At 38.4% G+C, this 144,179-nt stretch overlaps 4 protein-coding genes and 1 pseudogene across 4 annotated transcripts; 3 read left to right on the top strand and 2 right to left on the bottom strand.

Moving 5' to 3' along the window:
- Positions 1-6,486: 6,486 nt before the first annotated feature.
- On the top strand, positions 6,487-6,819 carry LOC145986953 (protein GVQW3-like). The gene has a single exon (XM_083121416.1). It carries the CDS (start codon positions 6,487-6,489, stop codon positions 6,817-6,819), a length of 333 nt encoding a protein of 110 aa, XP_082977542.1.
- Positions 6,820-42,535: 35,716 nt separating this feature from the next.
- On the top strand, positions 42,536-49,623 carry LOC145987169 (uncharacterized). Its single transcript, XM_083121679.1, has 4 exons — positions 42,536-42,620; positions 43,516-43,550; positions 46,943-47,114; positions 48,735-49,623. Exons 1-4 carry the CDS (start codon positions 42,597-42,599, stop codon positions 49,347-49,349), a joined length of 846 nt encoding a protein of 281 aa, XP_082977805.1. The 5' UTR covers positions 42,536-42,596; the 3' UTR covers positions 49,350-49,623.
- A 3,769-nt stretch (positions 49,624-53,392) lies between these two features.
- On the bottom strand, positions 53,393-54,868 carry LOC145986952 (26S proteasome non-ATPase regulatory subunit 11 pseudogene; annotated as a pseudogene).
- A 27,807-nt stretch (positions 54,869-82,675) lies between these two features.
- On the top strand, positions 82,676-98,587 carry LOC145987167 (uncharacterized). The gene is made up of 4 exons (XM_083121678.1): positions 82,676-82,773; positions 83,766-83,800; positions 84,767-84,938; positions 97,610-98,587. The coding sequence occupies exons 1-4, from the start codon at positions 82,750-82,752 to the stop codon at positions 98,303-98,305; spliced, it is 927 nt and encodes a 308-aa protein (XP_082977804.1). The 5' UTR covers positions 82,676-82,749; the 3' UTR covers positions 98,306-98,587.
- Positions 98,588-103,143: 4,556 nt separating this feature from the next.
- Positions 103,144-141,977, bottom strand: LOC145987166 (uncharacterized). Its single transcript, XM_083121677.1, has 11 exons — positions 141,861-141,977; positions 134,548-134,679; positions 133,301-133,537; positions 130,431-130,559; positions 130,030-130,159; positions 126,648-126,770; positions 124,762-124,851; positions 106,530-106,653; positions 105,172-105,390; positions 103,629-103,720; positions 103,144-103,284 (listed from the first exon to the last, which is right to left on the bottom strand). Exons 1-11 carry the CDS (start codon positions 141,941-141,943, stop codon positions 103,144-103,146), a joined length of 1,500 nt encoding a protein of 499 aa, XP_082977803.1. The 5' UTR covers positions 141,944-141,977.
- Between the last annotated feature and the right edge of the window lie 2,202 nt (positions 141,978-144,179).

Genomic DNA, 144,179 nt, shown 5'->3' with positions numbered 1-144,179 from the left:
TCGAAGCAGAAGGTACGTACTTTGTGTAAATATAAATTTTGTTCGTGTATTCAGAGGAAAACAGCAGCCCATGTTCTGCAGTGAGACCGTTTTTTTATTCAGAAATAGGATCACATAACCTTCATAATGAAAGAAAAAAAAATTCAAAATTCGAGGGTGTAGAATAGGGTACCCGACCCTGCTAATGCAAGAAACATGAAGGAAAGTTCCTGCTGTGTTCGAGACTCTAATCCAGAAGTTTAGGTGGCCAAATAGTGAATTAGATTCTGAAATGCTTCTGCAATATATGAATTAGATTACTTAGTTTTAGGTTTTACGATTTATTGACTGATGCTAAAAGTCTCAAGTATAATTCGTTGAGAGAGAAGGAGGAGAGGGGGACGGAGGGACGTAAAGGCGGAGAGAGAGAGAGAGAGAGAGAAGTAGAGACATCATGTTATAAAAGACAAATTCAGGATATAGAAAGAACTGAGTTTCAAAATATTCGACATAACTGGATAACACATAAAGATTTCTATTAACTGCTGCAATTGAGTAGTGAGCAGGCATGCGCAGGCGGTAGGTGACATACATGCACCAGTGTTGGGAGATTCAGCTGCAATGGGAGAGTAGGGTGCGGAAAACCACGTTAACCACGGTGTAACTGTACATTGAAACCAAGCTCATATTAGCGACCCAACGATCTTTCCGCAGAAACGTCCATAAGGGGTTGGATGGTGAAGTGACACGAGGAGGAGTCGGTACTTGATATGACGCTTCCTGGATGACCCCTAACCCTCAGAACCCAGGTAAACATGGACCGGGCGTCCACCTCGAGGAGTTCACAACGGCCACTAGGCAGCAAAACGCAGGAATTGCACATGAGCTACGGCAGTGTCAGTCGAATTTTGCACGTGTATCTACACACACCAGCCTAAGAGATGCAAGCAGTCCAAGCAATGATGACGGCTAACAAATTGGCTCGTGTGAAGTTCTGTGATACGCTTGTGCAGATGTTTGTGAGAGATAGAGGAATTGTTGACAACCTTATGTCTTGTTGTCCAGTTCAGTAAACAAACAGAATTACCGTTTTCGTAAAACCGAAAATCCGCGACTCTCACACCAGAAAGGGTTTCACAGCCCAAAGATAACGGTATTATGTGGAATATACACATCCGAGATCATTTGTCCATACTTCTTTAGAGGTGACAGTGGCTTTCCGGCTTCCTCAATCTCCAGATTTATCGACGTGACTTGACCGGGAGACTGGAGGCCAACATCCGTGATGAATTCGCCGCCACTCCTGTCGCCTTGCTGCAGAATGCAGTGCAGCGCAGCTTTGTGGCTCGACTACAGAAGCGCTCTCAGGAAGGCGGCACCCACCTGCGTGATGTAATCTTCAATCAAAACGTGATTGAAATATGCTCTCCCAAACCCCCAAAACTGCCCAACAATGATGTATTTGTAAATCGTAGTTAATAAAGTGTTTGTCTGTATTCCTTGTAATCAAGGCTTCGATACTCTGTGAAGGCACATAGTGGTTCGGATTCCACTTTAAATTGTAGGTCCAGTCCCGATCAGCCTTACTTTGCATGAAGTGGACATAAAAATCCTACGCAATCAATCACCATTCCAAAACAGGCGTTCTTCGTGGATCACTATGTAGAAATGTCGGTATAGGCAACCAAGGATCAAGAAATATTGTCTTGTAAATCTCGTTTTATGGTAATGATCATACATGGTGTGGTATAAAATTGGGCGTTTTGTAATGCAACAAAGCCAATGCAAGGTCTAATTTTTTAAAAAAATATATACACATTAACTACATCCTTAGACATTGCCATTTGGAAAATATGCACAGTCAAGCTCAAGTTTTGAAAATTACGTCCTGCAGGTGACCATCATTTCGTCGTCGACATTCGGACAAACTGCAACGGAAATAGTCCATGGCAAATTCCAACATCTGAATAGGAATGTTTTTGTCGGTTTCGGCTTCACTGCACTTCTTCTAGCTTCCACGTTCTTCACCCACATCCTGATTGCATTGGATGATGTCTCCCGAGATTAAAATAACATCAACATTCTCGTCTCGGAGCAACAATAGAGTAATCATTTTTATAAACCATCCTTACAGCTACAGCATGTAGAGCTCTGCTCCAGCGATCCAAGTCTGTAAAGGGCGTACATTGGTGAAGCAAATGACAATCAGTAAGTGTTGCCCACACCATTGAAGAAATTCTTCCCACAAAAAACATATTTATGATACACGCTGTACTTCGCGCTTATGCAAGAAAGGCAGGCTCTGTGCCTAAATATATGTGGAAACAATAAATATCATGTACTGCACATATTTCGGCATAGAGGCAGAGATTTTTCGTACTTAATAATAAACTAAATGTCTTAGAAAATGAAGCATAGACAGTTTATCCGTGCTAGAAGTTTACATTTGCATGTGTGTGTATATATGTGTAATTCACACGCAGTTTACATTAGTTTATACGACCCTGTACATAGCCTATGTATCGTGCATGCCCTCATATCGGCTACTATTAAGTATTTGCAACAAATAAATTTTCATTATCTCTTTCCAGTTTCAGATGCTGGACAAAAAATTAAAAACAGTAAAATAACTCTGTATATGTTATTTTTCTGTTATGTGTTTTTCAGTTATTACACGCGTATTGTGGTGTTGGGCGTCTGCTGATAACCCAAGCAATAGAGGTTCACGTTGTTACATTGTGACTAAAATAGTACTACATACAACCACAGTGAAAAATCAGCATCACAGTTGTATATTACTTACCTTTGGAATTTTCAGTTCATCCATATTTTATTTTGTCAACGGTTTAGTGCACATGCAACCAGCATGAGAACAGGTGGATAGACGAACTTTGGATATGTTTGAGCCAGAGGCTTCTTTCTTTCCCTTCTCTCTGCGGTTCCCATCACTTGCTTTTGAATATGCTGTTGGTTTTTTGTCATTTTTCGCAAAATATGTGTGTTCCTTTGCAACACTGACACACGCCACTTCACGACAAGATGATACGTCACAAATATACGACCAAATGTTATGTTGGGTTGTCAGCACACAGGCGGCAAAACGGACTTTGTTAAACGTTTTTAGCACCGAAAAGACGCAACAACGGCTAAAATGTTACTGAGAAAAGTTTTTTTTCATGTTCTCTATGCGCTTCTGTGATCCATGGGCGCCATTTTTATGACACTCTCTGTGTGAAAAGTAAAGTAAAGTGTTCCCCTGTGCTTTGCACCACTCCATGGAGGAGTATAGGTGGTGTGGAGTCAGGGTCCCATACTTGATCACGACCGAAGCTGAGGGTGGTGTGATCAGCACCACGTCCTTGGCCGCTTTTACCCTCACCCAGAGTTCCCTCCAGGTGCCCAATTTTTATGACTCTGGGTGGGCACCGGAGCCGTTTGAACTGGTGGAAAAGAATTCCAGTTCTCCCCCACCGGTGATTGAACCGGGGTCTCTCGTGTGGTAGTCAGACTCCCTAACGACTTTTTTTTAAAAAAAAGTTACAAAGGAAAACCCCATACGAGGCCATCCTCACACATCAAATTAATACATGTCAATTTCTTTCAATTCTTATTTTTCATCAGGACCAGGGGTCCCCACAGGGGAGGGGGACTATGGCGGCATCGAGATTTTTGGAGGGGATTTTTCTCTTTCAAATAACATAAAATTTAACATTTATATATATTTTTAAAACATATCTTAAAAAATTACACCTTAAATGAACCATATTTAATCCATTAGATGAAGAAAAGAAAGTACTTAGGGGCAGGAATGCTCACAGGTGGGTTTGTGGACACCCGTCGCGTCCACCCAATATTTCTTTTTTGGGGGGGATTTTTATGATGGAAGTTTGAGTGAACAATATAGCATTGGACACAAGTTAACATTGCTGCTATATAAATAGCAATTTGTAGAGTTCCAAGAGAATTGTAAAGGGTAATATGTATTATCGAGAGGGGGGTGGAGGGAGGCCCCTGGGCAAAATGTTTTGTGGGGCCCACCATTTTTTTTTTGCTAGGAGCTCTATTAGCTCAATATGTTAACCACCAATTTTCAGCAGTTGAAATGGTAGACCTGATTTTAGAATCGGTAGTCATTCACAATCGAACATATCGCAGATAGGTTTGCAGGAAGAATACTGCAGTAAAATAAAGTTACAGGACGAAAATTGTAGCGCTTTAGCAGCAGTAAAATTCTGCGTCTAAATGTCTACAATATATTATAAAGAGTGAACACCGTAACTACAATATATACTAAATACTAAGGGGGTTCAGATGGAAACAGAGAACTGAGAAGTAGACTATACTTACGTACATAATTTATTATAAATGATATTATTTACAATTAAGAGTAAATATGTCACTACATATGCACGGTCCATCTACTGGACAATTACCGACATGTTTATTGTGGAAATTGCAGTAACTACACTTTCTTCAAGAAAATTCCCAAAGGCTTAACACTTATAGTAGACACACTTTCTTTGCCTTTTTCGCCGAAATTTCATTTACTATATCATTGAAGTCCAATTTACGAAGAAGTTAATGTTCAATGCTTAATAAACAAAGATTGCATAAGCGATCCTGTCCCATGGCAGCACGAAGCCTATTTTTCACTCATTTCATTTTTGAGAAAGCGCTAGTATCTCCACAATTTTTTCCCTAGAAAAACTCAGTTCTAATACGATGTTATTAACGAAAGAAAGTTATGTACTTCGTAGGATTATTTATTATCTAAATCGTATCTGAGAATTGATTGTTTGAATAGGTGTGCATTATTTCCACACCACAGCCAAATCCATCCATGGTATAAAGTATACTGAGCTTGAGATATCTACAAAGAGATCGAGTGAGAGCTGTGCTACAATTGGATCCAGAAGAGTGTAGACATACGACAATATTGAAGGTTTTTTTTTATTTTTAAAATACAACTTTTTATGTAATTTTTTACAAGTATAGCCAGCTGGTTAATTTTTTTTTTTGGTGGAGGCCCTTCACAGCTTTCTTTGGTGGGTGCCCCGGGGCAATTGCCCCAGTTGCCCATAGGTTTATCCGGCCCTGCTTGAATATCAGGGTTAAGTCTTAGATTATAGATGGTATTTTAGTTAGAGAGGGATTGAGCGTTAAATTGAAGGGGTACCCAATTCTTGTATATTACTATTGTCTAGACTGTTGCGAAAATTCTGGTGACTGAGATTTATTTATTTTGGAGGAGGCAACATTCACTTTTCAACATAAGCAGTAAATCTAAAATTGGCACAGAAATTTTGATGGGAGGATTGAGTATTAAATTTAAGGGGAGAGATATGAAGCTTTTCATAAAGTGTTAATCGCCTTGTAATCTAGGGATCACGGGTTCGATACCCGGCGGAGGCACATGACACAGTGGTTCTGATCCCACTTGATCTCGGCGCAACCACTAGGTGGGCCACAGAAAGGACATGTCACTTTTAAGATCTCATACTATCTATGCTGTCTTGTAATAAACATTAATTTGAAAACAGCACAGACGTTCTACTTCTGACATTCTTTTTCAATGAGTAATAAAAAAAAAGAAAGCAAAAATAGTAATATGGCTTACCATTCACGTGATACTCTGAGAAGTTAAGATTTCTTATATCGTCATAAAAATGTACTGTGTAAGGTGTGGTTCAATAAATACTATTAATTGGTTTCTTTCTACAAAATATTAAGTTTTTACTTCTTACTAGGAAACCAATTGTACATTTTGCTCATATACATGTTTTAATGAATGAGTACAAGAAAAAGTAAATACATGTCTTTACTTAAATTCATATAATTATAATTACCTATTGTATTTCCAACATGCAGAATATTTCTCTTAACAGAACTCGCACATTGTTATTTCATATAAATTTAAGCAGATTAAAAATGATAAAGCATTTTATGACGTTAAATATATTAGAGTTATTTTTATATCCATGCCATGCAGTTTCATGTGGCAATTCATCTTGTCTTGCTCATACTAGAGGCAAAACAGATCATCGAGTGTCCACTTTGCAGATGTGATAGTGACATGTTAGATTAAGAAAATTAATAACTCAGGACGGGTAGTATTAAGTGAAGTGTTCATTAATATATATATATATATATATATATATATATATATATATATATATATATATAAACACACGAGAGGCATTCAAGGGGGTCCCAGGTTCAATACCCAGTGGAGGAACATAGTGGTTCGGATCCCACTTTAAACTGTAGGTCCAGTCACGATTAGCCTTAGTGTGCATAAAGTGGACTTAAAGCACCAACTAAAGGAGGGGCGTTTAGTATGCTCTAATACTCGCCCCACTTCCCCCTATGTAGTATCATAATTTTAACATGTGTAGAAAGTAGACAGACATCTTGTGTGATGACTTTATGCCAAAATGCAAGATGTTTTACCATGTGCTTTTTCTTGGCAGGTGTTTGCAGTAGAGAAGCTGTAAGAAGGTGGTGAAAATGGAAAATAGTGAGGTTCGTGCTGTCATCAAGTACTTGAAATTGAAAAACCTACAACCAAAGGAAATTCATGAGGACTCGGTACAAACATCAGGACAGTCTGCTCCATCATATCCCACCGTTGCGAGATGGTGCCGTGAGTTTAGCTGTGGCAGACAGTCATGCGAAGATGACCATGCAGGTGGACCATCAGTAACAGTAACCACCGAGGAAAACATTGAGAAGATCATTGACATGGTTATGGCAGACAGACGAGTCACCATTAGGTATTTAGCGGAGAGTACAGGGTTGTCGGCACCTTTTGGACATGTATCGCGCAGATCCAATTTGTGACGGTGGCAAAACATGGGTCCACCACTTTGACAAACAAGGCTCCATGCAATGGAAGCACAGCAGCTCCTCAACCCCGAAGAAATTTAGTGTTCAACAGTCAGCCAGAAAGGTTATGGCAACTGTATTCTGGGATGCCAAGGGGATACTACTGTTGGATTATCTGGAAGATGGAACCACCATTACGGACCAGTATTAAGCTGACCTTATGCCAGAATTGCGAGCTGCAATAAGGAGCAAGAGACGAGGAATGTTGATACATGGAGTGCTGCTGCAGCAGGACAATGCTACCGTCCACAAGCCCGGTGTTGCCATGGCTGCAATTCATACAGCTGGATTTGAATTGGTGCCTCATCCCCAGTGCTCGAAAAATTTTCTTCAGAGCTAGGCGCAAGCTCTGAAAATCAGGCGCCAAGAAACTCACCTACTAGCCATTGTGCATACTACAGTATGTTTCAAAAGTCGGGCAATCCAAACATGAAAATCTATATCATGAAAATCATAAGAGATATTATTTACACCGGGTTTTCTGCACTAAACTAATCCTGTAGGCTATCACTGGGATCATAAATTTATGTTAGCATTTATCTAAATAAATGCAATTACATTATTTAAAAAAAACATTGTTAATTTGCTGAAAACATCTGAAAACGGATTTTAAACAATAAATACAACTTCTTAAACAATTTGTGGGATAATTTGTTGGTGTTTGACTGGTTGTAAAACAGTTGCTTTGTGAGGTACAGCATAAGCAGGGCATTTTTATTGGAAAACCCCTTATACGTGAGTGTAAGAATGAGTAGTAAAATACTCTTCAGCAAACCACACGCACTGCTCCAATGAATACGCCATGCAGAATCAATTTTTAAAAAAAACAGGCACAGTAGCGGCGAAAGTGAGCGAAGAGAATTCAATGTAACCAGGATCAGCCAGGATTCTCTCAAGAGTCCTATTTCGGCACAAAATCTTGATTTACGATTTTTCACTTAAATATATAGCCAATACTTAGACACATGTTGCATGCGACTGTTGACAATATTTCGACCTGCTAGTGTTGCCATATATACGGAGATATGTCCCAAAAATGGCACTTTTCACTCAACCCATAAAATCGCCAGTCAAAAATTCATCAAATGTTGCACATGACCAATATTTGTCGCAAATGACAGACTGACATGGCATCAGTCATGAAATGTCTAATTATGACCCTTCGATTATTTCTTACATATTTTTCTTACTCAGAAGTTCATTTCTGAAAAAAAATTGAATGCTGCTTTCCGTCAGTTATTAATTTATATAATTTTTTTGTACGGAGTGAACTGAATTTTAAGCATTGAAAAATATCTCAATGGATGAGGCATTATAATGCAGAAAACCCGGTGAAAATATCTCTTACGGTTTTCATGATATACATTTCCAAAGTTTGTGTTGTGCTACTCTTGAAACACTCTGTATAAGATGCTGAGCATCACGGTATTCAAAACATCGCTAAATTATTTGCGAGAGCAGGAAATGGGGTGTTGGGGGACAAAGGGTAAGAAATTGTTACTGACTCCATGGAATGTTCACAACGTTGATAAAAGAAAAAATAATTTGCTAACTTACGCTCTACTGCAATTTGAACTTAGAATCATCAAAATTTCGTACACATTACAACAAAAGATCACAGTCGCCAGGCTAAAATATTTTAGTCGCCATGGCGACCGGAATTTTTCGAGCCCTGCTCATCCCCTTCATACCCCCAATTCGTCTGACCTAGCCCCAACTTCCACTTGTTTCCACATTTGAAACAACATCTCCGTGGTCAGGTTTCTCGGGATGACAATGCCGTCATGGATGCTGAGAATGCATGGTTGCAGGAGCAAGAGGACATCTTCTTCCAGCAGGGTATAGAAGCTTTGGAGCGGCGATGGACAAAGTGCATTGAAAGGGCAGGGGACTATATTGAAAAATGACCATATTTCCATTTCTGTTATATTTTGTTTTCTTGGGGAGTATTAGAGCATACTGAATGTCCCTCGTATATATATATATATCCGGAAACACTGTCCTAATTAAATACTTTTTAGGGATTATGACATGAACTAGGGGTGGGGTGCTTCATTGGATTTTGGGGGGATGTGTCATTGGCTCTTGGGGGGATTGCGCCATTGGGCTTTGGGGGGGGGATGGGCACCCCTGATCATGACAGACGAACACAAACATCCATGTTCGATCCGGGATTCGAACCCGGGACCCCTGGCGTCATAGCGCGCTGTGATAACCACGGAGGTCGACACGGCTGATCTACCGTGGTGGCTCTGTGTGTCTCAAAATGAAGAACTTCCTCTTCCACAATGGGGTAGTGGTAACGTCGTCGCCTTGTAATCAAGGTTTAGATACCCAATATAGGCTCATTGTGGCTTGGATCCCACTTTAAAACGTAGGTCAAGTTATTCTCTGTACATAAATTAAATTCTTCTACACATAAAAGTCAAAGTTCTAATCGGGACTAGATTTAGAGTTTGCACACACACTGAATCAGTGACAGGCAGAAATTATTTTACAATCCTCCATTCGAGGTACAAACTTCTTTCTTTCGAACTATTTTAGTAGCTCAGAAAGTGATAGTGGCGGCGAGAATCAGTTTCTATCCATCTCTTGCAATTATGAAGACGGGGAATACCCGATCTCCATATCTTGCTAACCTAGTTGTTGTGTTTCCTGAATTATTTATAACAGACACGCACACGACTACAATGGACTTTATCAAATTGCAAGATCTTCTGTTTAGAAACGAATCAAGAGATCATAATAAGTAAATCGACGGTGAATCGTAAAAGATTTGGCACTTTTTGTAACTTTGGTTAATTTGCATTAAGAATTATCGCAAGGATAAACACAAAATTAAAGCTACATGCTAAATTATAGCTATCTATATGATACACGAATTTATGACTCATAAAAAGGGATCTAGTATAAGTAAGCGAACAAGTAATTATCAGTCTCAGCGAATCACAAGTCTTTTGCCACATTTTAACACTTCTAATGCCAGACTTACAATATGGCAGTTATGGCAAATGTAGGCCAGTGGCAGATTTCTTGAAACTCATCAAGTAGTCGGAAGAAATCGACGAAATTCATCAGTTCAGGATTTGTAGTGGACTCAGTAGAGATGACCCGCTTCAAGCAAGCAACAAAAATGAAAGAATGAGAGGATTCCAACCATTCAAAAAGTGTTGAAATAATAATAGTGAGATAATAATCTTATTGTTTAGAGAGCTAGAATGTGTAAATCTATCAGATTTATCTTACGAGATAATGGTATGTGATTATAATTGAATGATGTTTTCAAAATAAGAACATGTATAAGAACATAACTTGTTGGCAAAAGCAGATAGGTAATTCAGATAATTTCAACGAGAGCTCATCAGTTATTCGTTTTGTTTTAGTCCTATACAAGATGGCAACATATTTCTTTGCAATTGTAAGTCTGAAAAATGTGATTGCTTCTGTTGTCTCTTGTTATGGTATTTATCAAAATAACGAGATGAATATTTTTATATTAATTTGTTCATATAGAACATATAACAAACAGCATATAATATTGTAGATACTTTGCTGTGTATGTGTGTGGTTTTAGGATTACTGGATTAGTATAGAATTCTTCAATGCGAGTTGTTCATACTTCTTTCGAGTTTCTCTGAAGTTTATTAAATCTTGAGTTTTTTGTTGTTAAGTCTTAAAAGTACATATTGTAAAATCGAACATATCCCTTGCTTTTACTATAATTATTTAATGAAGTAGAGGGGCTGGTAAAGGAGAACGAGGAGGACCACTGACCTCCCCTGGAAAATGAATGTTAATATTTAGAAGTTATATAGTATTTCATACATACAATATGATCTGAGTCACAGTAATTTGCTTTAGTTTATTATAAGCGATGATATTTACAAGTAAAAGTGGCACAGCTCGTCGGAGTAACATAATAACTTCATACGAAGCAATATTTTTTGAGAGAGCAGTACCGTTAACATGTCTTTTCTTATCACCTTCCCTGGAAAAATTCCTTGGTTGCATCTCCATGTAAAATATCCTGCGAACACAGAATGTGCCAAATATCAGTGATAAGTTTAGAACGCTCTCACTCATGAACTACAAATTTTGATTACATGGGAGAAAAAGGAAATTGAACTTCAATTTGTTCTTTTACAAGCAGGATAATCCTAGCAAATAGCATTTTTAAATGTACACTGTGAAATTTGAAATTCCATTACATTTACTATTGTCCTTTATTGCAGGCAGCATTGTTGTGCCTAACAGTAACAAAAGCGAGGTAAGAATCTACTTATATCTTAGTTTGTAAAATGTAGAAAAGTGTTATATTTTTATGTGATAATTTGCCATTCGGGAATATTATATATCAGAGTGTTTCGTTCAAATCTCCCTAATTTCAATTAATTACTGTGAACGAAGTACGATGAATTTTGAAATAACTGTAACACCAAATGAAAATGAAAGGCCAGATATTCAAGTTTTGTTTTCATGACTTGAAGTTGTCCGTTTGCTCACTACGCAGCGCCACGGTCGCATAAATAAAAATGGCGACGGTTCAACAACGCGTGCAGGCAGTGGTGTGGTATGCTGAGACAAAATCTGTGATTGCAACGAAATTTGAGACGAGTGCACGGAGGAGTCGCACCTGATACTAAATCAATTAGGCTGTAGTTTAGTAAGTTTCTAACAACCGGCAGTGTCCTAAAACAATCTGGTGGAGCTCGCCGTCGTGTGTCGGAACAAAAGCAGGAATAAATTCGAGAGGGGTTTCAGAGAAACCCGAGTAAATCCATCCGCCAGGCATCTAGGCAATTCGTGTGTTTGCGACTCCAGTGAATAACATCCCAGAGTTACGAGCCCGCATACGTGATACGAGTGCAACAGTAACAGGGGACATGTTGGAGAGAACATGGCAAGAAGTTGAATACTGACTGGATATTGTTCGTGCTACCCAGTGGCGTATACTGAGTCAAAGTTCAGGGCTATCTCACTATGTCACAAGGTCCTAGGCTATGAATAGAAATAAGTTTACCAACACCTAAGAAATCAAGTTGCCAACTCCTAAGAAATCAGGTTGCCAACTCATGAGAAATCACGTTGCCAACTCATAGGATATCAGGTTTCCAACTCATAGGATATCAGGTTGCCAACTCATAGGATATCAGGTTGCAAACTCATAAGAAATCAGGTTGCCAACTCATAAGAAATCAGGTTAGTAGTACAAGTGGCCCGGTACCAAGTCATCAATTGGCGCTCGAATCATCATTTGGCGCTCGATCGCCTTAATAGATTTCTCTCGTAAGGCATGTGTTGCCAACTCCTTACCCGAAAAAATCACCAAGATTATGACGCTCGTCGTAGCTTTTTATGATGTACATTTTGAGGGCAGAGTTGGCAACACTGTGGGTTTACTGTAGCTTTTTATGAGGGGGGGGGGTTTATTGCTTTCTGTTTGCATCTGGCAACACTACCGTAGATTGACAGTGTTGTTAACCTACTGGGTTTTTCACTGTAAATTTTCATCAAAAAACCTGAGGGGTCCATGTATTTTTTATGTCTGGCAACACTGTTGGGGGCCTAGTGTTGGCGACACTGTGGGTTTACTGTAGCCTTTTATGAGGGGGGTCTATTGCCCTCTGTTTACATCTGGCAATTTTATTGGATGTTTTGTTTGAGGCTCGTTGGTGTTACCTACCCATCCGAAGAAAATTCTACTATATGATTTTTCACTGGCTAAGCTAACCTACAAATAGGAGTTGGCAGCACTGACTTATAAACCCACTGGGTTCTCTTGACATGTTTTTTCATGATGTGTTGCTAGGCTATTGAGCATCTTGGCGTATACAATGTATATATTTTGAGAGGGGGGTTATAGCTTTTTATGCTGTACGAATACTGGAAGCTTGACAGTGACAACCAACAGAGTAAATAAACCTACATCCAGGAACTAACAACACTAGTTTCTGACAGTGAATTTGAAATAAAATATTAAACAAAATACATGAGTAAGCACTGTGATTACAAATAATACCAGTGTTATGCCTCCCAACTCCAACTGGACAACTGGGGAAAATAATTGTACAACAATTTGTACCTAATTGTACAATACTTGTACCTAATTGTACAACATATATACAGACATAAAAGAGAGAGCCTTCCCGTAACTTACTTCATGCACAATTTCTATGATTTTACAACTGTGAAAAGAAAGCATATGTGTTCTGTATGCACACATTCATTCTTATTTTTCGAAGTTGAATGAAAGCACATGTTTTTTTACGCTCTCGTAATACTGACCTTGCCCCAGTGATTTTAAATTGCTTCCATCCGGTTTTTTTTTTTCTGTGTTATTTCCGCATGCACGCAACATTCGCTTTCAATAGTTTAATGAAATACAGAAGGAGTGTTAGTATAGCAGGTTTTGAGTTTACAATTTATTAAATTAAACAATAATTTATGTAAGAATATACTTGTACTTACCGAACACAAAATAATAAAAGCACATGTGAATCTTTGCGTGTGTTCAATGTTATATGACGACTGAGTAAAAAAATAATGTTGACTCCCCGAAAGATAAAAGTTCCCGGTTCGATATCAGATGCATGCAAATTTTATGTTTTGCTCTCCAAAATCTTGATTTTTATGTTTGTGCTATTTGTCATACAGCAGAGGAGAAGAGGGGAGAGGGCAGGGGAGGGGGTACTATTAGCGCCATCTATTAGCAAACAATAGAAATAAAAAGTAGGGTCAAACTTTTTCAACACCCAAAAATTTTAAACGTCCTCGCGTAGTAATACGATCTAGCTGAAGATGTTTGAAGGAGTACTCTTAGTCGACGAAGCTAATTGCTAGGGCCCATATATTGCTAAAATGTTCTTTGATTTGCATATTTCTCATACCGCCATATGTTGTTCTAGTTGACTTCTTCCAAAAAAATGCTAATTAGCGAGAGTTAATTAAGCAAGGCAAGTAAAAGAAGCAAATAGAACAACATATGTGCCGGCGTGAGAATATGTAAAAATTCGATTCAGAGGTGGATCGAATTAAAATTGGGGGATATTTTGCATTTTTTCCCTATAATGTACAAAACATTTACCGTACATAATTTTTTCCATTTACAACAGTATAAAATAAGAGGAATGTGTGACAATATCTATATTAATTAGGAAGGTATGTTGTATGCTAGGTTAGCTAATTGTGTCTTCTACAACTTTACTGTATAGAGGAAAGATGGAAAAAAAGAGCTCTACAAAAACTAACGCTCTTAACAATATTGTACGCCCCGTGAAAATTATATATAAATAAGGCATAAACGTATTATCTGCTTTCATGTCAGATTTTCCCGACCTGTGAGCTGTAGTGTTTAGGTGACAAGCGACGCGCTCAAATATAATACCGTTGACAATATTGAACGCCCCGTGAAAATTATATATAAATAAGGCATAAACGTATTATCTGCTTTCATGTCAGATTTTCCCGACCTGTGAGCTGTAGTGTTTAGGTGACAAGCGACGCGCTCAAATATAATACCGTTGACAATATTGAACGCCCCGTGAAAATTATATATAAATAAGGCATAAACGTATTATCTGCTTTCATGTCAGATTTTCCCGACCTGTGAGCTGTAGTGTTTAGGTGACAAGCGACGCGCTCAAATATAATACCGTTGACAATATTGAACGCCCCGTGAAAATTACATATAAATAAGGTATAAGCGTATTATCTGCTTTCATGTCAGATTTTCCCGACCTGTGAGCTGTAGTGTTTAGGTGACAAGCGACGCGCTCAAATATAATACCGTTGACAATATTGAACGCCCCGTGAAAATTATATATAAATAAGGCATAAACGTATTATCTGCTTTCATGTCAGATTTTCCCGACCTGTGAGCTGTAGTGTTTAGGTGACAAGCGACGCGCTCAAATATAATACCGTTGACAATATTGAACGCCCCGTGAAAATTATATATAAATAAGGCATAAACGTATTATCTGCTTTCATGTCAGATTTTCCCGACCTGTGAGCTGTAGTGTTTAGGTGACAAGCGACGCGCTCAAATATAATACCGTTGACAATATTGAACGCCCCGTGAAAATTATATATAAATAAGGTATAAGCGTATTATCTGCTTTCATGTCAGATTTTCCCGACCTGTGAGCTGTAGTGTTTAGGTGACAAGCGACGCGCTCAAATATAATACCGTTGACAATATTGAACGCCCCGTGAAAATTATATATAAATAAGGTATAAGCGTATTATCTGCTTTCATGTCAGATTTTCCCGACCTGTGAGCTGTAGTGTTTAGGTGACAAGCGACCTGTTCAAATATAATACTGTTGACAATATTGTACGTATATTGTATTGTATAGGAGACTAGAAGCATATAATTTGGCGAAAAAAACCCAAATAAGGTCATAGAAAATAGTTAAAAAAAAAGTGAGCAATTATATTTTGCATTGCACAGCATTTGGTATTAAATAACATACCCCCAAAAAATCTCTGCATTATGCGTTCTGTAAAAAATTGCCCTACGTGCCAAATTGGTGTGTCAAGTGAACATTTTCAAAGGCACTGTCGTACTTGTGTGCCGGGAAAGCGAATATGTGCAACCAAACTGTGCTCTAAGTGTGGGAAAAATAAATCTATTGCCAACTTCAAGCGACACCAGCTTACTTGCAAGAGCACTGGAACATCTCTACCGCAACCTTCCAAGCGAAAGGTAGAAGTAACCTCCCTCGATGCATCGCCACCTGCCAAACGCGTCAAGCTGGCGAAGAAAGCAGACCAATTTGCATTTGAGCATTTATTAGAAGACTTTAACATAACATCAGACAGCTTCTGCGATGTGCGTAGTTTTCTGGAGAGCGAGCGAGCTAAGATAATATCCATCCTCAACGATGCATTGGCTACATACTCCACTAAATTCTATGCTGTGCTATGCTGCAAGTATAAGAAACCATCTGATGAAATATATAAATTCTTCCATGCGACAAAAGCAAAAACACTGCATCAGGCAGATATCACTGACCTCGACAGCATCTACGACAAGTTTGTCGAGGAGTTTGTGGCAAAGCACGAGGAGCATCAGGCTAAAGGCTCGGGCGGTTCGCTGTGTGGCGACCCCCACGAACTTTGTCTGACGCTTAGCAAGTTCCTGCCACTGGCAGGGTCTAGCTATATTGCCGTGCCACCCGAGGTTGAAGCAAGGAAAGCTGTTCTCAATATTCAGAACAAAGACACCAAATGCTTCCTCTGGTCGGTGCTGGCAGCATTGCACCCTGTTCACTGGAAAAACAGTCCACACCGTATTAACCACTACACGCAGTATGAGTCGGAACTGGAGGATGCAATGGCCGGGATTGCCTACCCTGTAGAAGTCTCGCATATTCGCAAGTTTGAGGTTCGTGCTCGTGACTTGTTGGGCCTACAATTAGCCATTAATGTTTACGGTCTCACCGAGAACGAAAATGAGGTCCACCCCATCCGGGTGAGCAACGTGAGCAACAACAACGAGGTACGAGAAATCAACCTCCTGCTCATCAAGGACGAGACCCATCACCATTACACCCTTATCCGTTCCCTCTCTCGGCTTGTTTCGACCCAACGGAGCAGTGATAGTCGCCACGTCGAGGTGTGTCGCAGGTGCTTGGCTACATTTAATAATCGAGAACAGCAGGGTTACCGGCGCATCAGAGGTCCCAACATTGCTGCTGAGAAGCTAGCTCGCCACATGTTCTACTGTGGTACCAACGAGCCTGCACGAATTATCCTGCCCGAACCTGGTGCAGTAGAGTGCTTTCGCATGCACAGTGCTATGGTGAAGCATCCTGCCTATATTGTAGCAGACTTCGAGGCCTTTCTTCAACCTCTGTCTAACTGCGAGCCCAACCCCGAAACATCCTCTACCATTCCTTTCCAAATCCACGAGGCCTCGAGTTACTCCTATGTTGTGGTGTGGCGAGACCAACATATTGCCTCCGAGCCCTATGTGTATCGCGGTCCCGACCCGGCCAAACACTTCCTGGAGAGAATGCAACAGGAAGCCATCAAGATAGGGAAGGTGCTGTTGGCCCCCAAGCCCATGCTGCCTCTGTCTCCCAAAAACAAGCATCAGCACGAAATGGCTCTAAATTGTCCTGTTTGCAACTCGGTCTTCACTGACGATAACAAAAAGGTCCACCACCATGACCATTATGGGACCGGAAGCTACATTGGCCCGTGGTGCAACAGATGTAACTTGAGAGCCAGGGACCCGCGCTTCATACCGGTCTTTTTTCACAATGGCTCGGGATATGATTTCCATCACTTGGTTACACATCTAGGGTACGACAATGCGAGAATCAATGTCCTGGCGCAGAACGAGGAGCGTTATATTAGCATCAGCAAGTGGGTGCCGATCCCCAACTCAAGCAAGAGCATCGAGCTTCGGTTCCTCGACTCTCTGAGGTTCCTCCAGGCAAGCCTCGATGCTCTTGCTGGGAAGCTCAGAGACGACCAACTAGCCATTACCACATCAAGTTTCCCGAACTTAGATGTCGCACTCATCAGACGTAAAGGGGTCTACCCCTACGAATACGTCACAGACCCTTCCAAGTTCGAAGAAGAGTTGCTGCCTCCCCAGGATAAGTTCTACAGCCAGCTGAGAGGTTCTGGTATTACCGACGAGGAGTACAAGCATGCTCAGTCTATGTGGGTCGAGTTGGGTTGCCGAACTTTCGGTGATTACCACGATGCATACCTGAAGCTTGATGTGACGCTTCTTGCCGATGTGTTCCAGGCGTTTCGGGCGACTGCGATAAACATTTACAACCTGGACCCTGTATATTTTTACAGCCTTCCTGGACTGGCATGGTCGGCCATGCTCCTGCTGACTAAAGTTAAACTTTCACTTATCACCGATAATGATATCATGCTTTTCATCGAGAGAGCTATCCGGGGCGGCATGGTCCAAGTGTCGCAACGCTTCGCACACGCCAACAATCCCCACATGGCCACTGGTTACGACCCCTCCCAACCATCAAGCTACATCATGTACACTGACGTGAATAATCTTTACGGGCACTCCATGATGCAGCCACTCCCAACAGGACAGTTTGAGTGGGCTGACCCCTCCAACTTCGACATCGAAAAAGAGTGCGACGAGTTTGGGTTTTTTGCCGAGGTGGACCTCGACTTCCCCGAGAAGCTGCAGGATACATTCTGTGACCTTTCGCCTGCTCCGGAATTGAAGTGCCCACCTGGCTCGGATCAACCGAAGCTCGTCATGGACTTGGAGCCCAAAAAGCGTTATGTGCTACACTACCGGAACCTCCAGTGGTTAATGCAGCAAGGGGTCTCGGTCAAAGCAGTTTACGGCGTGCTCTTGTTCAGGCAGTCTCCATGGTTGAAGCCGTACATCGAACTGAACACCAAACATCGCACTGATGCCACTTCGGAACTTGATCGCGATTTTTTCAAATTAATGAACAATGCGGTATTTGGGAAGACCATGGAGAATGTGCGAAATCGCGTTGATGTGAGGTTGGTGACGAAGAAAACACAGTGTCGTCGACTTGTTGCAAGCCCGCTGTTTAGGTCTCGAACAATTTACAACGAACAGATGTCTCTGATTCACATGAACCGGGGCAAGGTGCTACTCAACAAGCCCATCTATGTGGGAGCTGCAGTTTTGGATCTGAGCAAGTTGTGCATGTTCGAGACATATTACGGCATACTACGTGCACACTACAACCACAATATCTCGCTGCTCTACACAGACACAGACAGCTTGGTGTACCATGTTCGCACGGCCGATGCGTATGGTGATATGGCCAAAGTTCCAGCTCTTGTCAAGCTCTTCGACACATCGGGCTATCCCCAGCTAAACCGGTATGGAATTCTGCCCCGGAACAAAAAAATACCCGGCAAACTCAAGGACGAGAAAGACCGGGATGTGATTGTGGAGTTTGCTGGACTTCGTGCCAAAGCCTATGCGATCCGGGCTGAGGGTTCAGTAACAAAAAAGGCAAAGGGTGTAAGCAGGCAAGTGGTTCGGGAGCACCTCAAGTTTGAGGATTACCTCGAGTGCCTCAGAACAAAATCGCCCATTCTACAAAAAGAGCATCGTATCCAAAGCGTCGATCATGTGCTTACAACTAATATTGTCAGGAAAGTTGCTCTGGATGCACACGACGACAAGAGGTGTATTCTTGAATGTGGGGTCCACACACTTCCGTGGGACCACTATCGCCTCCAAACTAGTAAGGCCTGCCCAGAGTGCAACAAAAAGTAATAGGCAATGCGAAAAAAAAACAATTTTAATTTACTTCCACTTCCTCGATTACATCCATGCATGGCACAGCAAAATTAAACTTCTGGAAACTGCTAATTGCAATTTGTACTTATATATATAAAATTCCACATTTCTTATTGTGTGCTATTTTTTTTTATTTATTTAAAACTGTTCAGTCACTCTTTCATTCTTGACGTCATACACAAATGTTTTCTCTGCAATAAGAATGACACTGCACAGAGTATCTGCAGGCAAGGCATCGTGGAACTCGCATACAATCTTGATGTTGGTACGATCGTTGACCACAACCTTCTTCCTCTTAGATGTGTTGATGACGGTCATGGGTCTCCGTGCTTTGAATTCGCTGGGCGCGTAGTACACGTCCACGCTTCCCTCGGTCACGCGTTTGTAAGCCGTGCAAGCTTCGTAAAGTTTGAGGTAATCGTTTTTGGTCACGTCAAGGTTGTAATTCTCGCGCGGGAACACTTCGTTGCGTCCATTTTTGAGGTAAACGTTCTTGATCTTGCAGTCGTCGAACTTGCTGGAATCTTTTTCCTGATCGTTATCGCGTCCGGTCTGAAAGAGCACTACGACGAAATCTGGCATGTCGAACTGTATGTTGTTGAACTGTGTCGTCACGTCGAATTCCATGTGACTTCCCGACGCCATCTTCTGCACGCACTGGTAACCGTGAAAGTGAATCGGCACCTGCGGACTTTTCAAGATCTCCGCTTTGTACTTGAGGGCGTAGTTCGTTTCGTATTCCACCACCGGCATTCTCAATTCCATGCTTTGGATGACGCATTTCGCTGCTTCGGGTAAAGTGTTGGCTATCGGCGTGGTGCCGTCCGGACCCAAAGTAGCGTATCGCATCAGTGCGTCGTTGTCGTTGGCCGCTCTTCGAAACGTGACGCGCAGTCCTCCCTTCCACATGATCTCCTTGTAATCGGAGAAGAAACCAGGCAGCAGACGCATGGGAAAGAGCACCGTGTGACTTTTCGTCGATATTTTGGTCCCGGCTTCGAATCCCCCGGCCTGGTAGTACGCTGCGTCCGTTTTGGATAATTTCAACGTTCCCACTGCCGTCGACGTGATGCCTGGATAATCTATTCTGTCGATGACGGTGTTGTGTTTCCTCACCTCCACCTGCGAGAACAGGTGAGGCACGAAGTTGTCCACGAGTATCAAGTTTGCTGCTGCGGGAAACGCGTCTCCGCTTTCCTTCTTCACCACGTCGAATTGAAGGTAGAGGTCCGCTCTGTGAGGATGAATAAACCCGTCGCCTACGTCCACGTCGTATTCGATCTCCCTGTTCGCTTCGTTGAGATTGGCGAACGTGCGACGGTTGGGAGGGAAAGATTGCAATTCGTAACTTTCGATTTGCTCCATTTTACATGTATGGTTATTTATTATACGTTGATCTCCACGATGGCAGTAGTTGTTGCACCTGCGAAATCCACCACGTCTCCTTTCTCGTTCGTCACCACCAACTCTATGTCATCTATGCGGTTGCGACATACTGGAAAATAGATCGGCGAAGAGGGCGTGTAGATGATCGGTTCCATGAATTCGGAACTTGGTTTGAAAGTGGCTATGATTCCCGTCTGCTTGTGACTTCCTAATAATCCGTCCGAAGATTTCGTGATCATACCTTCCGCCACGTTGCAGTGTACGTTCAGAGTCTCTATGGCCAAAAATTTAGGAATGTTGGTTGCTACGTGCTTGATGCCAGCTTCGAGTTTGGTGTCGTTCTCGAAACCTAAAAGTTCTCCTATGGTGCCCAGGTCCACGGTCTCCGTCGCCGACAGGATTTCCACTCTGTGAGTGACCGAATTTTGAGAAAGGTATGTGCCTTTGGGTAACTGAGCTTGCAAAGTGGAAAGATTGTATTGTCCTGGCGTGACGACGATGTGTTCGCTTCCGACGCTAATTTTGTTGTTGTGCTGCGTAACATTAGGTATGAGGTACATGCTGTAGAATGCACGCAGAGCCACGGATTTAGGATAGACGATGTCGTCGTGCAGCGTGAGTTTCAAGATTGAAGATTCGCTCGTGAGATGGAACACGCCCATCCTAGTGATGCTGTTTCAGGTTCCACAGTACTTTCTGGAAATCTTCGACCGTAGGGTTATTTATTTTAGAGAGAAACGCGAGCACAGAGAGGCAGAGATGGCCGCAGTTCACGTCTCCGAAATCTTGAATGCGTTCGTCGTTGTAGTATATAGAGGTTTTGCTCGTTTTCAGATAATGAATTAAATTTGTAGGTGGAACACCTCCGAAAGAATCGAAAACAAATGCTTTATCATCATTTTTGTGGTAACATATCCAATGCGTGCCTGGATTTTCTTGACCGTCCAAGTTGACTACTCCGCATTCTCTTCTTTTAACGCTTGAAGGTAACGAGTCGGACATGAAAACTCCTCTGAAGTGTTTGATTTGTAACGGTTCGATCAGAGATTCAATGTCTCGGTTGGTGAGTGCTTCTGTTTCTTTTTTTTAAACTTTTTCATCACGCCCTTCCCCTTTTTCTTCTCCATGGCCAGGTTGTGACGTTTCTGTTCTTCCAACTCGGCCTTGTTCTTCTTCGAGTCGATGACGGTTTTCGCGATGGCGGCGCTACCGCCGGCTAAACTTCCAACAGCCCCCAATGCTGCTAGGATGGCCGGGATGCTGAATATGAAACCTCCGACCTTTTGCTGTTTCCGCGAACGCTGCAATCTTTTCAATTGAGGTGTGCTGAGCAGCAATTTCATTCCGTGTCCTTTCGACAAGCAAGAACGTTTCTTCTCGCGTTGTTTCTTGGTGAGTAACCCATCGAGGGCACCTAGATTTTTCAGATTGGAGTATGGTATCTGGTACACGACACCCTTGGGCTTCATGTTGATGCTCTATGTGTTATTTTCACGGTATGTTATTTATATATATATTCTGAGATTTTTTTCTTGTGTAGTTTTTTTTACGGTATGTTATTTATATATAAATATTCTGAGATTTTTTTTTCACGGCCCCGCAGTCGCTACACAAATTCTATTACGTGCTTCGTTTTCTTGCCAAGAAGTTCCTTTGCCCCCTTGTACACGATTCGAGTTTTGTTCTCGATTAAAATAGATAGCTTCTCGTCCGATAACATGTTAGCGTATCGATCTGGTAAAAATAGACTGTATTGTGCGTTGAGCAACAGGCGTACCTTGGGACCATACTGGGTAGAAACGATTGAACCGGAAGTTATCGTGTAAGATTTGCCGACTTCCAATTCCCGAATTTTTACATACTCGAATGACAAATTTAGCATTTGTTTTAATGCTTGGAGCTCACTCATTTTTTCAGTTGTCATATCGAAGAAGAGAAATTTTCAGTGTATGTGTTAGAGAAATTTAATTTTTTTTCACGATGTGTGTTATTTATATATACCGAAGATTATTTTTTTTCACGATGTGTGTTATTTATATATTTTTTTTTTCATGATTTGTATCGAAGATTTTTTTAACAGAGGAAGAAAGTTCGTGCTTCGGAGAACGCGATGATTTGCGTGATGATTTCTTCAGTTTCCTGTTTGGACTTACGCCAATCATCAGTATATCGTCTTCTTCCCTGCCTCGCCTCGTGCAGTTCATCCAACCTCTCGTTCAATTTCTCCCCCCCCCGGCGGCCGACAGAAGAGTGTCGAGATCACCGCACGTCGTCCACCCAAACGAATTCTTTGGGTAACGTGTTGTAGCGTTTGACGCCGCTGCCTGTTTTGACCTGGTTCCAAATCGGTTTGATGAGATTCCTGTACTTCTCGCCGCTGCTCGATTTCACCCTATTCTGCGAGGCGTCGTTGTTCTGGTACAAGGCATCCGTCATGATCAGAATTTCCTTGTAACTTTGGTAATCTTCGTCGGTGTAATCTTTCGGCTGCTTTTTGGCAACGAGTTCCCACAGTCCCACCGTACCCGGATACCTGTTCCAACTATCCTTGTCGCCTAAATTGACTTTAATGTCGTTGCCTTCGAAGGTCACCTTCGATTTCCCAATCTTCCACACCACACCGCCGCCTTCGCTGGTTTCCATGCTGGGATACAATCCGAACACTTCATCCTTGTCGAATTTCCCCGTGCTCAGGTAGTCTCGTGCCAAAGGCCCCAACTCGATTTTATCCGAAGACGACGACGTGCTGCCTATGGCTCGACGTCGTGCCGGTGCATCCTTCAGTTCGAACGGCGTCGAAGGAATGCTCGAAATAGGCGTGGGTACGGCGTAACTTTTAGCTACGAGCGGTACGAGTTCATTAATCAAATTTTTATTTTGTTCCGTGACACTTTTAATTTCTTTACCTAGACTGCTGATGGCATCGATCACAGGTTGATCCTGACGTTTCTTCTCTTCGTAGAATCCGCGATTCTCGGATTTCCAACCTTTGAAGCGTTTCGCGAGGTAATCGCGAAGCTTGAGATTTTCGTCTTCGATTTTTCGTTTCGTCATGACGTTATTTATATACGTCGTTTCTCACAACGTTGCAACGTTTAGAAAGTCGATTTTGTTTCTGTATTTTCCATCGTTGGGTTTTCTCGTCATGTCGATCGTCACAAATCCGAAATCGTCACCGTTCCAGCAAGTAGAGCAGCCTTCCGAAAATTGATTGTAGTTCATGTCTCCGCCTACGTAGTCATCGTACGCGTGCTTGAGGTTGGTGTGATCTTGACGAAACAAACATATGAAATTGGCGTTGTCGCGCACTAACTGTTTTGGAATTTTGGAAAACGTTTGAGCTAGGTAAAAACAATCCATTCCTTTGTGACGACCTTGCGTGAAAAAGTTGCGAATTTCATTTTGATTTTCCAGGATGGCGTCGTCGAACACAACGACTGAATTTTCACGACAATCGTCGAGCGGTTTTATTTCCGAGGCGAATGTTGCAATGTCCAGACCATCGTACAGTTTTATCAGTTGCTGGTATTTGGATTGCTCCAAACTTTTCGAGAACACGTACAGGTGCCTGTTCTTCCAATTTAACCAATTCGGTGCGAGGAGAAAATTGTCCACGAGCAGTGTCGTTTTCCCACACCCCGAAGGACCTACGATCAGACAGCGGATGCTGTCGGGAAGCAACTCGCCGTTCTTTTTCTTCGTTTGACTTTCCGGATCCGGTAGACGCTTCACCACGTTCCACGTACTCACAAGATCACTTCGTCCGCGTCGATCCAACTTTTTTCTGGAAGTCCCAGCCATTTGACAAACAGTTTGTCACCTTTCCTACGCAATACTTTCTCGATGAGGTACGTGTCGGGGTGTTTTGTTTTAGAGAGTTCCTTTTCGTAAAATCTTCCTTTCAAAATCTCGCCGCTACTATCTTTTATTATATACGTGTGTTGGTTTCCAGGTAGAACTCGAACCACCGTAAAAAGTTCCGTGCTCCAATTTTTTGTGAATCCCTTCTCGAAGGTGCGTTTGAATTTGCTGATCCTCACCTGGTCTCCAATTTTGTATTTAGCTTTTTTTGTCGTGGGAGTGTACTTTGGACAGTAAACGGTAGAAATTAAACGCTGCTCGTCAGATTTGGTAACGTCAACTGGCTTCATGCCTATTGTTCTGTGTACTGTATCATTATAGGTGTCGACGAGTTCCGGCAGGATGTCGACCCATTTGTAATTTCCCCGAAGCGTGAATCGTTTCCACATGTGTGTTTTCAAGGTTCGATTAAATCTTTCCACGATGCTGGCTTTGATGTGACTGAAGCTCGAATGATGTCGAATGACATGTTTTTGAATAAATTTTTGGAATACGGCGTTGTAAAATTCTTTACCTTTGTCCGTTTGCAGAAACCGTGGTCGTCTGCCACCGCTTTCGCGAAAAATTAATTTGAATGCTTCCGTGACGCAGGTTCCTGTTTTCGCCTTCAAAGGTAGAGCCCATGCGAATTTCGAAAACGTGTCTATGACGGTGAGGAGGTACTTGTTGCCCTTGTTCAATTTATGCACGTTTTTCAAATTGCCGCTACTCATCTCCACGAGGTCACTTTGCCAGAGGTCGTCGATGTCCTTGGTTACCACAGCCAAACGTTCGTAGTTGCGGCGTGCAGGTTTATGCAATTCTTCGACGATGGCCTGCCTAGACATTTTTTTGTTTAGAGATTACGTTTCAAGAGAAGCACCAGCGTGATGGGATTCAAAGAGGGTGGTACTTCACTCGTGTTTTGAATGATCAGCTTATCGCCGGCACTCACGTCGAAAACGGTGAGATCTTCGTCTTCGTGTATTTCATATATGTTGCGCGTTTCGTTCCAACGTGCCAGAGGAATGTTTCCTGCTTTCTGGACACCACGATTCGATATCAAGGTCATGGTGGGAACGCTAGCTTTTCTACCGTGAGACCAGTACGAAAATTCGTTTATCTGAATCGTGCCGTCGAGGAGAAACTTGTAGTACGGATGATAAGGATGCAACATGTACAGTTTGTTACCTTCGACGAACGTGGAGATTCTCTGTTGATTGGGTATGCTGTTGATTTCGATGGCTTGCAGAAAATGCAGTTTAGCGAATTTAGTGTCGACGCCGAGCAGATTACTGTGAACTTGTCCGAGTTTATTTTCGATGGGCAGCAAATGCTCGACTATGGTATCCGTTACGGTAGAAAACGACGGTTTAATTTTCACTTCCACGTTCAACTGCTTGTAGTTTTCGTTGAGTTCTTGCAACTTGGCACCGAAAGAGGCCAGCGTCGATTCCTGCGTGGATTCCAGCACTCCAACTTGATCTCTGATGTTGACGACGATGTTCTGAAGGTTCTCGACTTGATTCAATTTCGAGCTCTTCTCGGTAAGATCGTTCACGATGCTTCGCATCTCTGTAAACTGCGTGTGAAGGTCGGCGACGCTCTGCGAAGTGGGCAGCGTCGACACCAGCGAACTAATTTCGTCTCGAATCTGTTCCACGTTCGCCGTTTCCGTTTCTAGTCGTTTCAGCATTCGAGATATGTTTCTTTTCAAAACGTGCAATTCTTTGGAGGTGGGGAGATTGGCCACTTTACTCTCGAGATCGCTCAATGAACTTTTGATGTCGCTCGAATCGGATAGTGCCGTCACCGCCGTTTTCAATTTTTCCAAATCTTCGCTCGAAGGTACGCTCGTCCGTAACGATTCCAAGTCACCCTGTATGTTGTCGAGTACGTGATGAAAATGAGCGAGATTCGTTTCGACGTTCAAATTTTCTAAATATTCGATCTTCTGCTGAACCGTGCTCAACGTGTCTTGAATGCTCGTCAACGCTCTCGCTTCAGCGTGAATATTTTTAATTTCTTCGTTGATCAATTCCAAGGACGCCTGAAGCGTAGCGATGGTGGTTTGAATGTGTTCGAAATCTCGATAGGCCTCCAATTGAATTTTTATGTTCGCGACGCTTTTACCGATGACCTGCAGTTCGTCCGACGATGGTAGGTTCGTCATTGTATCTTCCAAAGTCTGCAACTTGGATTTAATTTCTTCCAACGTGCTGGTGAATTCTTCTTGTAATTTGGAAACAACAACATGCAAGCGTTCTGCGTCTATATCGTTCACCACGGTTTGAAGTTCGGAGAAATTCTTTTCTATTGCGGAAGTTCGTTCTTCGATTTCGAGTTTCAATTTTTCCAAATCTTCATTTTTCGATTGAAATTGCTGTAATTTGGCCAAATCATTTTGAAGCGAATCCACGCTCAACTGTATATTTTGAACGCTGTCGTAAGAAGGTACGTCGACATAATTTTTTATGAGCGTTTTCAGTTCGGAATCGATTTTCAGAATGGGGTCGAGACATTGCGTTTGGAGCGTAGCGATTTCCGACTCTAAACTTTTGTTTAAGGTTTCCTGCAAAGCGATCAAATCGGTCCTCAACTTCTTAACTCGAATGTCCAACATGAGAATCTCTTCTGCGTGGTCTACACGCTTGGTGTTGCCGAAAATGTCGTTAGGCATTTTTGGTTAACGGTTATTTATAATAGGATAGACGATTCGTAATTCTACGAAGAGAGGAATGAGTTTGTCGTAATCTCCGAGGAGTTCCATGTAAAAATAATCTCCTGCAGACACATCGTACGTAATGTTAGAAAGCATCTTGTCGTGCTTGATTCGAAAAATGTTCTTGCCGGTAGAAATTTTGATTTCGCCTGCGTTTTCCGGATTCACGGTGATTTGAAGTTTCCCGTCGATCGGAATTTCGTAGAAATGTAAATTGTTATTAAAAACATAAAACATCTTGCCCACATCGTCATTCAGTTTCGTCCAAATGCTGTTGAGGTGAATGATCAACAGACCGTTGAGTTTAGGTAACACGGAAGGTAAGAGGTTATTGGAATTTGGTGGTGCAGTCTCCATGTTGATCTGTTTGCGGAAGCCAAAAAGATTCATTGTTTTTGTTAGTTATTTAAGAATACGGTCAAAGTGTTTTTTGTAATGACACGCAAAGTTTTTTTTGTTTGCTTGCGTCACAATACAGGCACGCGCGCGCACGTGTGTGTGTGCGACACATTGTTCCCGAAAGAGGTTTACAAAAGTCACGATTTATAAACATTTGGTCCCACAGTTGGAAAATTACGATAAGTTGCATTCAAAAGTTTCAAAATATCATATAGTAGAATTTTTGTAGAGTGGGTAGGCAACACCGACGAGCCTCAAATAATAATTCAAGACTCGTCGGTGTTGCCAACTCCTATTTGTAGGTTAGCTTAGCCAGTGAAAAATCATATAGTAGAATTTTCTTCGGATGGGTAGGTAACACCAACGAGCCTCAAACAAAACATCCAATAAAATTGCCAGATGTAAACAGAGGGCAATAGACCCCCCTCATAAAAGGCTACAGTAAACCCACAGTGTCGCCAACACTAGGCCCCCAACAGTGTTGCCAGACATAAAAAATACATGGACCCCTCAGGTTTTTTGATGAAAATTTACAGTGAAAAACCCAGTAGGTTAACAACACTGTCAATCTACGGTAGTGTTGCCAGATGCAAACAGAAAGCAATAAACCCCCCCCCCTCATAAAAAGCTACAGTAAACCCACAGTGTTGCCAACTCTGCCCTCAAAATGTACATCATAAAAAGCTACGACGAGCGTCATAATCTTGGTGATTTTTTCGGGTAAGGAGTTGGCAACACATGCCCTACGAGAGAAATCTATTAAGGCGATCGAGCGCCAAATGATGATTCGAGCGCCAATTGATGACTTGGTACCGGGCCACTAGGTCTACTCAGGTTGCCAACTCATGAGAAATCACGTTGCCAACTGATATAAAATCAGATTACCAACTCATAGGAAATCAGGTTACCAACTCATAGGAAATCACGTTACCAACTCACAATAAATCAGGTTGCCAACTGCAGAATCACCATCATCATCTCACTGATATGAATAATTCTATTTATAATTTCTCATCGATTTTTCTCCTGCATTTTATTCTCTAGCCTAGCTAGCCTAGAATATACTCTCGTGGTGCTACCAATGGGACACATGTGGAGGTGTATTAGTGTGTGGAAAATAAAATTTATGAGTTTTTCTTTAATACTCTGAAATTTTCATTGCTCTATCATTCATACTTTCTTTTCTACGATTAATTGAAATTAGGGAGATTTGATCGGAACACCCGTTATTCAGAACCAAGCAACGAGACTTAGGATATACGCGTAGATACTCCAAGCAAGAACTGACACAGAGTGTCGCGGTAGATCACTGGACATTTTTACAACATATAGAAGACACAAAACGGACAACTTTTCTTGATAACCATGTGTTCATTGAGGTTTAGCATTGACTCTGGAAATATACATCATATATTTTACGCTCTCCACTAACTTTTCTTATGCCAGATAAGGTAAGTACGTACAACAAAGAAGAGTTTGCTGTGCAAGGAGCATCAATACAGACTAATATTTTTCAACAAATTATATTTTTTCACCATTAAGGGTGGGTATATATATGATGTCATAAAATATTTGATGGCCCCTCCGATAGCGCAGTGGTATCGTCGTCGACTTGTAATCAAGGGGTCCCGGGTTTCGGTACCCGGTGGAGGCACATAGTGGTCCTGATCCCACTTTAAACTGTAGCTCCAGTTCCGATTAGCCTTTATGTGCATAAAGTGAAATTAAAACAACAATTCATAAATATTTTATGCTGGGTTCCAAGTCACGTGGGCATCAAGGGAAACGAAGTAACTGATGCTCCAGCCAAGTTTGCCAACTCGACTTCGAATTGGACACAGCCGTCTCACCCATGTTCATTTGCTGCAAGGTCTGACCCCTCCAATCTGTCATGTATGTTACATTATTTTAAATGTTAGATATAGACCGAATTTACTTCTTCAGACAAAGTTTTAATCTTCGCAACTGTTTATCATCCAAGTTGGGAGATGATGTTTTAGCAAATGTTTTTAGCTCTTTGAGAAGAACTGGCCTCTTACACTGTTTCTGAGGAAGTTCTAGTCCATCCTTGGGAATCCAAAATTTTACCTAGATTCTTATCTTTAATAACCATTTTGAAATTATTATTAACATTAATTAATTAGTTGATGATTCTTTGTATACTGTACTGATCAAACTAAAATGTGAGAAGATATATATCAACAGCTATGTTATATTTTGGACTTACCATCACTTCTGTTTCTCTTCGACACACCATAGCTGAAACTCGGAAAAGGTCAAGTTGCGTCGACCATCATTGGTATTATTTGTAGTCTCTCTCTCCCTCCCCTCTCTCTCTCTCTCTGTATATATATGTATACATATACATACATGTGTGTGTGTGTGTGTGTGTGTGTGTGTGTGTGTTTATGTGTTTGATTTCATATTTAAGTTCTAATATATGAATGAATGATGATTTCCTACAGTGAAGATCAATTCGTCTGCAAGACCTCTGGATTGTTCGCCCACCCCAGAGACTGCGAGAAATTTATTCTCTGCGAAGGAGACAACGAGGAGGAAATGAAGAAGTTGATTCTTCCCTGTGGAGGAGGAGAAGGTTTCCTGGAATCAGAGAAACGTTGTCTGGGAAAAGAATACGTAAAAAAGGTAAAGGTAAAGTGTTCCCCTGTGCATAGCACCACGCCATGAAGGCGTATAGGGGGTGTGGGGGTAACGCCCCACACTTTCTTGATCCGGTCGTGATTGGGGGTGATGTGATCAGCATCACGCCCCTGACCGCCTTTACCCCCCAGGGTTTCCCCCAGGTACCCATGTTATTCGACGCTGGGTAGGCGCCGGGGCCGCTTCCACCGTTAGAAAAGTTCCCGGATTTGATGGTGGAAGCGGCCCCGGCGCCTACCCAGCTTCCACCGTCAAATCCGGGAACTTTTCTAACGGTGGAAGCGGCGTAAGTTATACATTAATATGACTTGCAGTGTTTGGAAGTAGCTAGTAACAAGTGAGTCAGTTACAAGTAACAGTTACTTTTTTGAGGAATTGTCACTGTAACAGAGTTACTTTTTCAGCAGAAGTAACGTTTCGACAGTTACTTCTACAATTACTTTACGACACTTGAATTGCAAACTTGAATATTTGCGACGTAGGAGAAGAGTTAAATTTGGAAACTAAATTTTCGTGGAATCACCTACCTAAGCCAAAATTTCAAGGCTGACTGAAAGCACAGACACCAACTATCTCCTCGTTTTCTTGTTAAAGAGCAGAGGGGGAGAAGGGTGGGAAGCACATTTTATCCTTTCAAGTGCCAGGTCTCTTGTCTTGAAAAATATTTCTAGATATAAAGGTTCCTCATACTGAGAATGGAATCTTCTTCAGGAAGTCGCCTACGGGGTAACAAACAGGTCCACTCGGCTGATAGCTTCAGAACAAGCTTTGTTGCTGATTTTCTGCAGTGGTAAATGGCCACTGTTTGCAAACCGAAAATCCGTGAATGAACATATCAACACCTACAGGTATGTCAACATGGATCTTAAATGGTTCTTTATTATTTTTTTTATTTTCCCTTTAAAGTTATTTTGTTCGCCCCTGCGCGGTGTAAACTTGCTTATAGACTGAAGGGGCCTGTGCATATTATATACAGTTGTGAAATATAAATAATTACTTGAATACTAATAAATAGCATACAGAACATATTTAATAATAATTTGGTCCCAAAATTTAATATTGGCCACATTGCTAATCGAAAACATGGTACATTTTTGCATTACCGACTCAGACTGCTGACAGCATGAGTTCGAGTCCGCCTGGGTTTTCGGCCTGTGTATAGGACAGGTGGCAATCCACCATCGGGAGGAAATTGAGGGGGGGATATAATAATCTCTGTAATAGCGTAACCCGGTCTCAGAAATCTCTATAACGGCTGAGGGTTCGACGTGCTGACCCAACGTCACCCCATTACTGTATCTACGAAAATGATAAATTAAAAATTCATGACTTCTTCTTGGCCTTTCTATCCTCTTTTTCTTAACATTTATTTAATTTGCTTGACTTTCTTGGCATTCTCGACTGGTGGAACCCTGTTGACGATCTCCACATCTAGGTTTGATTTGCTTTATTTTTACTTCGCTTTTCGTGCCATTTTTTGGCTAATTTGCGAAGATGAGGATGACTGATGACGTGATGAAATTAATGAATGGACACTCACAAACATCCATACTCAGGCCGGGATTCGAACCCGGAACCCCTGGCGTCGTAGCGCGATGTGTAAACCACTCCGCTACGGGGGTGGGTGAAGGGCGATCTCCACACTTGTAGGTAGGATTGTGGGAGGGAGACTGGCAGTCGGGAGATAAGCAAAGGCCCTTTAAGGTTTGTCGAGCCACGGGTTATTAGCTCTGTGTGCGTGTGTAGTTAAAAATGAGATGTTTTTCGATTTAAAATGTGTGTTATTTATTATTGTTATAGGGAATTCGAAATGTGGTTTTCGTATTTGAAACTGAATACTCCACTCCTCAAGAAATAATTGGTAATTTGTCCCTTCCCTACAGGAATACCTTCCGCCTCTACTGAATAATATAAATATGTGAAGATGTACATATATAATTAAGATTACAATTCATATTTTTTATATAATTAAGACTTATGACTTACGTACCAACCAGAAGCATAAATAAAATGCGTACAAGTCTTCACATATTATTTTATTCCAGTTAATTATCATCAGTACATACAATGTAATTGCTTGCAAGAAAATTGTCAGTACAAAGTAACTGTAAAAGTAACTTACAGTTACATTTCGAGCACCAGTAACTGTAACTGAGTTACTTTTAAATCGAGTAACTGTAACTCTGTTACTTTTTGAGGCAAATAACTGTAACGGTAACTAGTTACCTTTGAAAAAGTAACTTTCCGAAAACTGATGACTTGTTATAATTGAAGGGCTCGTATGTAAAGCTTGGTAAGTGACATTTTTTCATCCTTGAGTTACAAAGTAAAATGTGTCAGCCTTCAATTTTCGAGTAAAATTGCCATCATACAATTTGCGTTGGACTCAGTGAATACTTCTGAAATTGGTAAATACAACACGAAAACAATTTATCTACAGTATAGCTTCTAATAACCTTATTTCTTAATGGACTCAGAAATTACCAAAATGTTACTTACTATGTTTTAAACCGGATACCTTCAATTATCATTCTTAAAGGAGTAATCCAGAAAATAGGGTAACAATTCCATATATGGATGTCTGAAGTGGGATGCGGGGTGTCAATGGGGAGGATGCGTTGTTTACCTGGAATATGAATGTCAAGATAAAAATAATTTGTTTCACAATTATTTTATTTCAGTTAAAGTAATTTGCGTTAATGATTATAAACAACTGTGTACCGATAATTACACATAAGACTAATTATAGTATAACATGTATAACGAAGATAACAATTTTAATGTGCAACACATAATACGTGTAGAGCAAACAGATAAATTAACAATGTTCAAAAGTCTGGGGTTCAAAAGAAAATGTGCATTCTTAAAAGAATGTTTCGGTGCTTGACTAAAATGAAGTATATATTCTAGCTAATAAATTGTTTCAAATATGGATAGAAATACAACATGTAATAGAAAAGTTCACATGAAACAGAATCAATGAGATATTTTTCTTAAGGAAATTTAGTTAGCCTATACTCAAACGTAGTTCTGAACTCATTTTGCCCACAAAATATTTACACCCTTTTCTGATTTATATTTTAATATGTTATTCGTAGAATCGAACAAACAGATTCTTCCGAATTGATCTCCACATTCCAATCATGAAAATAGAGTGTTACTCGAAGTTGAGTACTACATGTCAGGTTGCCCGGGAACCTCCAGCGTAGACGGTACGCCCCTGTTCTACATCACAGTTCGTTGCTATTTCTTTTCAAGTGACCCATGCCGTGTTCGAACCAAGGACTGTTCGCACCGAGCGAAAGAGTAAACATTCGGTCCGACCCTAGTACACGGTTAAGACATGTATTATTATACTTATTCAAGGAATGAAATTTCCAACTTAAATTGAGAAAAGCCAGATAGAGTTAGGAAAGGGGTTGTAGGTATTCAGGAGTAATTCAAGATACATTGTAGGATCGGTTTCAATGGAACACAAATGACTTCACCTCAGCACAAGATAAAAGCCGAGAAACTCATATTAAGATTGAAAAACATGTAAGGTCAAATTTAGAAATCAAACTAATGAGTTTTGATGTTTCTTTATGTTCATTCTCCAATAAACGTTAATAAATTTTCACCAATCTTCACTTCCGCGGCTGACTAGAAAACAGAGGTGAAATAAAGTATACTCAAATATAAACTTCGGCCATCAGTGTCTAAATTACATGAAAAACCTGAAATAAAAATAATATCCACAAACTGTCACATTGGTTTTGAATAATATGCTTATGTAAATTCTTATTTTGCCACACCAGGTAAAATCCTGTTGGAAAGAGGAGGAATGGAAGGGACATTCAAAGACTTCGAAGACAAGAAGACAGACGCAAAGGAATATTTCCTGGAGAGACAGAACCTGTAGGGAGGAAGGCTTCCTGTGCAAGAACTGTGAGACTTTGGTAGATTGCTTGCCAAAAGGCGACGGCTTTGTGGAGGTTGAAGTCCAGATTTGCAGTACTGGAAGGTATTGCAACGACAACAACCAAACTTGCACTAGTGTATGCACCTACTGCGAATTCCAGTGTTCAAGTCAGGGAAACTACCCAGATTTGAACGATTGTCAAGTGCACCACTACTGTAGCGAAGATGGCCATATGTTAACCGACAGGTGCCCCGACGGAACTGTATACAATCCACAAACGAATCTTTGCGGTACAGATGTCGAGTGTTTACCAAACCCAGTTCCAATTTGTCAAACGAATGTGGAAATCGCTCCCTTGGACAGCAATGCGAACATCTTCTACATATGCATTCAAACAGGAAACGCTTTTTGCCCACATTTGTTTCACTGTCCCGATCGACAAATCTTCGACCCACAACAAGGATGTATCGATTCTAACTCTAACAAAAGCCGTATTGCATGCATTTGGAATTGAGATAAACATTTCAACAGGAAATTCCTCTTTTTACTCAGAACTTAGTCCTCTTTTACGAAGAACTTAGTCCACAAGATAGAGTAAATTATGCGTTAAATTTTATAAAATCTACATACATTTTCTTTTAGATAAAAGTAGGACAATATTAAAAGTGGCAAGTGTGTTAGACTTAATACAACAACAACAACAACACACACACACACTCCATCACACACATACCATCATGCACACATACACACAAATACGATGTTCTTTGTTTGTGCTCTTCACTGTGGACCTATAATATACATTGGATTTTCAAATGATACAACCACAAATATTTTGATATATTCAATGTTTGAAAATACCCACCTCTGACTTTACACCTCATGTTTCTGCATCCGGAAATGCTGGACGTAAATCGCATAAATATCAACGGAAATATTCAAGAAACGTAGATAAGCATTCTCGTCCAAAGCCGTTTACTCTCCGAATAAGATTTTGCAAATAGTAATTTTATAGGAGCCGCAAGTTCTACCAGATTAAAGAATGAAGAATTTAAGCGGCATAATAATATTTTTGGGAACATCAAATACAATGTATCTATTCAAACACAGTGTTAAGACATCAAAATTATATTATATTTAATTACAAATGATGCAACGCTAGACGTAATTTCTCAATTTTTACATAAAATCATAATATATTGCATTTCCCATTTCTATTCTCGTCATTTCTACCGTTGCCATTTTTCCCTTTTGCCATTTTTACCCTTTGCCATTTTTTCCGCTTGCCAATTTCACTTTGCCATTTTTTCCGTTGCCATTTCTTCCTTTGCCATTTTTACCTAAATTCCTGCTAAACTGTGAATTAGGTATACAATACGATCCCAAAAGATTTTGGTCCTTTGTAAAAACAAAAGAAAGAAAACACCTACCACCCCACCACCTACCAAAATAAATCTCTACGAAGCGGAAAAGAGATTGCGGATGCATTTGCTTGTCATTTCAAGTCAGTCTATAGCGATGACAAATCAAGCTAAGAAACAACATTCCCCCTGGATAACACTAACGAACTATTGCACATGCTCCATATTGGTGAAATTTCCCTAAATGACGTGGAAGATGCAATAAAATCACTAAAACCGAAAAGATCTGTTGTCCCCGATATGGTGATAAAAGGATGCTCGGAAAGCCTTAAGTACCCGCTACACATCTTATTCAACCTTTCACTCTCCACCTGCGTTTTCCCGGAAATATGGAAGCTTTCTGAGGTGTGTCCCGTACCAAAGACCTCCGACAAAGCTAATATCAACAACTATAGGCCAGTCGCACTTATTTCAACTCCCGCAAAACTCTTCGAACAAATCTTATGTAAATACATTTCGAAGTCAGAAACATTCCAAATGCTGTACAATACCTACCTGTACGTAAGGTCGAAATTGGAATACGCGTCTATCGTCTGGTCCCCACAAAACCTAAATGAAACCAGCAGAATAGAGAATGTACAAATCAAATTCCTTCGATTCTTATACTCCTTATCATACCCTAAAAAATACTTCAATGTACAATCCCTAGGCGATAGAAAAAACATACACCAGTTACTATTCTTGCATAAACTTTTAAACAACTCATTAGACTCCTCTCAGCTGCTCTCAGAAATCCTTTTCTATGTACCATATAATAAGGTAAGACCATCGAAAGGGCTGTTTCAAGTACCGAGAGCTCAAACAAAGTCAGCCAATGCGGCACCCACTCGGATAATGTGTAGGTTATATAACGAAATTGCAAAGTCATTTGATAAGATAGACATCTTCGAAAGTTTTCGAAGGTTCAAAAGTGAAACTGAAACTTACTTTCAACACCAGACTTAACTTTGTTTAGTAGTTCAGTCTCTTTATGTACAGTCGAAAGAGTCCATCCTATTTTTTCTTTCTTCTTTTTGTGTTATTTACTAATTACTAATTACTATCATTACACCTATATATCATCGTTTATATGTAAAGTGAAGTTCATATGTTTTTCCTTGGTTATTTTCTTGGTTATCATGTGTAAGTTCTAACCTCACCTGTAAGGTTACTACTTTATACTTCTTTTTCATATCTAATCGTATATTAATTTTTATATTACTGTAACACATATTATCATAGTATTGTACCTTATGAATTCTGCTGATTGCATATTTTGTGTACCAAACAGTGTTATAATACAAGACACTGTAAGTGGGCATTTGCCTGTAGTGTCATGTCTTTAAATAAAAATAAATATTTCATACGTTGAATATCCCTTTCCTCTCTCTTCCTACAGTCTTTGGAAAAAAGTGAAGTTTCTTGTTAGCCGGGTTCGATTCTCCACCTAGGCAGGATGTTTTTCAGGAGTATATCGCTGGGTGTAAAATTTATCCACCGTGCTAAGAAGTTAACATTGGTCTCTATATTTCACGAGGTGAAAGGAAATATTAAGAGGAAGTTATTTCGATGATAGGAGGAAGTCACATGCCACGTGAAATGCGCAGAATCAAGTTACGTAGAGCTAGATCTGTGGTGGTGGAGTCTAATATTGCAAAGTTAGTGGGAAAAGTTTGTTAGATCTGATACTCGTACTTTCTGTTGCAATAAGACGAACATTTTAGATACAAAGCAGTGATGAATTAACGACAATTCTGAGGGTTTTGAATTTTTTGTTTGTCACTCACTATATAAATACTTATTAGTAGTTTCTTATCGCACTAGCCTCCGTTGCAATAACCATTTACTTATGTTAATTGGTGATTTACTATTAGTTTTAGACGCATCATAAGATGGTGGTGAGGGTATTGACAACAGTCATTACGAAGGAACGGACATAAAATCACCAATCTTAGCAATTTGAACTCATTAAACTCTCTCCTTCGTTACAGTAATGCACTACATCACTTCTTAAAATAATTGTATATGTGTGTTTTAGTATATTGAAAAAAAAAACAATATTTTATATTAACATAAACAATACAGAGCTTAAATAACATTACATTTTGCATCCTGAATACATATATGTGATATGTGAATTAATCATGGTGTGTGTGTTAACACAACTTATGAGGAATAACTAAAAAAAGTTTCAAAATTAAATCCTGGAAATCTGCAACTCCTAAGGGGAAAAATGCGCAGAAGGGACGTCCCTCAAGTGTGTATCGGATTCATTTTTTAAATATTCTAATATCAAAGGTCTCTGTTCAACGAACCAAAAAGAAATAAAAAGAGGAGAGGGTGGGATTTGAACCTGCGACCTTTCACGCTTGACGAAAAATAAGGATAGCAGTGTGTAACCAACCGCTCTACGTTAACTTAATGACGCTATGCCCTTAAAAACATGTTGACGTTTATGAAAACCCCCACCTTACTGTGTTCCAAGCACATTTTCTCGACAAGTCGTGAAAAATCTTATTTTTTGAGAACTGTTCGATATTATGCAAGGTATTGAATAAAATATCGCATAAACCCCTCAAAAATTTGCTCCTTTCTGTACAAACGTGATAGAGATTTCCTCCAGGTGGAGAAAAACTGTATTCAGTGTTTCAAACCCTTCTAATTTCAAGTCGAGCAAGTAGAACCATAAAAATTGCTCAAGGTTCTTTTTCCAAATTACCATTTCTGTTTGATTGTGTATTATTATAGCGGTTTATAGTTTCTAAGTTCATGGAAAGTGCGAAATGGAAAACTTCTTACCGCAGCGTTTTTCATCTAGTGGAAGGACCAACTCAAAGTTGGCTATTCTCAGCTGGAGCCGAAGTGCAATGTTGCTAAGTTGACCAATTCGGGACTTAGAATTATTTCGGGGCTGTTGCTAAGAGTACATAGCATATTCTTGGAAATACAAACACCTGGGCAAATCCCCCTTTTCCTTCCAACTTTAGACATTTTGTTTGTCCCGACCTGGATAACAGGGAATGCGACAAGGAAATAATTTTCTTAGAACGACAGTTGGTGGTAGTACTTACTTTCTGGAAAGTGTAGTAATGGGTTTGGATTTCCTTCCACGCCAAGCGATAGAACTATGCATTTCTTTTAGAAACCATTTACCGATAGTATATTATATCGCACGTCGGAATATCAATGTACTGAAGTCAATCGCCTGATACAAATGCAAGAGAGTGGTAAGTTTTCATTCTCTCCTTAAAATTCGTTTACTAATTTTTATTCTCTTTTATAAAGGACAAAAAAAGACGAGATTGGTTTTACACTACAGCTCTACTACACTCAGTCTTAGGCGTAATGAAACCTACTGCAGTGGATAATGCATTTTTCGATGCGATGGAATCAGCGGGGTACAAGCAGCTCGTTCGTCTCCCGACAGGCGTGACTGACACAAGTGAAAGTCTCATAGATCACATTTTTACAAACAATAAAGAAATACATGTTAATTCCACTGTGGCAATGCATGATTTAAGTGATCATTTTCTGATATACACAATTACCCTGAGGCCACAAAGAACTAGGCGTTCATTTAAAAAATTTCCCTGACCAGCAGTTCGTTGATCATTGTTCCTATATACCCTTTACAAAACAACAATGATGCCGGATACATGATAAGGTAACACATTTGCAGTTTTTAATAACCGAAGCTCTTGATGTCTATGCGCCAATGAAAACGTTTCGCGTTAGGGCGAACAAGCGTCCCTGGATCACTGGCGGTCTTCCTAGATTGATACCATTCAAGAACGAGCACGTAGCTTCAATAATATTTACACGTTCGAACAATATAAGACCTTGAGAAACTACCTAACGGAAACAGTTAAAGATGCGAAAATTATCTCCTTCAACAGATCTATTCTGGTAAATATGCAGTCAATAATAAATTCAAATCTTTTAGCTTTTTAACGGGAAATGACAATAAAAGCCAATCCATCACATCTATTTAACACAATAATAAAATAATTACCGAAGCTGGGAGGGTGTCGAATGTCCTGAATTACCACTTTGATAATGTCGGAAAGTCAATATCGAATACATTCACAAACGATTTAACTCTCAAGAAAAATGAAACTAGCAAACAAACTGAAAACTCCAGTCAATCTAGAGAAGCCAGCTTCAATTTTTTTATTCCTAAAAAATGAACGTCAAAGGCAGGAAAAGAAGGAAAAATGAGAGCCGACTACCAGAAAAAGTGTATGCAACCCCTCCCTTTCAAAAATCCTTGGCACGCCATTGGTCTCACATGATGACGTACTGAAAATCCTTCAAAAACTTAATTTCAGAAAGGGTCCAGATTTCGATGGAATAAGTAATCGCATATTATATCTGCTCGCTCCATGGATTGCTGAACCTCTCGCCGATGTAATTAATTCAACCATAAAAAGTGAAATCTTTCCCAACAGCTGGAAACACGCAAGGTTCACACCTATATTTAAAGGGGGGTCCACAACGCAATTAAATAATTATCGGCCTATATTGATAACTTCCTCATTAAGTCAGATTCTTGAAAATGTAATAGATAAAGAATTAGAACAATACTTACATTGTAACAACCTACTTACTGACAGACAATTCGCTTTTAGGAAAAATTACTCAACAGAATTACTTCTGCATGAACTGTTACATAACTGGCGGCATGTATTAGATCGTAAAGGTGAGCAATACATCGGCATAATTTCACCAGATATCAGTAAAGAATTCGACAGTGTTCAAAGAAATTTATTAATACAGAAATTATATCAGCAATTCAACTTTTCTGCTACTGCATGCAACTGGATTGAATGCTATTTACGCAATAGGAGTATCGATACAAAAGTTGGCAACTCGATTTCGGACAGTCTGAATGTATCTCTCGGTGTACCTAGGGATCTGTTCTGGGCCCAAAACTTTTTAATATGTTTGTAAATGATATCGCAAGCAAGAAATTTGGCTTTGAATTGTATATATGTATATGCCGATGACTGTCTCCTGTACTGCGCATCTAACAAATTAGAAAAAGTAATTGAAAATATTCAAAAAAGCATGCCCGAAGTTCTTGAGTGGTATCAATCTAATGTTAAAAGTGAATGAGTCTAAGACTTAAGTATTAATATTATCCACGGATAACAATAACATCACACAAATTGACAATATTTAAATAGGTAATTTGAATATGACACCAAGTGAGAGTCTAAAATATCTAGGTATGTATCTAAATACGAATTTATCTTTTTCACAACATGTGAAGATTATGCGTGCACGTGCAGCACCTAGAATCAAAAAGTTTCAATATTTTTGCAAATACAGTATGTACACCTTGCTCACAAATTAGCGTTCTACAAAGCATTTATTAGGCCGTTACTTGAATATTGTTCCTCTGTACTCTAAGGGATTAACATAAATAACACTAATAAATTAGGAAAAATGCAAAATTGGGCTATTCGTAGTATAAGAAATACAGCCCACACGACTTCACGAACGAGCAGACAAGAACTGCATCTACCTACGCTTGAATCCAGGCGAAAATATGCGTTCCTACTCAAAATCCATCAGGCAATTCACACATACAACCACTTACTAAGCGGCAAAGTAATTATATGCAGTAACATGCATTATCCCAATCTGCGATCTAATAACACCAATACTATCCGGGTACCAAAATGTAACAAGGCAAGGGACGAATCAAAATCCCTATCATCGCTGGCAAGTAAGGCGTGGAACCAACTGTCTGTAGCTTGGAGAAAGGAGAGAAATTTGGCCAAATTTAAACAACAAATTAAGATGCTAAACTATGAATACTGACACCGTGCCTCATTTATCTCATTGCCTCCTTCACATATACTTACTTAATTTCTATTTGTTGTTTGTTTTTATTTCTTGTGTGTTTCAATTATAATTATAACTTTCTACAATTTATACATTTATAAACATTTAGTAGAATTGTATAGCTTAACAAATTAATTCATGTAGGGCAAAAAGCTATTTGTATAGTAAGATAATCTGTGTAAAAATATTGTAAGTTTTAGTGTAAGCCTACTTCAAATAATAAATAATAATAAAAACAGACTACAAATTTGCGTCAAACAAATTATGACATGAATTTATTTTTAAAAATAACATATTAAACATTGAATTTTATAAATTATGTGGGCGCGTAACAAAGTTAACCATAAAGTGACTATTAGAGATTCCAAAATGAATCCAATGGATATTTTCTACCATGCATGTGGATATCCAAAGGGCATATAGGTTTTCTACGGACTATTAGTGGATATCCCCCAGAACTTTGCCACTAATATCCAAATGGACAATTTTTCAATAAGAATTTTAAAAGTCTTCGTACGATTCATGCTTTCGACTCTTCCTGTGTAAAAACATTAATGTCGTACCTACCTCGCACTAGATACATTTTTTCCCTAGTAACATGTAATTTAGTTTCGTATCACATAAAAAAGCACACATTTCCTTGAAGTTTTCCAGGATATAAACATTTTAAAATTACTATTATAATTATTTTTCTTACTCTGCAGGAAACAAACCTACTTTAACTCTTTTTCGAACTACTAGGTCATTCAAATTAATGCATTTACCCCAAAAGAGGACCAATACTTCGGAGGCCCCGTTCTTATCAGAGAGAGTATGTGACAGATAGACAATCGCCTATTTCTTGCTATGGAGCATAAATTCGTGTATTTTTAGCTTTAATTTGGTGTTTATCTTTTCGATACCTCTTAATTTAACGATGCCGATCAACGGAAATTATAAAAAAAATGACATATCCTTCCCTAGTGACTCTATCTCGTACTTCCCTGCTGCTGATAAGAACAGATAATTGTGACATTGCCTGTTTATTTTATATGTGAATTCATTGAGAAATTTCTTCACTTTCTCCTTCTATTGGACAGTGTTGAGAACAATCATACAAAGTGACCTACATGTATAAGATAAGTAGGACGTCGAAATCTGTCAGATATATCTAAAGTGATAATAATATGGGATCATTGAGTGGTGTTTACAACATCCGATACGTATAAAAAGACAACTTGTGAGTTGTGGTAGATAAGTTGAACAAAGCTCTTCTCATAAGTTATACGATTTGCTTTGGATCTATATAAGATGACTATGTTCGTCTTTGCAATCGTAAGTCGAAGTTAATGTATTTAATATGTGATTGTTTCTTGTGATTGTGTTTATCTACATGGTAGGTTGAATACTGCAGATACTATAATAATAATAATAATAATAATAATATGCTGTCAGTGCATATGCATTTTCAGGATTAGTATATTTCTTCAATACTAGTTGCTCATTTTTCTTTTGAGTTTTTCTAAGGTTAGCTAGATATAAACTTCTTTGGCGTTACCATTTTATTTTATTTTTGTTATTTAGCGTCTCTTTACTTCCTTATTTGGCTAATCGCGACGATGAGAATGAACAATGATATCATGAAATTGATGAAAGGGCACTCACAAAGACCACCCATTCTCAGACCGGAAAACGAATGCGCGTTGTAATTACCACTCCGCCATGAAGGTCGGGGGGAGTTATAACTTTTAGCACAAATAACATATTGTAAAATCGGACATAATTATTGTTTTTACTGTACATACATGTTTAATTAAATGTTAAATAAAAGTTGTGTTTTTCACACATTATTGCATTTCAGTCACGGTGAAATTTCCCTCAGTAAATTCAACGAAGCAGTATTTTTTGAAGGAGCAGTAGCCTACTGTTTTAGGGAAAATGCGTATCTTACATTCTTATCTGGAAAAATTCCCTGTAGCAAGCTATCACTCACGGAATAATCGGGCGAGAAATTAAATTTTACTGGGATTTGTTATTTTAGAAATAGCATAATACTAGCAAGTATAATTTTTTAAACGTATACTAAAAAAATTGATATACCATTACCTTCACTTTGCCCGCAAATCAATAATTAGTCTAATATAAATAACAAAACAGAAAGGTCAGCTGGAATAAACTCTGCACTTATTATCCATTTATGCTAATATTTTTTTATGCTCCTTTATTGCAGGCGGCATTGTTGTGCCTAACAGTAACAAAAGCGAGGTAAGGGTCTACTTACGTTTCCTAGGTTGTAGATAAGTGACTTGTAAATAAGATACGTTATCAAAGCATTGCATTTTTAAATGATAATTAACCATCCGGGAACTTTCCAGGTATTATTCAGGATCAGGTATCGTAAGTTGTTCTACAAATACTCCACCGAAGCGCTGAGGTTTGACCGAAGAACCAGAAAAGGCGGCAAGAGTTTAGTGGAATTTCCTGAATCAGTAGTTCATTTAATTAACTTTAACGAAGCATACCCTACCCTATCTTCTATTAGTTGTATGACTGTGGAATGGTATATGGTTTGTGCAGTACCTCATTCAATTTATTATATACACGCAGTGGGTGTCACCGTAGAACACCGGGAAACTTTAACATCATGTAGAGGACACAAGACGAACAACTTTTCTTCATAACTTTGAGCTCTTTGAGGTCTTGTTTTCAGTCTACAAGTCCTCTAAAATATACATTTCCTATCCTGTATGTATGAAAACCTGTGACATAGGTTTACGTTTTTCATAACGTTCATTTTTCTGTACAACAATTGATAGTACGTTATGGAAACAGTATCAATCCACAAATTATACCGCATCACCATTATCGTCTGTTTCGTACCAAAAATTCCATCGTTTTCCTAACCGTTCGGAAATTAATTAATTACACTGGTTAACATTTTGAGCAAAGAAGTTCAGATGTTTTTAAAGCAATAGGTGTTGCTGGAAGTATTTCGAATGCTGATCACTTAAATTAATATCCATTGTTTCCAATCCCATCAGCATTTTTCACAATTTCACAATCAAAATTATCATATTCATTCCATTATACCTATTACCGAAGGCAAGAAGAATTTATACAAGGAAAATTTCGGTTGTTTACAAACCAATAGGTGAATCTGGAAGTATTTTGAATTCTGATCATGGATATGATATCAATTTCTTCCCATCAAGTCAGGATTTTTCTCCACGTCACGAGGTTTAATCAATCCATATTATAACATTGAGTATTTGACATTTTGTGAAGGAAACTTTCATGGGGGATTTCGAAAATAAAACTACGTATCGAAGTCCATACAATTTCATGCCAATGGGTCATGTGAAGGAGGAAGATGGATTAAATGCATACAATTCCACATGGATTTATGGTTTAAAATTGGAGGATTTGTATTGTAGAAGATCAATCTTTTTACCACCATCTAAAGCTAATCTATAGGGCAATTAGTGGAACTACACATTTTATTGTGAAACTAAGGCAGTTAATATACGTATTGCTGATTTCTGAAAAAAAAACTGAAAAAAAAAACTAGACGTGATTGTTAAAAATGGATTTAGTTTTTGAAATCAGCATGCTGAAATTATTCAGAGGCAACAGTCATCTGGGAGACATCGAAACTCATGTCGACCAGTGTTATTAACTTTAATTAATATTTTATGATTCTTGATATACTCTACGAAATATATCCACAACTGTCTGATATTATGAACTTACCATAACAATTGTGTCTCCTTGACACAACATGTAGAAATTGGGTGATATTTTAGGAGAATTTTCTTAACTGTGGGGGATTGCATCACTCCACGTCCCTTCCACTTCGACCACTGGTACCACCCCTTCAGAAGATGTTTTGCGAGCGGCATTGAAGTTAACCACAACAATTTCGGTAGTTGAGAAAATGCACATAATTTGTTTGCAATGTTCTCTGATCATGTTTAGTTTCCTTTTGCGTCACTATTTATAATCCTGTATACAAGTGTAAAGCTCGTACACATTTTAATTAGTATTGTTGATCTAGACCCTCATATGAAACATTTCTCTTTATATTTCAAATAGAGAATTTCATATATTTAATTAATCGGATCATGTATTATTTTTTTATCTGGGAATATTATTTTGAAATTTTCTTTGTATAAAATTAATCATGGAATAAATATATATACGTTCATATATATTTATATATACGAGGCGCATTTTTTTTAAGTAAGAAGGTCCGATATTTTAAAGCAAAGAAGAAAGTAAGTGTAGCAACATTGTATTAGTGGTTATAAAAATGTACAGATCTACTACATTTTTCAACATAGTCACCTTTATTTTCCAAGCACTTTTTGTATCGTGAAACAAGCTTTTTTATAACTTCTGCATAGAAGTTCGCCGCCTGGGAGTTCAGCCAATTCAAAACTGCCGTTGTCAACACCTCAGTCACTTCAAATCGTTGAGACGAAAGCTTTTTTAGGTGCAAAAAGAGGTGAAAGCCACTTGGTGCAAGGTCCGAACTGTACGGGGATGATCAATAAGTTCCCATCCGGACTTTTGAATCGTCTGGTGGTCTGGCGTTGTCATGGAGAAGCACAATTCCTGAACGCAACATTCCACACCGTCGGGTTTGCATGGCACATTTGAGTTTGTGTAGTGTTTCTCAGTACGCTTGCGACGGGATTTCCACGAAATCTACCAAAAGCATACCCCGTTGGTTCCAGAACACAGTTGCCATAATATTTCGTGCAGACGGAGTTTGCTTGAACTTTTTCGCCATATGCAAATTTGAATGACGTCACACTGCATCGATTGTTGTTTGAACTCGTCATTGACGTAAGAAATCCACGTTTAATCGCCTGTAACAATGTGGGTAAAATAATTCATCACCCTCTCTGTCGCAGCGATCCAAAAATGCACGTGCCGATGTCTGTTGTTCATTTTGTGAACGTATGTCAACATTTTGGAGACCCATCTGGCACACAATTTCCGATATCCTAATGTGTCTGTAACAATGCAAAACAATGTTGATGGTCAAAACTCTGGAAATTCGATGCTGAGAGAGCTAATGGTGAAACCACAATGTTCTTGCACTTTTGCTTTCACACGCTGGACCAGGTCGTCGATTTTCCACTCCTCTCTTCATCGTGGATGCACGACACCATTACCGTACATTTGCTTCACTCATTACACTGTCACCATACACTTCACACAATTCTCGGTAAATTTCAGCAGCATTTTGACCTTTGGCGTGAAGAAATCGAATCACAGAACGGATTTCGAACCTGGCGGGATTGTGTATGCACCTAGCCATTTTAACACGCTCTAACACACACGATAACGAACAGCTGACTAGCGAAGCTATGGTTGCTGGATCGCCAATGGACCAAGTGTTGTTATTGCGCATGCGCTATCCGATCACTGTTGCAGTCGGTTCTTATAAAAAATCGGCCTTTTTATAATGTGCGTTGTGTATATATACAGTATATATATATACAGTATATATATATACAGTATATATATATACAGTATATATATATACAGTATATATATATACAGTATATATATATATATAGGGGTGTTTTTTTATTAGTTCGATTTCATATTTAATTTCTAATATATGAATGAATGATGATTTCCTACAGTGAAGATGAATTCGTCTGCAAGACCTCTGGACTGTTCGCCCACCCCACAGATTGCGGGAAATTTATTCTCTGTGAAGGAGACAACGAGGAGGAAATGAAGAAGTTGATTCTTCCCTGTGGAGGAGGAGAAGGTTTCCTGGAATCAGAGAAACGTTGTCTGGGAAAAGAATACGTAAGTTACACATTACAAAATGTCTTCTTACTAATCCAGACAATCAGACAAAAATTACTTGTAGAATTTTTTTTCCTACAGAATACTGCAAGAAAACTGGCTTCAGGCGGAGTGGTTATCACATCGTGATACAATGCCACGGGTTCCGGGTTCGAATCCTGGCCTAGGAATGGATGTTTGTGAGAGTTGATTCATCAATTTCATCATATCATCATATCATCACTCATTCCCATCTTCGCAAATTAGTCAAAAGTGGCAGAAAATCGAAGTAAAATAAAACAAATCAAAATCAAATAAAAACTGGCTTCCATATGTGGATGTTCGGAGGGGCTGTCGTTTATCTGGAGACGTTTCACCCTAAGATTAATTATAATTTAATGTGCAACACACAACACGCGTAGACCAAACAGACAATTGAACAACATTAGCTCACATTACATTAATGTGAGCCAATACGGAAAAGATTGGCGTGCGAGATAACAATCGACTTTTTAAAAGAATGTTTCGGTGCAATTAGATATTTATAAAGATATATGTATACGAAAGAGCTTAAGTAAAATAAAATATATTTTCTAGGAAATAATTTGTTTCAAATACACATGGAAACAGTAGTGGCGGTTGAACGCCAAAACTGGTGTGGGGAGGGGGCAAGCACAATTTACTTTCTCTTGTATAAAAGACTTAGCATTAAGAGGCCATAGTTCGGGGTAAGAAGTGGCGGGGGGGCAACTGCACCCCAAATGTAGTAAAATGGTTAACATGAAATTGAATCAATGTTTTCTTTTACCATGTCGTTTTGGAGTTAGAATTACGAATAAGTTTCGAAAATACTACAAATGTATTTATGAATCTTCTTTCCCTGTACTATACATGCAATTTTTTTCTGCTTTTTGGTTTAATGTGCCGTTGGTATGTTTGATCTTTGTGAATTAGTCTCGATACTTCAATCGTGAGCACATAGAAGTTACATTCCAGTTGATTATCATATGTTGTGTTGCCCGAGCACTTCCAACTTAGACAGAACGCCCCTGTTTTACATCGAAGTTTGTTGCTCTTTCTTTTTAATTGCCCCATTCCAGGATATTTCCTCTCGGATCGCACCAAACAAGAGAGCAATAACCATTCGGTCCCACTCTAGTACACAGTTCAACCAAATATTCTTATCGTTGTTCAAGGAATAAAATGAGCAACTCAAATGGAGCAAAGCCAGGGGAGAGTTATTAAGAATGAGTCAGACTATTAGAGCAATTGTTAGTAGTATGTAAGAATCAGTTGTCTCAGCAATTGCACACAGATGACTTCACCTGAACACAAAGGAAAAGCTGAAAATCTCATTTGAATAGAAAAATAGAAAATGTAATATTCTAATCAAGAATTCAAGCTGAAGAGTTTTGATGTTTCTGTGTGTTTGATTTTGATCGCTAACAAATGTTAATTGTTTATTCACTCTCACGATTAACTCGAAGAGGCAGAAAACGGAGGGCAAATATATTCTTCGGCCATAACGGAATAAATTAGTCTTGTACATACAATTTGAATTAAAAAATCCACGTTATGTTGTAATGGATTTGCAACGTGAATAATAATACACTAATGCAAATTCTTATCTTGCCACACTAGGTACAGTCTTGTTGGAACAACAAGGAATGGAAGGGACATTCAAATACGCTGAGGACAAGAAGCCAGACGCAGAGGAATATTTCTTGGAGGGACAGAACTTGTTCGGTGAATGGCTTCCAGTGCAAGAACTGTAAAACGCTGGTAGATTGCTTACCAGGCGGAATAGAGGTTCAAGTCCAGAATTGCAGTACTGGAACGTATTGCAACGACAACAACAAAACTTGCACTAATGTATGCACCTACTGCGATTTCCAGTGTTCAAGTCAGGGAATCTACCCCGATTTGAATGATTGCCATGTGTTCCACTACTGTAGCGAAGATGGCCATATATTAACCGACAGGTGCCCCGAAGGTACTGTGTACAATCCAGAAACACATCTTTGCGGTGCAAATGTCGAGTGTTTAGCAAGGCCTGCTCCAATTTGCCAAGCAAATGCGGAAAACGCTGCCCTCATTAGCTCTGCCAATATTTACTACATATGCCTTCAAACAGGGAACGCTCTTTGCCCACATTTGTTTCACTGTTTCGATGGACAAATCTATGACCCAGATAATGGATGCATTGATTCTAGCTCTAACAAAAGCAGTATTGATTACTTTTGGAATGAAGATTAATATTTGTGCGGGACAGTTCTCTATTCACTCAGAACTTTAATTCACAAGAGAGAATTAATTTAGTGTTAAATTTGATAAAACCTGCATACGTGTCCTTTAACATAAACTTAGGACAATTCTTGAAACGGTAAGTGTGTTTTAGCATCTTTAACTCAATGAGTTATTTATGTGACGTATGAGTCATGTCTTCCATTAATGTGGGAAAGTCAATGACACAACATTGTTTTTATAGAATAATTTAATCTGGCACATAATAGTCAATAAATAATATTTGCAAAACAGATCATTGTTTCTTTGTTAATACTTTTATGCACATGTATGTGTGCATGTATTTGTGTATGTACTACGTGTGATCAGATTTGTACCTACCTAGGTACATTTCTAATCAAATATTTTCCGACTGAAATTTTGTTCTGCTGTCTACAGTAGCAGAACTAAAAATGTCATGTTATGCCAGCTTCTTTAGTAAAATGTAAGCATTTCATTGGCACTAAAACTGTAATTTTGCTGCCTATTTTTTTTCAAGTTATATTGAATTTAATTTTTTGTGATCGAAAATGTACCACATTACCCTACTCGAGGCAGTAATAGAATAAGATAAATTCGAAACGCACGCTAATTATTATCAATTATCTACTACCGCATATCCAATGTATTACTTAGATTCCATGATATCCTATGGATGTCTCCTACTGTTGTCGCTGTGTTCAGTGTAAGCATTTCTGGATAAGAGATATGAATATAAAATATAATATCAGAATTGCAAGGACGCGTTGGTTGGTGTTTTAAGTCCACTTTATGCACAGTAAGGATAATCCGGACTGCATCTACAGTTTAAACTGGAATCCGAATCACTATGTGCCTCCACCGGGTATAGAACCCGGCTTCAGGCATGGTGAAGAGGATGGTGCTGCCGATGGTATTCGACGTCTTCTACATAGATGGCAGCGTGCTGTGGACAAGGCGGGAGATTATTTCGGAGTTTGTCATAATCAGACAAGTTTTTGTAAAATGTGCACATGTGTATGTCACATGGTCAGACAGGTTTTTGTAACTTGTACATTAATACATGTGTATCTCACAGGGTTGCTTAGGTTTTCTTTCATGATTCCTACCAACAAAATATCCATAATGGATACTCTTTCAGTTGTATATAATACATTTTTAATTCATCCTTCGATTGTCGAATTATTACTGGGTTGCCATGACTTACTCCCCAACCCTCGTATATAGAAAAGTGAACCACATTAGAGAACCAAAAAGGAACCTAATGGATATTTTTTAGAATGCATGTGGATATCTAAAGGTCATAGAGGTTGCTAAGGGTATTAATGGATATCCAGAACTTTGCCACTAATATCCAAAATGCATTTAATGGACAATTATTCACTAAGGATCTTAAAGGTTTTCCGTACGATTCAAGCTCTCCTACCTTCCACTAGATAATAAAAGAACATTTTCTCTAGTAACATGTAATTGAGTTTTGTATTACATACAAAAACACATTTGTAGTCATTTTAAAATTACTATAATAATAATTATTATACTTACTCTGCAAGAAAAAATCTACAGGAACTATTTTTCTAACTACTAAAGCTAAAACCATGAAAACAGTCTAGCCAAGGTCACGCTCACCTACATTGTGGCTAATATGCAACAGTTTCAACCGACAAAATAAACCGCATACGTACAACGCTCGAATTATCGACTGAGCAGCTTAGAAGAACTACTGTTTTCGTGGAGAGAGCAATAGATCATTCAAAACAGAGGATCAGTCTCTTGAGGTTGTCAGTCTTTTCAGCATCTCAGATTGAGGCACGTAGTATCTCGTAAGCCTCGATGTTACCCAGGGGAGTATGTTATTCTCCAAGATTGATAAGTGCCTGTTCCTTTACTCATATGTGTCTTCCTATGAGACATAAATTCGTGTAACATATACAGATGGTGATAAAAATAATGGAAACAACTATGGTCAGCAACACGGCATCTGTCTGGGGTGGCCACACTGAAGATTGCGCTTCGACCATCATTTGTGGCAGCTCGATACGCTACGCAGTGTAGTACGTATTCGTGCATGCAATCGGCCAGATGTAGTTGAGACAAAATTGTAGGAGGGCAGATTGTAGGAGCGCGGTTAGTTGGCGCAAGTGTAACGAAGACTGCCAATGTGTTAATGAAAAACTAAATATGCTGACCAAGGCAGTAATTTATTTTATTAAAAAACATAAACTAACGTAACGTTTCAACCTTCTAGCAAGGTCTTCTTCAGACTCTGTATCAAGTACAAAAGTAACCAGATACAGCAAGAAGGGTAATATATATACACAAACATTACTCCCTCCAGACTATTTAGAAAGTTGTTTGGAACTTTCTAGCAGATGACTTTCACTTTCCAACTTTACTTTCACCTAAAAGGCTAAACACTTCCATATAGAATGTGGTTGGACTTTTTAATCTCACGCTCTTTTCCCTTCATTTTTCTTCCTTCTCCTCTCCTCTTTTTCTCTTGTCCTTTCCACTCTTTCCAACATCTTCTTCTTACAGGAAGGGAGGAAGAAGCATCTTAGGAATAGCGAGGAATGCTAACAAGAAAAAGGAAAACAGAGAAGAGGAAGAAGAAGGGATTATCTACGAAGTAAAATGTAAAGAATGTCAGAGTGTGTACATAGGAGAAACGAAAAAAAGGCTGAAAGACAGGTTGAAACAACATAGGGATGATGTACGACTTAAGAGAGAGAGAAATGCAATATTTAAACACACGAGAGAAACAGGACATGACATAGAGTGGGATGAGGCTAAGCAGATAGGAAGGGAGAAGAGAATGCTAGTGAGAAAATGGAAGGAAGCCAAGGAAATAGAGAAGAAAGGCGAAGAAGACACAATGAACTGGAATGGGGGACTGAAGTTAAACAAAGAATGGAAGAAGATGTTGGAAAGAGTGGAAAGGACAAGAGAAAAAGAGGAGAGGAGAAGGAAGAAAAATGAAGGGAAAAGAGCGTGAGATTAAAAAGTCCAACCACATTCTATATGGAAGTGTTTAGCCTTTTAGGTGAAAGTAAAGTTGGAAAGTGAAAGTCATCTGCTAGAAAGTTCCAAACAACTTTCTAAATAGTCTGGAGGGAGTAATGTTTGTGTATATATATTACCCTTCTTGCTGTATCTGGTTACTTTTGTACTTGATACAGAGTCTGAAGAAGACCTTGCTAGAAGGTTGAAACGTTACGTTAGTTTATGTTTTTTAATAAAATAAATTACTGCCTTGGTCAGCATATTTAGTTTTTCATAATCATGGAAACAAGGCTTAATGGAGTTACAATGTGTTAAGTGTATCGACAACAACAGTGTCCATGGTGATGGTGGCATACACAACTCGTGGCAAGACATAGTCAGCGAAGTGTAATAGTGGACGGAAACTCATCCTCCGTGATCGGGACCGCCGAACATTGAAGAGGATTGTCTCAAAGCTAATGCGACGCAAGTGAAGTCCGAACTCAATCAGCATCTCGAACGACCTGTTTCTACAATCACAGTCCAATGCGAGCTTCACAACCTGAACATCCACGGCCGGGTGGCAATCGCCAAAGCTCTGATCACTACCAAGAATGCGTTAGCACGACACAAATGGTGCCCGGACCATGCAACAAGGACTAATGATGATTGGAAGAGAGTAATTTGATCCGATTAGTCATCCTTCACCTTGTTTCCCACATCAGCTCGGGTTTACGTATCCGGAAGCCTTAAGAAGCTTATGCAAGGGACTGCCTCCGTCCTACTGTTTGCAACGTGCCACCACAATCCAGGGTATGGAGTCACGAATTGGCAACACTCTGCTCCTAGCTCCGGCTGGTCAGTTGGAAGCACGAGTTCTCACCCAAGGGTCGGGATTAGGACGATCCCCATTCCTCCAGGTAGGTACCCATCAAGTAATTTTCAGTCACATATCTGATAAAATATAGTAAGACATGTCTGCACACTGCAACAATGCCTTTGAAAAGATACATTACAGGTAAGTAATCAAATTATTAAAATGTAAGTCTACGACATTACAAATTTGAAGTTAACTTTAACTTCATGACACCGTCGTGACATCTTCTGCGTACATGTGTACGATGCATGATCAAGCATGCTACCACAGTCAAAATACAATTATGAGAGGAGTATGCATGGAATGCTTCTAGACAAAATTTTCTCCTCCATAATTTCAAACATCTCTGCCTGAATGTTCTTTTACGAACATGTTTAGGATGAGTTGTTACTTTTCTCCTTGCACCTGGGCAATTGGTAAAAACATTCTTACTAATTTGTTTCAATTTAAGTTTGGTGCCTTTCCTTATTCTATCCTTCAACTGGACATTTGGAACACTTTGGGGAAACACCCCTTCACCTTGGTCTAGAATACCGTGAAACTTCTTGTCCAAAATCATTTGTGAAAGTTTCTTCTCTACTTGGTTTACAGGTAGCTTAATGCATTTTGAAACATAATCCACCTGAACACGAGAATAAGGTTCGATGATTCGACAAAGGTTTTGTTCCAACATTGTGTCATAAAGGCTGTCTAAATGTGCTCGAACAATTGGGTCATTTTCCAATTCTTCTTTAAACTTACCCACAGCCTCCTGAAAATCTGCCAAAGATCTTTTATGACTTGCTTGAGCAACACACTTCATAGCTTCAATTGCACTTCCGGCATACCTCAGAGCCAGTTTCTCGCTTATGATCTGTGGCACATCTTCTGGTGTGTTCAACATTATTTTGAACAGCAGCATGTACTTCAATGCAGTCAAAGCTTTTGAGCTTTCCACACTATCATAGCCTTCAAATGCTTCACAGAAGTAAGAGTATGCTCTTTTGAAGTCTCTCTCGCTAGCAGCATGAAGAATGCCTGACTGCATATCAAGCGATGCTTGTAGTTTTGGAGGGCAATATATTGAATTAGCTGTAGTCCGAGCTGAGGTAAGTGCTGCACGTGCTTTCGGAACATTACTCAAGGCATGGTAAGTTTTACTTTCTAGAAGTTGAACCTCTAGCAATAAATTCTTGTCATGTAACTTATTCAGTTCTCTTAATAAGGTCGATTCCAAGTGAAGAGCTTCAGTAAACATTCCAGTGTCAAAATACAAAGCTATTAGGCAGGCTTCCAAATACTGCCGGAGGATAGTATTTTTATCTTGTTTTGCACCCTCAATGCACTCCTTGCACAACTGAACTTTACTGCCAATGCTGGCTTTCAGATCCAAGAACATGTCAACCAGATCACGAACCAATTTTGCTGCCTTCATCTTACTAATGGTGCAGAGGAAGGGTCTCGTCTGTTTAATTAGTTCAGCCATTTCTCTTGCTTTGCCATCTCTCTTGTAAGTCTCTCCTAGTTTCAAGATACTTTGTTCTTTGAGAGGAATTGCATCTTCTTCACTTTCATCTCCCTGTTCTTGCAGAAGCCTGGATAGATCAACTATTTCCTCCAACTTATTCGAGGTTGAAGTTAACTGGGCTCTTTCTACACATATAGCCGCCGCCATATTTGTCTTTTCGCCCACCTCGAGTTCATCTTTGATCTCTTCACTAAGCTCTGTACAAGTAGCTTTGATTTCACCTCTGAACACTCTGACTTCTGAGATACTAGTTTTTATAATATCATTCAGCTCTGTCAATTGAGCATTAGTCTTGTCCTGATTAGCTTTGAAATCCTTCTGATTAGCTTTGAGATCCTCCTGATTAGCTTTGAGCTCTGTTTGGCCATCCTTGATAGCATTGAGAGCAGCCATAACATCTGCCAAGCAGAAATCCCCCTTTGGATCTGACATGTTTAAAGATATAAACACCTAACCTCAGAAACAAGAACAAGAAGCAAAACAATACAAAGATTATTATAAGCTTGAACCTTTTCAACTAATCACCTGACGTCTCATAATCTTATATATATAACGACTTTGTCAGTATAATTCAAACTCAGTATCGGCACAATAGGTAGCTATGGTGCTATGTTGAAAAGGAAATTTAAATTTACATATACTGATAACTTTATAATTATTATATTGATAAAAATGAAAAAAACAACAACTAGAAACAACAAAAATTACAATAGCATCAAATTATGCCTTTGTTTACAAGAACATTTATAAGATATCAATGCTATACATAAAAAAAATATATCTTTGTTATCTCCTGCCAGGATGAAGCAAGTCTTTGTATCTACAATTCTGAGCTTCAGTTTTGTAAATTCATCATCTGATCAAATCACCTCCAAATGTAGAACATATAAGTGTCACTCTATGCGACCTTCCTCCAAGCACTCATTTGAGGAACTGTAACATTTACAAGCCTGCCCGTTAAGGAAGATGAAAACAGATACTTATTCACTGCTTCAAATTCAACATGGCATCTATTATAGATATCAGTGTCATTCTACAACTTTCGAATCTTTATAAGATTATATCATATTCAAAGTTCATTCGAGTCATAAAAGGCTTCTATATAACTTAAACATCCAAGTTATTATAACATTGCCAAGTTTAATGCTTTAAAAGCAACAATTATTGTACAAATATATCACCATTCCATATTGCTAAATCCGTACTTATCTTTTTTCCATCCTGAGATTCCTTTTAAAGTCACAGACAACTAGTATTAGAGCAACTAGTTCAAGCCAGATTTTTTAGTATGAGTTATCTTCAATTGTTTTTTTGTTTCATATTTTTGTCCATAAGCGCTTAACAGCTGGAATGTTTGTGTAGTAAATGTACATATTTGCTCTGTTACAGCTATTTTACTATGTATATCACAATATACTTATCTAATGATTACAATTACCATTTTTTGAATGTTGATACAAAATACCAAGTATGACATCATATTATACATTGAACAATTTTAAAGAGTTGACCTTTGTATATAAAACTTGATGCCAATGCAAATGTACATAATTTCAATAAATTTAATTATAAATTTGAATGTATCATATCTTTCTTGTCTGAAAGAACACATATGATTTAAAATATTTGTTTTTTATTTTGTCAGTCAAAAATAACTGTTATGAATATGAATTCAACATATTGCACAATTTGATAATTTTGTCATTATATACAAATTGGCTTTTTTAAACATCATATTTAATAAAATTAGTTTAAATAATAATTTCAGACATTTAATTGAATTATATGAATAAATTTTGAGTAATCATATGACTAAATTATTATAAATATTGCACAAATGTGAAACTTTGGACTTAGCCTAACCATTTTCAAATGTAGTTATGACAATGTATTATTTTTATTGTCATAAGGGGACTTAGACGAACGTAGTGGTGATGGTTTAATTTCATTTCTTTAGTATAGAAATAGTTTAATAGTATTTTATTTAATTTTGTAGAGTTGTTCGTATTATTATATTAATTTGCTTGTTGATCTTTACCGGGTGATCGTCATTACAGACAAGTAGGAAAAGGGGGAAATTTAACAAAGAAATATTCTATTAGGTAATCAGGTAAACGTGGATGAATAATGATACCAATTAAATAGTCAGCAAAAGGAGAGAAAGTCAATTATAGTTAAGGATAACTATTAAAAATTATCTTGATTTATATATTAATGTTATCGTTGAGATCATAATTATTAATGACAGTTTATGTATGTATAATATTATTGTTCTAATACAAAATTGAAGTTTTGTTAAATAAACTGTCATCCAATCCTATCCAGTGAACTTTATATTCTAGTAATTAAACTACTTGATGTATGGTGTACCACGTACCTATGGGGGTCCAGTATGCAGGTTCATAGCTATCTTTCATCGGTCAATCGGAAGGTTATGTCTAATGCCAATTAAAACAAATAATCTTAAATCCGAACCCGAGCAAGAAAGAAAGGGCTAGTACGTGCCTAAGTAGATTTATCAACACTAAAAATCTGTAAAATGAGGCAATCGGCACCAAAAATAACGAAAATAGGCACCCAAAAAGTAGTTTTAAAATAGGAAAGGGCACAAAATAGAAAGGAGACATAAACCTGTTATTAATTTCCTTTGTTAATTGTACACTTACCTATTTGAATTTTTTATATTCTATTGCATTTTTCTTACGTCGCTTTTAATCTTGATGATGATGATGAATGGTGATTAGAAGGAATTTATTAAAGGACACTCGCAAAGAACTGCCCTGTCCAGACAGAAGTTTGAGCCACGTTTCTTCAGTAGACAGATTAATTCGACCACTCCATTTGCTCCATCTCCGAAGAAAATTATCAATTTCAATTAACAATATAATTAATATTTTTTTTTAATAAATTATCCACAGTGAATAGAGTTCTGCTATCTGTTAAAATGTTGTTATATTATAAAAATATATTTCTACTTCACAGGAAGTTAATGACTATAGGAATTCACCTGCTCAGAAAAATTACTGACAGGGAGAAAGAGAGGCGTTAGCCATTGTTTCGTCAGTTAAGCATTTTTACATATATCTGGCAGGTAAAAAATTTACAATATACACTGATTCAACGACTGCGAAATCATTGATTGATTCGAATACACCAGTGCCAATGCACGTTGGCAGAGGTGACAAATATGCATGGCATCTCTGAATTATGAAATAGTGTATTCTATGAAGGTTCCAATAGCAGACGGTTTGTCAAGATTACCACTACCTGAAGAATTGCAATCAGATTTTGTTTTGACAGCGTACGCAGATCTAGAACAAAAGTTGCAACCATTACGCATATCTGAGATCAAGGAGCATACAAAAACCGACAGTTTGTTGTCTAAAATAATAATTTACGTTAAGAATGGTTGGCCAAGAGGAATTCACAAATCAATGAGGAAGCAGTAGCTTTATGGAAGAAACGTCTAGAACTGTCAACAGAAGATGGATTGTTGATGTGGGGAATTGCCAAAGACACTGCGATGCAAGTTTCTGACTCAAATTCATGGTCTCACAGTGGTGTAGTGAGATTAAAACAGATTTCTAGAGAGTTAGTTTGGTGGCCTAAAATGACTTCTGACATTGAAAGATTTGTCGGAGATTGTGATGCGTGTCAGACGAATGCAAGAGCTCCAGCAAAAGGGCAATTTATATCATGGACACAGACATCACAACCCTAGGAACGTGTACATGTCGATTACTTCTATTTCAAAGGTTATTTATTCCTGTTGTGTGTTGATGCTCCCACGAAATTCTTGAATGTTTGGCAATGTTCTAAGTTAACGGCTCAGGAAGCAATTAGACATTCAATATTACATACTTGGTTCTCCAAAAGAGTTAGTCTCAGATAATGAACAACCCTTTGCAAGTGAACAATTTAGAATGTTCTGTCAAAGATTGGGAATTGAGCTAAAGCACTAATGTCCATATAAACCTTTGGGAAACTGTTTGTCCGAGAAAACGGTTAATACCGTGAAAAGGTATTTAACCCTCATAGGAGATTTTCCAAAAGGGGATGTTAGAAAATTAAATCCTGAAGTAGAATCACTGCTGCGTACAGTAATACACTGGCATAACAACACTCCATTGTCATCAACTGCAACACCTCCAAGTTCACTTATGTTTTTACAACACTGCAAGTAATATAATAATTAAAGATGAGACTAAAAATGTTCATTACGAATAAGAGAAGTTCTCAATTGGAAGTAAAGTATATTATTACTGCCCTGGAAAAAAGATATATCGGAAAGAGGAAATTATTGAAAGATGCAGTTTTGCTGTTTATAAAGTAAGAGATGTAGAAAGTGCCAGATTCAGAAATGTACACTATTCATTTTTAAAGATTCTTCATTAAACGGGAGAAGATTCAAATCAGTCAGAAAGACCTAAGGAATATGACGATAGTGCATATCATGCATATTTATATCCTCCAATTAAAAATGAAATGCATCGGCAGGAACTAAGCGACAGTGAAGAACACAATGCTCACAGTTCGTTTCCGAAGAAAGGAAGTAGCTCATATTCGAAGGAAACGAGCAGACTTGGTCCAGGAACCAGTTCGTCTTTGAAGGGAGGAAGTAATCTTGGTCCAGAAACCAGCTCGTCTTCGAAGGGAGGTAGTAATCTTGGTCCAGGAACCAGTTTGTCTTCGAAGAGAGGAAGTAATCTTGGTCCAGGAACCAGTTCGTCTTCGAAGGGAGGTAGTAATCTTGGTCCAGGAACCAGTTCGTCTTTGAAGGGAGGATATAATCTTGGTCCAGGAACCAGTTCGTCCTCGAAGGGAGGAAGTAATCTTGGTCCAGGAACCAGTTCGTCTTTGAAGGGAGGAAGTAATCTTGATCCAGGAACCAGTTCGTCTTCGAAGGGAGGAAGTAATCTTGGTCCAGGAACCAGTTCGTCTTTGAAGGGAGGATGTAATCTTGGTCCAGGAACCAGTTCGTCTTCGAAGGGAGGAAGTAATCTTGATCCAGGAACCAGTTCGTCTTCGAAGGGAGGAAGTAACCTTAGTCCAGAAACCAGCTCGTTTCGAAGGGAGGAAGTAATCTTTGTCCAGGAACCAGTTCGTCTTCGAAGGGAGGAAGTAATCTTTGTCCAGGAACCAGTTCGTCTTTGAAGGGAGGATGTAATCTTGGTCCAGGAACTAGTTCGTCTTCGAAGGGAGGAAGTAATCTTGATCCAGGAACCAGTTCGTCTTCGAAGGGAGGAAGTAATCTTGGTCCAGGAACCAGTTCGTCTTCGAAGGGAGGAAGTAACCTTAGTCCAGAAACCAGCTCGTTTCGAAGGGAGGAAGTAATCTTGGTCCAGGAACCAGTTCGTCTTCGAAGGGAGGAAGTAACCTTAGTCCAGAAACCAGCTCGTTTCGAAGGGAGGAAGTAATCTTTGTCCAGGAACCAGTTCGTCTTCGAAGGGAGGAAGTAATCTTTGTCCAGAAACCATTTCATCTAAGAATCAAGGGGGTAGTTTTGGTCTAGGACATAGTTCGATGGGAAGAAGGAAATATCAAAGAGTAAAAATTCGAAGAGTATTTTATCCCCATAAGTTTTTTTTCTCTTGAAGGGGAGAAGATTGATATATACTATAAAATGAATTATTGTACAGTGTCTCTCAAAAGTTTTAGGACAACGACATTTTAAACTAGGCAACCCAATTTACACAAGCCGTTGGTGGGTTGCGTGTAGAGTTAGGCTCAATTTCAGGGTTGCCACATGCACAATATATATTTATAAAATACGCGAAAGGAAAAAAAATGAGTAATATTGTAAAAAATTATTAAAAATATCACTATAATATCGCAAATGACAAAATTCTTTCTGAAAGAAAAAAAAATAGGTTTTCAAGTATTTCATCGCTTATGAGTCTACAGAAAGGAAAAGAGGTGAGAGAAAACGAAAGGTAACAAAGGAGAGGAGAGAGAGAGGATAGACGAGGAGAGAAGATGTAGTGAGAAGAATGGAATAAGATTCTAGGGGAGATGAGGAAAATGGAGCAAAGAAGAGAGAAGAGGAGAAGAGGAGACGAGAAGAGGGGAGTGGAGAGTAAAGTAAAGGAGAGAAAAATAGAAGAACGAAGAGAAGAGTCCAGTGGAGTCGGAAATCTAAGACAGGAGAGGAGATACGAGGAGTGGAGATGAGTGGGATGGAGATAAAATGCGAGAAAATTAGGGAAGGCGATATGAGAAAAAAGCAGAGAAGAAGGAGGGGAGAGAAGAAGGAGAAGAAGAAGACAAGAACAGAAGGCACTGAAGAGAAGAGGTAGTTGCAGAAAATATCGTATCAGCGTCATGAATTGATGCATTGGTCAAATTATCGACAGGAAACATTCAATAACATTTTGAAATGTAGCCTATTGGAGAATGTATTAGATCGGTTCGAAATGCCTTTTGGCTTAGTTCAGAGCAAGGTAAAATCTTCCATGTAAGATCTTTGATTTTACCTGCGATTATAAAACTAAAAACCTACTACCATCAGATTAACAGTCCTGAACGGTAAACACTTCCCTACAAGCTATCGCTCCTAAAAGTAAGTAGAAGGAGCTGACCAATGTGAAACGTAGATGCAACTCTCCTCCTACATATAATGTGCAAAGAATACTTGTTTGTAACTAAGAAAACGAAGGTAGTACGACTCGGCGAAAACATTTAATGGAGAATTGCACATATTTTCATTCGATATTTGCGGAGGTATCCTTGCATTGAACTCGAGTGGGAAAAGGGATAAAATTAGTATGTCCTGAATTGCCACAAATATAAATAGTTATTTCATTAATATTTGTCAATGTCTTTGAAGCAGTACACAATTATCGTTAGAGTATCATAATTCACGATCTTATACATGAAAATATCTCTTTGAATGTGTGTCAATTCATTTATTTGTTGCTTATTTTTTATATAAATTCCATATGCAGAACAATGTAGCCACTATACACTGCTATTACAAATAATGTTACCATGCTCTTGTTTATAATAAAAGGAGAATTAAAAAAGGACACCTAGTATGGAGGATCAACTCTGGGACCGTAATCAACGCTTTTAAGAACTCTAACCAATACACTACGCCCTTTGTTTCCCTTGGAGCAACAGTTCTTAATTATTCTGTCGCGTGAATATTGTAAACGTTATCCTGCAAAAAGAAGTTCAATACTCTGATATAGCTCTGTACTTCTAGAATTACTCTATACACATGCATTTGAAATTTAACTCTGAATTTATTTCTTCGTTGTTAGTATATCTAAGCTTGTGAATATACTTTATTTGTAATTTTATAACGGTTACATGAACATCTACGAAATAGTTCCTTATAATAAACTCCGGTTGACCAATTTACCAATATAAACAAATGGAATACAGATTGTCTTCGAGCTTACATTGATAAAAAAGGAGCGGATACACGTATTACTATCCCAATACTTATTCAATAAGATTTCTTGTTTGTCAGAAATTATGACTTAAACTATTGCATGTTGAGCTAGTGCCCACCTACCCGCCTCTGATGAAATCTATCATTCTTCAGATTCTCTTTCAAATTCGACTCTGGTCACTTGTAACTTGCTGGGTGCAGACACTGTGCATCGACGCACAGTGGTTTGCGATAAGAGGCGGCCTTGAATAGCGTGAGTGAGTCACTTTGAACGCGAGCAAGCAACGCTACCAAGCTTGTCTGCCTTTGAAAACCGTCATTTTTTTCACCGTTTCCGAACGCGATTGCTATTGTAGAAGTATATATTCTCTCAATAGAGTACGAAAGGAAATTTGACCAATATTCTCCCGTCGTTTAAAACCAAATATTATCTATTAAACGAAAAGTTCACGATTGTCAATAAACCTATCTGAGCATGAGGTGGATGTAAATAATAAATTTAATAGAAAGATTCTCCAAAATTTCTCTCCCACTGTCTACGTCAGGCCAGTACCCAGGAGGGCATGGGGGCCATGCCCCCCCTCGAACCCTGAAAAAATATTTAAATGTGAACCTATCAATAACTACGAAAATAACATCGTCGATTTTAGAAATGTGTAAAACTTTCAATTTTGTTCTTACATAAATGAACCTGTTTCTTGCGCAAAAGTCTTCAGGCTGCAATATTGGGTAGTTTTAGTTTTATAATCATTGATGCAAGGCTACCAGACGTCCGATTCAGCGATTTAGTCAGGGCAGTGCGTTACTTTCAATCCCTGTCCTGACTTTTTCGAACTGCGATCGTGATGCAAGAATGTCTCTTTATTATTGCTTTTTCTTAACTCACAATTAGACATGTTCTTTATTGTAATAATAATTCCTAGTACGCAACATTTAATTTATAAATAAATTATTTTCTAAACATAGAATTATCATGACTTTTCAATGGCGCTCGCACTATTTGAACTACGAGTATTTTGTAATATCTCTCTCTCTCTCTCTCTTATATAATAATAATATTCCTTTGCGCAACAGCTCCTATCTCTTATTCTCTTTTATATATATACGTATATATATTTGTGTCTGGCCCTTCCCTCAAAGAAATCCTGCGTATGGGCCTGGTCTACGTCAATGACAGAAATGCAAGCAATATTATTATTTATTTTTAACCCAATTAAAGGAATGTGGAAGAATTTAAAAGAAATAAGAAAGAGCAGAACGACTGTTGCTCTACTTTAAAAATTGTTGTTCTTCGAGGAAGAAAAATACGAAGTATTTACTCCAGCACCTTAACACAGTGTCCCACGAGTCTCTCTTGACTAATACTGTCAAATGTGAAGTGATTTTATGAATACAATTTTCCGCCTGTTTACGTCTAACGTTGCGCAGATTTGGTAGTTCGCAAACGGTGTAATTTTTTCGTGTTACCTTACGCAACAGCAATTACATTTCATAAGACTGTTCTGAACACGAAACTTGCGTCAGTAAACAAGCATTTCGTCTGTTGCAGTATCACAGGAAAATAATATCGTCCTGCAATGTTCAAGCCTCTAGATATTTTCCATTAATAATGTCTAATCACAATAATAAGTTCGAAGAAATAACTCGCATTTTCGCAACTACTAATATTCTCGTTTTTCTTCATCACTTCGAAAATTATTTCTCGAAAATATCTGCTATACTACAAGAAAGCAATTCAAAATTAAAGTAAAAGTTCAACTACATGTACCCAACGACATTTACAATATTGGAGGGACAGAATATTTAAAAAATGTTGTATCAATCGAAGGTAAGGGCGGGGTGTAGTGGTTAGAGTTCTCGATTGGGCTGCTAGCGGTCCCAGGTTCGATCCTCCATACTAGGTGTGGAGAGCAGGTAACATTATTTGTAATAGCAGTGTATAGTGGCTACATTGTTCTGCATATGGAATTTATATAAAAAAAAATAAATAAATGAATTGACCAGTGGCATAGCGTTATAGTACGCCCGTACGCCCGGCGTTCCCAGATTTAAAATTTTAAAAATGCGTAAATGCTGTAAATATAAAGTAAAACGTGACTAATTTCATATATGTTTGACCTTCATGGCATTATAATAGCTATTTTTCGCGATCCGCTTGCAACGCTCCACTTACAACATTCGTTCTAGCATTTTATTTCAATGCCTTTCCTGGCCGTACGCCGGGCAGGTTCGGCGTAAAGGACTCTATATTCCTTTCTGTCTATCTGGAGGGAAAGCTTGGACAGCACGCGCGAAAATGCTCTCTCGTACGCCAGCGTACGGAGCAGAGGGCTACTACGGTGATTGGTTCATGTGACCCTTCCTGCCTTCTGAAGCAGAGGACAGCGGTAGAATTCCTACCCGGTTCTTCGCTCTTCGCGCTCATGCCACTCGTGCTATGTGATGCTAAAATACGCAATATTGACTGACGTAACTTTACCAAACTCAAATATACCACTTATTCATGGCTACTGCATTGTATAATATATCGCACGAACAGCAATGTGCATTAAAAACTAAAAGATCAACACAGTTTTTGTCAAATAAGTTGGTGAAGTTCTCGTGGTAGAAGTTCAGCCTGTGGCTGCTCTACCACTTAACCCGCAAAACTATTTATTATTATTATTATTATTATTATAATTATTATTATTATTCGTTAGTATCTAACTGCTTAATATTGTGTCAATGGGAATGGTTATCATTCATTTGAAAACTCTTTACATCGAGTGGTCTCTGGACTAAATTATGTTAAAATGTTTATCATCATTCTCAAGACGCAATAAACAGTGGTCTGAATTACTAATCGGCACTGTTACGTCAGTTGAGTGTACGATAGTTGGATCATCGGCCCACCTCCGTGCCACAGCGCGCCAAGGCGACAGATGCCCCTGATTCGAATCCCGACGTGAGCAGGGGTGTTCATTGTGAGTGTCCCTTCTTCAATATCATCACTCATATTCATATTCACGATGAACCAAAAGTGGTAGAAAAGCGAAATAAAATAAACCAAATCAATCAGTAGTTGGATCATCCAAAACAATGACATCTAATATTGTGCATGTATAAGATCGTGAATTATGATACTCTAACGATAATTGTGTACTGCTTCAAAGACATTGACAAATATTAATGAAATGACTATTTATATTTGTGGCAATTCAGGACATACTAATTTTACCCCTTTTCCCACTCGAGTTCAATGCAAGGATACCTCCGCAAATATCGAATTAAAATATGTGCAATTCTCCATTAAATGTTTTCGCCGAGTCGTACTACCTTCGTTTTCTTAGTTACAAACAAGTATTCTTTGCATATTATATGTAGGAGGAGAGTTGCATCTACGTTTAACATTGGTCAGCTCCTTCTACTTACTTTTAGGAGTGAGAGCTTGTAGGGAAGTGTTTACCGTTCAGGACTGTTAATCTAATGGTCGTAGGTTCAAACCCTTCCGGTGGAAGAAAATTTTCGTAAGTTTTAGACCTATCTCATTGTGTTCATTGTCCACGCCGTGTGAAACGGAATGATTCAGTTTGGAATTAACGATGGGGGGAGGGGAAATATTAAATTACAAAATCTCCATTTCAACGAACCGAGAAATGGACAAAAAGTGGATAATTCTTATAAATGTTAAAATTACATTCATGTTTTTAGTTGTATAATCGCAGGTAAAATCAAAGATCTTACATGGAAGATTTTACCTTGCTCTGAACTAAGCCAAAAGGCATTTCGAACCGATCTAATACATTCTCCAATAGGCTACATTTCAAAATGTTATTGAATGTTTCCTGTCGATAATTTGACCAATGCATCAATTCATGACGCTGATACGATATTTTCTGCAACTACCTCTTCTCTTCAGTGCCTTCTGTTCTTGTCTTCTTCTTCTCCTTCTTCTCTCCCCTCCTTCTTCTCTGCTTTTTTCTCATATCGCCTTCCCTAATTTTCTCGCATTTTATCTCCATCCCACTCATCTCCACTCCTCGTATCTCCTCTCCTGTCTTAGATTTCCGACTCCACTGGACTCTTCTCTTCGTTCTTCTATTTTTCTCTCCTTTACTTTACTCTCCACTCCCCTCTTCTCGTCTCCTCTTCTCCTCTTCTCTCTTCTTTGCTCCATTTTCCTCATCTCCCCTAGAATCTTATTCCATTCTTCTCACTACATCTTCTCTCCTCGTCTATCCTCTCTCTCTCCTCTCCTTTGTTACCTTTCGTTTTCTCTCACCTCTTTTCCTTTCTGTAGACTCATAAGCGATGAAATACTTGAAAACCTATTTTTTTTTCTTTCAGAAAGAATTTTGTCATTTGCGATATTATAGTGATATTTTTAATAATTTTTTACAATATTACTCATTTTTATTCCTTTCGCGTATTTTATAAATATATATTGTGCATGTGGCAACCCTGAAATTGAGCCTAACTCTACACGCAACCCACCAACGCCTTGTGTAAATTGGGTTGCCTAGTTTAAAATGTCGTTGTCATAAAACTTTTGAGAGACACTTTACATGGTAAACTGGTAGCTATGGCCAATGTAATAGTCTGTGCATAGTAACCGTGGTGCACCTTGTTTACAAGGTTATTAGAAGTATAGGTTGGGCCAATCCGTTGTTTACTCGTAATGACGAAACGACGGTAAGAAGTGAATTTATCCATGAAATGAATTCCAAATCTATGCGCTAGTGTTGCACTATGCAGATAGGAAACCATGCCAGAAACTGAACACACGAAATCGAGTACACAAATGAGCATTTCCACCCATTTACATTTTGTGACTTCAGACAAATTGAAAATAAATATAGATAGGTACTTATTGTTATGCGGGACAGAATATTTTTGATCGGAACGGGATTTTTTTTTTAAATCACGACATTCGGGACGGGAAATATTCGCGATTTCTCGACTAGTCGGGAAATCTCAAATTCTCATTTTCACCTTAAGTGATTTTCTTTGCATTTCTGGAATGAAAACTAACAATTTCCGATAAGTTCCAGACACTTGCAACGTAGAAAACGTCAAGAATTAATACCGTTTTAAAATGACCATTCGGTATTTCCCGACTGCTCGGGATCCAGAAATTTAGGGAAGTCATTTGCTGAAGTCGTGATAGGGACGGAATTTTTCTTTCCTATCCCGGTCCCGACTTTCCGAGATACCGCACACCACTTGTTATTATTATTTATTTTAGTTCAGCACAAGATGCATCTTCCAAGTACGTTGAACATAATATATACGTTATATACGTTTTTCAAAAGGATTCTTCGGTGACCGAGCTTTGGATTCGTGTGGAAACGCTAACGTGAATCATGCTAATGCTAGAATCTGCAGTGCGCATTTCTGCCCAGAAGATTATGTACGTAATCTGAAAAGTCAACTTTTAGGTTTACATCGAAGAAAGATCCTTAAGCAAGATACCTTCGACTCCTTATTATGAGCAGGAATGTAGGGAGTATAATCCTGGTAAATACTTCGCCTACCATTTCTTTGCCATTGGTGTACAATTCTCTCTCGCTTTTTCCCTACATATTCACATAAAGCAATAAAAATACAAACTACTAACTTTTCATTTCATTTTGGTTATTTATTAAACGGTACGTGTTTGTATTTATATTTGATAAATTTACTTTGCTCTTCCGGCCATTTAAGTCAATTGAGATTATGAAGAAGTGATAAAATAGATGAATGACCAATCACAGTTCCCCTTACTTACAAGAGCGACCACAAGAAAAAGAACCTTCCTCCTCTTCCGTTCAACTCGGACTATAAGAGAGCATGCTCCACTCTCCCCCTCCCCTCCACACTGGAGTACGGTGCACAGGAGTCGCGAGTCTGCGCAGGTTTCTTTGCTTGTGGTTCCACTATAATAGTAATATAAAATTGTACACTCACCTCACTTAGTTCTCCGGCAGTTTGTTTCTTTATACATCATATTTGGAGAAGATACAATTCAATCTATAGTTGTACGTACACTGTATATAACACACCTTATTACTGACTTCCTTGACCCTGGATGTACAGGGTCAAGGAAAACAAAGAAATATGCATAATTTTCTCTTCGGTGAAGATGTTGAACCTAAACCAAAAAGAACACAATAACAAACTCGACAATGTAAATTGATGAGATTTAGTAAATCATTTGATGAAGTGAACTAATTCTGAGTGGACTAATCGCAAAGGACATAATCAGCTCAGATCCTATTACTTCTTTATGGTATGTGACGTAAAGTTCCCGCCCAACCGTTTGACGGCGTTAGTGGTTATCGCATCTCCTTTTCCATAGCCTGTAGTACACATCCTCATCTAGACATTGTTCTTGTTCTGGTGTTTAATATCTGCATACTGCAACACTGTCGTTTTGTCATTTCACGTGACTTCACATTGAAGTGATGCATTCACTTGGCCGGTCACACGTCATCGCACGCAAAAACTTCAACCGTTACCATGGTTTTGGGCCAGGGCTGCCTTGTTTATGTGTCTTGATGTATGATTTCAAGTTTTAAAAATGTAATCCACCTTGTTATAAGTTTAAATATACTTATTTATGAAGTTCCAATCTTAGATACCGTCGGAGTCTGTGGTTACAGATGTGATTGTGTAAGTGATTTGTTGCAAAGATAATTTTGTGTTCTAAGTTAGAATTTGAGACTTTATAGTTTACTGTTTGAATATTAGTATCGTTCTAAATATATGTGCGACAATGTGAACATTAATTCATGAAAAATCTAAAGGCCGTAAAGCCAAATTTGCTGGTACAAAACCAGCTGAATCCAACATGGACACGGACATTAGTGCCATGGAACTTTCCAGCAATGTGGAAATCATAACTTCTGTAGAAGAAGTTAATAAGTTGAATTCTCAGTGTAATAATATAGATTACACCCAACAAATTAGTAAATCAAGTTCCAAAAAAGTTTATGAGCAACAGGTAATGAAGTACGGAAGTAATCATTTAGGTCCGTATGAAATATTTGTGAAATCTAAACATCAGGATGCCTCAGGTGGAAATGGCAAAGGAAACATTGGTCAACTTCACATTTTAAAATTAGGCCAAATAGTCAGCAAATAAAATATTAGAGGTTTGAAAGAGATAGATAGCCTTGGGAAAAATCTAGCTAGACTTACATTTACGACGTCTAATTATGCAAATGATTTCCTTTCGAATCCATTACTGTTACAGAATAATTGGGAAGGTTTTGTTCCATCACACCGAGTACGAAGAATGGGAATTATGAAAGATGTACATCAGTCAATAAGTGAAGATGAAATTTTGCAAAATATAAATTCATCAACAGCCAAAGTAATAAAGGTAAAACGCATTGTGAAGTATAAGTACGAGGAGGGTACTCGCGTTGTTGTTCCAACTCGAACGGTAATTGTAACATTCGACTCGCAATCCTTACCACAATATGTCACACTGTTTTACAAAAAGTTTGATATTGATAGGTACATTCCCTTGATTAAACAGTGCACTAATTGTTTTTATTATGGGCACTTCAGGGCTAATTGCAAAAGTAAATTAAAATGCAAACGCTGTGGTGAGAATCACGAATCGTCCTCTTGCACAAATAAGATCAAGTGTTTCCATTGTAATCAGGAGCACACTGCAATTGACAAAAACTGTCCTGAAAAACAACGCCAAAAGGAAATAATCAAAATTATGACAGTTCAGAATGTTACGTTTAACGAAGCTATGAAGAAAGTCCCAAAAATTAACAATATGTATAGATATGAACAGATATCTACTGGCCACGTTCAGGAAATAGAAAAGACAGTAATGCCATTTACATATGCTTCGATATCTAATAAAAGGCCATTGTACAGTTCAAAGAAAGCTGAACAATATTTGGAAGAGACTGAGTCTTCTCAAGGAAAACGCCAGAAATCTTCTCAAACATTGAAACCATTTGGACAAAATGAGTATAAAAAGAGAATGACAAACCCTGATTATTCTTTGTCAGGATCTCGAAAAGATAATGCTCCGGATTTGTCGACAACATGCCAAAAAAATAAATTATTTGTTCTTGCAGAGGCGGCTCAAGCTATCCAGCCAAATCGGGCACAAGAACAAAATTCTACAAAATTCCTAAATAATTTTTCATTATTTATAGAACACTTATGTAGCCTAGCGGGGACTTCGACATTGAACGTTAACCAGGACTGGACTTGCATTGCTACAAGTATTTTGCAATACTTATTTCAACAACCAGCATGCCAGACAAAGTCTTGAAAATATTACAATGGAATATACGAAGTTTAATTCCTAATAGACATAATTTACAACATATTTTATCTTATTTTTCTGCAGATGTCCTTCTTATACAAGAAACGTGGTTGAAAACTGACTCAACATTGAAGTTAAATGTTACAATTGGATAAGAGATGATCGTTTAGATGGATACGGTGGTTCAGCTATAGGTGTTAAAAGAAATATACAGTATGACATTATTTTGTTTCAAAATATAAACAGTCAAATTCAGATTACAGGTGTTCGGATTGCTGATACGTCTTATGTATCAATTTACTGCCCTCCCACAGTGCACCTCCCTGTTAAAGTGTGGCAGAATATCGTTGGGCAGCTTCCACCAAACACTTCATTTGTGCTTGCAGGGGACATTAATGCACACCACCCTATGTGGGGCTGTTCTCTAACTGATCGATCAGGTAAAGATTTGTATAATTACTTGCAAGATTCCTCAGCTGTATTACTCAACGACGGATCACCTACAATAATCTCAAGACCTAATGAACAGCCGAGTGCTCCAGACGTAACTATTACCTCAAATGATATAGCTTCAAAAATCCATTGGAGTGTATTAGAGAAGTGTTACAACAGTAATCACATGCCAATTATGATAACCTTTCAACATAATAAAAATATAACGTGGTTTACTATGCGCTCTGAACAAAACAATAGTCAATATATATCAAGAAGGGTTGAATGGCAGAAATTCTCCAGAAATGTAAACATTGCAATAAAGAATGAATTGTTGAAACAAGAAGTATCGTATGACACATTGGTGTCTCTCATTCGACAAGAACAAATAAATGCAACAGTATCTAATTTTGGATCTAGAAGAAAAGTGACTCCGTGGTGGACAACGGATTGCCAGAAATGGGTAAACGAACGACAAAAAGCATACATAAATTATAAGGAGAATCCTACCATCAATCATTTTATTAGATATAAAGAAATTGCAGCAAAAACTCAGAGGTTCCTAAATAAATCAAAATCATACTTTTGGAAGTCATTTTGCTCTACATTAACTAAAGATTCTTCTATTTCAGTGACTTGGAAAATAATAAGAAGTATGTCCAATAATAATACTTGTCATTATTTTGGAGGAGATATCAATTCAGCCTGGATAAAAGAATTTCACCGCAAGTTGACACCAGATACGGTTGAAACTAATCTTTGTCAATTGTTAAACTCTATGAAATATCCAGAAACATCCACGTTAGAATCGCTATTCACTATGGATGAATTAAAATATGTTGTTCATAAACGAAAGAAAACGTCTCCGGGTTTAGATGGTATTACATACGAATGTATTCAACACTGGGCTTTGAATGGATATGAAATTTTACTAGATACATACAATTCAGTATGGAACAGTGGAGAAATTCCATCACAGTGGAAAGAAGTGGTGATAATACCCATATTAAAACCAGGTAAACAATCAGGAATACATACGAACTATAGATCTATTGCAATGTCATCATGCCTTGCTAAATTATATGAACATTTAATACTGAACAGACTCACATGGTGGGTCGAATATAATCAGAAATTACCGAAACATCAGATGGGATTTAGGAAAGGAACTGGAACAGTAGATGTATTAGCGACACTAATTTTAGATATATGGCTATCTTTCATACGGCGGGAATTTTGTATCGTAGTTTTTCTCGATCTAAGTAGCGCCTATGATTCTGTCCTTCCAAATATACTGTTACAAAAATTGGAGAAAATGAACGTTCCACGCAATTTTATAAAAAGTATCCTTGGATTATTATTGGCACGTAAGTTGTACATTCGATATGGAGGACAGTTATCCACCGCACGTTATACACACTCGTCTATTACAATATGCAGATGATATTGTTATATACACTAGCAGTAAAAATATTCAAGAAGGGCTCAAAAAATTCAAAAATCTCTAGATGAATTATCATCATGGTGTGATATCAATGGAATTGAAGTAAATCCAGATAAGTCTTCGGTGGTAGTTTTTAATAAGAAGAGATCTCATTCATGCATATCAATAAATATAAACGGAAAAACTATTAGTCAACAAAGAAGTCATAAATTTTTGGGACTTATATTAGATGAAAAACTTAAATGGAAGTCACAAGTAGAACTGGCACAATGTAAGGGATCTCAAGTGTTTAACATGATAAAAATGTTGACAGTTAAGAAAAAATGGGGTGCTGATCCTAAATTACGAGTATTACATCAGATCCATAAACAGATGCTAAACTCAAGACTAGAGTATGGTTCCTTTATGTACAATGATAATTTAAGTTGGGCTTTTAACACGCTATCTTCTATCCAATATAGCAGTTTATCCAGGATTTATGGCCTTTGGAAAGGAACTCCGAAGCAAGCAACTTTCGTAGAAGTGGGAGATCCACCATACAAACTTAGAGTTAAATAACTTGCGAGCAAATTTTTACTTAAGAAAATTGCCAACACGACATCTCCGATCATACCAAAACTTCAATTGTTAGACTCTTTGATGCTCAACAGACGTACAGCAAAATATAAATCCAGATTACCTATACTATATTATGCTTATAAGGACATTAATAAATTTCAAGCTAATATTATTCGTTTACCTAATGCACCATGCTTCATGACAGACTACTTTAATATGATATCTCCCATGAGGATTAATTTTCCTGCCTACCCAAGTAGAGTTTTCTGGAAGACAATCCCTACAATTTCAAATAATATATATCAAGACTACATACATTCAAAATTACAATGTGAATATCACATATATACAGATGCTTCAAAATCAACGTCTGGAAAAACAGGAGCAGCATTTTACTGTGATAATTCTGTAGAATTCAAAATTTTTCCTTTGCCACCGTATCTGTCCATTTACACTGCAGAAGCTTTTGCAATACGACAGGCATTGCTTTATGTACAAAAGAAGAAGTTAAATTCAGTTCTAATTGCAACCGATTCAGCCTCTGTGCTAAATTCTTTACAGTTTGCATCATGGTCATGTCATACGGAATGGTACATTGTTAACATAAGAATACTCACACTGAAATTAACGAGATTGGGATATGATATCAACTTTATTTGGACACCTGGACATTCTTTAATAGAAGGGAACAATATTGTTTCCTCCTTCCCTTATTTCATTATTTTATTACCGGGGTGTAAGTAAGAAAAGGTACTAGCGAGAGGTTTAGTAACAAGGCTCAGACCATACTATGTTCGGAGAGACGCCTCCGTCCTCCAGGTACATACCTGCGCTGTCTTCCTCGATGTACAGTCATGGAAAGTAGTTCTTGGGCCACGAGACCTACGATATCGTAACATCTTAAAGCCTGTTGTCTATGCAACCCAAATAACAAAATTGTCGCTTGGGTTTGCCTGGCGGACCTGGATTCTCGGGAATGATTGAGTATTGACAGCAGCGTGAGTCATACCCCCAAGCCCAGCCATAACAAACAACAGCTGGGTGCCGTGAGACCACCAGAAAAAAGTTTCAGGAATTGGTTTCTTAACAACAGCTATTCGTAAGAAAATGTTCTCTTTACTGATATTAGAGTCATTGTCAAGAAAGTTCACTGAAATCGTGGTTTTCGTCGAATCATCATCGCGCAACACACATGCTGTCAACCCAGAAGTACTTGAAAAAGATTGGAGTTAAAAACAACTACTTGACTAATGATAAGACGAATCGCTATTCATTAGTCCCAACTTAGAATTTTGTGTAAGACATGGATCATCATGTCCTATCATCCATTTCATAACTCGCCAAGGGTCCCGGGTTCGAATCCCGGTCGGGTATGGTTGTTTGTGAATGTCCATTTTCATCCATTTCATCATTTCATCACTCATCCCCATCTTCGCAAATTAGCCAAGAGGCACAAAACACGAAGTAAAATAAACTAAATCAATCAATCAATCAATCAAACCATTTCATAACTTCATTAATCATCCTCATCGCCTTTGTTGACGCCAAGTGCTAGAAAAGCAATATAAAACAAGCAAAATTAAGAAATTAATAAATGACACTTTCAGCGATTTCACGCAGCGATTCAGTTGCATGTAGACAAAGTTTCATTAATCGGGAACCAAGGGGCCCCCCCGTTGTGCTTCATTGTCATTTTCCCTCCACTTTGCCTGCCGCGATTAATCTGATGTTGATTAATGCACAATCCACAAAGTGCACCAAAGCGGCACATATTATGAATAGGTAAACTATGTGATATTATGCTAATTTACAATTTAGTAATAAAATGTGAATTTTGGGGGCTTCAGTTAAGTGGTTGCACATCCATTACGTAATCGCGATATCATCAAATTGTACGAAGCGTGTCTACACCTACGTAAAGTGTCAGTCCCCGTCATAGGCGTGCGCAGACACTCTGATTAGAGGGGGATAGCCTTGATTATATTTCAGGCCGGAAAGAATAACGTAATTTCATCTCACTTGTTTAAATTTTATTGCATTGATGGGTGTGTTCATATATACACCCCTCCCCCCGCCCCACACACACATATAAATACATACATACATATATATATATACACAACACACACACACACACACACACACACACACACACACACATATATATATACATACATATATATACATACATCCGACCAACAGTAAAAATCATATAAATTGTCTCTCAAATCTGCGCGTTCCTTTTCCTCCAAACAATTGTTCATGCACTTAAGAGAAAACCTTTTAGCAGCAGTACTTCTCTCCTCGGTAATATAAAATGCATTACAGAAAACAAATTGCGAGCAAAGCGACCAATAAATTTTCAGATCCAAATTTTTGCAAAATGAAAACAATGTCGATTTAATATGGGGAAAAAACTCATGGAGCGCCATATTATTTTCTTTTACAATTTTTTTCATTTAGATCGTTTGGCGTCCAGGGTTAACTCCCGCCGACCCCTAGCTACGGCTCTGAACTTGACTAGACTGCAAGAAAAGCAGACATTGCGAGCGAAGCGAGCAAGAACATTTTACAAAAGGTATTTATATTTGTATAAAATTTGAAATCAAGGGGGCAATTGCAGCTCTGTCCCCCCCCCCCCCGCAGGTGCTCTTGGCAGTCAGGAAGAAATAATGCAAGAAAGACGTGAAAACAAAATCCATATTGAGTATCCTTTTGTCCTGCTACTCTTAGATTCTGCTACTCTTGCTTTCCTTTACTTCCATATTTGCCCCCTAAAATTGCTTTTCGTTCAAGGTTGTGGGGGGCTGTGGTTTCGCCACTGCACCCCCTTCCCCCGTAGTTGCCTTTAGTGTTGCCCACGAGACGAGACAGGCCAAAGTCTGTGAAATGCTGTGAAATGCTGTCTCGTCTCGAAAATATTCGTTTGTCTCGGGACACATGATCAATCTCGTCTCGTCTCGAATTTTTAAAAGCCTGTCCCGTCTCGTCCCGTGGGCAACACTAGTTGCCTTGAACTTTCATCGGCTTGAAAATACTTAATTTTCTTTAAGAGTATAATATATTTTAATAACGGCGATAGGATTCATCTATCCTAAATTTCTAGGTGAAAATATAATAATATAGGGGCATAGATGTCTGAAAGGGAGGCAAGGATCGCCACATCTTCCCCTTAGAAAACGAATGTCACCCAAAAAGTACGTTTTCACATGTATAATTTGATTTCAGTCATAATAATTTAAATTAATTATTATAATGAGGATGCAGGAATGCGATAATGCATTTATATGTAATATGCCCCATGGAAAAATACCTTGCTTGTCTCTTCGTGGAAAAAATCTGCAGACGTCCATGATTAGGGGTGCATTTGCCCTCCCCCTGGCCCCATGGGCGCACGCCTATGATCCCCGTGATGGAATATCTAGCGCAAAGCCAGGGCTTTAAGATCAAATTTGTTTTGTTATTGTTTTTATTAGTAATTACCTCAGTTTTCTTCCTCTGAAGTTAAATTATTCATGGACGACGATTTATGATTACATTAAAGACATGAATGAACATACACAATGAATCCATTTTGGTCGGAACTCGAACTCGGAACCTTGTTCGGCAAGAAATAAAAATATCCATAAGGCATGAGTGTTTCATTGGAGATGTTCCTCTACTTCCGTCATTTTATCACTAATATATTTCTTTAATATACAATAATAAGTCACAACTACTTAAAAATAAATATTATTTTGCATTTTCACATGCATATGTTTTTTTACGGTTAGAGTGTGAACTGGCACCTGTTCATTTAGATTGTTCATTATGTTTCGTGTGTAGTTAAAGATAGGAAATATGCTTGAGGAACGATTAGGACTATAAGAATTCCGTCCGTGACGGAGTGGTTAGCACAGTGCGCTACGATGTCTGATGTCCTGGGTTCGAATCCCGTCGTGCGTATGGGTGTTCTTTGTCAGTGCCCCTTCATCAATTTCATCATATCACTCATCCTCGTCGTCGCGATTAGCAAGAGGTGAAAGAAAAACGACGCTAAATAAGAAAATAAAAAGACTTATAAGAATCAATCTTATTTCCGGACGTGTCCTACATTTTATAGTTGTGTCTGGCCTCCGGAAGGAATTTGAAAGAAATCTCAAATGTCTTATACATATTTTGAGCATCACGTAACTTCAAATTAGATGGAGAAACAGAAAAACTGAAGGAAGTCTAAGATAACGTGGTTCCTTGGATAAGTATGCTTAAATCAAACAGTGTGCATGGTTGCTACTGGATGTTCGGAAAAACAATTACAATCCCAGCTCAGAAATTACTTCACGATTTTCTAGATCAGAAAAAGTCCGGATATATGTATAAAAATGCTTACTTTGTGAAGTTTTATCGATATAAGTGTCGGTAATTTGTTCGAAGTAACAAGCAATTTTTCTCGTTATTGGAGAAATAAGGCACACAATTCTGTTTTTTTCCCAGTGTATAGTAGTTTTTTACATATTAATAAACAAGAACTTCCAGACTTTGTTTACGAAATTGTGAATTTTTTCCTTCCCGAATTCATGGATTGTTTTCTCTTCCTGGCCCCACATCGACGAACAACTTTCTGTTTAACATACACAAATTGAAATCACATACAGCCGTGCTATTAATTAGCAGTTGAGGAATTTTGAACTCAACCGTTCACTTCAACATTAATTTTTCAGCTGAAGATGTGTCATATTCTCGTTATATGCTAAGATGTCCTATTAACCTATTATAGTTACTGCAAATACGATCGTGTTCAACATTTCGAGACAATTTTTGTCCTACTTTCCGCTGACGAGTGATCTGATAGTCCTATGTGTGATGAGAACTGTTTTTACTCAATTTCTGATATAATTTATTCCAGCATTTCCTTCAACTTCTATTACCTTGTTATTACCTCCAATTCTTACACGACTTTTCCTTCGTGCTCGACCTTTGGGTTCAGAAATGTTTACAACACCCCCATCTCCCGCGTGTAAATAGCAGGCAACAACACTCTGGAAGACCATAATGTATACAACTTGTTTACTACATATTTTACGAAAATATTAGAATGTTAGTTTGATATAACTGTGGATTGGAACGAACGAAATAAAATACCTATTTTATACGCACACTGGAACGAGCGCAGACCTGCTGTGAGTCACTCTGGCTGTGAAGCAGTTGGTGCTTGCTTACTACAAGCAGGCGCCTTATCTTTCCTCAAGGAAACACGGAAATCTTAGTTACTTTCGTTCGCCAGACTAATGGTGAACATTTACAGGAACGTAAGGAGTAGTATCGTATTCTATTGGAATTAGAAGGTCACTGATCGAAGCAGTTGGTGCTTGCTTACTAAATTGGAATCGTTAATGAATGTTATGAATGTCAGTTCAAATTGAAAAAAATAAACTAAAAGATTTCCAGAGTGCCGTTACAAATCGTTAATTTTTCTCTTTCCACACATTACTTTGCTACTATGTAGATATTTGCATGCTAAGATGTAGAAAGTGCTGCATTTTCAGTGTTTGGAATTGCGATTTATTTCTGAGAATGGAGTGAGTAGTGGGAAAAGGATCATCTCACATGTTTGGATTATACCTCGCCGCCAAAAAAAAGACACAAAATATATATCGGCTGTTGTTCTTATAAGGAAATATAACATGTATGAATTGTCTCAAGAAATATTGGAGCCTATTCACATCCCTACGGAACTTGGAAGAAAGCCCACGTAGAGATTGGGAAGTTTTGTTACGACAAAATTGGGATGTATAGTAAATTAAAATGCAAAGTCCTACCTTGTGCTTTGCACCAAGCCATGAAGGCGTATAGGGGGTGTGGAGTTAGTGGAGTTATGGCCCCACGCTTTCTTCATCAGGCGGAAGGTGGGAATGATGTGATCAGCACCACGCTCCTGGCCGCCATACCCCCCCCCCTTTCCCCCGAGTTTCCTCCAGGTACCGACTTTATACGACGCTGGGTGGGCACCGAAGCAGCTTGAACAGGTGGACAAAATCCCGATTATCCCCCGTCGAGGATCGAACCCAGATCTCGCGCATGGTAATAAAACGCCCTAACGACTGTGCTACTGCGGCACATACAGTAATTAAGGCAAGAATTGTTTTAGCGTTTCGTTCAACGTTTTTAGGCGAATCATTTTCGAAGATATAACGGGTAGCTCTTGTCGGTTCTGCGACCTGGGTTGAGAAAAGGCGATTTTCTGACGAACAACATTCCACCTGACAAGTCACGTCACTTTCCTACATTTCCTGTGCCTGTTGGCTTTTGCATGAAAGACGATTTGCTCTTGAGACAGACAGAATCACCCGATCACCTAATGGTGCAATGTGTGTTGCCTACCCTTCCGGCATTATTTACTGCCATTAAAGTCTTATGGGGAAGAACTTTTTTCCACCACTGTACACGCACCAAAACCAAATCCAATACTGATCCTGAAATTCCCTTCCGATCTTCTCAGATCGGTTCGGTTGTTTCGCTATACAAATTCCAATACCTGTCGATTCATATCCGTCTGTCAGGCTGGTACCTTTCCACGGACGAGGCAAGTAATGGAATTTGTAAGGTCTGCATTCCAAACCGACGAGAACATCCTGTCTCCGTAATGTTTCGTTTCAAGTACACCTTCTAATATTTTACCTACAAGTCAACAATATAGCAGATACTTTGGCAAAATATGCAGCGAATCAAACAATCCAACGGCCGCTTTCAATAAAGATTCCGTCCGTAGTTTTGGAATCACACACTAGAAAAATACTATTTACTGACTGGCAAAGCTTGTGGACAAATACTGGCACTCAATGCGGTAAGGCCGACTATTCTATACAAGAAAGAATTCCAAAGGAATGTTGGTTTAAACAGATTCAACTCTCCCGGAGTTCCCTCACAACTATAATGCACTGCAGGTTAAATCACACTATCGCCGCAGCTCACCTTTACAAGAAGAATTTAGTGACTTCACCAGTTTGTTTGTGCAATGAATATACTGCAACTCCAAACCACATTATATTTCAATGCAAACTTTATGAAACTTACAGAGAACCATTTTTACAGGAATTGTACAGGAGTGGACATCAAGCGCCACTGAAACTGCCTTGTTTACTGACTTCACCTTCATCCTCGGTAATCTATATTCTTACAAAATATCTTAATAAGTCTAATATAATTCTGTAAAAGTGTAATGAAATTTGGAAACTATTTATTATGAAAGGAATAATTGTGAGTAAATATTATGTGCATACATGTATATAATACCAATTGATAAATTGTTAACTGGTGCATGGATTTTGTCCACAACCAATAAATATTTTATATATATAAAAAAAAAGTTCCAATCTTGACATGTTATTATGTTTATGTCATAAATATTAGGACATAACACGGGGTCAAAATTATGGCGAAAAGGGTTAAAAATTAAAAGGCCACAAAATAGGCAGTTACGAACAGTTAGTAAGATTTATACCTATGAGAGAGAGGGAGAGAGAGAGAGAGAGAGAATGAAATGGAGTAGTACGTTAGATAAAAGTTTTAAGAAATATTTTCTTCACAATAATATTAGGCGCATCCAGAAAGTAAGTTTCCCACTCGCCCACAGGTGGCAGGCCATGCGTATTGAAACCGGTTTTGCGCATGCGAGAGAGGTACATGCCCTGGCTAGTGAATGTCCTAGAAGACGCCTCCCTAAAGTCCTCAGTAGCAGCGATGAAACATGGCGGCTCTTATTCCATCTCCCGCCGCGTGCGAGGTTCGTTCGGTGATCAAGTTCTTGAACGCACAAAACATACAGCCGATCGAAATTCATCGTAAGCTGTGCTAGGTGTAGGGGCCAGACGTCATGAACAAGCAGATGGTGCATCGTTGGTGCAGGACATATACTGAAGGCCGGCAAAATGTGCCTGTCTAATAGAAGATTGGGATAAATAAATACCCAAACAACGCCGGGCAATCAACTGTCTCCCACTTTTATTTTCATATATATACATTTTTAAGTCATATAGACATTGGAGGACTGTAGCCGTATTAGTTTTCCTTTTGGTTTGTTTGTATGAGTTTGGTTTTAAGTCCATTTTATTCACAGGCAGTCCAATCGGAACTGGACCTACAGTTTCAAGTGGGATCCGAACCACTGTGCAATATGCTTCCACCTCTCCCCTTTGGGCATGCACTCGCTGACGAGGTTAGTAAGAAGAGAATGCTTTAATTGGAATCATATCATACGGCAGTGTGTTATATCTTGCTCCACAACCTAGATTTATTATTTAGATTTCCTCTCAGACTTTCCATTGTTGATCTTGAAACATTATTGGTGCATCGTTGCCTTAGAGATTAATAAAAGTGTATGATGGTTCCTGCCATACATGGTATGTGAAGATTTATTTATTTATTTATTTGAAAAATCCTGAATACAGAAAAAAATCATTTTACATCAGGATATCAACTGGAAGAGAAATAAACAAAATAATAAGATGGATGATGGACACATACACACACATATACACATATAACAAGAATAATAACAACTAGGACAAAAGAACATTATTTACTCTTCAGCTGCTTTATGCACGCCGTTCTGTAAGTCTGTTTTGGTAAATGGAAGTCCGGAGCGTCTTTTAATGAGTTGTGAATTGTTTGTAGCCTGTAGAGAAGTGATCTTTGTTCTAAAGATAGCCTTGAAGATTTAATGTAAAAGAAGTTGTTGCATTTGCTGTTGTGGCGTGGGATTCTGGCAAGAGTTCGCTGGTAAAATGTTGTCCATTAATGATTCTGAAAAGAAGTGTTAAATCTGAGAGTTGACGGCGAAGAGAAAGGTCATGAATTTGTAGAATGGATAGAATTTCATGTTTGGAGAAATTTCCAAGGGTTGGGCATCTGTGTTTGACTATTCTGACGTAAAAAACTTACAACTTTGTCTGTTTTCTTTATATTGCTTTCACATGCCATTGACCAAATACAGAAACCATATTCAAGGATAGGAACAACACACATTGTAAAGTAGGTTTTGAGGGCAGAAACGTGTGTTATGTCTGTAAATCTGTAGATTTGTCCAAGTGTTTTCATCGCTTATTTAGTTACGGGCATATGATATATTCCAAAATGTTATTATACATTTGATGCGATGATTGGGCAATATTCACAAATATACACACTAAAGTCATTCCTTCAAATCAGCATAGCATCTCTTTTCTCAATGAGCAAATTTTGTATCAAATTTCCGAAACTCCAAAGTCCGGTAAAATGTATGACATGATTTTATTATAAAGCATGGGAAAGTGAGAAATGATTTGTGAATATCAGCGTTATTGTGAAACATATTATAAAATAAATATATGTTCTTATCATTAGAGTAGTTTTTACGTTGTAAGAGCACTTTATGCGCAAATGGGCTAATCAGGATGCTATTTCAAGTAGGATTGTCACCACTGAATTCTACTTCCGTTAATCTATCAACTCGTCAAATGCCCTTCAATATTTGTAATAAGGAACTGAAAAATTAATTTCGTAAATTAATACAGGGGCAAAAGGAAATTAAGGAAATAAAGCACCTTTGCCATAGAGCAAAACGTTTAATCGGCAAATACATTTTATGAAGAACTGTACTTTTAAGCTGGCCTATAGAATTTCGACGGTGAAGGCCGATAACGAATGGTCTTTAACAAAGCTTTTGTACTTTCGATAATAATGAGATAAGATGGAACAGAAATTCACTGAACTGTAATAGATATAATGAAACCTTCACTTCTTCCGCATCTTTCTTTTCAGAAAGAAAAATCCTTCAAACTATGTTGCGATCTATTTGCTTAGAGAGCTAGAATGTCGAAATCACTCTGTTATCTTGAGTTCGATTATGATGTGTAATTGTCGAGTGATTGGCATATACACGTATAAAAGGACAGTTACTTGCACTTTTTCTTCATTCGTACAAGATGGCAATCTCTGCCTTGGCAATTGTAAGTTAATGTTGTTAATATAGTCAATATGTGTTCATGTTTCTTCCTTGTGATCAACTTGTTCACCAAATACTCTGTAGAATGATGACTTATGACACATATAACAGTGTAGAATATTGCGGTTAGTTACATAATTATGCCATTTTTAATAGTCTGTTTCGCATTTAATTATTAAAATCATTTTTTTCAACTTAGAAGGTTTACCGAGACATTTAATGATTGCTGGATGTGCACAAAAAGTTCGAGCGTTGTTATTTTCACTATAAATAGCAAATTTGGGGAATACACATTCACAATCACTGCTTATTTCTGTTATTTTTAACCGATATCTTCTTTCATTTGTATGTGAAATATTAATGAAAAGACAAATTTTTACTCAACAACGAAGTTCTTATTCATATAAATATTATTGTTTGCATGTGAAAAGGTAGTTAATAAAGTTCTTGTTTAACAATACTTCCTCGGTGAGTTGAGAATGCATGATCATATCTTTAGCTGTTCAGCACAAACTTTAAATTTAGTGGGAACTAAAATTTGGCGTTTCATTTCTATTATAAGTCCATGTACATATACAGCGTGTCTCACACAAAACCAGGAGGGGCCTCCCCCATGGCGCAGTGGTAGCGTCATTGCCTTGTAATCAAGGGGTCCCGGGTTCGATACCCGGTGGAGGCACAAGTGGTTCGAATCCCACTTTAAACTGTAGGTCCAGTCCCGATTAGCCTTACTGTGCATAAAGTGGACTTAAAACAGCAACTCAAAACATAAAACCAGGACGCATCGTATGTATCGTTCTGTTTTAGGTGGGACACTCTGTAGAATCACCATTATGGAATAGGGTATGTCGAGATAAGTTGCATTCGTGAAAAAAAAATATGGAGTATATTTAAGGTGATTTCTCAGCATATAAGACTCAAACTTAGTTACATGAAATTATGATCCATCACCTATGGTTTCTAATAACAAACTTAATGCATATTATATTGTTTCAGACAGCACTGTTTAGCCTGGTCGTAACAAGAGCAAGGTAAGATTGTATTTTTCCCTATTTTTAGAACTAATTTTTCAAATTTGTAAATAAGTGTAATGTAGAAGGATTTGATAAATATGGCTAGAAGAAAATCACTATAATTGGTAAAATAAATAGAAAACTTATACCCCATGAAGATTCTGTGCTTAATCTGGAGTCAATTGTCATGTGAATAAAACTTATGACCACCTATTTCTCAACTTTTGTGGAGCATCTGCTCCGTTTCGCATGAATGCAAAAGGTTGAGAACAACAGAAATTGATTGATTAATTTGGTTCATTTTACTTTGCTTTACTACCACTTTTGGATAATCGCGAGGATGAGGATGGTGATGATATGATGAAATTGATGAATGACACACACAAAGAACACCCACGCCTAAGCCGGGATTCGAACCCTTCAGAAATTCAGCAAATGCTCATACAGAGTGTTTCAAAACTCGGGCAACCCAAACTTCTATAGCTTCTAATAACATGAAAATCGTATGAGATAGTTACACCGGTTTTTCTGCATCATAAAGCCTCATCCATTGAGATATTTTAATTTAATATTTAATTGTATAAATTAATCAATGGAGAAATACAGCTTTCATTTTTTTTCCAGAATGACACTTTTGGATGAGAAACACGTGTAAGAAATTATCGAAGAGCCATAATGATATCTCTGATGTCTGATAACATGTTAATCTGTCATTTGAGACCAATGTGAGTCATGTACAACATTTGATGGGTTTGGCACTGGCAATTATGTGGGTTAAAGGGGAAAATACCAGTTTAGAGGCATTTGACCTTAACTGGCAACACTAGCAGAACTGGCAATGTTAAGCATTCAAGATCAAGAATGGGGTTTTATTATGCAGAAAACTCGGTATAAATATCTCGATCAAAGCAACCCCATTGTAACTAAAATACTACAAACAAATAACTAGACGAAGTATCTCTTTATTATGTTGGTTTCTTCTAGCGAAGACGAGTTTGTATGCAAAACCCCTGGATTATACGCCCACCCGAATGATTGTGGAAAATTCATTCTCTGTCACGAAGAAGGCGAAGATGAAATGCAGAAGTCAACGAGAGCTTGTACAGAAGGACAAGGTTTCTGGGAATCAGAGGAACTTTGTGTGCCAAAGGAATACGTAAGTTTTACTTTAGAAGTTCAGTGCCGGTAATAAATTATTTACGGGGAGGCCCCAATAGGGAGACGAGGCAAAGGGGGCCAATCCAGGGGTGCCAACAAGGGGAATTTTTGGGGGGGACAAAATTTTATAGTTTAGCTGCCACTTCTAAATATTTTCACACAAAAATGGGGGGATCGTTTCATTTGAATGACTTGTTATTGATTTTTAGTCATGGTTATTATGAAAAAATATAAATATGCTGACCAAGGCAGTAATTTATTTTATTAAAAACATAAACTAAACGTAACGTTTCAACCTTCTAGCAAGGTCTTCATCTTTTGTACTTGATACAGAGTCTGATGAAGACCTTGCTAGAAGGTTGAAACGTTACGTTTAGTTTATGTTTTTAATAAAATAAATTACTGCCTTGGTCAGCATATTTATATTTTTTCATAGTAATGGAAACAAGGCTTAATGGTGTTATAATGGTTATTATGTACAGTTTCTCTACCTACCTGTGGCTATCGCGGCGATGGGGTTGAAATGAAGCACCACCGCTTATGCCCTTAGAATCAGTTTGGAAGGGGGGGTGCGCTGTTCGCATAATCAAGCCGACAAAATGTTAAAAATAAGGTTCAGTACATTAACAATGGCAGTGAAGGCAGTTTTGTACGTTTATGTTAGAAAACATGAATGAACCCTGCTTTTTCTATCTTGCAATGAAAGGTTTCGAATGTTATGCACCTTTCGATTGTTGGTATCTCGGCCAGTAGTAAACAATGTCTGGTGTTCTTCGGGCACTGCAGACTTCAGTCTAAGTGTTGGATGATCTCAGGCACGATTTGTTTCGCTTGCAGTGGCGGAGATTGGGAGGGGGAGAGGGCATGGGCGAATTGTCCCCCCCACTTTTTGCCACTTTTGCCCTTGCACTATGCTAAACATAATGTACTAAGGAAAAGTAAACTGACCTCCCCCCCCCAGTTTGGGCACTTTGCTCCCCTAGTTTTGGAACCCAATCGCCGCTACTGTTGTTGTATTCCTGTGCTATGACTGACTGGATAATTTATTGATTGATTGATTGATTTGTTGTTTTAAGTCCACTTTATGCACAGTAAGGCTAATTGGAACTGGACCTACAGATCCCAACCACTATATGTTACCACTGCGCCATCGGGGAGGCCTGACTGGATAATTGCATAATACTGTCAGTTTTCGTTTTCTAAAGCTTACTTTTATTGACTATGTAAAGTGAAAGGAGAACATCCATTCCAAAGAGTATTACAAGACAGTTCAAATAGAATACATGTGTGTGGTGTGGTGTACACGTGTAATACCATTCATCGCCGGAATAAGCGAAAAAAACACTATGAACTTAAACATGCATATAAAACTAAAAATAATATTCCCATAAAGTACAAAACTGTGGAAGTTAAATTTGGAAGTGGGCCTTGGCAAAATTACACCAGGTTCAGGTTCAGAACCAGGTAAACAAAATCAGCCTAATGAGATGAGCCACGAGAAACATGACAGGTAATTATTTTAAAAGTTTCTTTATGCTATCCTTCCTGTTCACATGGTTTGATTGTAAAGTGTTTCTGAAGCTTTGCAAATAAGTAGATGATATAGATTGAGTTTTAGCCTCTCTTTTTTACCTTGTGGTTAATCGCGATGGGAAAGATGGGATTGAAAAAGTTAGAAAGTTCATGTACGCACGACATAACGAGTTCTGAATAAGTTATGGATCTACAGAAATGGGTTAAGAATGGATTTCTTAAACCATACCGTGTTGTTGTCCAGTTTTCGACCTTTTCAAATTTGCAGGTATTATATAAAATAAGTTGACAAATTGCTCTGAAGAACGGACAATGAGTGTAATTAGAGCCATTAAAAACCGACTACGTTCGTGTATAGCTGATGAGTGGCTAATGTCTACCTTAATTCCATCCTGTGAGTTCAATATTTTAAAAGTGGAGCCAATTAAGGAAATTATCAATAAGCTTGCTGGAACAACGTCATTATCATTTGTGTCAAATCTTATTTCAATTAATGTCAAGTCATATACAATATACATGACATGTAATTGTCTAAATTGTAAACAATACCTAAAGTAAACACATATTGCTTAAATACGTGTGTATGTGTGTGTTACGCTGTTCCGCAAATTTTGTCTTGTCAAAATAATTTGAGCGAATAGTCCGGCATAAAGAGGAGGATGTTCTACCCGTTTTTGAGGGAGTGCGTCATAGGTCTTGCGGGGGGGGGGATGGGCACCTCGAAAATAGTACATGTCCGGATGCACTCTGGAAGTGTTGGCGCCCTAGTAAATAAACATTATTCTCACTTGTCAAGGGAATTAACTTTTTTTTCCCAGTGCAACCTAGCAGTCACGTCAAGTTTAAACTTACTGCTTTAAACAGTCATTGTCTACTTTGGAAACTCGGGAAATCTTAGAACCTTTGGTTTCAAGTCCTTGATAACATTTTACACTAATCAGTTCGCAGTATTTTTCTGAAGTACAGAGTGTCCCACTAGTATGGGGCCCCGGAAAAAGTGTTATAAAAATCTTAATAAAAGAGGATATGAAACCAAATTTGTACATGACATACCTTTATTGTTGAGAAATGAAGGTACATTACAAGAAGTGCTGGAAGTGACCTCCCCCCACCTGTATACACAGTTCAACACGGTGCTGCATGTTCGTGAATGTTGCTGCCAGAGTATCGGCGTGACTGCCTGGATTTCACGGCGGATGTTCTCACGTAACTCGTAACTCTTGTACAGTGGTGGAAAAAAGTTCTTCCCCATAAGACTTTAATGGCAGTAAATAATGCCGGAAGGGTAGGCAACACACATTGCACCATTAGGTGATCGGGTGATTCTGTCTGTCTCAAGAGCAACTCGTCTTTCATGCAAAAGCCAACAGGCACAGGAAATGTAGGAAAGTCACGTGACTTGTCAGGTGGAATGTTGTTCGTCAGAAAATCGCCTTTTCTCAAGGCAGGTCGCAGAACCGACAAGAGCTACACGTTAGGTATATCTCCGAAAATGATTCCCCTAAAAACGTTGAACGAGACGCTAAAACAATTCTTGCCTTAATTACTGTATGTGCCGCAGTAGCACAGTCGTGAGGGCGTTTTATTACCATGCGAGAGATCTGGGTTCGATCCCCGACGGGGGATAATCGGGATTTTGTCCACCTGTTCAAGCTGCTTCGGTGCCCACCCAGCGTCGTATAAAGTGGGTACCTGGAGGAAACTCTGGGGAAAGGGGGGGATAAGGCGGCCAGGAGCGTGGTGCTGATCACATCATTCCCACCTTCGGCCTGATGAAGAAAGCTTTGGGCCCCAACTCCACTAACTTCACACCCCCTATACGCCTTCATGGCTTGGTGCAAAGCACAAGGTAGGACTTTGCTTATTAATTTACTATACATCCCGATTTTGTCGGAACAAAACTTCCCAATCTCTACGTGGGCTTTCTTCCAAGTTCCGTAGGGATGTGAATAGGCTCCAATATTTCTTGACACAATTCATACATGTTATATTTCCTTATAAGAACAACAGCCGATATATTTTGTGTGCGTGTGTGTAAGGGGGAGGGGGTATAATCGAAACATGTGAGGTGATCCTTTTCCCACTACTCACTCCATTCTCAGAAATAAATCTCAATTCCACACACTGAATATGCAGCACTTTCTACATCTTAGCATGCAAATATCTACATAGTAGCAAAGTAATGTGTGGAAAGAGAAAAATTAACGATTTGTAACGGCAGTCCGGAAATTTTTTAGTTTATTTTTTTTCAATTTAAACTGACATTCATAACATTCATTAACAATCCCAATATTGACAAAAGAATAGCTTAGTCGTTCTGCTACTTTCAATTCTTCATTATCGTAGTCACCGTAACTCTCTCTCTCTCTCCTCTCTCTCTCTCTCTCATCCTTCCCGATGGCGCTGTTGTAGAGGAGTCGCCTTGTAATCAAGGAGTCCCCGGTTCGATACCCGGTGGAGACACAGTGGTTAGGATCCCACTTTAAACTGTAGATGCAGTCTCGATTAGCCTCTGGGTGCATAACGTGGACTTAAAATACTAAATGAAAATAAAAATCAAAATCACCGTAACTCTATACAAAGCCAGAGGATCCATTTTTGAAACCTGTTGAGGCTTAGATGTAGCATTGCATTCGAATCATTACCCATCATCTTCATCGTCGCGATTATCGCAAGGATTAAAAATGCGACACGAAATAACCCAAACAGAAGCTTGGAATCAATCTGAATATTGGTTACGTTGGATACGTGGTAGAATTGTCTTAAATATCACTTCCTGTGATGTAATAGAGTTTCTGATTAGAGACCATTTGTATAATACATCGTTGTTGCGAACAATAAGTAGTTTCAAATTCACCACACTCTTCGGTTGTTTAGAAATCGTAAGGAAGAAGGATCTCTAAATTTCCGCTTTAACATGTCAAATGAACTTTAAAATAAGTTCAGTGTAGGTCACAAAAGAGATTTACATATTGTTATGATATCTTTTAAACACCACGAAATCGAATTCCAATAGAATACGATACTACTCCTTACGTTCCTGTAAATGTTCACCATTAGTCTGGCGAAAAAAAGTAACGAAGATTTCCGTGTTTCCTTGAGGAAAGATAAGGCGTCCTCTTGTAGGAAGCAAGCACTAACTGCTTCGATCATTGACCTTCACTGCCAGAGTGACTCACAGCTGGCCTTATCTCGTTCCAGTGTGCGTATAAAACAGGTATTTTATTTCGTTCGTTCCAACCCACAGTTATATCAAGCTAACATTCTATAATTTTCGTAAAATATGTAGTAAACAAATTGTATACATTATGGTCTTCCAGTGTGTTGTTGCCTCCTGCTATTTACACGCGGGAGATGGGGGTGTTGTAAACGTTTCTGAACCCAAAGGTCGAGCACGAAGGAAAAGTTGTGTAAGCATTGGAGGCAATAACAAGGTAATAGAAGTTGAAGGAAATGCTGGAATGAATAATATCAGAAATTGAGTAAAAACTGTTCTCATCACGCATAGGGCTATCAAATCGCTCTTCAGCGGAGAGTAAGACAAATTGTCTCAAAATGTTGGACACGAACGTATTTACTAGGACATCTTAGCATATAACAAGAATATGACATCTTCAGCTCAAAAATTAATGTTGAAGTGAACGGTTGAGTTCAAAATTCCTCAACTGCTAATTAATAGCACGGCTGTATGTGATTTCAACTTGTGTATGTAAGACAGAACGTTTTTCGTCGATGTGGGGCCAGGAAGAGAAAACAATCCATGAATTCGGGAAGGAAAAAATTCAAATTTCGTAAACGAAGTCTGGAAGTTCTTGTTTATTAATATGTAAAAAACTACTATACACTGGGAAAAAACAGAATTGTGTGCCTTATTTCTCCAATAAGGAGAATAATTACTTGTTACTTCGAACAAATTACCGACACTTATATCGATAAAACTTCACAAAGTAAGCATTTTTATACATATATCCGGACTTTTCCGGATCTAGAAAATCGTGAAGTAATTTCTGAGCTTTTCCGAACATCCAGTAGCAAACATGCACACTCTTTGATTTAAGCATACTTCTCCAAGAAACCACGTTATCTTAGACTCCCCTCAGTTTTTCTGTTTCTCCATCTAATTTGAAGTTACGTGATGCCCAAAATACGTATAAGGCATTTGAGATTTCTTTCAAATTCCTTCCGGAGGCCAGACACAACTATAAAATGTAGGACACGTCCGGAAATAAGAATGATTCTTATAAGTCTTTTTATTTTCTTATTTAGCGTCGTTTTTCTTTCACTTCTTGCTAATCGCGACGATGAGGATGAGTGATATGATGAAATTGATGAAGGGGCACTCACAAAGAACACCCATACGCACGACGGGATTCGAACCCAGGACATCAGACATCGTAGCGCACTGTGCTAACCACTCTGTCACGGGCTTAATTATTATAGCCCTAATCGTTCCTCAAGTATTTTTCCTATCTTTAACTACACACGAAACATAAAGAACAATCTAAATAAACAGGTGCCAGTTCACACTCTAACCGTAAAAAAACATATGCATGTGAAAATGCAAAATAATATTTATTTTTAGGTAGTTGTGACTTATTATTGTATATTAAAGAAATATATTAGTGATAAAATGACGGAAGTAGAGGAACATCTCCAATGAAACACTCATGCCTTATGGATATTTGTATTTCTTGCCGAACAAGGTTCCGAGTTCGAGTTCCGACCAAAATGGGTTCATTGTGTATGTTCATTCCTGTCTTTAATGTGATCATAAATCGTCGTCATGAATAATTTAACTTCAGAGGAAGAAAACTGAGGTAATTACTAATAAAAACAATAACAAAACAAATTTGATCTTAAAGCCCTGCGTGCGCCCATGGGGCCAGGGGAGGGCAATGGCCCCCTAATCATGGACGTCTGCAGAGTTTTTCCACGAAGAGACAAGCAAGGTATTTTTCCATGGGGCATATTACCCCGATAATTGTGTTGCATTATCGCATTCCTGCATCCTCATTATAATAATTAATGTAAATTATTATGACTGAAATCAAATTATACATGTGAAAACGTACTTTTTGGTTGACATTCGTTTTCTAAGGGAAAGATGTGGCAATCCTTGCCCCCCTTCCAGACATCTATGCCCCTATATTATTATATTTTCACCTAGATATTTAGGATAGATGAATCCTATCGCCGTTATTAAACTATATTATACTCTTAAAGAAAGTTAAGTATTTTCAAGCCGATGAAAGTTCAAAGCAACTACGGGGGAAGGAGGTGCACTGGCGAAACCACAGCCCCCCACAACCTTGAACGGAAATCAATTTTAGGGGGCAAACATGGAAGTAAAGGAAAGCAAGAGTAGCAGAATCTAAGAGTAGCAGGACAAAAGGATACTCAGGATGGATTTTGTTTTCACGTCTTTCGTGCACTATTTCTTCCAGACTGCCAAGAGCACCTGCGGGGGGGGGGGGGACAGAGCTGCAATTGCCCCCTTGATTTCAAATTTTATACAAATATAAATACCTTTTGTAAAATGTTCTTGCTCGCTTCGCTCGCAATATCTGCTTTTCTTGCAGTCTATTCAAGTTCAGAGCCGTAGCTAGGGGTCAACGGGAGTTAACCCTGGACGCCAAACGATCTAAATGAAAAAAAATGTAAAATAGAATAATATGGCGCTCCATGAATTTTTCGCCCATATTAAATCGACATTGTTTTCATTTTGCAAAAATTTGGATCTGAAAATTTATTGGTTGCTTCGCTCGCAATTTGTTTTCTGTAATGCATTTTAAATTACCGAGGAGAGAAGTACTGCTGCTAAAAGGTTTTCTCTTAAGTGCATGAACAATTGTTTGGAGGAAAAGGAACGCGCAGATTTGAGAGACAATTTATATGATTTTTACTGTTGGTATATAAGTATGTGTGTGTGTGTGTGTGTGTGTGTGTGTGTGTTGTATATATATATATATATATATATATATATATATATATATATGTGTGTGTGTGTGTGTGGGGGGGGAGGGGTGTATATATAAACACACCCATCAATGCAATAAAATTTAAACAAGTGAGATGAAATTACGTTATTCTTTTCCGGCCTGAACTATCATCAAGGCTATCCCCCCTAATCAGAGGGTCTGCGCACGCCTATGACGGGGACTGACACTTTACGTAGGTGTAGACACGCTTCGTACAATTTGATGATATCGCGATTACGTAATGGATGTGCAGCCACTTAACTGAACCCCCCAAAATTCACATTTTATTACTAAATTCTAAATTAGCATAATATCACATAGTTTACCTATTCATACCTTTGGTGCACTTTGTGGATTGTGCATTAATCAACATCAGGTTAATCGCGGCAGGCAAAGTGGTGGGAAAATGACAATGGAACACAACGAGGCCCTTGGTTCCCAATTAATGAAACTTTGTCTACGTGCAACTGAGTCGCTGCGTGAAATCGCTGAAAATGTCATTTATTAATTTCTTAATTTTGCTTATTTTATTTGCTTTTCTAGCACTTGGCGTCAACAAAGGCGATGAGGATGATTAATGAAGTTATGAAATGGATGATAGGACATGATGATCCATGTCTTACACAAAATTCTAAGTTGGGACTAATGAATATCGATTCGTCTTATCATTTGTCAAGTAGTTACTTTTAACTCCAATCTTTTTCAAGGACTTCTGGGTTGACAGCATGTGTGTTGCGCGATGATGATTCGACGAAAACCACCATTTCAGTGAACTTTCTTGACAATGACTCTAATATCAATAAAGATAACATTTTCTTACGAATAGCTGTTGTTAAGAAACCAATTCCTGAAACTTTTTCTGGTAGTCTCACGGAACCCAGCTGTCGTTTGTTATGGCTGGGCCTGGGACTATGACTCACGCTGCTGTCAATACTCAATCATTCCCGAGAATCCAGGCCCGCCAGGCAAATCCAAGCGACAATTTTGTTATTTGGGTTGCATAGACAACAGGCTTTAAGATGTTACGATATCGTAGGTCTCGTGGCCCAAGAACTACTTTCCATGACTGTACACACACCTTAAAGGTAGTGTGTACAAGAACAAACCACGCACAATCGACGAGTTACGTGAGAACATCCGCCGTGAAATCCAGGCAGTCACGCCGATACTCTGGCAGCAACATTCACGAACATGCAGCACCGTGTTGAACTGTGTATACAGGTGGGGGGAGGTCACTTCCAGCACTTCTTGTAATGTACTTTCATTTCTCAACAATAAAGGTATGTCATGTACAAATTTGGTTTCATATCCTCTTTTATTAAGATTTTTATAACACTTTTTCCGGGGCCCCTTACGAGTGGGACACTCTGTACTTCAGAAAAATACTGCGAACTGATTAGTGTAAAATGTTATCAAGGACTTGAAACCAAAGGTTCTAAGATTACCCGAGTTTCCAAAGTAGACAATGACTGTTTAAAGCAGTAAGTTTAAACTTGACGTGACTGCTAGGTTGCATTGGAAAAAAGGGTTCGCTTCGAAGCGACGCGTGTTGCTTGTTTCGTTATGAAATCTCTATAACTCGTGAACCATATCTCGTCGATTTCAATATTTCATACCCTAACAGTGTAACACAAAGCACTCAATTATTGCATTTCAAAGATACATACAGAGTCGAGGAACTCTCCCCTTCTACTCTATACGCCTTTCCCTGTTTTCTTTCTCATTGATTCTTTCTTCCTTACACCCCCCTCCTCTCTGTCCTATTTTATGTCTTCTTCATTTGTGGATGTCTCAATCTTCTTCGGATTTTCTTATTTCACTATGTATTTATTCATCTGAGCATTTGTTTCTGAATTTTATTTATTTTTCTTTCGTTCTATCTTACTTTCCTCCTCTATTTCTTCATTCTTTCTATCTTTTCCTGCCTCTTTTTCTCTCTTTCTTCCTCTGGTTCTACATTTCCTTCATCCTATGTTATTACAAAGGCGCTACACCATTCAAACACTTGACATAACTTCTGCAATTCCAGGGGTGTGCAGTGGCGAAGCGTGCTGTCTCGGGAAGGGTAGGCACAGGACGGAGCAGGGTTTGGGGGAGGGGAAGATGTGATTTTTTTTAACAGTAGTATGTTAAAATATAGCCCCTAGAAAATAAAAGATAACATATTGCCTGAATCTCGTCTACTTAAGTCGGGATAGTGATTGTAAAGGATAATGTAGTGATTAACGCTCTCGCCTTATAATCAAGAAGTAGAAGGTTCGATTCCCCCTGGAGGCATTGGTTCAGATTCTACTTTAATCTAGTCTCGATTAGATATCTGAGAATAAAGACGCTTCTGTCTCGAAGGTCAGAAAAAAGTGACAATGAGACTCGATGTTCTGACCACGCGTCACCCAATGAAAAAGCCGCTCTGTCAGGCCCTAGCCATCTTACATTTGTTAGATTAAAGCTGCTCGTAAAAATTATTTGCTACTTCAATAACAGTATTGTAAATGTTTCTCGCATTACAGAAATGGTTGGTTCACTTGATCGTCACTTAGCGTTTATTACTTTATAATGCTGACCTCCGCGGCAGATTGGTTATAACAGCGTGCTACGACAAGGGCCTCAGGTTCGAATTCCCACCTGGGCATAGGTGTTCTTCGTGAGTGTCCCTTCGTCAATGTCATCATATTATCACTCATTCTCATCTTCCCAATTAGCCAAAAATGGCAGAAAGCCAAGTAAAATAAACTAAATCTATCAATCAATTATTTCTTTTTAACTTTTTTATGCATATAATTCTTCTTCAACAGGCGACTTTTTTTAAAAAAAATTATAATATGATTTAGAAAATGATGAAATGCTAAATGAGAACACGGACTGTGTAACACACCGACCAGAAAATTTCAGTAACATGGATTTTCTCTATACGTTTGCATTGTACGTACTTTGCCCCATTTTAAAAGTAGCGCGTTTTCAGTTATGTCACTAATCATGAAAGGAAATTTCGTCTCAATATCCCTTTCCTCAAAGAAATAAAATACTTTCCCTCTCTGAATCGAGATTGGTGTGGGGCACATCCAGCAGCTAACACTTCGCGAAAAGCGGTTCCTCAAAAGAGCTGAAAGCACCAAACTTAACACTGGTAACCAACTTGCATGCATTATTTGCAGTTAGAATTCTAATAATGCCTACTTTGATAGGTTAGGAGACCAGGTTTAGAGGTGTTAGCAACACATTTTCGCTACATGTTAGCAGCTGGGTGTGCTCCGCTCCCGGCACAGCTCTGAATCTTCCATGGAAACACTGCTTCAACAAGCTCTGTACGTCCACTGCCTTTTTCGTCACGCGCTCGTACACGATCGCACTCTTCGGAAGTCAGGGAGAAAGGGTGAGAGAGAGAAAAGAGGCCGGCCTCTCAGGTTACATTACAGGCGAACGTACCCCTGAAATTATGCTTTCCCGCACGGATCTCATAGGTTGTTATGGGACCAGCTGAGGCACTCTCGGGCGGGCCTCGCTGAATGCTCACATACGGTTCCAGGCAGGGTTGCAAACTTGCGGTAATTATCGGAAGACCAAGAATTTCAGTTTTCTTTTATTAAGCGTCGTTTAATGAAATTTATAAGTAATAAAATAATCCGTTATAGACAAATATATTAGGGTAGGCCCGGCCTCCGGGCCTCATAGGACGCTTCGCCACTGGGGGTGTGTTGATTCATGTTGGGTGAATGAATGAAATGTCACACAGCTTATGATTACAAAAATGTATTGTAATAACTAGGATATTACACAAAGAGGATAATTTGTAGACTACAAAGTATCACCATTTATGGCCACGGCGCACTTGCTCTCGAACACGCAGTTTCTTACGTCACACATATGAGTAATCCTTCACGCGGCAGCATATCAATGCCATCTAGCGAGCAACTTAACATTAAATTATAATCATATTACAGAACTGAACACCAGGTGTCCCGGGTTCGAATCCCGTTCTGGGCATGAGTGTTCTTTGCGAGTGTCCCTTCATCAATATCATCATATCACCACTCATTCTGAACGTCGAGATTCGCCAACAGTGGCAGAAAAGCAACACTAACAAAAATCAAAACAAACGTTTTAAATCCATTTATTTAAGTTATTTAACGGATGATGGCACAGAAATGAGATGTGCTAAATATCTCCGCAATATGTTTTTTTCAGAAATACGACTTCAAACATTGCTCAAGCAGACATGTTCTCTGATTGTCCTGGGGTCACAGGTCGTGAAGGTATGCAGTGCTTTCTACAAGCTTCATAAACTTAGCATTAACTTTGAAAGCGACGGCATAAAAATGTAATTAATTCTTGTGTAAAACGCGCGCATATGTGTGTGCGCGTATATACGTACATAAGATATTAAATATGATTCTATATATTTAGGCTTACTATACGTCCGGGATTAGCCCGAACAGTCCTGTTTTTTTTAGTGCTGTCCGGGGTGATGTCCGGGATTGCAAAATGTCCGGGGTTTTGAGAATCTGAACATGAAAATAGCTACCGGTATTGAATATTCACGACCAATTTTTAAGGTGTTTCAAAAGACTGATATTTCATGTACCAATATTTCTAAAATGGTTGAGTTTGCTATGTCTTTGCCTGGAACATCTGCTCCAGTTGAGAGAGTATTTTCAATTATGGGGGATATTTGGTCAGCAGAAAGAGGTATACTTCTAGTATCCACTGTTAAACATCTGCTGAATGTTAAAACTAATTCAGAACTTTCATGCTGTGAATTTTATGATGTTATTGAAACAAAGAAGCCATTTCTGAAAAAAAGTCACGTCTAGTGAAAAGTTCAACTGAGTCAACTAACAGAACAGAGAACAGAGAGGCTTCCTAAACATCAGACAATGTATTATTCAATTAAAGATTTGAAAATTAATTGATTGATTTTAGAAAATAATGTTATATTTTTCTCCTTGTACAATTTATAGTTTAATGTTCCAAAAAAATGTTAATTCTTTTAAGTAATTTCAATTTATTTTTGTAAAGAAAACTGAAATTCAGCAGTAACGAGTTGATCGCAAATATGTCCTGGGTTTAACCCCAAAAAATATGGTAAGCCTATATATATTGATAATCCCTCACTGTATTTGTGTCCTGATTGAAATAATGTATATTTTTTTGCCACTAGGTAAATTCCTGTTGGAACGAGGACGAGTGGGCTGAACACTCCAAGACATTCAAGTCAAGAAACTGGCAACAGTGGGACGTTTCAATGAGGCAGAGAACTTGCCAAAATGAATCCTTTACGTGCCTCGACTGTAGTAATCTGGCACAGTGCTTGCATGTAGGTGACCACTATCTTGCAGTTACAATTGAAACTTGCAGCGACGGAACATACTGCAACGACTATGAACTAGACTGCACCGACGTATGCACCTACTGCGAATTCAATTGTACAAGTCCGGGAATGTTTCCCGATTTGAATAACTGTAGCGTGTTCCATTTCTGCACCAGCGATGGCACAATGATGACGGACACCTGCCCCGAGGGATCATACTACGATGCTGTTTCGACACTTTGCGGTGAAGACGTCCCATGTTCGCAGTTTCCAGTTCCAGCTTGTGAACGTGATAACCAAACCCTTCCCTTGGCGAGCAATGACAACATCTATTATACATGCGAGCTCCAAGAGCATGCTCTTTGCCCAAGTCTGGCTCATTGCCCTGCTGGAGAAAGGTTCGATGGTGAAAGATGTACTGACGGTGGTGATCCCGGTGTGACTACTACAACCGAAACAACTGAAACAACCGAAACCACTGAAACAACCGAAAACACTGAAACCACCGAAACCAGCACAAGCACCGAAACCACCGAACCCATCTAAAAATCGAGAATAAATACCCAGTTCGCTTAATGTACAGTCACGGACACTTCTGGATTGAAACAATCCCATTAATTTTCAATGTGATCATTTCAACCCAGAAGTGTCCATGATTGTACAACCGCACGGTGCCAAATAAACTTCTCTCAATATTTAAAATATATTTCGGATACAACTTAAAATTAGCATTATTATTTTTTAATCATGTTTTGTAATTGTGTGTGTCTGCGTAATTCAACTTTTCTTAACTTGAATAAATAGCATATTGCAATTTGAGTATATGAATGAATTTATTTATTTATTTTAAACAATGATAAAAATAATTCCAAGAACAAAAGATGGTTACAATATTACCTATGTTATTTTCTACTACGCACAAGATACATGGAAGCACGTTGATTAATAAATCAAATATTCAGAAAAGGAATTCTCGTTTGCCCCCACCCCCTCTTTAAGGGGCCCAATGTATAACAATTTAATTTTGTAACAAAATATTATTTGTATGGTGTAAATTGCATAAACTGCCCCATTAAATAAGAAAAGAGCATGGTAAATTATGATTATTTGCGAGAATAGAGGAAGAAGCATGGGAATATTGTAGTTCTCGTGTTGTTGAGCGTATCAGTCCATCGAAAATTAGGTTCCTTGGTTTTCCACACGAATGTTAGCTACTTTTAACTTCCATAGTCGGCGTCTGTTGTTGTATCGGTTTTCATTGATTGATTTGTTTTATTTTCCTTCGACTTTTGTGCCACTTTTGACTAATTTGCGAAGATGGGGATGAGTGATGATCAAATATTTCGTAATTACCACTTTAACTTTCCTCTTAAAAGTTGTTCAAAGACAGAAATGGTATCGGGGATCACATTAAGTTTGTTTTTTACTTTTTCTACATTCGTATTTATTGCTTTCATTTGAAAATTTTTATTTTTCAAAACTTCGGGAGGAGTTGTAGACCCATCAGCTCCCCCTTCTCAGTACGCCAGTGGAAATATGTGAACTTAACACAGTAGCAACCTAATCTGAATTATGTACCCCCATAACCTTTAAAATTGCATTTTTGTTTAATTTTATGTAGACTTATCACAGATTGCTCTGAGATTTGTGCCACGAAATGTTATGCCCCCATTTCACCACTATTCTAGGAGAAATAATGTATCTTCTTTAATTAATTAGTAGCTCGATTTGAGATTGATGTGGAACAAACTTTTTTTTTTGTTGGGGCATTCTCACAATTACTTGTTAACAAAGCGCATCATAATTATGTCCTCAAATTTTCCCAAAAATTGAATTGTTGTTTTAAGTCCACTTTATGCACAGAAAGGCTAATCAGGGCTGGACCTACAGTTTAAAGCGGGATCTGAACTACTATGTGCCTCCACCTTGATTACAAGGCGACGACGCTACCTACCACTGCACCATCGAGATTTTCCCAAAAAAATGGTGCACTAGCAACCCTACTTAGATAATGTCGCTGAACCAATACCGACGCAATTTCTGACAATACCAGGACATGAAGCGTAATAAAGTCAAGCCAGGGTAGCCAGATGTATCGAAGAATCCTTTCAGAAGTGTTAACTCCAAGGTAAAATTATGATTTATGATTTATGATTTTTCATGCGGTTAAATGGTTTGTATATTTGAGGTGCCCGTTGCCGACGTCCGGACTGTCAATGTTGCTAACCCAGATTTATGCCACTAAAATATCACTTTCTTTCGCTTCGCCCATAAAATCGCAATTCATAAATCAATCAAGTGCTGCACATGACCCCTATTGATTAGAAATCACAGATTACAATGACGTCAGTCACTCAACTGCGAGTTATGATACATTGATTGTTTCTTATCACCCTTTCTTTCCAGAATATAGCATTGCGGAAAAAAAATCACTCTGGACTCGAACCATTTATTAATTTCTAGCTCAAGTCATGAAGTGGGTATTACATAAAGTATCTAAATAGACAGGCTTTCTAGTTCTTGTGTTATAAGCGATCAAAGACATGGTTTCGCGACTTTTGTAACACTCTGTATTATGACCTACATGATTGATCAATTGTAAGGCTAGTTGTTGTCTTCTTGATAAGCGAAAGTGAAGTGTTCTTTTATCAAAGGAAATTGTTTTGATACAATCCGTGCGGGTGAAAGTGTAAAGATAATGTAAACACTCTTGTGCAAAACAATCCAAGTGAGTACCAAAGAAATAATCACAGAGAAACACTTGAAGTTGGACCTAATATAAGTCTTCGAGTTTTCCGTGTTTTGAATTAGTTCTTGTTTTCACGTTACGCTATCTCCATGGACAATAGTAATTACAAATTTGTCATAATTTTGTATCCTTTTTCTTCCTCCCTTATATTAACCTTTGCAATATTACCTTTAAAAGTAAAGCTTCCACAAGGTGATCAATTCGGGTATCTTTCTGACAAACTGCCAACCTCCGTGGCAGAGTGGTTAGGACAGCACCCTACAACTCCAACTACAACTCCCTACAACTCATATCGTCACTCATCCTCATCTTCGCGATTAGCCAAAAGTGGCAGAAAAAAGTGAAGTAAAATCAAGGAAATCAATCATGTGATGTGTAGAATACATCAAAACGTATAACTTTTCTTGGTAAATTTCGCTCGTTTAAACATCGTTTCGACGCTACTAACCCTCGAAACTCGAAACATTTTATACCAAAATGAATGCAGCCCTGCGTCACAAATTTAAGGTTGGTACTGGAGTTTATTCATTCCGTCCGAAAACAACATTTTTTGTAGGATCTTGGGACAGACTGTAAGCAGTCATGGCAAGGACTAGCTTCTGAACTGTGACTACCTCTCGACAGAACTATACCAAGCCCCTCTTCCATGCAAAAACATAAGATATATGTGCTGTTATGTATGGATGCTGCTAGATGTATGGACTTTTGTGAAAGAGTTAAACCGTGTGGGTTCATCCTATAGGTTGTCTGCTGGAACGATACTCTTTCCAAAGCTTCCAGTATGTTATCTCATGGAAAAATAAACGACAGTAGCAACCTTCCATCTTCGAGGCACGGCTGCCTACATAAAGATTGAAAAATATCGAGTTTCGAGGATTAGTAGCATCGAAACGAGTCCACAACAAGCAAAACGTTACCTAGAAAAGTTGTTCATCTTCATGTAATTTATACGCTGTAAAAGTTTCTCGATGTTGTACGGGGACGCTCCGTCTCTGTTTTCCATATTTTTTTTAGGAAAGAGATTAATGTATTGTGTGTATGTGTTGCTGCAAAAAAATGCTTTTAAAAAACGTTTCTGAAAAAATCCACTTTGCTTTCTCATTTCGTCAGCTGGCATTGCCATTTCCCTGTGCTATTCTGTAGTAATCAAACTTCATCAAGAAATATAGTATGATTTAGTGCTGTTGTTGACATGTAGCTGTATTTCTCTCCATCCATTTAAAATAAAAATTCCTTATTGAGAGTGAATCAGCCATTGAGGGCCATGGCCTACCTACCGAATGCCGGCCTCACTCTCACCTGATCCTACTCACTCACTCAACCAGTTACGGGGTGACGTGTGGTCAGCACGACGAACCCCCAGTCGTTGTTGCAGGTTTTCATGACCGGGAGAAAGTGCCTTGCACTTCCAAAATTGGGGGCGGGTCTATGGCAAATGTGGCTATCTCCAAGTATTCATCTTTAGAAAAGCTGAGAGTAGACTTTAGAGCGGTTAGCCAAAACTTGGCAGCTTCCTGGAGTTCTGCTACAATGGGATCCAAACTGTTGCTGCAGTCAGGAGCCTTACAAGTGTCAGTCACAAGGTACATCTCTGACTAAGGAATTCCTGCAAGAAATATCAAACAATACTCTTTGGAGAAACGACATTTAATATTTTTGACATCAAAAATATATAAACATGCAGCTGTCACAAAATGCATGTCATTGTTATTTCCTTGCACGGCAACAATTATGTACAAAGCAATGATATTGTTAATAACTTCCATGTCATAAATTCTCTATGCTAGGCAGTTCTTTGGACGTCTCGGGGTTATATTCGTATTCCAGCAATGTGACTTATAACAGAAGTGTTTGTTTTAGAATCCTGTTCATATCACCACTACACTGAACGGCGGCAAAATTAGTTTCTACGGTATATCCTTCCACACAAAACTGTTTCAACTGTGTAAAGCTAGGAAACATAAATCACATTTTACACCATTTTAAACTCAGCTCACACCACACAAAAGCTTGGACAAATAAAGCACTGTAATCGTGGTTACGTTGTAGAAAATTTACATTATTTTTCAGTTTCCGTATGGTTTCAAAATCCAATGTGGCCAATCTACATCAGAATACAAGCTCCCTACTACTTCGATAAAGTGAGAGTTAGTACTTCAAAAATATATTGTTCTTTATTAAAAACCACAAGAAACTTTCGGAGAGTTTACTGCACAAAAAGAAGCAACAATGTTTGTTTCTGCTTATTTAGTATCACAAGAAACGTTTTGGTTCAGGAACATGGCTCGTTCCAACATACAAATACTGAGATCAACAAATGTGGACTTCTTATGCCACTGACTTCAATCCCTTCTGCTGATTTAACAGCAAGCCAACAAAGGATGTGATTATCCAACTTCCCAGAACAGAGACACAAGGTTCACTCGTCACCTTACCTTTCTTTAGGTAAACTACGCTCCTCTTGGCATTCTAGAAATGGACGAGGTCATAGTTCTGAAACTGTAACGTATCGAGAAGGCTCACTTACAAGTTATCAAACATTATCATTATTAGACCTTTGCATGAGGAAAGTCTGGAGCCAGATGCCTTCTTCAAAGAAGCCGGGAATGTCCACAGGGACATGGGAAAGTCGTTGTTATATGTAATACTCGTCTCTGAGCCGCCTGATGAACATGGGTTGGACATCCTCAAAGAAACCAGGGGTGTCCAATTCGGTTGCTCTGGAAATCCCTCCCTCCTTCCCTGTTAACCAATAAGTGTCCATCAACCCCTTTCCCTGTAAGGGAAAACAAAATTGTATACACGAACAGCAATACTTAAATAACACCTGAAGCAGCATTATCCAAACCATTATACCTCAAATTATTCCTTCGATCTTTCATACCGGTGTTTAGTACTATATGTGGAAGTTGCACTGTATGTGGAAGCATAGTAGAACTACTTGATAGAGTTTAATTCAAAAAAGCAATCCGATGACCTCCAAACATAGATCTATTTTTTATATGTACACAAGAACCAAACAGAATGCATCATTAATGTATGAAAATATTCCTGTGTGCAAACACTAGAACAGTAGCATGTGAAAAATTATAATGTCGGAGGTTACAATAAATAACTTACTTTGACGTCTACAAGCCCCCTGTGTTCCGTTTTGAAACCTCCCACAGCATCCAAGGCAACTTTCATCTCTAATGTGATATGGATTCTCAAAGCTAGAAAGAAATGGAAATTAAAAATATGCCAGTTATACTAATAATAATACAGATATCTTGAAAATGCATTATTCGTTCGTTCTTTGTAATGTTAGTCGTTCGGAAAGGGACCCACCTTTTCTCATATGAACAGAAACGAATGTTAATGTACGGGGTCTGGCAATATGGTCCGTGTAATTGCTACGTTAACGTACCTCATCCCTCAGTATCACTGCGGTCGCCATCAAAATACTTCCTTTAGGAAGTCATGTACTGATGATAGCGCCTAGACCACTCTTTAGAGTAATATTGGTAATATTGAAATGATTTTGGTGTTTGGCATTTAGCGTCTCCATCGGATATTCCTACTATCATCATGTCATCAAAATGCCTTGCTTTCAATATTTCCTTTATCTTGGGAAAAATAAAAAGTAGAGGGGCTAGATCCGGTGAATAAGGAGAGTGTTAGAAAACATTTATTATTTTTTTACTAATTTAAACTTCCTCCCGGGCAGTGCCAAATGAACAATAGCTTTTGCTTATCAGCGAGCTTCTTTAGAACTATTTTTTATCTTCAGTTGAGATTTCCCATATTCTCTGTGATATGTTGTACTACAGATGGTCAGCAAACTATTATCACGCACAATTTGAAGAATTGCTGCAATATTTTCTTCAGTTCTGCTAGCTGGTAACTGAACATATCTTGTTTGTTAGTAGCATTCTCCTCAGAAAATAAAGCTTTTTCGTTTTAACTTTTGCCAAATTTAACCAAAAAATCTAATGTTTGTTTGTTCCTGTAATTCAAGCTCTGATATTCTCAGACACACCAAAATATTCTCAGGCATACCAAAATATACACAGACAATAAGGAGTGCGAATAGGAAAGACTGCCACAAGTTAACAATAGCATCAATCACACACGGGTGAAACCTTGATATACCAGCATCATAAGAGCGTACACGAGTTATTGTGTAGTGCTGCCACAATAAGCATAGTGCAGCAAGTTCGCGAACTTTATTGTCAGACCTCGTGTATAACATACTGATTCAGGCACGTAGCCAGTGAGGGGGATCGGGGAGCTGAAGCTCCCCTTCCCCCGAAATACTACAAATATTTCGTTAGTTTATAAACCGGCCGCTCTTTATGATTGTAACGAAGCTGCAGCGCTGTTGCTGATAAAGGATGAGCCCCTTTCCGAAATAAAATTCTGGCTACGGGCCTGTACTGAATCTACTAAACAAAATAACATTTCTGTGCGAAGGAGTTGGGTATTTTACTCTTTTATTCACGCTAATTCAAATATTTTCGACACTTATCGCTACAGCTTAAGTACAATATATATATATATATATATATATATATATATATATATATATATATATATATATATATATATAATATATATATATGATGGGATCCGGGGAACAAATTTTGTAAACGCAAAACTACTGCTGAAATCAATCTTAACTTACGTTCTCCAGTTGTCTCCATGCGAGAGGCTGTGTTGACGGTGTCACCAAAGAGACAGTAGCGTGGCATCTTCGAGCCGACGATTCCAGCCACCACGGGTCCCGTGTGGATACCGCTTCGGATCTGGAGCTTTTCTCCAGGGCGGTGAGGAACCTGGAAGATCACCGATCCAGCAAGGAGGTCCAAAGCCATGGTTGCAATCTCAGAAACATGTTTTTTACCTTTAAAAAAGTTATCAGAAATTATTAATCAATAATTCAATGTTAATGTACTGAATGTTTAGAAGACAATACTTACCAAGTGTGAAAAATTAAATTAGCTCTATATCCACAATTTATATGTTACTTATCTTACGCTCCTTTACCTCATTATCCGTTAATCGTAAGCATTGCAATAATACATGGTAACTAGTATTATTAAGTAATAAAGTTAATAAAAGTGTGCTGTATTGTCAATCGCTAGTAATGTACAAAGTATCGCCGTACAACATCGACAAAATTTTACACGTGTTCAGGACATCAACACATACTAAACTTTTTCTCATTGAAGTCTCGTTTCAACACTGCAAGCCCTGGAAACCTAGGCATTTTATATCCTGAATCTATGCAGCCATGCACTGCAGATCCAAGGTTTCTACTATCGTTTATTTTTCTTTCGGAAAACATGAAATTTTATACCCCAATATGGAAATGTTATCATGGCAGCAAATACGTCGGCAAGTTAAGATGCAGGGTTTAACCCCATTGCCTTAAAATCCTGCACGTATCAGCATCCACATACATGTTGTACATTCTATATTTCATGTTTTTGCATAAAAAAGGGCTTCCTAAATGTTGCCCAGAAGTATTCACACCCCAGTGGGCAGGCCTTCCTTGCAGTGTACTTAAAATTTTGTCTTTTTTTCAACATAATACATAGCTGTTAGTTGCAACCATAAAGCTGTTGTGCATGGTTGCATACACACAGAAAATGCTGTTTTTTCGAGGGCTCGTAGCGTTGAAACGATACCTCAACGAGCAACACAATACTAAGAAAAGTTGTTCGTTTTGATGTCCTGTACAAGCTGTGAAAGTCTGTCGGTGTATGGCATTTTTCTCTGTAGAAGTCGCATGCGTCTCCTTCCCAAGCTATTGCTTAGCTATATTGATTTCGCTGTGCTTGGAGCTAAACAAACACAATCAAATCTTGCCAAACTTTCGTAGATAAATACTTCACCAATAGTTAACAATTATTTCACAACTAATGTCATTCACTGCTTGGAATTGTGTATTTAAGGTTCATATAAAGCATAAAGACTGGATATCCGTGAAGTGCAAGTTGTGAAGTATAAGTATATTCTGACAATGGACTGGCTACTTACCATTTTTAACAGGAAGTCCAGATGCTACCATGTATGAATCTCCTATTGTCTCCACTTTGTAAACATCGTACCTCTCAATGCGAGCATCGAAGAGCTTGTAGATCGAATTTAAAAACGTCACTACCTGCAAAGGAAGCAACAACTGTAGCAAACTGAATAACTTTTAAAGTGCAACGTTAACCTGAATTATTGTTATTTACATATATTTTGAACTGCGCATCCACTCCTGCACCTCTACATTTCATCTCAATAGATAAAAAAAATATGGAAAGTACCTGCATATAAGTAAATAAAATCCCGATAAAGTGATGGATTCGAATATAGGGTGATATGGATATATCCGAGCTGTAGCTAAATTCCTCACTAGTCTATGGGTGATTAAACCAAGCTGGTAGCGAAGGGTAGGCTAGGGGGGCTGCAGCCCAGGGCACCATTCAAAGCCTTTTCTTTAAAAAAAGACAACGAAGTCAGAATATGCGATGGAGAAATTGACACTCACATGTATATTCTAGTAACCAGGTACAGCTGAAGATAAAATTTTCCCTCGGACGAGGTGGATTTTTGGCACCCTCTATTTTTACCCTGCCCCCCCCCCCCACACACACACTATCTACAGTGGTGTCCTGCTTTACACCTTCCTCCAATAAAATCATATATTCATATTCAATGACAAAATAGAATATCCTTTTTTTATACATTAAATGTTATTGTTAAAGAACACCTTTATTGTAGGTATGTGTTTATTGAATACCTACTACATAATGATATCAACAATGTAGAAGAATACAATAATGTTCAAGGATTCGTTACTTTGGTTTCCTCTGTTGAACGTAGCAGCACAAACAATTTCAAGCTCCCTTTCTACTATTCAACTCAAATGTGTTCACACATAAGCACGACAAGATACATCGCCTTAAGTAATCATTCAGTATAGGAATGCGTGAGTATTGTATATGGTAGTGTCATCTTAGGTAAAATATAGGGGAGACCCGTTTCTAATGACCATCTTTAAGGTGTATTTTCACTACGAAATAGAACAGGCAGTTGTATGTGAAGTCAGTTTCGAAGTGGTTTCACCACGGATATCTGATTAAAAAGGCCACTAATTCTTTTAAGTGTATTGTAGAAAGGATTAGAGCTCTAGTGAACGAGTTCAGTGGCGACAGAGCGGAGGAAAGACTCAAATCGAGAGTCTTTTGTTTTTTTCAATTTGAGGCAAATTGAACGCGATTTCCTCCAATGAGAAAAGCTACTTTCAACTTCTAGTTTCGTAAGCACATCAAACGGTCCCATCCTTGCAAATAGCCGATATCTCCATTGCACTAGTTAGTCACAGATTTGCATTCCATTTGCTTCAGCTACTCTAGAGATCTTTTATCCCATTTAGTACAACGTAGTCTAGTAGAGCTCACTCACCAACTCGGTACGAGCAGTTCCAGGATCGATCTCTGGCCGTAATCCCGAAATTCCAGTTGCATGATTTAATTCATATGGAGCTTATTAGTATCTCATGGAACAAATAGTCATTAATGCCACCAAGAAAGACGACATGTTCGAAATGGAGTTTGAGTTAAGTATAAAACTAACCTCTGTGCAGAATACACAAATGTTCCACTTTTTTCGTTCTCTCCTGCTGTCCACGGAGTTTCTCTTTCCTGAAAAAAACATTTATGCTAGAATGAACTACTATCCACTGTTTAGGCGCTGCTAGTATTTGGACGTCCTACTAGGTAATCACAACTTTCTCCACATTTTGCTCTGTTCATTACATTGATTGGTATGATTGATTTCCTTTATTTTACTTCGTTTTTGTGCAACTTTTGGCTAATTGCAAAGAGGCGGAGGAAGTGATGATATGATGAAATTGATGAAAACACACTACCAACATCCATGCCAAGGCCGGGATTCGAACCCGGCTTCGTAGCGCGATGTGCTAACCACTCCGCCACGGGGTTTTTGCCTGTTAATTAGAAAACCATCAGGGTTTTGAATTTTTGATGCTCTACCAATGAACATTTAAAAACGGACGAAAATGTGATAAGACGAAAATGTGATAATCTGGCATTATTCTGGTTGTATATATTAGTTGTTGATGACATAAAATAAACCACTACAGAATACCAGTGTAAGATAAGTAGTGGTAAAGGCCATATAACCAGCGCGAGAAAGTATGAACCCCCCTCCAGCAGATTTGCTTATACTTAAAACAGGCTCAACATGCCCATATGAGCTTTTTGCTCAAGTGTGGAACCCCGTCTAATCCAAGATTTTTGTAAAAATGCCCTCATGGATTCCATGAGAAAGTATGACCCCCCCTTAGATTGATTTGTCTACACTTACAGAAGGCACTTCTGTGAGATTGTTGTCCATAATCCTGTCAAAAATATGTCCCTCCTCATATTTTTTTTGACCACACTTAAAACTAAGCCATACGTATTAACACACACCTACACCCACCCACACCCACCCACGCATATTCACTTCCGGTCTACTTCCGGTTTACTTCCGGTCTACTTCCGGTTTACTTCCGGTCTACTTCCGGTCTACTTCCGGTCCACTTCCGGTCTACTTCCGGTCCACTTCCGGTCTACTTCCGGTCCACTTCCGGTCCACTTCCGGTTTGCCTACTTCCGGTCCACTTGTGGCCAAGTTGTGGCCTATTTCTGCTTTTTTTTTTATCCAGCATAAAGTTTTGATCTGAATCCCAAGAAATTGTATATAAATACCAAAGCCAAAAATATTAAGTGTATACACACATACACACGTACACACATACACACAGCACAGTGTTGAACCCAACTGATATTTTTATCCAGCATAAAGTTTTGATCTGAATCCCAAGAAATTGTATATAAATACCAAAGCCAAAAATATTAAGTGTATACACACATACACACGTACACACATACACACAGCACAGTGTTGAACCCAACTGACATTTTTATCCAGCATAAAGTTTTGATCTGAATCCCAAGAAATTGTATATAAATACCAAAGCCAAAAATATTAAGTGTATACACACATACACACGTACACACACACACACAGCACAGTGTTGAACCCAACTGACATTTTTATCCAGCATAAAGTTTTGATCTGAATTCCAAGAAATTGTATATAAATACCAAAGCCAAAAATATTAAGTGTATACACACATACACACGTACACACATACACACAGCACAGTGTTGAACCCAACTGACATTTTTATCCAGCATAAAGTTTTGATCTGAATCCCAAGAAATTGTATATAAATACCAAAGCCAAAAATATTAAGTGTATACACACATACACACGTACACACACACACACAGCACAGTGTTGAACCCAACTGACATTTTTATCCAGCATAAAGTTTTGATCTGAATCCCAAGAAATTGTATATAAATACCAAAGCCAAAAATATTAAGTGTATACACACATACACACGTACACACACACACACAGCACAGTGTTGAACACAACTGACATTTTTATCCAGCATAAAGTTTTGATCTGAATCCCAAGAAATTGTATATAAATACCAAAGCCAAAAATATTAAGTGTATACACACATACACACGTACACACATACACACAGCACAGTGTTGAACCCAACTGATATTTTTATCCAGCATAAAGTTTTGATCTGAATCCCAGGAAATTGTATATAATAAACAACAACAAAAATGCAAAGTCAAAAATATTGTAATCAATGCAATAAGAATATATCCAGCCCCAATTGGGCCAAGCACCAAAAGATTTGTAACCCAGACAAATACAGAACTCCCACAATAATTTGCCCCAAATGCAATAGAAAATATAGCATGGAATATTTCACATATAAACATAGAGATACTTGCTCTGCACAGTCATCAACACAACCATCTACATCTGGTCTGAAAAGAAAGCACGAAGCACCTCTTAATGCCAGAGCAGCAAAGCAGCCACGCTATGCACCCATCCGTAGCAGTTTTAACGGCCAATTAAGAGATCACCGGTTTGTATCAGAGCCAAGATGTGGCATTAAGAATTTTTTGAACAGTAAAAAACCTGATATACAGGCAATTCTAAATGCACAAAATGGCTCTTATAAGCTGTCCCTCAAATTGTATACTCAATATAAGAAACCAAACGGCACAAAATTTACACAGCCCCACATAACAGAAACTGTATCGGTATATTCAAACGCAAATTTAGACAAAATAATAAGCAGGTTGATGGAACAACTGAACATTAAACACTCTGACTTTGCAGCAAAAGAGTCTGGATGGAGCCTATGCGGTTCTCCACACAAGTTATATGTTAATATTTCTGAATTCTGCCCATTAAAAGGTTCTACATATTTGCCATTACCTGCCAATATCAAAAACAAACAAGCCGTGGTCAATATAAAAAATAATGACCAGAAATGCTTTTTGTGGTGTATTTTAGCTGCTCTGTATCCAGTTTCAAAGGATCCTCAGCGAATAAGTTATTACAAACAGCATGAACATCTTTTTGACGATGCAATGGAGGGTTTAGAATATCCAATGTCTGTTCAGAATATTGATAAATTTGAAAAAAAGGCCAGGGATATCAATGGTAAACAATTATCTATTAATGTATTTACTTGTTCTACTGGCAATTGCCCGATAGCACCTCTCAGAATCAGTACACTTGATGATGAATCTGCTATTCCCATTGATTTGCTCTTAATTGAAGGGGATGGCACAAATCATTACACTCTGATACATAATCTTGAAGCTTTAGTGAGAACACAACTAGACAAATCCAATACAATATTCAAGTTGTGCAGAAGATGTTTGACTGTATTTGATGGTAAAAAAATAATAAATGGGGTTCGTGAAAGGAATGCAGAAATTGCCAAAAACAAATTAATTGAGCATCTGAAATATTGTGGCAACCATAAACCTGTTCATATGGTGATGCCTAATCCAAGTGAAAATTGCAAATTCAAAAAGTTTGAAGCCTTGTTGGAACACCCAGCATATATTGCCTGTGATTTTGAATCGAACCTCAAACCTCTTGCATTCTGCAGCCCAGATCCTGATGAATCTTCAATTACATCATACCAGTTACATGAACCTTCCAGCTTTTGTTATACAGTTATACGGGATGGTGTAGCTAGTGAGCCATACTTATACGTGGGACCAAATGCCATCAAAATATTTGCACATAGAATAGAAAATGAGTGCCGTGACATAGCATCTAACATCTTATTAAAATCAAAACCTATGTTGCCTTTAACAGAGGAACAGATTGAAGATTTCAACAATGCAGAAAAATGCCCGGTATGTGATTCTGAATTTTCAGATACAAATATCAAGGTACATCACCATTCACATACAGATGGTCGATATAAACAGGCCCTGTGTAATAGCTGCAATATTCAGATCAAGAGACCAAAATTTATCCCCATATTTTGCCATGGAGCATCCAATTATGATTTCCATCATATGATCAGATACGAGGGGTTTGAGAAACAGAATTTAAATATTTTAGCTGAAAATGATGAGAAATATATATCTATTAGCAAGATAATTAAAGTTAATGGTGTTCCTATTCACATAAGATTTCTTGATTCTTACAGAATTTTATCGGCTAGCCTGGCCACACTGGCCACTCAATTATCTGATGATCAATTCAAAATCACACGTGCATTGTTTCCAAATCAGGACCTGAAGTTAATTAGGCGGAAGGGTGTATATCCATATGACTATGTTACAGATTTTTCTAAATTTGATGAGTGTTCCCTGCCACCACAAGAAGCGTTTTACAGCAGAATCAGAGGATCTGGAATCAGTGATGAAGATTATCACCATGCCCACTTGATGTGGAACAATTTAAAATGCAAGACATTTGGTGATTATCACATGGCATATTTGAAACTTGATGTCACCCTCTTAGCTGATATACTTCAGGCATTCAGAAAATCTTCCATGCAAAATTATAAACTGGACCCAGTGTATTTTTACAGTGCCCCAGGTCTAGCATGGGCCGCAATGTTTTTCAATACCAAAAAGCCATTGGATCTGATCCACGATCAAGATAAGTATCTGTTTATGGAGAAAGGTATAAGAGGAGGGATGGTGCAATGTTCCCAGAGATATGCCAGAGCAAATAACAAGCATATTATGCTGCCTGATTATGATCCAGCACGGCCATCAAATTATATACTGTATGTAGATGCAAACAGCCTCTATGGTCATGCCATGATGAAAAAACTGCCATATGCAGGGCTTGAGTGGGTCGAAGATGTCAATATTGAAGATCTTAAGGATTTTGATGACAGTGACTATGGCCTCTTCTTAGAGGTTGATCTGACAATTCCAGATAATTTACACAAAAAATTTTCTGATCTGCCCCCAATTCCCGAGGTTCAGTGCTCACCTGGCTCTAAACAGAAGAAGCTCATGATGACTCTGGAGCCGAAACAGGGTTGTGTCTTATATTACAAAAACCTCCAGTTCCTGATGAAACATGGTGTTCAAGTGACCAAAGTTGGAAAAGTTTTGAGGTTCAGGCACTCAAGATGGTTGAAACCATACATTGATACAAATACAGAGCTTCGAACATCTGCAAAGAGCCAATTTGATAAGGGCTTGTTTAAATTGATGGTTAATTCTGTGTATGGCAAAACTATTGAAAATGTCAGAAAACATACCGATGTTAAAATAATTACTGACCCCAGCCTGAGCAAAAAATTGGTTGCAAAGCCCAACTTCAATTACAGAAGAATTTATGATGAGCACATGGCACTTTTCAACATGAAGAAAACAAAGATTAAGTTTGATAAACCTATTTATGAAGGGGCTGCAATATTGGAATCGTCCAAATTACATATGTTAACATTGTATTATGATGTGCTGAAACCTTTTTATGGTGATCGTGTAAAATTATTGTACATGGACACGGATAGTTTTATTCTTGATATTCAAACAGAAGATGTTTATCAAGATATGTCACAGCCTGAATTGTTTCAATACTTTGATACCAGTGAACATACAATAATTAAACACCACAACAAAAAGGTGCCTGGCAAGTTAAAAGATGAAACACTTGGTGATGTTATTGTGAAATTTGCTGGGTTAAGTGCCAAGATGTACACCTTTAAAACATGTAGTACTGTTGTCAAAAAGGCCAAGGGCATTGGCAAAGTAACTGTTGAAAAAGACCTCCAATTTGAAGATTATGAAAATTGCATCAAATCCCAGAATTCAATCAAAACATCAGAATCCAGAATCCAGAGTGAGGATCACTTATTGACTTCAAATATTGTAAGAAAAGTGGCCCTGGACCCACATGATGATAAGAGATGCATTTTATCATGTGGCATACATACTTTACCTTGGGGTCATTGTGATTTGAAAAATGGCAAAAAAAGCCCAAACACAGAGCATGATTTGAAATAAATAAACATGCCTATGAACTTATTTGGGTTCAAAAAACAGGCTATTATGGAGCTGCCAACACCACAAGCCTCTCCTGATATGCTGTCTAAACTGAGTGGCTTGTTAATTATTCATCTGAACAGCATACTTACAGATAATAATGATGAAACAGGTAAAACATTGTACATATTTAACAATAATTTAAATCATTACCAATTACCTGTAGGTGGGCAATTGCAATTTATTACAACCCCTGAGGGTGATGTCAAGATTTCAGTAGGGAGAAATATTTATAGAATTAAGCACTCAAACATGATTTCTGGCACTGTATATACTGTTTCTGCTGGTGACTGCTTATATATTGAGGTCCCTGGATCCTATGATAAGCTTATACCTTTTTTTATAGAATTAAGAATCAGATACTCTATAATAAATAACCACTAAAACAAAAATGCCTAATGATATATTTGGCCATACAAGACATGAAGATCACAGTGATGAGATTCTTATGCTTGATGTCAGAGTCAAGAAATTGAGAAGTGATTTACAAGCTTTACAGACCACACTCAATGCCAGTCTTCAACTAGAAATTACAAATTTGCAATCACAATGCATGGACCCTCTTCTTAAAATTGATTCTGAACTCAAATTGTTGCTTCAAAAATATACTGACTTGGCCACATTGGATAATTTTCAAAGTTTAGAAGAAGCTGTAGCAGCTCTTCAAGCCAAATTTAAGACCCAGGCCAACAACTCCGAGCAATTGAAACAACAATTAGAAGAGCAAATAAATAATGTCCAGGCACAGCTCCAAACAATTGTCAAAAGCATAAAATCACAAGAAGATTTTGATCTAGTGATTTCCACTCTAAAAGAACAGATTCAATCACTCCAGATACCTAACCTGGATCCTCTGAACAATGCCATAGCCGAGGTTAAAGAAAAAATTGAGACACTTGAAAATTTTATGAACAATTTGCCATCTTCTGATGCTTTGAATGCAATAACTCGGAGTGTTGCCAACATCAAGCTGCAACTTGAAACATATGAAGATTTTGGAAAAATTCAAAGTTCCATAACCCATCTTGAGGGTACAATAGCAGCAGTGCAAAATGATTTGGCAAATGTACTAGAATCCCGATTGCCTGGAATTGTAGATACCCTTGTCAGTGTCCAGCAACAGATCACAAAGCTTGAAAACCTCAACACCGAATCTGAGCTATCTCATTTTCATCACTTGATCGATGATATCCAAACAAAACTTGAAATTTTACAACAATCCACACCCTCTCAGGCAGATATAGCCCTGCTCCAAAATGCTATGCAAAATGTGGCTGATGCTTCTGAATTAAACAATGTAAAATTGGCACTTGAATTTTTGCAGAATACAGTATCAAATCTGCCTATATCCCAGGAACTTAAAAATATTAAGAGAGCTGTGAATAGGATATTGAAATCAGAAGATATCAAGAATATCCAGGCAGAGATCAAACAACTCACTCAGACAGTGGCCACTCTACCAACCAATCAACATATTAATGAACTGCATGCCCTGTTTGAGGATATCAGAAGACAGGTCCATGATCTTACTGCTCAAAATTCAAAATTGGCAGTTGTTGAAAATTTGCAACAAATTGTAGCTAATATCAAGCAACAGCTAGGGACCATGGAATCCAATCAAGCAAATGCTCTGTCTGTTTTTGCCACCCAGCTTCAAGAGATTGTGCAACAATACAAGAAACTTGTTGTGGACATAAAGATCAAGCCAGGCCATGATGATGTTGTTAGGACCATCAATGAGCACCTTGAATCTGTAACAAGCAGATTGCTTACAGCAGAAAAGGAAATAACAGGCATAATCGAGAATCCAAAACATACAGTAATTCTTGAATTGTACAGTATCCCCAACAAAGAATATGATTCACCATTTACACCAGGTGGCAAAATATATATGCTGTCCCCTGCACAATTTTATTACCAGTTTTTTGTTGGGGGCACATTGAGACCAATCAAGATCAAATATTGGCATCAACCACAGGCACACCACTACCCCACCTTATCAATAACAAATGCTGACAACAAACCGAAAATCACCAGTGTAGAGTTAGAGGATTTTACAGATCCCAATACATTAGAAACAGCCTATACTGAAGATGATGGCACTCTGGAATTTAAAATACAAATAGGAGACAAATTATATTTAGAAAATCCTGCAGTATCAGCTGCTGAACACCCCATAGTTGCAATATTCTTGTTTACATATTATGTCTAGTTGTTGATGAATTACACAGACAAGCCAGACATAATTATAAGAGACTGCCAGTAGTCACAAAGGGCATAGATGATTTATGGCAGAGCGACTTGATTGAAATGGCAAGTGGGCAGTTGAAAAACTTAGACAAAATCAACAAGAGCTACAAGTATCTACTCACTGCAATAGACACATTTTCAAAATTTGCCTGGGCTGTGCCACTCAAATCCAAGACTGGAAAATGTGTTACAGAAGCCCTCAGGACAATCATCAATCATTCAGGAAGATCACAGCGCTATTTGCAAACAGATAATGGCAAAGAATTTTATAATTCAGTGTTTCAACAATTTATTAAAAGCCAGGCAATAAAACATTACTCGAGTTACAGTGATCTCAAAGCCTCAATTGTAGAGAGATTCAACAGAACCTTAAAAAATCTTATGTATAAACAATTTACACTTCAAGGTAATTATAAATGGCTTAATATTCTTCCAGAACTTCTACATAAATATAACAACTCGGTCCATTCCACAATCAACATGAAACCCTCTGAAGTAACTTCATCTGATGAGCAAAAATTGATCAGGACTGTTTATTATCCTAGATACCAGCCAACAACAAGAAGGGCCAAATATAGGGTGGGTGATCAAGTAAGAATCAGCAAATTTAAGCACTTATTCAAAAGAGGCTTTACGAGAAACTGGAGCACCGAATTATTTACAGTGGTTCAAGTTAAACCCGGGACCCTTAACACATATATAATAAAAGATCACCAAGGAGAAATTCTCAAAGGCAGATTCTATGAACAAGAGCTCAGCAAAACTAAACAGCCTGACACATATCTCATAGAAAAAATCATCCGCAGAAAAGGCAGCAAGTTACTTGTCAAATGGCTAGGTCATCCGGAAAACAGCTGGATCGATGCAGACAAAGTGATAATATAAGCACCTGGGATGTTATAAAAAGGCTGCCAGAACCTGAACAACAGAATAAGAGAAATGGCAACTTGCTGCCTGATAATATTAGGTGTCTTATTGTTGGGCCATCTGCTTGTGGTAAAACTACACTAATGGTTGATAATTTTTTATTGGCACCCAACTGGTTAGACTGGAAAAACAGGCACTTGTATGTCTTCTCTAAGAGCTTGGAACAATTAAAATATCAGCAGCTGATGAAGCTATATGATGGATTGGATATTGCCACTTTTGAATCAGATGTTAAGCCACTTCATGAATGTCTCGATAATTCTGTTGTTGTGTTTGATGACATTATACTGGATAATCAAAACAAGGTTAGAAATTTCTTTACACAGGGCCGACACAAAAACATTGATTGTTTCTACCTGGCACAGACTTTTTCTAAAATTCCGAAGCAGCTGATCCGAGACAACAGCAATTTTATATGTGTGTTTCATCAAGACCATACCAACCTCAAACACATACATGATGAATATGTAGGTGGGGACTTGAGCTACAATGATTTTTCCAAGTTTTGCAGTAGGTGCTGGAGCCAGGACAGTTATGGGTTTGTCACAATCGATATGACAAGAACACCCAATAGTGGCAAATACAGAAATAAAATCAACGATTTTCTAGACGTTGAGACATAAATAAATAAACATGAAACGACCAATCATTGATGATCTTAAGTTAAGAGATTATCTTGTAAAAAGATTTAAGGGATGGAAATCAGAGAACCGTGGAATTTATGAAAAACACAAACAAACAGAACAGCCTGTAATTGATGCTATTAATAATTTAGGTAAGAATATCAAAACTGTTACAGAGCAAAATCAAAATTTGATCACAGAGCTTGTACCTGTAGCTGCAAGGAACATATTAGATTATCCATTCACCCCACTTTCCAGCATTCATACACCTAGTCCTGTTGCTCCTAGAAGAATTGAAGCTATTCAGGATCCTATTGAATTGGGTCTTCTTGCTCAAAAATATTTAACCACACCTAAAGACAATAAAGATGAGGTGTTTGGTTTATATGCTGACACAGAGCTTGATGGTAGTATCATACATAGAATTGGTAATTTCAGAGTAACTTTTATGGGAGATGATCTGATTGTTTATTCAGAATCTCGTCTCGGAGAAAAAGGTGCTTTTGTTAAGTACCCCGGAACACCTGGATTGTGGGAACTGATGACTAGGAAAAGGCCTGGCAGCTATACAGATCAAGATTATGAACATTACAAAGAAATATTAATAAAATCAGATGCTCTATACCAGAACAATGATCCCACACAAAAAAGGGTCAAGTCGAGCAGTGGAGCAAAATACAACAATTTAATCAAGCCCATATGGTCACAGATCAAGACTGGCAGTGGAATCAAACAATACAACACCCTGCCTAAAGAATTTGTCTGGGTTGATGATGTCAGGAAACTTGTAGATAGGTTGCTGGTGATAGCTGGGGAGGAAAATGCTGGCAACCACAATTTTTACAATGAAAAGGTTGGAATTATGGACATGATAAGCACAAAATTGTCTAATTTTATAGTGAATGACACTAAGGGGATTGGATATCTCATAAAAATTATTAATACTCTACCACCTAAATTTTGGAATATTTCTGAGGGTCGGGGCCTGGTTAATGACATCATAAACAAGCTGCCATTTGAACTACACATTCCAGGCTATCAGTATTGTGGTCCAGGCACAAAATTGGACCATAGATTAAACAGAGGTGATCCTGGTGTTAATCCTCTAGATGCTGCTTGTAGAGACCATGACGTAGCATACAACACACATTCTGATCTTGACAAGAGACATGTTGCAGACAAGAAATTAGAAGAGGCCGCATTTGGCAGATTTGTAAGCAAAGATGCTTCTTTGAGTGAAAAAATAGCAGCATTGGGGACCACCATAGCTATGAGCACCAAACAAAAACTGGGGTGGGGGCTGTGAATATGTATATAATAAACCTACAATGAAGGCAAAGGGTGTTATGTATCAAATACCTTATGCAGGTCTCAAATCTCTTAAAACTATTGACAGTCTTTTGACCAAAAAGCAGCGCAAGAAAAAAAGCTCTTGTCTTGCAAAGGGACATGGTATGAAATTGTTGCTTAGTACCCCCCAATTAAAAAAATTACAACAATCTAGAAAAAAATCACATGTGGGGGGTTTCATATTTACTATCCCGGCCATCTTAGCAGCACTCGGGGCTGTTGGGAGCTTGGCTGGGGGATCAGCTGCCATAGCAAAAACAGTAATAGATGCCAAGAAAAATAGGGCAGAATTAGATGAGCAGAAGCGCCATAACCTGGCCATGGAGAAAAAAGGCAAAGGTGTTAAGAGAGCCATGAATAAGTTTAAAAAAAACAAGAGCCGCTTACAAACCAAGATATTGAAGCTTTAATCAAGCCACTGGGCATCAAAAATTTTAGGGGTGTGTACATGTCTGATTCTTTACCAGAACAACCACTCAACAAAGAGTGTGGCATTGTTAATTTGGATGAGTACAAAAATCAGGGCACTCACTGGATCTGTTATCTTAAATATTTAAAAGATGAGGCATTTGTGTTTGATTCATTTGGAGGTATTCCACCTGAAAATTTAGTAAAATATCTAAAATCAGCTAATCTTTATTACAATAATGCCCGTGTTCAAAACTTCAAAGATGTTAATTGCGGACATTTGTGTTTATCTGTTCTCAGATATATGTCTCAAATAAATAAACCATCAATTGAAAATTTTCAAAAAGCCTTGTGGTATCTGAAACATCATGGGGGTATTCCATCTCACCAGCCAAAATTCAATATTGAAACTCAAATTGCATGATGACATAGTGTATCCCAAAACAATAGCTCTCAGAGCATTTTACGGCATGTACTTGATCCCTAATATTACACACCACAACAACACAATTGCAGTTGGGGATCAAAAAATTGTCATCACTCCAGGGCAGTATAATCTGTCCACTCTAAATGCTCAATTACCCAGAGGTATAGTGTTAAGTCAAAATTCTGTCACTCACAGAGTAGAGATCGTATCTGCTACAGAAACAGTGGATCTGGGTACTATAGGAGAGCTGTTAGGCTTTGAGAACAACACAAAACTTGAAGCAGCCATCAAACACACTGCTATGAATATACCCAAATTCTTAGCCATAGAGACTCTGAATATTCACTGTAATGTAGCCGAGGGTATGATCACCAAATCAAATGGCATAGGCACTCACAAACAAACTGGCATCATTGCAACATTCAAACCTAATTCCGAATTTATGGAGCCAATCATCTACAATCCATCCCCAACATTATATTTTCCTGTGTGCCACAACAGAATAGATTATATTGAATTGAAGGTCACTAATGAAAAAGAAGAATTAGTTGATTTTGCTGGAGCCACAACAACTGCTATCATAGAGATTAACATTTAAATAAAAATACATACAATGGAAAATATTGAGAGTTATGAGCTACAATCATTCCCCCCAAACAGGAGGACATTTGCAAATTTAAATCAACCCAACACAGAAATTGAGGTTGATCTTGATGTAGGGGACGGCTTTATACACCCCCACAGAGCAGATCTATACATCAAATTTGATGTTGTAAAGCTCGATGGAACAGATTATCCTGCAAATTCAAATATAAGATTGGTAGACAATTTTGTGCCGCATCTATTCTCTGAAATTGAGATCAGAAAACATGGCGTTGTTATAAACAGAATAGATTATCCCGGCATTACCTCTACAGCTTTGGCCACATTAAAATTATCCAAAACCGAGGCTTCTTACTACAAAATAGGTGGATTTGAGGCTGGTGAAAAAATATTATCTAAAAACCACACAGTGCTGTTCCCTATGCGCCTGTTGCCAGGATTCTTCTCAGATTACAAAGAAATTATGTGGAAGGGTGGTTTAAGAATCACATTTAGAAGAGCTGCCAATGATAATAATGCTTTGATGAGGTACAGTGCGATAAACCCCACAGGAGAAGCTCTGCCTAATACCCTACCTGATGAAGGCAAGTGCATTATTCAGACTATGGAGTTAAGAATCCCGGTTGTTGAATATGAAGCCAGCTATGCTCTTAAATACAAAGCTGATATCCTAAAAAATCCACAGGTTCCTCTGCAATTTTATACATATCAATGCGTACAGAAGCCCGCATCTGGTACATATTATGAGTTTGATGCTACAAATTCATTCTCCAGTATTCAATACGACATGCCTGATTTTGTGGTAGTATTGTTTCAGACTGGGAGACACAATAATCAGGAAAAAAATTCAAGCAAATTTGATAACTGCAACATCAAAAACATATATCTTAATAATGGCAGAAATGAGGTTTTTCCTAGAGAAAATTACAATTTAGACATGTCCAAGGGTGATTTCCTCAAATTATATGAGGCTTTTTCGGCTTTCAAGAGGGTCACTACTGGCAATACGGATATGTATTACACACCAGATGAATTCAAAACACGGAGACCCATGTTTGTCATCAATGCTTCAAAAAGGAAACAAGTTGTGGTGAATGACAGGACAAACATTAAAATTATCTGTGAATTCCATGAGGCTTTACCTGATGACACCATTTGCAGTGTCATTCTCATAGGGGAAAAATCATATGTTTATGATGTAAGAAATGAAAGAGTCACGGAGCAATTCTAGAGGGTCTCTGCATATTACATTGTTTTAGTACTAGATATGCAAGATGAGCCTGGTGTCCAATTGAACTTAAACCGGAAGTAGACCGGAAGTGGACCGGAAGTAGACCGGAAGTAGACCGGAAGTGGACCGGAAGTAGACCGGAAGTAAACCGGAAGTAGACCGGAAGTGGACCGGAAGTGGACCGGAAGTGAATATGCGTGGGTGGGTGTGGGTGGGTGTAGGTGTGTGTTAATACGTATGGCTTAGTTTTAAGTGTGGTCAAAAAAAATATGAGGAGGGACATATTTTTGACAGGATTATGGACAACAATCTCACAGAAGTGCCTTCTGTAAGTGTAGACAAATCAATCTAAGGGGGGGTCATACTTTCTCATGGAATCCATGAGGGCATTTTTACAAAAATCTTGGATTAGACGGGGTTCTACACTTGAGCAAAAAGCTCATATGGGCATGTTGAGCTAGTTTTAAGTGTAGGCAAATCTGCATGAGGGGGGTTCATACTTTCTCGCGCTGGTTATATGGCCTTTACCACTACTAAGATAAAAAAAATTACAAGGGAGGATTTAACAATAATCAAGGAATAGGATTTTGCTAAATTAACTTTCAAAAACCACAACATTGCCACCAAATAGGCAACTTAGCAGTCACTGAATTTCGTATGACTACGCCCAATTCAAGACTGACAAGCTGCATACTCTCTGTTGCCTGCAAGACTGAAAGACATGATGTAACGAGACAAAGGTCGTAGGTCGTACTGTACAACACACATCCATCAGCAACAGCAGATGGAGAACAGAATTTATAAAAGCTTGTTTCTTGGGGGTAGGGGTTACTTGAGAAACATAAAAAGAAGGAAGACATTATTATAATTATTTTGTGGCTAAGGTCTGTCAAAAAAAAAAACACGAATTTAACGGTAAACATTTTTCAACTATATCAAATAAAAATTCAAAATCATAAAATCTAAAGTTTGAATTCTTGAAAATTTACTTCGTAGTGATATTCTACATTTCAAGTCAAAACTAAATAAAACCCCACTAAATTATAAAATTAGGAAAACTGGAACAAATAGTTGTAATGTGTGAATTTCTGTTTGAATCAGTTCGGCGTAAATATATTCCTCTCTCTAGATATTATACGATACGATACGAAAGGGGATAACAAGCGGAAGTTTCCGCCTCCACCCGCCTACATTCGAGGGTATGAGCCTCCCCGATGGAGCAGTGGTTGTGTCGTCGCATTGTAATCAAGGGCTCCCGGGTTCGATACTTGGTGGAGGAACATAGTGGTTTGGATCCTACATTAAACTGTAGTCCCAATTAGCCTTCCTGTGTATAAAGTGGACTTAGAACACCACATTAACTCAACTCAACTCAACATTCGAGGGTATGCGCTTATGTTCTGGTACCTAAAAAGACCAGAACGTCTTTTCCACGGAATATCGGATCCCCCAATATTCATTTCCTCGCATCAACTCCAAGTTCATCACCTATCGGGATGGAGAGTGAGAGGGGGTGAAAAATAAAATTTAAAAAATGACCTACATAGTGTCGAATCCATAGTTTTCGGAGTCTCTAAGCTAAATGGTGACATTCACGATGACCAAACTTGGTACACATATGACTTACAATCTGAAAAGAAATACTGTGGGTGTAAGACACCCCTGCCACCCCTAGGGTTGGGGGTGGGAAGGGGTGACATGTAAAACGACTGATATTGGTGTGGAATCCATAGCTTTCGGGGCCGCTGAGATGAATAGTGACACTCCCAATCCCGTTCAACTCCAAAGAACCCTTGGCACCCCTAGGGATGGAGTGGGAAGGAGGTGACATGTAACACGACCGATATTAGAGTGGAATCCATAGTTTTCTGGTTTGCTAAGATGAATAGTGACACTCCCAATTTCATTCAACTCCAAGACAGCCCTGGTACCTCTGGGGGGGGGGGAAGGGGGTGACATTTAAAACGACCGATATTAGTGTGGAATCCATAGTTTTCTGGGTTGCTGAGATGAATAATGCCATTCACCTCCAAGTTCATTTTACACTATAGTTAGAATTCATTATATTCATGTCTAATAAAAGATTGGGATAAATAAATACCCGGGCAACTCCGGACAATCAGCTAGTTGAGAAATAAACTACACATCGGAAAGTCTTGAATTGTTCATGTGACGACGTTACACAGTAATTATTATGGAAAATGGAAAAATGGAAAGTCGATCACTTAACGCGCATTGCCATCGAGTCAGTTCTCCTTGGTTCAAATTATTCCTGTACTCCCTTCTGTTTTTCTTATCAACGCACGATATATAAGCATGCAGTCAACAAAATCGTAGAAATTGTAAAAAAAATCTGTCTTTGGAAAATACGAAAGCTTTGTCCTGTTTCTTGTTTCAACAGCAACAGCCTGTAAACATCACGTCATAAATAGTTTATATGGTATGACGACCAGGTCCGTAGTGGGTGTAGGATAAGGGGGCTGCATCCTAGGGCGCCATATAGAGCTTTTCTTGGAACAAACGTGAGAGACAGCTCAAGATAAAATTTTTACTCGGGCGAGATAGATTTTTGGCGTTCCCAATTTTTACCCTGTACAACTGACGCTACTTATAATTACTCAACTAGTTCTATAAAGTACATCTCAAATGTTAGCCGGTGCAGATTAGTTGAAGCTCTAAGCAAATCTTGAGTTTCTATCATGAATTCTTATATAGTTCTAATCAAAAACATTGTTCTGCAATAGTAAAAACTCCAGAGTACTGACTACAAGCTATACGTTTCCTAGACAATACATTCATAATATTCGCTCTACATAAATGGAAAAATGAAGACAACATATAGCTACATAAAGTTATGTAAAGATATAACATAATCTATAAGATTCGTGTGGCTCTGAGACATCTTGCAGTTATAAATGAAATGCTTAGTAGGCAATTACAAATCAGAACTCGAGTTATTTAAATAAGATTACCATCTTACCTCTAAAGGTGTGCTTTCAGCAGCTATCTCTGTAAATCCCACGATGTCGCTGAAGTACACAGTCACAGTCTCGTAACACTCAGCAGGTACCTTGAAACAACACAATGAGTGTCATAAACATGAACTTTATTTTATTCGTATCTTCAACAATCATTCACGTTCCTATTTATATATGGCGGTTGAACTATTTCAATTTTGAGCTGTCGATTCCTTCAAAAGAGAATATTTGACTCAGTAAATTTAAATTAATCATTGATTGGTTTGGTAAAGAAGGTTTGAAGTAAACTTTCGTTCTTGGATGCTGGGACAATCATAATGATGATTCCATTTATATTTATTCTTATCTTAAATTTCTCAAAACCGCTCAGTTTTACCCCTTAAACATTCATTATCAGTCTATATCAACTATCGAAGTATCAAAACAATTGTTTTATTTTGATTTTATAAGAGAATATACACAGTTGTATATATTTACATACACAAATAACATAAATAGAAACAATTCAATTAGCAAACAGAAACATACATACGTAGACGGTGAAATCAATTAAATAATCAAAAATAATAAAATTATTAATCCATTATAGAAATAAAAATCAAGCTTAGAAAAGAGTACTTGCAAACACTACCTTGTGGAAGTCATCTTTTCGATTCCAAAATGAGAATCACCACTCGATTAATCGATAATAAATCTATATGAATGACAAGCTGACTAATCATTTACAAATGACGCATTTACAAATCAGACATCTTAAGAGCCAGAAATATGAGTGGAGCACAGAGTCAAGAACTGGATTTCAACCATCCAGTGGCATTGAAAAGTATCGTTAAAAGACTGGAGTGTCCGGGATTGTACACGAAAGGTTTGTAAAAGCCAGGGAGAATACTGAACAGTCTGTGTACTACTCAACAATTAATGTGGTGCGTGTATAATTCTTCTCTATCGTTGCACAGAATACACATAGTGTTCACCCGGCAAATTAACTATTGAAGAAAAGCTGATTATTGTAGGAAGTTCAAACGGTGCAACATGCCTGAATAAGTTCAATTACAGCAAACACAGGGTATCTTATCACATCTTATCATATTGACAAATGTTGCTGCGAAATAGCAGGGAGTGAAGGGGGCAATTTCGTCGGTTCAACGTTTGCGAGTTGGTTTAACATCATCTCTGCTTCAGCAGTTCCCAAAGGATTGATTGATTGATTTGGTGTTTTAAGTCCACTTTATGCACAGTAAGGCTAATTGGAACTGGACCTACAGTTTAAAGTGGGATCCGAACCAGTTGTGCCTCCACCGGGTATAGAACCCAGGACCCCTTCATTACAAGGCGACGAGGCTACCACTGCGCCATCGGGGAGGCCCAGAGTCCCCAAAGGAAAAAGTCCGCGGTGTGAGATCGGGTGAGTGAGGTGGCCAAAGTCCTGTCGAAATTATTATATTCTGTTGATCCTCATGGATCTCTCACAAGGTGACAGGTTGCTCCATCTGAAGGATTGACAGCATGGCACCTGAAAGCATTCCGCATTTATGAGTTATACCAGCTAGTTGCTCGAAACAGGTTATAATTAACATACATGAATTAAGATGATTCGATATGACCCATAAACACAGCTCTAATTCGTTTCATGAACTTTTCCACACCATGGCGCGTCAGATCAAACGAGTGTCCTTCTCACAGTGAAAACCCCTAGGGAAATTGACTTGTGTCCAGTAACGGGAAATGCAAACATATCCTACCGCAATTACGCCAAATCGGATTTCGGAACACCTGCCTTACCGACCCTAAGATCCGGTCTCCATTTACACTTCCTGATAAAGTTCCGTGGACAGTTCGAAACGAGCCATTCTCGCGGAAACGACAGAAACTCCACAAATCGAATTACCTGTCTCGTCTGCTTCAGCTGCTGAGCCACGCTCGGGGGGAGCATCTGGAAGAGCAGGGTGTCGCTCTTCCTCTTCTCCTTCTTCAGTTCTCGTGCCTTCAGGACAAGGCTGGCCGCATACAGCTGCAACGGGAAACCATACATTATATAATACAGGGCATTTCAAAATGATTTGAACGATAACAATACGTTCCATGAGGAATATAGCATTACCAGTGATCAAATTTCCCGCGGAATACATTCGAACACATCTTAAAGTTTATTTAGGAACGGTCGCCATAGTTCATAATTCTACCACCAGGTAGAAGTTAAATGGCTGCCAGTGGTGACGAGAAGCCTTTTGCATCGTACAATTTCACGTGAGGCTTCCGTGTTGAGTCGAGCAGTGACGATGGTTATTTCCAGACGTTATTGTTCATTGAAGAGGCTACATCAATTGATTGTCCATGCATCTTGCAGTTCAGGCAAATCGTTCGGGAGTCGATTTGGACAGTGTCCTTGACATACCCCCAGAAGCCGACGTGGAGAGAATTAGGGAATGTTGTGAAGTAGCTCCATGTTAACCATTGCCAATTAAACTTTGATAGTTCGTTGGTGGTGTTTCTATACTAAATCATGCATGAAATTGACATTGCTCACTCAACACGGACCGGCTATTTCACGGGATACTCGATATCTGGTAATGTTATATTCCTTATGGAAAGTTTCGTTATCGTTCAAATCATTCTGAAAGACCCTGTACACTATAATATTATATAACACTATGTTGGTTGACTTAATTAACGTCGCCTATTTTTATCTTCAGGTTATGAGTGGCCTGGTGAGAGAACAATGCAAGCGACATTAATTAATTAATTTTGGACCCAGTAGGCAAATACCCAGTTTCCATGTTCTGCATTATCTGCTACACACGTTGGCAATGGCAGTTGATAACCATAAGCATTGATGGTAACGCCGCCGCCTCGTAATCAAGGGGGCGCGGGTTCGATATCCAGGTAACCCACTATAAACTGTAGGTTCAGTCCTGGTTATCCTCTCCGCGCATAAAGTGGATATAAAACCAACTTAGATAATCAAAGGGTCAAAGGAAAGTTAATAAGTCAAAGCCAAAGTAAAATGTACTTAATAGGGTTAGAGTTTCTATGCACAGATAGGCTAACCGGGACTGGACCTACAGTTTAAGTGGGATCCGAACCCCTGTGTACCTCCAGCCGGGATCCCTCGATTAGTACGTAATAGGAAATACAACTATTGAAATAATGAATTGTACAAAAAAAAAAGTGGTCAATGTTATATCGAATGTGGAGAAATAAAATCTCTGGTTACCTTTTTGTATACGTTAAAAAGACACATTCAAGACAATTATTATTAAATTATATAGAACAGGGAAACATCAAGTAAAATTCCAAGATGAAATACGTAGTTAGTGTAAAGCTACATTGGAAAGACGTGTCCCGCTTACGTTCAAAACTTCATTAAATTAAATTAAAACTATAATTACTTCAAAGTAGATTTATTCTGGGGTTGTTAGTAGAAACGGAACTTAATGTATAATTCCACCATTTCGGTCATGCTATCTCTTCCGTGTGGGATTTGAAAGGGTGTCATCTTAGAGCTCGCTTCAGTCAGGGCTGTGGGGTTTAAAGTTGTAACCTTCAACTATTAATCCAAACTTGTTCGGCTGTCATTCCAAAGATCTACGTTCTGATCCCTGGAAAGGCATGCCTGTATCTTTGTGTTTGTCCTCTGTCTATTTTGATGTTCGTCCCGTGCTCGTTCACCAAGAGATGTAAAAGCGAGTAAAATAGTTACAACACGCTAATAAAAAGTACATAATTTACTACAAATTGTTGCATAACAATATCTGCAAAGTAAATCGTTAAAAGAGAGCACACTTCGAAATAGAAATGTAGAACAGAGCCGAATGGCGTTTTATTCACATCAGTATTTCTAGATTTTCACTCGTGAAAGCATCTAAAAGTTCCTAAAAATAAAAGAAAAAGTGACAATACAGAAAAAAACAACAGCAATGCCTCTACGAGAGAAAATTCATACAAAATTCATAATCTAACCAGTTAAAAATAGCCTATGTTGTGCTAAAGAAATACTTATGGGTAAATGAGCTCAAAACTACTGTATAAAAGCTCAATTTACAGCACAAACATTAAGCCTTGCCAATGTTGCCCATCCCCTCACCCAAGGCCAATGGCGCATCCCGTCCAAATTCATGTCATGTGCACCCCAAATCATGTCATGCGTACCCCCCCCCCAAATCATATCATTCGCGCCCTCAAACCATATCGTAATCTCCACAAAGTATTTAATTACGACAACGTGTCTACCGAAAGTAACATTTTTTTAGCCTTACTGAACACTATACTTGATTTCCCCTCCTCCCTTAACAGGGGTGCCCATCACTCAAGACCACCCCTAAAATCGTTCATCATAATCGAGAATATCGCTTGTCTTGTAATGCAGCTATAGTACAAGTATAAAAACTTCACTTTCACCTCATTAAAGCGCCAAACACGCATCCTAAAAAGACAATATTGCGAGCAAGAAAATTTTTACATCCATTTCTTTGCAGGCTTTCAAGAATATTAATTTAATAGGATGTCAGTACATTCTTAGTCTTTTCCAGCTTCTATTTTTTCACATTCGGGGTCGAAAACGTGTGGATGCCTTATCGCTAAATACAGTCTCCAAAATTTAATGTTCGAACTCTCTCTCCGCTACAGAAATCCCTTGACAATCTAAGGTTTAACACTTTATCAAGAGCTTTCTATCTCCCCCTTTAAATTTAATACTCAATTAATTTTAGACTTACTGTTGATATTGAAGAGTGGATATTGCCTCCTCCAATAAATTAATTCTCAGTCTCCACACCAAAATTTCCGCAACAGTCTAAGACAATAGCAATACACAAGATTTCGATATCCCCTCAATTTAATGCTCATCCCCCCCTCTAACTAAAATGCCCGCCATAATCTAAGACCTAGAGTTGAGACCTAAGACCTGTCCTCCCACAATTTAATTCGATTCCCCTCCAGAAGCCACATGTCAATTAAGGTCTAATATGTAAAAGTTGGATATCTCCCCAGCCCAACAACTTTGATAATACTCCTAAACACTTTCTTTTTTCATCTAATGGATTAAATATGGTGCATTTAAGGTGTAAAATCTTTACATATATTTTGGAAAAAGATATAAATGTCGATTTTTTTATTATTTGAAGGGAAAAAATCCCCCCCAATAATCTCGATGGCGCAACCTGCGCCATAATCCCCCCTGTGGGCACCCCTGAGCCTTGCACATTACATTTTACAAACTTGTCACAGTAGATATGGTGATTATATACTAAAAGATTACTCATTCATATTACCTGTATTGTTGCTACAGCGTTTCTGACCAGAATGATGATGATGGGAGAAACAACTAACACTAATACCAGAATAGCAATGCCTACTGCTTCCTTCTTGTTTGCATCTTGAAGATAGGAGTTGACAATATCCCTAGAATATACAGAAAAGCTTACTCTAAGTACAGAGAATTTTACACGGATCGCACTTGCTAAAACTTACCATTCAAGATGGTAACTAATTCTTTACAACAGTTACTTAAGTTGCAGCTTTGTTAATTAGGTTGAAAATGAAATTTCAGCTAAATCAATTGATTGTATGAATAAAGTTGGTATCGCAACTAGGGTGTTTCAAACAAAACTCTTATTAACGTTTGAGTACTTCTGAAAGCTACCATGATACAATCCAGTAACTAAAGATCTACCTTATTTGGATTCTGAGTTGCCTTTGAAGGAGCCTTAGCTCGTCCACGTGTGTAGCCATCGAGTCGAAGTATCTGATTGCGTCATTCACATTGGATTCTGTCTTCTTATTGGTCAGAATCTCCATTCTCCTAAAAAAAAAAGGGAGAGAGAGATAACTTAGTATACTTCAGCTACAGCGCCTTGAATGACGTAGTGTGGAAAACGGCACGGTTCTGGGCTCTCTGGCTTGTTCCACTCGAATATGATACCGCTAGAGGCGCTGGTGTTGGTCTCGGTGCATGGTATTCGTCTGCTTATAATGGAAGTAAATTTAGTTTTCGCTGCAACGTCTGATTCTTTTACATGAAGCATTTCTATGAATGTGATAATTGATACGATATTTAGTTCAGTGGTCGCGAAGATATTAACAAACATTCTGTACAGTCGACCACGTCCTGTTATCGTTATACTTTCATTAATAATACAGGAGAAAAAATACGCGTGGAATGCTCTTGGTAACTAAATGTTTGTGTATGAATTAGGTTCATAATTATTATCATCATCATCATTTCTTTTAAAGATATACACACAGAAGCATTTATATTTTTTTATATTTACTGTCTCTTTTCTTCCGCTTTAAATTAATCGCGGCAATGATGATAATGATGATTGCATGAAACGACAAGGGGAAACCCACATGAGTGTAACGAAACTTTCAGACCAATGGAACAAGCGACACGGGATGTTCACACTGTCACACTAGTGACACACACTTCAAGACTGTAAAATAGCATTCATTGCGCATGAGGGTCGAAACAGCAAACGACACGTTCATATGTCGTATTCGTATGCTACTTGTTACTTCGGTCGGAAAGCTCCTTAAAGGAAGGGTGCTCAAACCGAAGCGACGCGTTACAGGGGGAGTTCCCAACTAAGTGACAAGCAACAGCCTTGAAGCGTACTTCAGTCTATTAGCAAGCGTTTACTGCTAATTGTAAGAGCAACAGATCTAGGCGACACGATAAGTGATACGTGTCGCTTTGTCGCTTGTGTGTCGCTCAAACTGGGCCATTTCCTCACTAGTTTGCAACGTGATGCCGTAATTTGTTGTTTGCGCATCCGCGATGCAATGAGGGCCTTGCTTTAGGGATATTGTGCACCAAAGCGGCACGCGACACTTATCGCTTGAGGATTTCACCAACCGAAAGCTGGCCTGTGCTGCCCGTCATGCCTTTACAATGTGAAATGTTGCTCTTGATTGGCTCGTTTCCAAGCGAAATGTGTCGCGTCTCGCTTCGGTATGAAAGTTGCCTTGGACCGAAGGACCCGTGTCAATTTGGTGTGAAATCCTCGTATCGTTTGTCGCATGTCGCATGTCGCTTTGGTCTAAAATCTCCTTGAGGAAACGGTGCAGTCAGAGCTTGTGTCGCTACGGTTCGAAAGGCCGCATTGATTACGGACTGCTCGCTTCCAAACGACACTTGTGGTTTGTCACCTCGGTATGAAATATCTCTCAGGATACTATTTATATTCTAATTACATAGAAAAATAAACTCTAATACACAGTACAAGACCTGACGTCCGGAATCACATTGCGATGTTTCTTCTTGTGTTACGCACGCATGCTATTTATTTATTGATTTTATTTTACTTTTCTTCCAAATTAATGCCATTTCGTGACTGCAAATCACTCCACAAATATAACTGTTTCCATCAATTCACGTACCGCCTTTCAAGACAAACAAATCTACATAATATATTTCAAAAACTAACAAAGCCGCATTACTTTCATAAGAAAATTAGTACCGATACTGATCGCACTGCCATCTATGTTCTCATCCGTCTGGGGAACCAGTTTCTTGTGTCGTTTTCCACACTAAGTTTTCAAGGCGCTGTACTTCAGCTTAGTAAAGCTTTTTCAAATCACTCTCCACAAAATTGGGACTTAAACAAAGTTGTTCAGGTGAATTTAAGAGGTCTTATTTGACCAGTCAAAGACTGAATATGTGACTTTAACCTGCATGGAATGTTAATAACAGGCACCCATGCTAAATCAATCAGTCATAGGTCAGACAGAAATACTATGATGGATGTCACTAAAAAGTTTGACCTTGAAGGTGGTTTTAAGTACATACTGTGACTCCAAAAGGTCAAATCACGAAGTCATCCAAATATATATATTTTTTATTTTAAATTTAAAATTCTGGGTGCGTCAGCACTAAGGCTATTTTGCACCCCAAGACTAGTAGTCTTGTTTGCACCCGTCACACTATACGGGGTCCAGCCCCTTACCATAACTAAAATAGCATAACTGTAATGCCGTGTTGTCACTAAAATCTTAAAAATTTTTGACCGGTTAAAAGCTGAGGCTGCAAAGAGGCACTCAGCACATATAGCGACAAAACACAGACAACACACAAAATTATACTGGCCATAGGGACAATCGCCAGAGCCTCGTTAGTCTACAGTTCAGGGTGTACTACGTGGAAGTGAGGTTGACATTTGGGTGTACTACGTGGAAGATCACCCCTTACACCCCTCATCCAAATGTAGTCATGTAATATATCAAAAGAAAGGTATGGACGAAACAAACAGTTGGGTAAGATTTTTAAGTCAGAATATCGATCTCAGAAGTAGGTCGTAGTCCCATAATTTGAGAATATTATACAGGGTTGTTCAAAATGATTGTAGTGGTTTCAATATTCTAGAAAAATTGGAGATTTTCTCTGCCTGAGAATCTAAACTTCTAACCAATTCATGATATTCTCATCGAGAAATCTTCCATCCTTAGTACAGTACATCCTTCTTAAGGCTGTCAATCCTCTACATACATAACCTGAAATATATACAGGCTTCAAATACCTATCACAGTCACCCTTTCCTGGCTTACCTCTCGTTCATGGAGATGTAGTTGGGGGTATTCTCCAGCTCCTTGTAAGCTCTCTTCAAACGAGGCACGAAGTTGAGAGAGGCGTTCAGGAGGTCGTTTCCCAGCACGTCGTGGCGGACATAATGGACGAAATTCTGGTGGGTGAGAACCCCCCTGCCGAAATAGTTGATCCCGTACACGACCGATATTCCTATATTTTCTATGCTCCTCAGGAGATTCTTAAATGCCAGTAAGTATCTGAAAGAATATTCATGAAAAAATTATAATCAAAATCAGTAGGGAAGAGTGGAAAATTGACAAATAATTAACACACAGACACACACATCTCTTGAGGAATTATGGGCATAAACTTCTATTGATTGACGTATTAATAGAGAAAAACTTAGATTAAGGGGTAGAATAATAAAGAAAATATCGTATTAGCACAAGTATGTAACAAACATATGTATACATTCCAGGGTGGATAAAAATCATGATTTTTATTTTTAAAAAAAACTTTTTTGTTGATTTTTTAAATTTAAATAGATTCTTTAATTTTTTTAAAAATATACGCTTAAAAATGTTTCTATGGTTTTTGGCACCATACACATAGATATATCTTTTTTAATGAAAGGCTTTTTCTGCCCTGTAAAATTTGGAACAGTTTCACTAAAGCAAATAAAAAATTATGTGTAAATATACCTTTTCTGTATTGATACTGTATATACCTACATGGTTGATTGATTGAGTTTGTGTTTTAAGGCCACTTTATGCACAGTAAGGCTAATCGGGACTGGACCTACAGTTTAAAGTGGGATCCGAACCGCTATGTTTTTAAAAACAAACATTTGCTAGTGGTTTATCAACAGTATATACAAAACTCATCAAATCTCGTGCGCCTGGACCCACGGCCAGAATAATCCTCTGTGCCTCTTATCAGCCTCAGCCTCAGCCTCCGAAACAGTAGTATGAGGTTAGTTTTATCAATGGAGGTTTCTAACAGACATTTTTTTCTTGTTAGGGTCCTGTCTTCCAAATTGTTTCAGTTAAGGTATAAAGTATTTTTTTAAGGTTAGGTTAGGTTAGGTTAGGTTAGGTTGGGTTAGGTTGAGGGGTTTATTCCTATATTGCGTGATATCCTATATTCTAACGTGCCCATCATTTTAAAATCAATCAATCAATCTAAACTCATCAAGAATTAAGATTAAAAGGGATGTTTCGCACGGTCTGTAAAATTTTACTAGTCGACTACTTGGGTAATTACTTACCGCCATACTCCACTGTTATCTGTCTCTTTGATTTGATTTGTGAGGTGATCCAACATGGCGCTGTTGACATAGTTGTACCATTTCATTGCTTCGTTTATGCTATTGTCTTCAGAGCTGCCAATTATTTTGTCCCTTCAACGAGAAAAGAGACAAGTGGGAATAAAAGCATAAGTTGTAAAGTGTGAATATAGACACCAAAGAGAGAGAGAACATACTATAGTGTAAATAGGTATTCGTGTCTTCAGGGGTTCCCAAACTTTTTAGTTTCACTAATGTTTCAAGATTCTCCCGAGGCACCCTTGAAATGCTCAGTTAGCGTGGTTAGGTAGCTTGCATTAAGTTAAAAAATAAATACATATTTCAAATTCAGAAACATTTTACATATGGTGACCAGATATTTGTTGACCAAAAAGAGTATAATCTATAGGTTGAAGGTGCGCATGCACAAAACATAAAAAGAAAACGAAAATAATGGTGGCTATTTGTTATTGCTTCTCTTATAGTCCCTATAAAATAGGCCTACACTCTACAGTTTCAAATTACTTATGGGTCTAATGTAATTAACTAATTATAAATACTTTCTCACCAATGGGCACCATCATTCATACTTCTGGAATGATTTTGCTTTCTTGAGTATGTATAAATCGTCCTTAATTGTGGTCATGTCCACATTAAATTTCACTTTCATTACTTGTTCGAGTGTTGACACCAGGAATGTACGTTTTTCCTCTTGCCAAAAGGTTTTAATAACACTGAAGAGTTTTTCACAATCAACATTCGTACCAGGCAGAGTAGAGTAAACAAGAATTTTATAACCGGCACAATCACTTTTAAATTTGACCCAGCCTGTACTAAATCTTTGTACACTGACCTCCACTCACCCATCATTGCTTCTTTTCTTCTCCCCCCCTAATCTTCAAGATGTTTTTCAACGGCTTTTGAAATTGCACAGTAAGTGTCAAAAATATAATTATCATTAAATTCCAATGAATTTGAAATATGTTTTGCCTGTTGATGGATATATGAAAATTACTCTTGAAATTGTTCATAGGAAATTCTTGAGTCAAGGAGTAAATACCTCAGTTTCTTGACATCTTCAAAAAAAACGAAGTGACCTTGTTTCTAAGTAATTTACCACTTCACAATACGGCAAAATCTATTTGAAACAGAGTATGCATACTTCTCCTTCTTATTCCCTACTTTTACAAGTATCATAAGCAGTGACGTGCGGTGACGTCGACACTTGGGGTAGCAGTCAGTGGCGTGCTCAAGGGGGGGGGGGGGTTGGTGTGAGTCACACCCCTTCTCCCTTTAGGGCCAGTATTCCTTCAAAAAAGAAGAATGTCAATAACAGGAAAAGATTGCAAAATTATGAATGAGTACTAGAAAAAAGTACACGTAACCCCCACCCACATTCGAAAATAAAAAAACTATTTGATTTGACTCTAAGCCAGAGATCCTGGGTTCGAATCTCGGATTGGCCATTTGTGTTCTTTGTTTGTGTTCCTTTATCTATTTTGTTGTACCAAAGGTGGCGGAAAAGCGAAGTAAAATAAACCAATTTGAGCAATCAATCAATGATTCGATTTCATTTTTGTTACTTAGCGTCGTTTTTTTTGTCACATTTGGTTAATTGTGAAGATGATACGATGAAACTGATGAAGGGACGAGCACAGGGAACGCCCATGCCCGGGTCGGGGTTCGAACCCGGAACGCCTGGTGTCGTAGCGCGCTGTGATAACCACTCCCCGCGCTTGGTTGATTTGGTGACAGGAAACAAAACACAACACACTTTTTTGTAGTTTCTTCAATGATATTCATTTGACTTTTTGAGTTCTGAGATACATTTTTCATTCCAAATTATTTCATTATTCACTGCAACACATAGGACAAGAATGCGCACTCATCACGGGTTCGAATCCTGGCCTGGATTGTTCATATGAGGTCCCTTCACCAATTTCATCATATCATCACTCAATCCTCATTTTCGCGATAACCAAATGTGGCAGAAAAGCGAAGTAAAATAAACCAAAGCAACAACAATATGAACACGCGTTCTCTTGCCCAAATAAATACATCCGTATTTATGACTGTTACAGGCCAATATATTAGTATATTTAAATAAAACACTACTAAAACGAGAGTCAGAGAGAGCCTGAGTACATATTTGTAATTTAATCATTATATATTCCATATTTGAAAAAGGAAAAAAGAAAGAAAGAAAGCATAACATTATTGTCTGCACATAACACGTTCCCATTTTATAAACAATAAAACTACATCCCATATTATACATACACACATATTGTACAACGTGTAAAAGATTGTGTAAATACAGAGAACATAAGTACTGCAGAAAATTTTACCCTGTGTTCTTTAGAGGATTTACAAAAAAATTATGAGAAACCAATCCCCTATCTGTCCTATAGGAGATAGACTGGGGGACCTGAAAGCCTGGGCTTTCAACCATTGCAGCGGGGAGCGTGGGGGCAAGGGAAGTAGAGGTAGAAATCTTCCTTTTCCTTGGGCCGGCCGTTTCTACCTGGAAACTGGCCTGGCTGAAGAAGAGCGAGCTAGGGTATCCGGCCTGCTTTGCCCGCGGAGAACACCGATGGACGAGAAGCGCGTGGAAAAGAAGGTGTTGCGTATGAGCTGTGGTGGCTTTAACAAGACAATAAATGTTGTGATTTGAATATAATTCGAGATGTGAGATTGATTGATCTATCTCTGCTAAACTAGCTACTCCTCAGTGCACGTCACTGATCATAAGTAAACTTTTTGCTGGGAATGGGGAAAAGTTCTGTTCTATTCAGTAGAAGTTGAAGATATTGAACAGAATCTTCAATTACTGTTATATCACACCTTTCAAATTTTAAAATAGTATCATTAAACAGGAGTAGCCGCGCATGCAGAAAATATAGCCATAGTTCACTTGTATCATATTGAAAAAAATTGACTATAGCAATTGGGGCATTTTCCTCACTCAAAAAATAGGCCTTTATCGCTTCATACTGACGTATAATTAAAGTAAAGAGAGGAATCTTATCTTTGAGTGGTATAAAAGACCCTCATAATGGCACACAATAAATTCACAGAATCTTTTCAAATTTTCTGTTCTCGCAGTAAAAATACTAAAATGATTGTATATTTTGAAAACCAAGTTCTCAACATCTATGGGTATTATTTTCGCACAAGGTACAGAAATTGCATTATGCAGAATATGAGCCCCACAACCAATAGGCAAAATATTTCTTTCTAATCTGCATTCTAACTCTCTGTGCACATTTTTATTTCCTGATGTTGTCTTGTTTATGCTACCAAAATTTAATGGCGCATTATCTGCTACAAATCCAACAACCTTAGTTTCCAAACCATATTGACTTACTGTATCCATCAATACACTTGAAGAAACTATCCAACTTACGTGTCTCAGAAACCGATGAACATTCTGTGTGTGACTTCGATTTTATATGTTGTTCAATATCATATTTACCTTTGTTTTATGGAAAAGAGTATATTTGGGGATTTTTGCAAATTGAAAACAGTATAGAGTATATGAACCTCTAAAAGAGTATGTCTGGTCACCCTAATTTTACATGTAAAAAGTACTAAATAAGCACATATTTGGAACAATCATATCATTTGAGTGAAAATATTGGAACATTTCGCGGCGCACACTTTGGGAACCACTGGTCTAATTAGTCAGATCTCTAGCATTTTTAATAATTTAGTTGCTAACATAGCCTTAGGACCACTAAAATTAAATGAACAACAGACAATGGAATAAAAAATAGTAGACGACCACAGAATTATATAAATATATAATTATTCGTATTAGATCGAATATAACAAGGGTGAAAGTAAGGTAGACCAGGTCATTACGGATCACAGGGCATTACGAATCGATCTAATGTTTTCGGGACGTAACTCGAAAATTGTTGCAGTTAAGAACGTGCAAACAAACAGCAGAGCACTCTTACCCGCGAACTGCCTTTGTTCGCTGTGGCAGTTGACGCGCGTCTGTTAGAAGTGATTGTTGTGAAGCATGTTGATGAAGACTGCGAAAAAAGTAGGAATTGTACAAGTTCTGCGACATTTGGTAACGTTTCATTTTAGAATGTAGTGGTGTAACTGTTCCATTATTCCACATGTCAAAAGGTCGAATATGTCATTTTGTTGTGTTAGTATTTGATATGCTCACTCAACTGGTTCTTACTTCATTTGGCATATTTCAAAACTAAGCAAATCGGGGATTACGGATCATCCAAAACGGGGCAAAACGGATCTTTCTCTTTTATTTAACGCGTTTAACGTAGTGTTACTTGACAGTATCTCTTCTTAGGGAGAATTCACACCGAAGAAACACGCGACACGCAACACGCGACATGCAACACGAAACACACGTCGCTTGGAAGCCAACACTCAGTAATCAATGCAACCTTTCGAACCGAAGAGACACGGCAAGATGCACGTGTTGCGTGTCGCTTACGTGCCTCTCGGACTGTGCCGTTTTCTCAATACCGTGCATCGTGTTGCTTCAGTTTGCTGTTCGCGCATGCACAGCGAATGCTTCATTCTAACGAGCTGTATTTAGATTCTAGAAGAGAGCCCAACCTACCTGCATTATATTTGATCCTCTAATTTGTTGATATAATAAAGTATCGATATGTACAATATTTTAACAATGTTTTAAGATTTAAACACAACGTTCATTTCGCTTTATCAAGATTTTTGATGCAGTTATCTATCGGCTGTAATTTGCCTTCAACATCGTGAAAAGAGGCCATGGTTTGGCCATTTACCTGACTGCTTTTATTTGAAAAAGTCAGCTTATAGAGGCACTTTAGTCCAAACTATATTAGTCAACATGGTAAAGTACTCTAGTGCATTGCTTTTCAACCACCGGGCCGCGACCCGATGCCGTGCCCTCGTATCAACTATCCTGAGCTGTGAAATGTTCTGCTGAAACTGGTTGACAACTATCATAATCCCAATATCATATTTGAGTTGTGAGTTTTCGTTTTTTAAGTCCATTTTATACACAAATAGACTAATCAGAACTGGATCTGCCCGGTGCCTCCCCGGTTATCGAACCCGGGATCACTTAATTACAAGGAGACGACGTTACCACTTTGTCTTCCATATTTTTATATTTGTCAACAATCCTACACACGTAATCAAACTAGGGGTGTAAGGGGTGCTCCTTCCACGTAGTACACCCAATAGTCAACCTCACTTCCACGTAGTACACCCTGGACTGCAGACTAACGAGGCTCTGGCGACTGGTCCCATGATCAGTATAATTCTGTGTCGTCCTGTGTTTTGTCCTTATGTGTGCTGAGTGCCTCTTAACAGTCTCAGCTTTTAAGCAGTCAGAAAATGTTATTATTTTAATATTTTAGTTACGACACGACATGACAGTTATGTTCGATTTCATAGGTACATGTTAATTCATGCATAAAATCTTCAATACTGTAAAGATTTACGAGGAAAATTCTTCGGCTAAGGGCATTGACTTAAAAAGAATACCGTGACATGATTTCAAGAAGGTTGAGAACCATTTCTCTAGTGTTTAGGTATTAGCTTTATTCAGGCTGAAAAGTCTAGCGTATACAGTTTGATTTCAGTGCATATTATTTCTCAGTTTTCTCGTGCACAACATGCCTCTCCCAAGTTTCAATAACTTGCACAAATTTTACAACGCAGTTTACATGTAACAATGTCTCTTGTTACGCTATTTTCGGGTGACTAATAAACTGATTAATGTAATTATATCGGTACCATCATGCAAACTGAGCAAAGAAACCAAGTGTCGCTTGCCGCGTGCATCTTGTCTCTTCGGTGTGAAACACTCGTGTCGCGTGTTGCATGTTGCATGTCGCATGTTGCATGTTGCGTGTCGCGTGTTGCGTGTTTCTTCGGTGTGAATTCTCCCTAATGGAGATAACTGGGATCTTCCTACTAAACAAGCGTGCGATTCCCGTACATAAGTTAAATGTAATTGCTAGTAATGACAATACAGATAGAACAGTAGGTGTAGTAGCAACTGAGGAGCAGGTTGACATCTTACCGAGAAAAACCTCATCAAATCAGCAGCCTGCACAGCTAGTTGCAGTAGAGAAAGGGGCGATGACGCACAAGACCATGTTCAACAATTGTTGCCATCACCACAGTAAGCGAAGCGCCCAACAGCATTGGACTTCACATCGCCACTACACATTGCAGTAATATAGGCAAAACAAGAGGCAACAATGACATCTATTTCCAAAGCTAAGAAGAAAGCAGGAAGTTTCAAAAGGCAGAAAATAAGAAGAAATTTGATATCAAGTTTAGACATTTGCTAGCAAGTCTTGCAGATTTTGTCACATATCATACGATGACCCAAGAAGTACACAGATGGGAGACTGGATTTAGTGTCAATCCTGCAGTAAATGGTATCACGAGCGTTGTTGTGTAAATGCTATTGGGAGAAAACAATTTGTGTGTAGCATATGTCAGGTTCAGCTGGCCTCCGTGGCGGAGTGGTTAGCACATCCGGCTACGACACCAGGGGTCCTGGGTTCGAATCACGACCTGGGCATGGATGTTTGTGAGTGTCCATTTATCAATTTCATCATTCATCAAACTGATCCCCATCTTCGCAAATTAGCCAAAAGTAGCACAAAAAGCAAAGTAAAATAAAGCAAATGAAATTAAATTAAATATGTCAGGTTCCACCACTTTAATCCAGCACTTGCTTTATTATTATATTTGTAGTATTTTTATGTTATTATGCTTATAATTACACTGATCCCTATTGCCCCGTTAGTAATCAGTTTTACCCATGCTTTAGGGGCAAAACGGATCAAATGGAATGTCTAACAAAATATGTTTTAATAAACTGTGTCATTAATTTCTGGCTCATACGGCGCTGTGAACATGTAGTAGAAACTACAATTATAATTTTGGTAAAGTTTTGTATCGCTAACATTATTCTATAAGCAATAAAACGGTTGTAAAGCAAAAATTGATCCATAATGCCCTGGTCTGCCAAATTAAAAGAGTTTGATCACCAAATTCGAAAGGGTAAATGAAAATGATTTTTTGATAAATATCATCAGGATAGACAAAAAGGACGACGTTCATCTAGAAGAACAGGAAGTAGCAGGTTGTGAATATGAAAGAAACGTTACAACAAAAAGAAAAGCTATTGAATAATTGCAGGTGGTGATGTGTTACCTGCAGTATTGAATACATTAAATATTTTTCCCATTTATGCATAATTTTACAAAAATGATCTGTAACTGAATATCTTTTACGTTTGTTTTTCTCACCTGAATTCTGCAAGTCTTTTCTGGAAACTTGACTTATTGTCGAATATCTTGTGTCCTTTGTCAATTCGAGGCCATGTTGTCATGTTCACCAGCGCCAGGTCCGTTCTGTAGAACCTCGACGACAAGTTCGATCTAGACATATCAAACAAAGACATGTTAATAAACAATTCCTCGTTAAACACAAATATTCCAGGCATAACACTTTCACTGTTTGTTGCTTCAATTAATAAAATAAATTATTTGATCTTCACTACTTCTTGTCCATATTCCCTTCAAATAATAATATTACAGTAGGAAATTGATCCTTTTGGGTTTTGGTCAGGATTTCAGGGCTTTGTAAACCTTGTAATTCAAACGTACGTTTTTGACGGCGTAAGACCAGTTGTAGATATCTATGCTATTTTTATTAATTTTTTAAAACAAATTTTGAAAGCAAAGGAGGATATTGTTACTGGTCTTCAGGTGTTAAAAACGAATGCATGATGATCCTGTTATTTAGGACAAAAACCTAAAATAAACCCCAGCAACTAGTCATCATTTGCTGCTTTGTAAAATGTATTTATCTGCAAATGATACAAATGACAGAAATTCAATATATTTTTATTATTCATTATATTAAGCAACTGTACTGTAAATGTGGATGTATGGATGAAAATTCCTTCAATTTTAGACGTATTAGGACAGTGATGCCGGGAGGAGAGGGGAGGGACATTGATTTGGTTATAATGCACGCACATATGGACAATAATACACAGGTGTTAGGGCACATTCTAAAAAAATATAGTGCATATTTTGCCTGTTTCTAATCCACATTGTGGCCATTTTAGTGCATATAAATTGGCTCCTTTTGATTACTTAGTAAGGAGTGACAGATTATAGATTCCATTAAACTACGAGTTGTTAAAATCATGATTGTTTTTCAAAATTGCTACCATTCTAAGGTATAATTCGTTTGAAACACGACCAAAATGATAGAATGAATAGAAACGTTTCCAAAGTCACTAGTAAGGTGCCATTTAAACAAGTGGGAGTGAAGTTAACAATGATCTCTTGCCAATAATTTAGTCTCTGTTATCAGGTAACCGAAACTAAATATTTTAATTTGTTTCCGTCGAAATGTTCAATACAAAATATTCCGTATGACAATTTGCAACTCTTGACTACAAATTTTAAGTGGAAAAAAGTTGTCATTATTAGAAGATGGAGTCGCTTACAACCGAGGAAGAGGTGAAGAAAATAATCTTGGAGGCCATTTATAAATTGACACAGAAAGGTTGCACAGTTGAAGATATTAAGCTCTACAACCAGCGTCAGCGCACGGGAGCATTACAAACAAACGGCGACAGATTTCATTGTCCAGAAGCCGAAAGTTTAGGTGCACCTTCAGATTGCCCAGCCTGCCAAAGAACGAAGCGAAAGAGGTGCCAACGTCGAAGGTCGTGCCAACCAAAATGCAGGAAACCGAGTCCTTGTCCGGAACCTTGCCCAAGGTGCGCATCGGACAGCGAAGTGTCAGGCAGCGACGAGGAGGACGACTCCGGCACCGATTACACCTCGGATGACGTGGAAGAAGCCATTGTCGAGTTGGTGCAAAGAATAGGTGTCCTAGGTTGCACCACGGCAGAGATCAGGAAACATCTGCAGAAGGAAGGAGCCAACATGTGTGGCGAAGAGATGCGCGCCACACTCGACTATCTAGTGGAACGAAAGAAACTCCAGTTTCGAAACGGTCGTTACACGATCAATCCAGATGATGAAGCTGAGGAACAATCTTCCGGCGAAGAAGAAGAGTGTCCATCGTGGCAGAAGGAGAGAGCGTGCAGAAAGAAGAAGTCTTGCAAAAGGAAACCACGATGCAAGCGGAAGAAAAGCTGCAGCGGAAGCTGGTGCGAGAAACCAAAAAGAGACTGCAAGACAGGATGCCCAAAGTGCAACGAGGGGCAGTCAGAGTTTGAATCCGATTCAGGTTCCGATACAGACTGATACTGTTCAACTTCGAGACTCTCAATATCCGTTGAATTATACATTTCATGACCAATTTCATATGTCTCGAAATCTTATGTATATAATCATGTTGAAATTTCATTTTACTGCTACAAACTTAATAAGTTCCCGATAATTGTTACATGTATCAATCAGACTTAAAAAGTTTTCATACTAATCTTGTTTTTTAATTGGGGGTAAAATGCAACTATAATTAAAATCTCTACAAGACATTCGACATTATTTCAATAGTGATTCGTTGCACGTGTATAACCATACATTCGGCTAAGCTCATACAAACTAATAAAAATAGAAACTTTACGTATATGCACACAG

The sequence above is a fragment of the Lepisma saccharinum genome, chromosome 4 (assembly GCF_977018435.1).
Source record: "Lepisma saccharinum chromosome 4, izLepSacc3.1, whole genome shotgun sequence".
NCBI lineage: Eukaryota > Metazoa > Arthropoda > Insecta > Zygentoma > Lepismatidae > Lepisma > Lepisma saccharinum.
This window is presented reverse-complemented; position numbering and strand designations above follow the sequence as displayed.

Excerpts from the sequence above, each read along its gene's own strand:
- LOC145987166 (XM_083121677.1), bottom strand. The coding sequence starts at position 141,943 with ATGACAACATGGCCTCGAATTGACAAAGGACACAAGATATTCGACAAT. Across the intron at positions 130,160-130,430 it reads CAACTCAGAATCCAAATAAG|GGATATTGTCAACTCCTATC; the intron begins GTAGATCTTTAG and ends TGTATATTCTAG. Across the intron at positions 106,654-124,761 it reads CTGAAAGCACACCTTTAGAG|GTAGTGACGTTTTTAAATTC; the intron begins GTAAGATGGTAA and ends CTTCCTTTGCAG.
- LOC145986953 (XM_083121416.1), top strand. The coding sequence starts at position 6,487 with ATGGAAAATAGTGAGGTTCGTGCTGTCATCAAGTACTTGAAATTGAAA.
- LOC145987167 (XM_083121678.1), top strand. The coding sequence starts at position 82,750 with ATGGCAATCTCTGCCTTGGCAATT. Across the intron at positions 82,774-83,765 it reads CAATCTCTGCCTTGGCAATT|ACAGCACTGTTTAGCCTGGT; the intron begins GTAAGTTAATGT and ends ATATTGTTTCAG. Across the intron at positions 84,939-97,609 it reads TTTGTGTGCCAAAGGAATAC|GTAAATTCCTGTTGGAACGA; the intron begins GTAAGTTTTACT and ends TTTTGCCACTAG.
- LOC145987169 (XM_083121679.1), top strand. The coding sequence starts at position 42,597 with ATGACTATGTTCGTCTTTGCAATC. Across the intron at positions 43,551-46,942 it reads CTAACAGTAACAAAAGCGAG|TGAAGATGAATTCGTCTGCA; the intron begins GTAAGGGTCTAC and ends GATTTCCTACAG. Across the intron at positions 47,115-48,734 it reads GTTGTCTGGGAAAAGAATAC|GTACAGTCTTGTTGGAACAA; the intron begins GTAAGTTACACA and ends TTGCCACACTAG.